Source organism: Bos grunniens, chromosome 9 (genome assembly GCF_055505025.1).
Source record: "Bos grunniens cultivar Pamir isolate PY7600 chromosome 9, Bosgru_T2T1.0, whole genome shotgun sequence".
Taxonomy (NCBI): Eukaryota; Metazoa; Chordata; class Mammalia; order Artiodactyla; family Bovidae; genus Bos; species Bos grunniens.
Genome location: NC_141173.1, coordinates 76,563,826 through 76,677,479, shown reverse-complemented (window position 1 = coordinate 76,677,479; position 113,654 = coordinate 76,563,826). Strand labels below are relative to the sequence as shown.

General features: G+C 41.7%; 2 long non-coding RNA genes across 4 annotated transcripts; both read right to left on the bottom strand.

The window, feature by feature from the left end:
* Positions 1-37,147: 37,147 nt before the first annotated feature.
* On the bottom strand, positions 37,148-69,920 carry LOC147366206 (uncharacterized). The gene is made up of 2 exons (XR_015132430.1): positions 67,712-69,920; positions 37,148-39,662 (listed from the first exon to the last, which is right to left on the bottom strand). It is a non-coding gene; the product is annotated as an uncharacterized LOC147366206 (long non-coding RNA).
* Positions 69,921-72,228: 2,308 nt separating this feature from the next.
* LOC147366205 (uncharacterized) lies at positions 72,229-94,902 on the bottom strand. 3 transcript variants are annotated; one of them, XR_015132429.1, is made up of 4 exons: positions 94,175-94,902; positions 76,264-76,400; positions 76,101-76,194; positions 72,229-74,777 (listed from the first exon to the last, which is right to left on the bottom strand). It is a non-coding gene; the product is annotated as an uncharacterized LOC147366205 (long non-coding RNA). The 3 variants fall into 3 exon arrangements; XR_015132428.1 differs by having other exon boundaries at positions 72,230-74,777; positions 76,101-76,400; XR_015132427.1 differs by lacking the exon at positions 72,229-74,777 and having other exon boundaries at positions 74,786-76,194; positions 94,175-94,899.
* Positions 94,903-113,654: the final 18,752 nt, after the last annotated feature.

Here is a 113,654-nt window from a genome sequence, read left to right as displayed (position 1 = left end):
CCAGGGGATCTTCCCAACCCAGGGATTGAACCTGGGTCTCCTGCATTGCAGGTGGATTCTTAACTGTCCGAGCCACCAGGGAAGTCCTAAGATAAATTGTAAGATAAATATAAATTTTTGGATAGTAGAGTGTTTCTATTTGAGGTATTTACCAATTTCTGGTGTTGTCTTCTGGTTCCATATCAAGAACTAAGGCTGGAGGACTCAGACCATAGAGTTTCTACCATAGCATGGAAGAGATTCCCACCGGTCTCTCTTAGACCATACAATTTTTCTGCCTTAAGGAAGAGGAGTTCCTGCCAAGAAGAGGGAATGTCAAGTCAGCTCCTTCCTGCCTGGAGGATTGTGGCAAGGAAAAAAGAATAGGAAGATTATGAAAGTACATTGTTAGGGTTCTTAATCTCCTGTCTTCAGTCAAGTTTTTGAGGCAGAACTGTGAAGGTAGGGGTGAGACAGTATGACCGAAATTTCCAGAAAGGAATAGATAAACTGGAGGACAGCTGTAGCAGTAGCAAGCGTGGTACCACATCTGCTTTGTCCCAAGTGTTAGTGTTGCTCTTGTAGGTGGCACTGGTTAGTCAAAGGGCCTGAGGTGGTAGCCCTGGGTGCTAATGGTCTGGTAAAGAGATAAAGGAATGCTTTGAGGGACAGTGGACCAGAGGCCTCAGAGGCCTGCTTTGGGCAGAAGCAGTTGGCTTGGACTTTAGTCATAGGTGATGATGGTTAGAAACAATAGATTGGGTTGGAGCATAGTGCTCTGGGATCAAGCTAAACAGGGAACGTAAAGTACTGAAAACAGTGCTTAGCGTACAGTGCATGTTAACTATCACAGCAACAAGAATATGGTCAACTACTGCGTGACCACTAAAATGCTTTCAGATAACTTTTTATCTTAGGAAGAAATTCTTGTGTTATCACATTTTTAATGAAAGGATATATGGTGTGTATCTTTAATGTTACATAGGCACAAAAAAGACTGTGAAGAAAAATACCATAGTATGTAAATATAAATAAAATTATAAATCTTACAAAATGTGTCTACCTGCTTTACTGTTGATGAACATTAGATTGTTTTCAGTGTGGGGCTGTTACGAATAACGCTGCTACAAACATTTTTGTTGCACGTCTTTTTGCTCAAAGTGCACACATTTCTGTGGAATATATGTGTCCTTCAGTGTATACATGTTGAGTTGCTTCAGTTGTAATGCTAAAGAGTGTCCCAAAGTGATTGGATGAATCTACACACTCAGCAGCTGCTTAAGAGAATTCTCATTGTTGCCCATTTTGATGAGCACTAGTATTATTGCAGCCCTTCTGGAAGGGTGTGTAGTGGTATCTCAGGATGGTTAACTGCATTTTCCTGTTTTCTAATGAGGTCGAACCCCTTTGCATATGTTGACTGGCCTTTTGTGAGTGCCTGTTCAAGTCCCTCACCCATTTTCTCACGCATTACTTTTTATAATCATAAAAATTCTCATTTATGCAAACAAAAAGAACTAAATCACTTTCTATCCTTCCTTGAGTCCCATTCATATAAGCAGTCTCACTGCTTAACCACTTCTCCAAAAATGAACGGCCAACTTGAAGCAGATGTTATTTTATCTGTTCCTTTCTGGGAGTGCCCATCCTTTTATATATTGTTGTTATTATTTATGCACTGATGTCTTCTGTTAGACTATTAACTCTCAAACAGTGGCAACTTTTCTGATTCCCCTTTGCATAATATACCCAGCATGGTACACTGCACACAATAAAGTTTTCTTGATGAACAGAAATGTATGGCTTTGAATAGTATTTTATAGAATCCAAGCACTGAAATGCAAAATTCAAATAATCTAGTCTACTCTCTCGTTTCAAGGAGACCAAACTGATGTGCCGAGACCTGGATCCAGGAACAAATAACCTATGGAGTGGGGCAAGGACCTTGGTTCCTACTCCATCCTTGCTGCTCTTACACCCCATTATCTTCTAAGAGACTAGATGAAGATAAACAATGAATTGTCTGTGTAATTGCCTCCAAATAACACCACAGCAGCCTGTTCTACTAAATAACTTATAATCTTAGAATCAAACTTATTCCAGAGAAGAGGCATTTCAACTGTGCCTTCACCTAAAGATGCTGTTGACGGGCATTGTGCATGTTTTACCATTATATTTTTCTGTTAATGAGGTTTGGTTGCAAATAGGATCATTATCCCAGAAGAAATGTGTCACTCTGACAACAATGTACAATAATAAATTGGAACTTGTGAGATTATGGCAAGCATTGCAGGCAAAATTGGACGAATTACTGAACAAATGTTTTAAAGGGAAAAGAGTGAATCACGCCACCTGAGAAAAATGATCCATCTGTGCCTGCCTCGGTAATTAGTACTAGAGAGAAGAAAGGACTGAGGAAATGGACATATAGGGCAGGCCAGTACAGCAAATGTGAAAGTCAGCTCTCGAGTTCTTGCCTGAAACCCAATACCGTTTCCCTCACTAAAATACAGCAAATGAAGCAAGAGATGGAGGACCTCCTAGCCACACCCAGAGGCCATCCCCAAGTACATCCTGAAAACTACCCAGACATCCAACCTGCCCCTGTCTGGACAGGAAAATCATGTTTCAATAAGAAAATCCTGAAGCCCATGGAAGGGGATCAGAACGTACCCCCCCCCAAAGACATCGCTTTGGCATATTGATGATTTTCAACTGAAGACAACTGAAATACAGCATTCAGGGAGGCCTCTCTGCCCTTTTCCTTTCTGCCCCAAAGCCAGGCATACATTTCCCATGAGAAAGGTGCCCTCCCGGCACCAGGAAGAAGAGAAACTTCTTATCATTGGAGATAAGGAGTTGATGTTCAGAGGAGTCTGCAGAGCAAACCTTAGGAAAATAACCTTTCTCTTCTGTTGGGGAAGGGAATTTTTCCCCAACCCTCTTGAGTTCTTGTGGCTGGACTAGTAATGTACTTGCACAGTAAAAATGAACAGGAGAAAAAGAAACAAACTTTAACTTTCTCAGACAAAAGAGAGGAACCTAAGATGTGGCCAAAGCAGGCAGTTTTTACACTTTTTAGACAAAGAAACAATAAATTGGTGAGGAGCAGACAGGACAAGGAAACTTAGGCTTTGGGTGCTCAGTTAGTGAAGAATCTAAACAGAGTTTGGGCTTGGGGTAGTCAGTGAAAGAAGTGACAGGGTCTGTCTCTCCAGGCTTCTCAGCCTGAATCCTGCCTCTGGTGATAAGAGTGTCCTTCTACCTCTAGATGCAGAGAGTGAGCCATTCACATGAGAGGTTTATTTCCTGCTTTCAGGGTGACAGAAAGGAGGTCAGAGTGTCACTCCTGCATTGGACATTCCTTCAGTAATTTTAATTCAAGTTCATCAATATGCCACTGAGGTATATTTTTCAATCATGTGCCCTGGGCCCTGATACTTCCATTAGTTTCCCTAGTATATTTCCTAGCTCATTTTGCATAATTAACCACCCCTAGAAGCCTAAACTCCTTTCCTTTGTTTAGTCATTTCGCCACAATTTATTGCTCCTTGTTAAAATGGTATTTAAGCCCCCAAGTTTTGGGAATTCAAAATTTCTTCTCTATAAAGTCCTTCTCCCACCTCTATGTCACATAAAATAAACATTATTTGCACACACTTCTCCTGTGATTCAGTCTTTTGCCTGGTAGGGGAGGAAAAATTCTCCCCTAATCTCTCTGGGTCTCTGACTGGGTCTATGGATTAAGCCATGATAAGACATATTGGGCTTCCCAGGTGGCTCAGTGATAAAGAATCTGCCTGCCAAGCAGGAGATGAAGGTTCAATCCCTTGATTGGGAAGATCCCCTGGAGAAATAAATTGACAACCCACTCTAGTATTCTCGCCTGGGATATCCCATGGACAGAGGAATTTGGTGGGCTAGAGTCCATGGGGTTTCAAAAGAGTTGGACATGACTTAGCAACTAAACAACAAGAAGACATATTAGCCAAAGAAAAGCATACATATTGGAACAGATTTTTTACTTTTATATAGGAGCTTTCTCTGGAGAAGGCAATGGCAACCCACTCTAGTGTTCTTGCCTGGAGAATCCCAGAGACGGGGGAGCCTGATGGGCTGCCATCTATGGGGTTGCACAGAGTCGGACATGACTGAAGCGACTTGCAGCAGCAGCAGCAGCAGCAGCAGCAGGAGCTTTCTCAAGAGAATGAAGCCCTAGGTGACAAGAGCAGGAAACTTTGATACATTTTAGACAAAGAAACAAGTTTGTGAAGAATTCAGGCAAGACAGGGGTTTGGGCTGGGGGTAGTAAATGGTGAAGAAGCTACTGGAAAATAAGGGTTAGTTAAACAAGGTTGGTTTGTATAGGTTTCTTAAGCTTTCCATCTCTGTTGGCTGTTAAGAATTTCTTGTACAGGGAGGGCACCTTTCACATGGGGGGTTTATCTCCAGCTTTCAGGAAGAGAAAGGAGGATCAGAATGTCCTTCTTGAACTTGCTGTTTCTTAACTGTTTATAACTCAAAATAATCAATACACTTAAGTGGCATATTTTAGAGTACCATATCCGGAGTTGGACACGACTGAAGTGACTTAGCAGCAGCAGTCATTTTAATTCACAGCCTGCAGAAACAGAACTTGAGAGGATAGAGGAAAAGTTTTTCCTCCCCTAGATTATGTGATGCCCTCTAGGAACTTGAGAGAGAGAGAGGTCAGGTCAGCCTCTCCTTGTGTTAATGTCTATGATGTCATAGTCAATTTAGCAGGGATTTTCCCAAGGTGAGAAGTTTCCTTGGTTCCTGTGTTTGAGACTTTGAAGGCAGCCTTTGACCTTGGCAGCATGTAATGGAAAGCACTGGAAGGACTGCTGTCAAGGACCAGGATTAGGCTTGTGGTGGCAGAAATAAAACAGAATCCACTGGGCCACCCAGGTAAGGCATGGAGATCAGGCACACCGTAGCCCAAGGTTAATTTAGAAGTCTAGAATGTGAATTCAATAACTCCAAACATTAGCATGGGAAAAATGTAACTAAGATTTTCATACTTTTATGGGTATGTTGGGCTCTGTTGGGATTTGCATAACATCAAAATGTAGTTGCTAAGGGGTTTCATAGAACATTGGAAATATCGCCAAATGAGATATCATTTTCCTCAATAGATTTTCATTTCAGTATTTTAGAAAAAAGATACTTAATTCAATGGCAACATATTCAAGTAAAGAGGAAAAGAGTTTGTCTAAATTCTAAAACATGAACGAAATCATTCTCCTGTCTATTTGGTGGAAATACATCAAAAAGCAAGACAATGCTAAATACCTTTTGGCCTCCTTTTGCTTATAAACAAAAGGATCAATGAATAAACTTTTGAAATTTGACCTGCTTGTGAATAGAAGGGCTCCCGGATTGGAAAATCTTGCAAATGCTTTCCCACTTCAGATACAGAACTGTTTTTTTCTCACAGCAGTGACCTAAGTTGAGAGTGGGGTGGAGAGACTGGATCTTATGATTCTTTGTTTTCCCTGAAGTACTGACAAGATAGCAGATCTTTGGTACATATTATTTGCTGACTGCTTGAAAGGAATAGTCCTTTACACAGTTGGGAAGGAAATGACCACAGAACAAAGGCAGCAATAGTTCTGAAATGTATTTAAAGTACAGAATGTTCAGGCAAAGGGGTGAAAGTACACTGGGTTGGTTTTTAGTTCATAAGTTAACCTTGCTCCAAAAGAGATATATATGAGAGTGTGTGTGTGTTTGTGTGTGTACACGCACATGCATGCACACATGCATGCGTAAGTTTCTTGTTAGTAACAGGAAAGAAACAGGGTTTTGAACGTAGCAGGAAATAATCTTTTTTTAAAGTCTTTTATTTAATTGTTCCCAGGCTTCAAGTTGAGAATTTTCCAGGATGAAGTCACCTTCGTGCTGTGGTCTGAAGCTGGATAAAAACTAAAGTGCAGTCCTTGACCCAGGTCACTAACCCCCACCATCCCCCTCCCCACCCCCAACAAGATCCTTTAAGGAAATTAACAGAACTTTAAATTTTATCAAAGCAGGGAAATACAGGATAAACTCGTGTGTGTGTGTAGGTGTGAGTGCTCAATCATGTCTGGATTTTTTTTGACCCCATGAACAAACTACTGCTGCTGCTAAGTCGCTTCAGTCGTGTCCAACTCTGTGCGACCCCATAGACAGCAGCCCACCAGGCCCCGCCGTCCCTGGGATTCTCCAGGCAAGAACACTGGAGTGGATTGCCATTTCCTTCTCCAATGCATGAAAGTGAAAAGTGAAAGTGAAGTTGCTCAGTCGTGTCCGACCCTCAGCGACCCCATGGACTGCAGCCTACTTATGCTCCTCCTTCCATAGGATTTTCCAGGCAAGAGTACTGGAGTGGGGTGCCATTGCCTTCTCTGATGAACAAACGAGAGCTGCCCAAATCTTTGGCAAGGAAGATGCTTTTTATTGTGACTTGCTCTTCTCTGTCACTTCTTCAACCCAACCAGCAAAAAAGAATAAGATGAAAGAAAACTGAGACCAAAGCTGGTCTCTACTGTTTGGGCAAAATCAACAATTAGAAATCTACAGCATCTACTACCAGGCTGTTGGCCCTCAACCCATTCTGTGAAAGTTGATGTCTTTCTCCTATGTCCCTTCCCTGCTCCCTGTCAAGCAATGGTGTGTGTGTGTGTGTTTTATCTCTTCCACTAAAGGAGTAGTTCTCAGCCTGGAGTGATTTTGACCTTGTTCCGCCCATTGACAAGGTTTGTCAATGTCTGGAGATATATTTGATTATCACAAATATAGATGCTACTGGCATCTAGTGGGTAGAGGCCAGGGATGCTGCTAAATGTCCTCCTTTGCATAGGACAGCTTCCACAACACAGTTACATAGCCTAAAAAATGTCAACATCCCTAAGGTTGAGGAACCCTGGTCTAAAGGGTTAAATGTGTTGAGGCCTCACTGGTCATAGAACAGGGCATGGAGAAGCCTCTATCAAGGAACAGTTAGCAACTACAAGTTGTTTCTGGTAAAACAACAGCAAGATAGTGAGATGGGTAGATACTGAGCTCATAGTCCCAAGCAAGGTATCATTGACAAGTTAGTTACCTTCCCTCTACCTGCCAGTAAAATATAATTAAAAACAAAATTCATCCCCAAAGTGGAAAACCTTGCTACAAAGATAGAAGAAAAAATAATTTTATTATTGAATAAATATTAGACCAGAATGTGATACACATCACAGGTAACCTGCTAAAGGAATCTCAAAGACAGAAAGAAATCTCACTCCTTCATATAGTTAAGGGAATACAACCCATTATATTAGGTGGATTTTGCAACTGGGATCCCAGTGGCCAGTAGGCCTATCTCTTCACAGGATACTAGGACACTGGGCACTGTCTTCCTTAATGATTGTATTTTAAAGAGATGGCTCCCAGTGCTTGAGTTGTGAGACTGCCCAGAGGTTTATTTAGCCATTAAAAAGATTTGTGTGCCTTTGAAGAGGACAAAGAAATTCTGAAAGAAATGGGAGAGGTGTGGGTCTTGCCCCTTATTTTTTAACAGAGGGAATGAAATTTCCTATTTTCAATTTGTATTTGCCTTTATATACCTTGTTACTTGTCTATAAAAAGAAGATAATAATAGTAATAATAGTATTTACTTCTTAGAGCTGTTGTAAGGATTACATGAACTAAAATATGGCATGTTGTTGTTTAGTTGCTAAGTTGTGTCTGACTCTTTGTGACCCATGGACTGTAGCCCACCAAGCCCCTCTGTCTAAGGAATTTCCCAGGAGAGTACTGGAGTGGGTTGCCATTCCCTTCTCCAGGGGATCTTCCCAACCCAGGGATCTAACCTGTGATTCCTACATTGCCAGGCAGATTCTTTACCACTGAAGGATTATATGAATTAAAACATGACATGTATAGGTTTGGTATATTAATTAAACAAGGAGACCATTAGAATGAGGTAGCTCTCATGCTGCTGGTGGCCTACGTAAACCAACCACAATCCATGCCTGTAATTGCCTCGAGATGACAAAATCAAAATGCTAAGGACAACTAATCATACCCAAGTAGACTTCAAGCTATAGCCAATCAAATAATTTGTTTGCTTCTGTACCCTCTCTATAAAGTCTTACCTTTGGCTCCTACTGGTGGAGCACTTAACCACTTCCAGTTTGGTGTTGCCCAATTGGAATTGGGGTTTGCTCAAATAAACTCTTAAAATTTAAAAGTATGCTTCAGTTTATGTTCAACAAGGTTTCAACCAGTGTTTGGAACTCAATGAATGTTTACTGCTTTAAGGCCCTGTGATAGGCAGAGATGTAAGGCGGCCCCAACATTCCTACCCCTAGGACATACTCCTGGTGTAGTTCCCTCCTCTTGAGTGTGGGCAGAACCTTTGAATTGAGGTTTTTTGAATTACTCTTGTAATGAGGTTACTCACCAGTTGACTCTGAGTTCTTTAAAAGAGAGATAATCTAGTGGGCCTGGTGGAATTACACAGGTATTTTACGTCTTGGTCTAGAAGTCAGTGACATGAAAAAACAAAATGATTGGAAGCAAAAGAAGGCCTATGGGGAAGGTCACTGTGTGACAGTGAACTGCAGACAACCTCTGGAGCACAAACTGACCCCGGCAGACAGCCGGCAAGAGAACAGGGGCTTCAGTCCTACAACCACAAGGAACTGAATTCTGCCAGCAACCACATAAACTTGGAAAAGGACCTCAAGCTCCAGAAAGGAATGTAGCGTGGCCAACACTTTATTTCAGTTCTATGAAACCCTAAGCAAAGGGCGTAGCTCAGCTGGGCCTGGACTTCTGACCTATAGAAACTGTAGAGATCGTAAGCGACTGTTGTTTTAAACTACTTATCGTGTGGTAATTTGTTATGAGCAATAGGAAACTAATATAGACCTCAAAAAAACAAACAAAAAGGTGACATTTCAATCTTATGTCACCAACTAAGTGTCAATGGAAGGACCAGACCCAGGGGGTCAACTCCGTCACAGACTATATGTAAGCAACACCTAAAGTCATTATTGAAGCAGGAAAACCTATCAAAAAATACACTAAACAAACCAACTGGGTGTGAGACTCTGGGCAAGTCCCTTCAGCTTGATTTCCTTTCTATGAAGTAAGTCAAACCAGACAGCAACCAGGCTGCTCTGTTTACTGCTATTCTGAATCTTCTCAGGATCCCAAACAGTGAGCCTGGCAGAAATGGTGATGCCTTTGTATTATAATAGGAACCATTTCATGACTGAGCAAACTGGACTAAATGCTTCAGCTCTCCTTTAACAGATGCACTTGGGTGTTCCTAAGAGTGTAGACAAGAATTCACACAGGCAAGCCTCCAAACATTTAGTGGGCTTGGCTCAAAAAATATCTTAAAGATACTTTTTCTCTTAGGAGTTTAAATCACTTGAAATACATGTAATCAATCTCTGATTCATCTTAATGAATAAGAAGGGGCTTTACCCAAAGGTTCTGGAAAGCTACTGACATGCCCAAGAAAGTGCTCAGGTGCTAGCCGAGAGAGCCTTGTATGAAGTTCTTTGGTTTCAGTTTAGCTATGAAGTCTTCAGGAGCTGCTTAAAATGAAGGTGCCCTGATCTTTACCAGCTCTCCTAAGGATTCTGTTTGGGGTGGGATGGGCCCCAGGAGTTTGCATTTTTAACCAGCAACTATGGATGATTCTGAGAGCAGGTGGTCTAATAGGGGCTGCATTAGGGAAAACTCAAGGCTTGAAAGAATTATCACAAATAGTAACTTTGAGATTACTTGAAGTATCAGGCAGCAAAATCCAACTTCTGAGACTGAACAAAGACAACTCAATAAAGAGACTACAGGAGTGTGGGCAGGTTTAAGGGCAGCAGTAGGGGTTGTTAGCACTCAGAGGCTGGCAACAGTGGGAAGTCATCACCCACAGGACCACAGGAGCTAGGGGAGGGCAGTAGTGTCACAAAATCCCATTGAACAGCAGGGCTGATGAGGATGGCTCCCAGCAGAGTTTGTGTTCAAGGAAGCAGGGATGCAGCAAATGACAGACTCTCTGTGAAAGCAGGGAAGTTACAGGGAGGAGGAGGGAGAGTGCCCTCCAAGGTGGAACCCCACTGGAAACAGTCTGGCAAGAATCCTGAATGCCTTCCCTCAAGTGCTTCAAGAGTACCAAACAGGGCAGAGGAGGACAGTAAATGGATGGGAATGGCAGCAGGAGTGGCAGTGAAAAGTAATCAGCACATATTCAATCTCAAGAACGAAATCAGCATCAACACGAAGAGTTGCTGGGCAATTAAAAGAGTGCGTAGAGCACAAGGGAAGCAATGACTACTCGAGGAATTAGTTCTATAAGGTGTTCCAGGTCAGAAGCCTAGGACTCAGGATGGGGATGCGGAGGCAAGAGACTGCATGAGAAGGAGAAAAGAAGATGGAGGGGCAGGGATCTATTGCTTGTACACCTGCCAGATTACTCTGTTACTCTCAGCACTGAAAACTCTGAGAATTACATCCACATGCACTGTAGCAGCCTTCCAAAGACAGTCAGACTGCATGGCATCAGTTCTCCCGAGCACCAATCCCGTGCCTTTCTTGCTAACAGTGTTGCCAAAGCTCACTGCTGCCCTCTGGATAAAACAAATGAATGTAACTAATGCTTAGAGCACTCATCATAAACTGCCTTGTCATTATGATTAACGATGGAATATCTATTCCCTTCACTGGATTATGATCATCATTTCAAAAAAAATCACAATTTGAGAAAAAGTTTTTTTTTTTTTTTTTAACATAGCTGGGTGACATAGTTCAGCTTATAGTACAGCTGAGATACATACAGAAAAATGAATTTATCATTTGTTTAACTAAAGTAGCTCCCCTCCCAAGTCCCCACTCACTGGTAAGTAAGAGAAAAGCTAAATGTCCAGTCTGATTTAAAGGTCCAGTGATTTTAATAGTCACTTAGCATCTTAAGTGACTTTTGGATAAAGCTGCTCAGTGACCCAGTTAGACTGGTCTTCCCCTAATTGAAATGGTGGATTCTAGAGCATGGTTTACTGATTCTCTGTTGTGTTGGGGGCTGGAGGGAAGGAAGGGTTTGGACAGGCCCCTGGCCTCATGAGGGTTCATGGGTTGCACTGGCAGAAATCTGCCCATCTCTAGTAGGCAGCTCCTTGTCCAAGATGCCCTGTTGCGTTTAAGGACTAAAGCTGCAGCTGGCAAACTCTAAATCTGCAGCTGGCTCCAGCAAGTTTCTTGAGAAGAACTTGTCATGCATTTCCTGCTCACTGACTCAAGGGGAGCCCCTTCCTCTGAGTGATTCCTTCAATTTATCGAAAATATATACAGTCAATCCTCATTATTAGCAGATTTCATATTTGTGAACTGGCCCACTTGGTAACATTTATTTTTAACTCCCAAATCAATATTCCTGCGCTTGCACCATCATTCATAGACATGTGCAGAGTGGTAAAAAATTAGAGTTGCTCTTTGTATATGTTTCCAGATGAAGTCCTATAGGTGATACTCTGCCTTCTTCTTTCAGTGCTCACACTGTAAACAAGTGTTCTTTTCATGTTTGGCGTAGTGCCACACTTTTCATATTTTTATGCTTTGAATTGGTGATTTTGCTGTTTAAAACGGCCCGCTAATGGCAACCCACTCCAGTGTTCTTGCCTGGAGAATCCCAGGGACGGCGGAGCCTGGTGGGCTGCCGTCCATGGAGTCGCACAGAGCTGGACACGACTGATGTGACTTAGCAGCAGCAGCAGCAGTGTAGTGCTGAAGTGCTGTGTAGCCTTTCTAAGAGCAAGAAGGCTGTGTCCGACTCTTTGCGACCACATGGACTATACAGTCCATGGAATTCTCTAGGCCAGAATACTAGACTGGGTAGCCTTTTCCCTTCTCTGGGGATCTTCCCAACCCAGGGATCGAACCCAGGTCCCCCACATTGCAGGCGGATTCTTTACCAGCTGAGCCACAAGGGAAGCCAAGAAGGCTGTGAAGTGCCTTAATAGAGAAAATACATGTGGTAAGGAGAAGGCAACGGCACCCCACTCCAGTACTCTTGCCTGGAAAATCCCATGGACGGAGGAGCCTGGTAGGCTGCAGTCCATGGGGTCACTAAGAGTCGGACACGACTGAGCAACTTCACGTTCACTTTTCACTTTCATGCGTTGGAGAAGGAAATGGCAACCTACTCCAGTGTTCTTGTCTGGAGAATTCCAGGGACGGGGGAGCCTGGTGGGCTGCCGTCTATGGGGTCGCATAGAGTTGGACACAACTGAAGCAACTTAGCAGCAGCAGCAAGGACTGAATACTTGAGAAAATACATATGGTGTGGACTGAATGCTTGTGTCCTCAAAATTCATATGTTGAATCCTAACCTCTGGTGTTGTATGTGAAGATATCTAAGGACATAACGAGGGTCAAACGAGACCTTAAGGGTGGAGCCTTGATTAATAGCGTAAGTTGACAGCTCACTTTCTGCAATCAGAAGAAAGGCCATGTGAGGACAAAGGACCATCTAAAAACCAGGAAGAAAGCTCTCACCAGAAGTCCTCTGTAACCTTGGTCTTGGACTTTCCAGCCTCTAGAACTGTGAGAAAATAAATTTCTGTTAAGTCACACAGTTTGTGGTATTTTGTTATGGCAGCCTGAGCTGACTAAGACAACAAGCTTTAAATAAGCTTCCTTCATGTGTTATAGAGCTGTTGGCTGTGAGTTCAATATTCTTGAATTAATAATATCTATTAAGTAATGTCTTTTTAAACAGATACACACATTTAACAGGGTTATATATTGGTTGGTTAATGAATTTAAAACTTCTGCTTCATGAAAGACACTGTCAAAAGAATGAGAAGACAAGCCATAGAATGGGGAAAGTATTTCAAAAGATATATCTGACAAAGGACTGTTATTCCAAACATATAAAGAACTCATAAAACTCAATAATAAGTAAAGGAACAACATGTTTAAATCATGGGCAAAAGGCATGAATAGACATCCCACCAACAATGATACACAGATGGCAAATGACATATGAAAAGACACTCCACATCATATATCATTAGCAAAAGGCAAATTAGAATAGCAATGAGATACCACCACATGCCTATTAGAATAGCCCAAATCCAGAACAATGACAACACCAAATACTAGCAAGGATGCAACAGGAACTCTCATTCATCACTGATGGGAATACAAAGGTACAGCCACTTTGGAATATAGTTTGGTAGTGTCTTACAAATTAAACATATTCTTACCTTGCGATTGAGCAGTCATGGTCCTTTACTCAATGTAATTACTCAAATGAGTTGAAAATTTATGTCCACACAGGAAATTTATGTCCACAACATGGATGTTGATAGCAGCTTTATTCATAATTGCCCAAACTTGGAAGCAACCAAGATGTCCTCCATTACATGAAAAGACCAATAAACTGTGTATATTAGTCTTCTTCAGCTGCTAAAATAAAATATCACAGACCTTATGACCTAAATAACAGAAATTTATTATTTTTCACAGTTCTGAAGGCTGGAAGTCCAAGATTAAAGTAATGAAAACTTTGGTCACTGGTGAGAAATTTATTCCTGGCTTGCAGATGGCCAAAATCTTGTTCTGTCTTCACTTGGCCTGTTTTCTGTGTGAGCATGTCTCTTCTGATAAGGACACCAGTCCTATTGCATTAGGGCCCCTCCTCTGAGACCTCATTTACCTCCGTAAAGGCTTTATTTCCAAATGAGAATCCCATGGACAGAGGAGTCTGGCGGGCTACAGTCCATCACGTTGCAAAGAGTTAAACATAAACTGAGTGGCTAATACTGCCACTGCTACACATAGTCATTAGGGCTTAGGTGTTCAACATACAAGTTTTGAGAGGTCACAGTTCAGTCCATAACACTGAGGTCTATCCAAACAATGGAGTATTATTTAGCATTAAACAATGAGCTCTTGAGCTATAAAAAGACATGGGAGGACCTTAAATGCATATTATTAAGTGAAAGAAGTCAAGCTAAAATTGCTCCATAATGAGTTTCCAACTACATGACCGACTATGGAGACAAAGAAAGATCAGTGATTGCAGGCATTAGAGGAGACAGACAGATTTTTGGGTAGTGAAACTATCCTATAAGATGCTATAATGGCAGCTAAGTGTCATTCATCAAAACCCACAGAATATACAATACCAGGAATGAGATATAAAGTCAACTCTGGACCTTGGATAATTATGATGTGTCAGTGTAGCTTCATCCATTGTAAGAAATGCACCACTGTGGTGGGGGATGGTGATAGTTAGGGAGCCTGCAAGTGTAGGGAGTGGGGGAGGACGCAGAAGCACACTCTACTTTTTGCTTGGTTTTGCTGTGAACCTAAAATTGCTCTAAAAATAAAGTGTATTTAAAAGGGGGAAAAAAGGGTGACCATAGACTCACAAGATCATAATCTTGTATTTCCCCTGAAGCAATGGTCCAGTATTTGCTAACTCAGTGTTTGCAGTGATTTGATAGAACAGACTGCAGTGAGTAAGAATTGACTAGATATAGTCCCACTCTCAACCAAAAGCCAAGAAGGGGCAAATGGGACACTCATTTGACTATGTGCCTCCCTTCCTTTTTTTCTTCTAGTTCCTTGCTTCTCTAGGGTCAGAAAAAGAGCCTGTTCCCCACCGCACACACTGTGCTTCACTTACCCACTTCCTGTTCTTGAGATACCTCATGTAAAACTCTGTGATCTAGTTGGTCAGGCAGGCTCACAGCTTAGCTAAAGGGGTAAAGACCTGGGGACAAACTTTTCTCAAGGATTTAGGCAAGTTTGTAAAGCTGATGTTATGCTGCAGATTCCTGTTATGGACTACCAGAGGGTGATTATTGTCTTCCATCTCCTTGGGTTCCTTATAGTAATCTCCCTAATCTCCTCCTGCTGTGTCTGGCCTTTCTCTCCTCTAGATATTCCAGGGCAATGAAGAAAAAGATGAACGCCCCGACAAGGCCAAAAGAGCAAAGTCCATGAATTTGTGACAAGTCGTCCTCATTTTCCCTGACAGCCCCATAGCACAGAGCTCTGTACCTTGACAATGACAGGTGTTCAGTCAGGGACCACACCTGAGCCAGAAGCAGTCAGGTCAGGCAGCCACACCTCCAGACTGCAGGCGTCCACGTCCTTCTTTTCCCCTGCCTTCTTCCTCCTTCAATTGTCACACCTTAGTGATCCAGTAACCAATTACCTTTAAGGACAAAACCCTCCATATATACAATCATCTTGGTGACACATTTTCTACCCTTTTCTGGGAAAAGTGAATGAGCCCCTCCATGAGCTACCATCCCTCAAGGAATCACAGGGTCTTCAGGTTTTCACCTAATATCCTCACATCCTTTCCTAATGTAAGGACTTGGGAAGGTGTCCCTAACAACTGACATGAGACTACACACTACATTAAATTAAGAAATCAATGCCAGGCAGGAGAGGGTGGGTTTAAAGGCCCATTAGGCTCATCTCCTGTCAGCACTGGCCCAACTCTGGCCTGGCACCTGGCGGGTGGTGGTTTTGGAGGATGGAGCTACACCTGTCTCCACTGTTGATTTCCCCTCAAATGGATCTTTTTTCCTGAGTCCCAGAAAATGAGGAATTGTTTCTATGAACACTTTTTTAAGATTTTTTTTTTGCTGTGGACAATTTTTAAGTCTTTATTGAATTTGTTACACTATTGCTTCTGTTTTACATCTTGTTTATTTGGCTGCTAGGCATGTGGGATCTTAGCTCTCTGACCAGGGATCGGATCCACACCTGCATTGGAAGAAGTCTTAACCACTGGACTGCCAGGGAAGTCCCTGAATATCCATTTTTAAAGGTGGAAAAAAGAAAAGAAATCAGCTCATCAGACCAGCACAACCATAGCAAGTGATCCTATACTTTCACTAGGACTATCAGTAAACTGAAGGGATGTAGTCACATACAGAAAAAAAGAAATGTCACCCAAAAAAGAAATTCATCAGCCATGAACACAGAGGAAAAGGAGATTCACCAACACACATGTGAGAAGAAGGTATTCTATTAGGGACTATGCTTTTGCCCAGTGATTTGATTCACTTGGGCTTCCCTAGTGATTCAGATGGTAAGGAATCTGCCTGCGATGCAGGACACCCAGGTTCAATCCTTGGGTCAGGAAGATATCCTGGAGTAGAAAATGGCAACCCACTCCAATGTTCTCGCCTGGAGAATTCCATGGACAGAGGAGCCTGGTGGGCTATAGTCCATGGGGTTGCAAAGAGTTGGACACGACTGAGTGACTAACATATGATTAACTTGGTTGGCACCCGTTGCTCACCAACCACTTTGGTGATAATGCAGATTGTCTGGAAGGAAAAAGTAGGCTACTCAGGCCATCATGAATGTTAATTTCTAAATGAGCATTCTAGCTTTACTCATCATTGACTTCTGGGCTTTGTTGGAATGAGTCAGCATTTCAAGTCTAGCCGACTCTAGGATGCTTACAAGATCATTTCTGCACCTACAAGATTACCAACAAGATTTGGGGAAGTAATGGGTTCTCCAAGGAAAGTGCTGAGTTGTAGGGTCTCTTTTGGGAACTGGCCAGCCTCCACATCACTCTCTAAAACTTCTGCTCCCTACTTAAGCCCTGGGGCTAAACACCAATTGTTGGGTAATGTACAAGAATGATGTCTCCTTTGCTAGATGGTTATGTTGCTTCTCACTGCCAGTCTGGTTGGAAATACCCTGGGGGCCTTGTTATCCCATACAACCGAGTACTTCTGCTTCTGATAAGACAGTGCTCTCAAGAGTTTAATGTTTGTAAAACATAGAGTAAATTTATTTTAAAAAAAAATTACCAATACTTTAACAACTTCCAGCAAAAAGTTTCTGGGAAGTTTGGATTTAAGAGGAACTTCTATCCCACTCCCCACCCCTACCTAGTTTCCTGACCTAGCTCACACTAGGGGCTGTAGGCATGCTAGCAATGTGAGATTTCTTTCCAAAGCATTGTCTTGCATGGAACAGAGGTGGCAGTAGTCAAAGGAGTGGGTTGAAGTGGTTTCACTTCCAGAGTTGGCTGAAGCTAACATTTCTGTCACTGAATTAAACTACAGAAAGTTTAAAATGTGTCCAAGATCTTGATTGACTGACCTGGCTGTTTTCTAGCAACTTCTTTTCATTTCTGGACAGGTACCAGTGCCCTAAGTATTTTGCCCTGGCATCATGAGGATGCTTGTACAGAGAGCAGCCTGTTTTCATTCCTGAAGAATAGCTCATAATATTAATAGCTGCATGTGTGCATGCTCAGTCCCTCAGTCATGTCCAACTCTTTGCAACCCCATGGACTGTAGCCCACCAGGCTCCATGGTCCATAGGATTATCCTAGTAAGGATACTGGAGGGGATTGTCATTTCCTTCTCAAGGGGATCTTCCCAACCTAGGGATTGAACCTGTGTTTCCTGGTCTCCTGCATTGGCAGGTGGATTCTTTATCATCAAGACACCTGAGAAGCCCTCCTAATAGCACAGTGGTAGCAAATGTTAACCACATATTGTTGTTGTTGTTTAGCCACTAAGTCATGTCCAACTCTTACAATCCTAAGGACTGTAGCCCACCAGGCTCCTCTGTCTATGGGATTTTTCAGACAAGAATATTGGAGTGAATTGTCATTTCCTTCTCCAAGGGATCTTCCTGACCCAGGGATTGAACCTGTGTCCAGTGGTTGGCAGGTGGATTCTTTGTCACTGAGCTAGCTGGGAAGCCCATGTTAACTACACATATAGTATCTTAAATAGGATTTGGTTTGGGATGTGATTCTGACCGAATAACAAACTATCAATTGTCTCAAGGAAGGGTCTTCATTTGACAGATGACTCAAGTCAGCCTTAGTCTTCATAATGTGGCTCTGATTGTGATGCACAACACTTCTTCCCAGAGATCTTAGCTGGCTTGTTTCTTGTTTTATATTGAAAGTCAGGACCCTCCTTCTTGAATTTGCCTTCATGAGCTAGATGAAAATCTAATTCCATGGAACTTTTGAAGTTCATTGGCAAAGGCTAAATTTTATCTGCCTATTAAGTGACTGTAAGCCTTTGCATCTCTATACACAAACAATAGCATTTTCAAGAATATAATATGATATTTCCTAAGTAGGAAATTTAACATGGTCCAGAACCACTTCAATCATGGACATCTGATGTACTAAAACACATTTTTCTAGGGGCCAACATTAACTTCTAGTTAATTCTGTTTTATCAATACCTTATCAATCACTTACTTTAATGAGGAATTGGCACATACAGCAACTTTTGATCTGGGCTGGTTTGTGTTCTTTTTGCCAGTACCCTTATTCTAAATTTCAACAGTGTTTGAAAGGTCTATTATTTATCAGTGTTTCCAAAGTTGTGAGTTAGAGTGGGGTTCTCTTCCTGTCTCCATCCACTCTCCACTCCCATCAGTCACCCTAGCACTCAGTCAGAGCTCACTGTCAGGGTAATGTTAGAGGACTCTTGTTTGGTGCTATCAGTGCATATCTTATTTTTAGGAAAATGTTAACTCATTGGGGGGAAAATTGTTGACAATAACCCTATTATATTAAGTTCACAGTTGCTGCTGTCTGCAATACCATTAATGTTTAGTCTGATAATTTTCTGGGGCAAGAAAACCCTCCTGTAATGTACCTAATGTATTATGCAGAGAGGTGAAATTTTCCCCGTCTTATTAAATATTCTATTTACTTGTTCTTATTTTACTTAGCTACAAGTTTTTTTTTTTTAACTTTGATGGGAATTTATGTTTGTGAGTGATAGTACCTGTTTAATCAGATTCTAAAACAACTCTAATTTTATCATTTCAAATCTAGGACTCCATATCAGATGTTTCCTTAAGATTAAGTGGTTTTAAACTTGATTTATTTTAAAAAAACTTAGAAAGGCAGCACAAGGAATTTTTTAAGAAGTGTTTTCAAAGTACACATGATTTTCATGGGATATATAATTCTTAAAAATGAAACAACTTGCATGTTTTTCAAGTTCAAGACTTAACCAACAATGTAAGTGAACAGAAGAGTACAACATCTCTTCTTTGACAAGTAGATTTTAAAAATTTATTTTTGACTTTTGGTTCAGTTTAGAACTTGATTAACATCTTTTGGCCAGCATTCCTGGGAGCAAGTAAATTCTGCTACAACTAAGAAAATTAGCTTATGCTTTAAATTTCAGAATTTTGACTTTCTTTAGGTCCTGAGTTTTCAGACCCAATGTGTCAGTCATTTGTTTGCCTTGCTATATCCATTCTCAAAAAGAACATGTAGGGGGGAGTTGGAAATGGTTAAAATGGACTCCATTTGATTGGTGTGTCAGAAGCCTCAGAAGTCAAGTTCAGATCCCAGTGGAAGGCTGTAGAGGGGCTTGAGACAGAACCTCTTAGCCCAGATCTCTGTATTGCTGGTCTGGCTTCTGTGACAGGCACGCTGTTTCCCCTTGCACAAGCTTCTGGCAGGCAAACCAGTGTTTCTCATATGACACAATGGTATCCCTAAACTTAGAACTAGGCGGGGGGAAAGCAATTTTTAGCATTTTTGATTTGGGGAGCTCTTATTGAATAGTGTTAGGCATGATCAATTTGAATGATAAAATTTTCTACATGAGAGGAGTAGATGCAGTTTATCCTAGTCTAGAACTTAATCCCTATGTCATTGGCAACTTTAGAAAACTTGAGAAAACAAGCTTCAGAAAACTAGGCAGACTGGCTAGGCAGTATCTACCTGGCAGCATCTCTTCCAAAGGCTTCCTCCGGCACCGGAAGTCGGTTCCAGCTCTCTGCTGCTCCGGGCACGTGTGTGATGTCCTGGGTTCTGCCCCACCCAATCCTTGCTGTTTTGCTTCTGATCATTCTTCCACGTAGCACCATCTGTAAAGCCCAGAAGCTGTGTACCCAGCTTCTTCAACACCTTCACAAACTAATTTTAAATGATTGTATAGTTGGCACTGGGTATCCACGGATTCAGTTTTTGCGGGTTTGTTGAATCCACGAATGCAGAACCCTTGAATAAGGAGGACTGAATTTACTGCACTATTTGAATAAGGGATTTGAGCATATACAGATTTTGGTATCCTCGTGGGCCGTGGAACCAATCAGATACCAGGAAACATGACCCATGAAATGCAATAAGGCTTGCTACCCTTTGCTTTGGGGCCAACGCTCTCAGAAAGCGGAGCTGTCTTTTCAAAGCAGGAAACTAGGCGCCATCAGAGACAGTTTTTGAGGTCCCGTTGCTTTCCATTCTGGCTTCTGGTTGCTAGTGGCAGCCCCACATCCTCTTAAGCCGCAGGCAGTGGAGGAACTGCCAGACGTTTCAACTAGTTCAGACTGGGTCTGAATTCCCCCAGGAAGTACAGCACTCTGTGTGTGTGTGTGTGTGTGTGTGTGTGTGTGCGCGCGCGCGCGCGAGTCTCTGTGTGTATTATCACCCATCAATCAATATGCCTGAAAGACCTAGGTCCTGGAAAAAACCCTGAAGAGAAGTATGTGGTGTATTTTTTGGGAACTTGGAGAGAGTAATACTCTGCTGCTGCTGCTGCTGCTAAGTCGCTTCAGTCGTGTCCGACTCTGCGACCCCATAGACGGCAGCCCACCAGGTTCCTCGGACCTGGGATTCTCCAGGCAAGAAGGCTGAAGTGGGTTGCCATTTCCTTCTCCAATGCATGAAAGTGAAAAGTGAAAGTGAAGTCGCTCAGTCGTGTCCCACTCTTCGTGACCCCAGGGACTGTATCCTGCCAAGCTCCTCCGTCCATGGGATTTTCCAGGCAAGAGTACTGGAGTGGGGTGCCATTTGCAGTAGCAGGCATTTAATGCAGAGAACTGAGAAAGCTGTAGCTTTCCTTACTGTTGACTGAATTTTTGTGTTGTAAATACTTCTATGGTAAAGGTTCTGTCTGCTGGAAAATAATCACTTTGAAAAGTAAGTGAGAGCAAAGTGTGTGTGTGTGTGTGTGTGTGGTGGGGGGAGGGTTGTGCTTCCTTTAGGGTAGAGTTGGGGGGGGGTCAAGAAAATGGACTGTCCACCCTCTGTCACCTATCCACCCCCCTCAAACAGAACCACACATCCTTGTAAAAGTGTCCACCTCTCCTATACCACTGTCAACATTCTTGGTTCCCAAGAGTCCAAAGTTACATAATGTATTGTTCATACTCACAGTTTAATATCTCTCATGATTGTTATGATTATGATGTATTCTATTTGTAATAAAATCCACACTTGTTAAACTCCATGACTTTTGACAAATAGAGATGCCCAGTTACTGCCATATCAAGATACAGATCATTTCTATCACCTTGAAGAATTTCCTGGGACTTCCCTGGTGGTGCAGCGGATAAGAATCAGGTTGCCAATGTAGGAGACACAGGTTCGATCCCTGGCGCGGCCAGATTCCACATGCCGTGGAGCAACTCAGCCCAAGTGCCACAACTACTGAGCCTGCATGCTGCAGCTACTGAAGCCCACGTGCCTAGAGCCTGTGCTCTGAAACAGAAGCCACAGCAATGAGAAGACTGTGCACTGCAATGAAAAAGAGCCCCCATTTGCTGCAATTGGAGAAAGCCCATGCAAAAGCAGCAAAGACCCTGTGCAGCCAAAAAAAAAAAGAAGTACATTTAAAAAAAATCTAAAAAGCAAAATCTTTCCTCTTTCATAGTCAATCTCTCTATCTCACTCCAGGCCCCAGAAAACCAGTGATTTACTTTCAGTCAATATAGATTGCTCCCCTGATAGCTCAGTTGGTAAAGAATTCACCTGTAATGCAGGAGACCCTGATGTGATTCCTGGTTTGGGGAGATCCCCTGGAGAAGGGATAGGCTACCCACTCCAGTATTTTTGGGCTTCCCTTGTGGCCCAGCTGGTAAAGAATCTGCCTGCAACGCAGGAGACCTGGGTTCGATCCGTGGATTGAGAAGATCACCTGGAGGAGATCAGATTTGCCTATTTACACTTTTCAATAACTAGAATTATATGGGGTATGTATCTTTTTGGGAGTTTCCCATGTGGCTCGGTGGTAAAGAATCTACCTGCCAATGCAGGAGACACAGGAAACACAAGTTCAATCCCTGGGTTGGGAAGATCCCCTGGAAAAGGAAATGTTAACCCACTCCAGTATTCTTGCCTGGAAAATTCCATAAACAGAAGAGCCTGGTGGACTACAGTCCACAGGGTCGCACTATCAGACATGATTTAGTGACCCTGCTCGCATTTTTATGTGTCTTATTTATTTTTTTACATTGCATAATGCTTTCAAAATGTCAAAGATCTGTATTGCTGCATATATTAGTAGTTCATTCCTTTTTACTGCAAAGTAATATTTCATTAAAATAGACTTACCACAGTGTATCTGTTCATTCACCTCTTGATGAACATTTATGTTATTTTCAGTTTGGAGTTATTACTAATAAGGCTTATATAAGTATTGGGCTTCCTAGGTGTCACTACTGGTAAAGAATCTGCCTGCCAATACAAGAGATGCAAGAGACACAAGAGATGCAAGAGACACAAGAGATGCAAGAGATGTGGATTCAATCCCTGGGTCAGGAAGATCCCTTGAAGTAGGAAATGGCATCTCACTCCAGTGTTCTTGCCTGAAAAGTTACGCGGACAGTGATCCTGGCGGTCTACAGTTCATGGGGCCACACATAGTCAGACGTGACCAAGCACACACACACACAACAACATATGAGCATTAGTCTATTGGTCTCTGGATAGATATATTTTCATTTCCTTTAGATAAATGTGTAGGGATAATATTGCTGGGTCATTTGATTTCATTGATTTTTTTCTGTTTATGAATTGTATTGTATTAATTTTTCCTGTTTATAATTTCTTTCCTTTTAATTACTTTGTGTTCAATTTGCTCTTCTTTTTCTAGCTTTTGAGGTCAAAATTTAGACAATTGCATTTGAGAATTTTCTCTCTTCCTCCGGTTTTATTGAGATATTGACAGGTAACATCATAAGTTTAAAATATATAATATAATGTGATAATTGACTGACTACATGTGTATATTGCAAGAATTTTCTTATTTTCTAATGTAAACATGTGTGTTTTAGTTGCTCAGTCTTATCTGACTGCTTGCGACCCCATGGACCATAGCCCACCAGGCTCCTCTGTCCATTAGAATTCTCCAGGCAGGAATACTGGAGTGGATTACCATTCCTTCTCCAGTGGATCTTTCCAACCCAGGGATTAAACTCAGGTCTCCTGCATTGCAGGCAGATTCTTTATTGTCTGAGTCACCAGGGACCTGATGTCAGTGTATACAACTACAAATTTTCCTTTAAATATCACTTCGACTTCACAAATTTTGATATACAGGCAGTTTTTGCTTTACATAATAGTGAAATAATAAAAATGACCAAAATGATCTTAATAATCTTGCAAAGTGATCTTAATAATCAATGGAAAAATGACAACTGTTCTGTGACTTTGAAAGTTTTTGTTATCACATTAAAAACTCTGTGATAAATATATAGGAAAAAATTTAAATTAGTTTTATTTAGCATACTTTAATTAAAAACACTTTAATGTTTCTAATGAAACACTTTGTGAATTAAACTGTTTGAATTCTTTGTAAAAGCTTAGGCAATAGATACAGAATTTCAGTCTGGGAAAATTTTAAAAAGTTCTGCAGATGGATGGTGGTGATGATTGCATAAGAATGTGAATGTACTTGATGTCATTGTACTACACACATTGTACTACACATGTTAGAATGGTAAATTCCATATTATGTATATGTAAGCACACATATTCAAGCTGGATTTAGAAAAAGCAGAGAAACCAGAGATCAAGTTGCCAACATCTGTTGGATCATAGAAAAAGCAAGAGAATTCCAGAAAATCATCTACTTCTGCCTCATTGACTATGCTAAAGCCTTTGACTGTGTGGATCACAACCAACTGTGGAAAATACTTAAAGAGATGGGAATACCAGACCACCTCACCTGCCTCCTGAGAAATCTGTATGCAGGTCAAGAAGCAACAGTTAGAACTGGATATGGAACAACAGACTGGCTCCAAATTGGGAAAGAAGTACATCAAGGCTGTATATGTCACCTGGTTTATTTAACTTCTATGCAGAGTACCTCATGTGAAATGCTGGCCTGGATGAAGCACAAGCTGGAATCAAGATTGCAGGGAGAAATATCCATAACCTCAGATATACAGATGACATCACCCTTATAGCAGAAAGCGATGAGAAACTGAAGAGCCTCTTGATGAAAGTGAAAGAGGAGAGTGAAAAAGTTGTCTTAAAACTTAACATTCAAAAAACTAGGATTATGGCATACGGTTCCATCATTTCATGGTAAATAGATGGGGAAACAATGGAAACAGTAACATAGTTTTTTTGGACTCCAAAATCACTGCAGATGGTGACTGCAGCCATGAAATTAAAAGATGCTTGCTCCTTGGAAGAAAAGTTATGACCAACCTAGACAGCATATTAAAAAGCAGAGATATTACTTTACTGACAAAGGTCCATATTGTCAAAGCTATGGTTTTTTCAGTAGTCATGTATGGATGTCATAAAGAAAGTTGAGCACTGAAAAACTGATGCTCTTGAACTGTGGTGTTGGAGAAGACTCTTGAGAGTCCCTTGGACAGCAAGAAGATCAAACCTATCAATTCTAAAGGAAATTAGTCCTGAATATTCATCGGAAAGACCAATGCTGAAGCTGAAATTCCAATACTTTGGCCACCTGATGTGAAAAGCTGACTCACTGGAAAAGACCCTGATGCTGGGAAAGATTGAAGGCAGGAGGAGAAGGGGATGACAGAGGATGAGATGGTTGGATGGCATCATTGACCTGATGGACATGAATTTGAGCACGCTTCGGGTGTTGGTGATGGACAGGGAAGCCTGGTGTGCTGCAGTCCATCGGGTGGCAAAGAGTTGAACACAACTGTGCGGCTGAACTGAACTGAAGCACAATTGAAAAAAGAAATAATCAGGAACAGTTTGAACAGTGCTGCTGCCTCTTCACTGCATAGGTTGTGATATGGAGTGAGTGAGCACTTTTTCTATGCCTCTGTGAATTGATATACATAGAATTTTCTAAGTTTGAATCAACTTCTCACTGTTTACCCTTTATACATTCAATGGTATGAAGTATCTGAGAGTTCCTTCAATGTTACATTTTTGCCAGTATCACTTCCTCATTTATGTCACCATCACCACATTCCTCTGATTACAAATCTAGAGTCTTTCAAAAAACAGCAATGGTAACATTCCCACAGTAGATATTTCTTCAGTAATTCCAGTTGGATTCAGTTCAAATTATGCTTCCAAGATGATCACTCTTAATGTTTCTGATACACTTCCATGTTTGTTAGCCAGTTCCTTCTTTGGTTCACCCATTTCTGTAAAATGTCATGTGGTTTATTACTGGCAGACAAGAAGGAAACAGCTTTACTATGTGTGTGTGAATTGAATAATAGATGCACAGTGATGAATCACCAACAGATTTTGGAAGAAGTGATGTGATCAGTCACTCATCATGATGCTCATTTGTTATTTGTATAGTGATTTATGGACTGATGAGTTCACATTAAAGTGTATACTTTATAGGGTTACTTGCATTTAGTATTTTGTGATATTGAAATGTGGTAACTGAACTTTGAACCATGTTGATGGGGGACTGTTATTAATGTTTATAATGTTATTAATGGTAACTGTTATAAAGGTGTTATTAATGGTAACTGAAATCTGTGCATATTAGAACCTGTGCAAAGCAAGGATTGCTTGTATTGTGTTTTCTTTCTTTGTGATTTCTTTTTTACCTATCAGTTATTCAAAATGTGCTTAATTTCCAAATATTTGGAAATTTTCCTGATATCATTTTATTATCATGTTGTATTTTAACTTGATTTTGAGCAGAGAACATATTCTATATGATTTAAGTCCTTTTCAACGTGGTAAGATTTGTTGTATGGTCTAGAATATGGTATATATTGGCTAATGTTCTACACGCACTTGAAAAGACTGTGTATCCTGCCATTACTGAGTGCAGCACTCTATTAGGTCAAATTGGCTGATCATGTTGTTAGGTTCCCCAGGTCTTTACCAATTTTCTGTTGAGTTTTTAAATCAAGTAGTGAGAGAGAAGTATCTTCAACTATAATTGTGGATTTGAATATTTCTCTCCTCAGTTTATGTTTTAACTTTTTTACACAGTTTGAAGAGCTAATATTAAAAATATGTATATTTAAGATTTTTATGTCCTCTTGATGTATTGAACTTTTTTGTTGTTAATGGAATGAGCTTTTCAAAATTTTTTTTTTATTGGAGTATAGTTGATTTACAATATTGTGTTAATTTCAGGTGTTCAGCAAAGTGATCCAATTATACACAAACCTATAACTACTCTTTTCTTACATTCTTTCCCCATTTAGGCCATTACAGAGTATTGAGTAGAGCTCCCTGTACTATACAGTAGGTTCTTATTAGTTATCTAGGTCATGTATAGTAGAATCTCCCAATTTATCCCTTCCTCTATCCCCTGCTTACTATATAAGTTTGTTTTCTACATCTGTGACTCTACTTCTGTTTTTGAAGTGACCTTCTTGATCTCAACAGTATTCCTGAAGTCCATTTGTCTGACATTAATATAGCTATTCTAGCTTTCTTCTGATTGGTATTGATATATTATAATTTTTTCTATCCTTTTACTTTTAATCTACCCTTGTATTTATGCATGTATGCATGTTAAGTTGCTTTAGTCGTGTCTCTTTGTGACCCTATGGTTCTTAGCCCACCAGGCTCCTCTGTCCCTGGGATTCTCCAGGCAAGAATACCGGACTGGGTTGCCATGCTGTCCTCCAGAGGGTCTTCCTGACTCAGGGATCGAACCCTCATCTCTTATTTCTCCTGCACTGGCAGGCGGGTCCTTTACCACAGCACCACCTGGGAAGTCCATCCTTGTCTTCATGTTTAAGAGTATTTTCCAGAGTAGCTTATACTAGGTCTTATTTTTCATCCAGTCTGGCATTCTCTGCCTTTTAGTTGAAGTATATTCAAATATGAAATCCAAATGTCAAATGGAGGCTATTTATATTTAGTGTAATTATTGAAAGACTCACTGTGTTTATATCCTTCTTTAAATATGGGAATGTATTTAAATCCTTGGATGTTGGCTCTTGCCTATTGGGCCAGTGGTTAAGACTCCACCTTCCAATGCAGGGGGTGTGAGTTTAGTCCCTTGTTGGAGAGCTAAGATTCCGCATGGTTTGTGACCAAAAAACCAAAACATAAAACAGAAGCAGTATTGCAACAAATTCAATAAAGACTTTAAAAATGGTCCACGTCAAAAAAGAAATCTTAAAAAAATCCTTATATGCAAATTCCATCACCCATGCTGGCTTTATGTCTACTGACTGGTTTCCCTCTTGGTTATAGGACTTATTGCTTTATTTTGCAAATCTAGTAATTTTTCACTGAATGCCATATGTTATGAATTATGCTCTTGACTGTTTGGATTTTGTTATCTTCCTTTCAGTTCAGTTCAGTTGCTCAGTCGTGTCTGACTCTTTGTGACCCCATGAATCGCAGCATGCCAGGCCTCCCTGTCCATCACCAACTCCCGGAGTTCATTCAAACTCATGTCCATTGAGTCGGTGATGCCATCCAGCCATCTCATCCTGTTATTTAACAGGCAATTACATTACTTGCCATCAGCTTGATTTTTGAGACTACATTTTCAGCTTTGTTATGAAGGGTCTAAATGAATTTTTACTCTAGAACTAATTTAACCTTATTACTAAGGCATGATCCTTCTGTGGTCTCCACTGAATGCATGGGGTATTCAGTGAGGCCTTTTCACTCTTGCTGGTAGGTGCTCAAATTTCTCCCAGATTTGTATGAGCTCAGGAGACTGTTCAGCTATCTTTTGTCTGTTTAATTCTCAGTCCCAGCCACAGAACCAAAGAGAGTAAAGAAAAAGTCTTTCCTTCTCTGTGGCACTCAGCCCAAAACTAGATATTTTTTCATCCAAATTCACATACTTTTTATTTCAGTCATTGCCCAGATCCAATATAATTTGGTGAGGAGTAAATACACTTAGAGAATCTTTCTGTACTCCCTCTTTACTCTTTTCTAAGTTTCTGGGAGAGAGACAGGGATCAGTTCTATGATTATCTCCTCTGTTTCCATTAATCCTAGTACAAGGGAGCTCTTCAAAGGCTGGGGAAAAAAATCTCATTGATCCTTATATTCCCAGAACTGAGCACAATGTCTGTCAGATAGTAGGTGCTCAATACACACTAGATGGATTAAAAAATATCCAAACACTCATGGCCAAACCACAGGTGAAAAGAGGCAAGGAATTGGTGTCTGATTGAAAAGTCTGATATCTTCCTCTAGAAACGTGTCCCCAGGGCCTCAGACTCTTCCATAGGGGACCCTGCATTGAGTCCAGTGCAAACTCCTTGCTCTTCATTATTCCATTGCTAGGCATCAGCACCTTATCACAGATGAATTCAGCTGAGTGAGGGCAGGGAGTGAGATTCTAGAGGAAGAAAATAAAATAGCAGCTCCAAGGGGTGTTATAGGAAAGGCTGTTCCCCTAGAATAACCAGGATGCTGCTTCTTACGGAGATTCAAGGCAGTGTAAGGAGACCAAGGATGTTGCTGAGGAGTGTGGAACATGGATGTTTCATGGATGTGAGACCAGTACATTTATACATGACCCCCACACTTAAAGGGCCCATGCTTGGTTTAATCTGTTGTCACTGTCTTGAAATTCTTAATAATTTTTGAATAAAGGACCTGCATTTTTATTTTGCATGGAGCCCCCAGATTATTCATCTGGTCCTGGTTAGAAGGAGAAACAAATGGAAATAAAGGACACAGAAAAAGAGTCACAAGAAGTGTTATTCCATCCTCATGGTTTTGTACAAGGTCCTAGGTCAAGCCATAAGCCAGCAGCATGGCCAGGAGGACCAGGGCAACAGAGAAACCTGAGTGGCCACCAACTAATGTTTAGTGACTCCTACTGAAAGGCAGGCTTCCGAGACATCAGGATGCAGGGCCCTTGGGAGCCTCTCACCTGCTTCATTTACCAGAGTTCACAGCCTCTTTTTCTGTTGTGGTCCATCACTAATGCCATCTGGATTGTGTCACCAATGGCCCAGGCTGCATTTCTTTGAAATTGATGACCAAGAGTTGGATGTCCTTTGCTAATATCATGTCACTGACATTAGTGATATTCCAGGAGGTAGCCAGACAAAAGGGTCATCATAGCTCTGCTGTCCGCTAAGAAACATTGGCAGGAGAGATGATGGAGATCATATAATACATTAATCATAAAATTGGACATCTTCATCTTTCTTTTTTTTTTGTTTTAATTTTTGGTAATAATCAGTGGTTGCAGCCTGCTAGGAAACAGTTAAAATCATTAATATCAGATCTGAGAACCTGTAAAATACACTCATGGTTGACATACTATGGTTAGGAGTGTCCCCCAATCCCTTTCATGTGATTTGAAACAAAAGATGACAATCTGCTTTATCTAATACATTTCCTCTGTGAATTCATCATTAGCATTGTCATCTTCCTTTTCAGATAAGAATTCTTCAAGTACAACTAATCAAACATGTAAGGCTTTACATGTTTTTTTCAGTATAAACTGGAGTGAAGATGGATGGAACACTTTGTTCTTCATCTGTAACTAGAATAAGACAAAAATGACAAGCATTGCATAAAGAAAAGTCCCCTTTTTGTCATTTTCATGGACGTCTTTCAGTTCAGTTCAATCGCTCAGTCGTGTCCCACTCTGCGACCCCATGGATTGCAGCATGCCAGGATTCCCTGTCCATCACCAACTCCCAGCTTGCTTAAACTCATGTCCATCTAGTTGCTGATGCCATCCAACCATCTCATCCTCTGTTGTACTCTTCTCTTCCTGCCTTCAATCTTTTTCAGCATCAGGGTCTTTTCCAGTGAATCAGTTCTTCAAATCAGATGGCCAAAGTATTGGAGTTTCAGGTTCAGCATCAGTCCTTCCAATGAATATTCAGGACTGATTTCCCTTGGGATTGACTGGTTTGATCTCCTTGCAGTCCAAGGCACTCTCAAGAGTCTCTCCCACACCGCAGTTCAAAAGCATTATAAGTATTTAATATATTTGGCTCTGGGCTAGACTTAAGGAAAATCCAGAGATAGTCCTTGTCCTCAGGGAAGTAATAGAATATTTGGAACATGTGGGGGAACACACAAATACCTCCTTACTGCTGAAGAGGGGCCATTAATTGCAGATATAGAATTCCCATGAGTGGTGGTACAGAAATCAGTTATGCTACAGATACTACATTCAAGATCAGATGAGCTTTTATTTTCCATTTCAAGAAGCAGGACAGAGACTGTGTTTTGAAGGTCTGCCACTCCTCAAATTAAATGGCAGGACTTTTCCAGAGTAACATAAGTGAGAACACAGCACTGGTGGCCAAAGGGAGCTCCTATTCATTGTTTACTGTGCTATGTCCATGGCAAACATTCTCTCATTTAGTCAGTACTAGACTCTTCATATGGCTGGCACTGGATAAATATTTGTCTAATGATAGAGGATATGAATTTAAATCTTGTGCTCCCCAAAAGAAATTTTGTTTGGACTCTTTTAGTTCTGTGGAAATCAATAAGTAAGTGTCACCAGGATAAAAGATATCTCCTTTTATCTCTCTTTTCCAATTACCATCTCCCTGTTCTCCTCTTCTCTGAGATGGGAAGAGAGAGGAGGCAGGTTTCATCTTGCATCAACCTGCAAGGTTGATCTCCTTAGTCTGGTTGGAGCTGACTCTTCAGTGTCCCGATAGGTAACTAGGAACATCTACGCTTAGAGGCTACACTATTTGCTCTCTCTCACCACAATAGGGTAGTCTTTAGCTTTGGCCTAAATAATACAGTAAAAATAAGGTCTCACCACTTCCTAGAATAGGCCATTCAACTTTAGAAGCAAACATTTTAAGCAATTATTCTATGTGTTGAATTAAATATTTGTCTTATTAATTCTTACTGCTGCCTTTGAACTTCCAGAGGGCATTCTATTTCCTTTATATCTCCAGCCCTCAGCACTGGCCTGACAAAGAACAATGTTTGTGGAACAATGGAAAGCTAGAATGGGGTCAAGATTATGAACAAACTGGGGTGTTGAGCCAATTCTAAGGGAGGTTGATAAATTTGGGTTTGATAAGATAACCAACTCCAGCTATAAACAAGAAACTAGGAAAATCCAATAGCCATTCAGGAATGAGAAGAAAGTGACAAAACTTAGGAAGAGATGAGATCATTCATGACAAGTGTATAGTGAAAGAAGAGAAAAAAATCACCACAGGACTTGGTGTCCCTCAACATGACCCATGGAAACTTCTAGTTGCAGTGTGTGTTTTCTGTGGCTCATGGGAATGTAGAGCGCTCCGTCGGGTACATCATTTATTCACTGTCCTCTGCCAGTGTTGCTCTGTAGCTCCTTCTCCACGGTGATGTGGCTGTATCCCAAATGTGCTATTAGTCCAGAATGATCTCAGCCTTTCCATACCCATACAGGTATTTCTGCCGTTAAATTGTTGGCTTGTAAGTCTGAACCTTCTACCACTTCTCTCTGCTTCTCTTCTCCCTCCCATCATCCACCAAGACCCAATGGCAGACATTCTTGCTGTCTGTTGAAACCTTTCCCTGCATTGGGCCCTTCGGAAGGGGGACTCACTGTGGTGCTTCCCCACATAGCTGTGTGGGAAAGGAAAATTTTAAATCTATGAATATAATAGCTTTAAAACATTATCACTATTATATAGGGTACTGGAGTTCTTGAAAGTAGGAGCCATCACTGGAAGACAGAGCCAAGGGAAGAGAAACTATGAAAACCACAAAATAGTTGAGGAGGTTGCTTAAACAAGGACAGCTGAGACACCCTCTGGGACACCCTTGTAAGCTTGAAGAATGCATTATCTTTATAAAGACTCTTTCATAGAAAGCAATCATTCTGTATCACCAACAAAAAAGTATTACCTTATTTTGGAATTTCATGCCTCTAAAAACCCATACTGGCCCTTAAGGATAGCTGCGTTTTAAAAAATGTGCTCTTAAACCAGATATGTAATAGTAGGTTTAGGAAATTTGCTAAGAATAAACATTAGCTCACTAGTCTGTAAAAGTCAGTTTCTATTTTCTCCTCACTAATTAAAGGATATTTTGCTATTTCATTTTCTTGAAATTTTTGATTGCCTGTAATACCAGAAAATGAAAGAGAGTGATTCTGATATTACATGGACTCTCAAGGGGTAAATAATATTCTCCAAAGTATGACTTTCCATCAAATTCTGAGGACTCATGTGAAGTATGAATTCAAATGCAGTGTCTTGAGCAGACCTTAGGTTTTCTCGAAGGTGTCTTTTCCTTTCCCTCTCAAAGGATAGGAGGATAGAAGTTTGGGTCTCCAGATAGCAGCTAAGACAGGGCTTCCTGAGATAATTCTGTCAAAATGTGCAGGTTAAACAGCTCCTTATAGGAAATCACAGTAAAAAGTGGTGGTGAAAATGAGATCATCAAATTGAAAGAGTAAAGGATTCTTCAATGTAGCTTAATCAGTATGAACCCAGATATAATTTCCTGTGAATTACATGTCCTTATAAAATAAACATTTATGCACACACATACATGCTTAGTCATCCTGGAAATAAATGCTTGGCTCTTTCTTCATGTTTAACATTTGTGTTGGACTCATTCTCAGAGGAAGTCAGTGGCTTAGGGTCTTACCAGTAGGGGTAAAGAGGGAGACTCAAGAGTGCGAGTTTCTCAGAAGCTTAGGATGTTCTAACCAGTTCAGTCCTTGTCCTACAAAATAGATACAAATTCATATCTTTATTGACCATATTCACATATGTTCACACGTGGAGTTGTGTGTTAAACCTACCTATGTCCACCTTTCTACAGCAGTTCAGAACTACAGTTCTTCTGGATGACTGGTTCACTGTAGGGAAGGAGGGAAAAAACCTTGTTCTCCATCCTTCTAAGTTTTCTGACTGGGGCCTTACACATTAGACTGACGAAAGGTATATCAACAAGAGGAAAACAGAGTTCATTAATGCCTGCATGGCACATACACTTAGCAGGACTTAGTGATGAGTAACTCAAAGGGGTGGCTAAAACTGGGACTTATGTAATATCTTGACAAAGATCAACAACTTTGTAAAGAAGTGATAAAAAGGGGGTTTTGACTTCCAGGGGTGGCAGACCGTGAGAAAGTAGATGTGTGGGGGAAACTAGTGAGAGATAAGGCTTGTTTTAGTAAGATTGGTTATGTAGATCCCTCTGGTGGCGTCTCTGGGCTGACATGAGTCTAGAGTTGTCTCCTGTGATTAAGAGTCATCCTGCCTTTCCTGGTAGAGAGGAGGATGCCAGAGAAGTCTCCTTGCCTCTGCTTCTTCTCACTTGCCTTTGGCCCAGAATAACCCTTACGCAAAAGTCGTAGACTTGAGGTTGGGATAGTCCGATTTCCTGCCCCAACCCAGGAAAAGCTGACAACAGTAACTACAGCTCTGTTTTGCTCTGGTTCTCACATGAGGCACAAGATTTCCAATTTGAAAAGGGATAAAAAATGTTGCCTTGATGAGTGTTGCAATAATGATGGGAAATCTTGTGGTCTAGTAGACTATATGTGGTCTAGCAGACTAGCATTTATTGAGTATTTCCCATGTTCCAAGGCCTGGGCTAAGGACTTTACACACATTTAACAAAATTAAATGTGTCATTTAATTTTCATAATAACGCCCTGAAGGAGGTACACTTCTTATTGTTTTAACAGATGAAACCCTTGGAGTAGAAATACATTTACTTGTCCAAGGTCTAGAATTAGGAGTGATTCTAGGGTTGGAACCTGAACAGTCCCTTTATTAAATGAAGAAGTGAAGTCGCTCAGTCGTGTCTGACTCTTTGCCACCCCATGGACTGTAGCCCACCAGGCTTCTTGGTCCATGGGATTTTCCAGGCATGAATACTGGAGTGGGTTGCTATTTCCTTCTCCAGGGGATCTTCCCGACCCAGGGATCGAACCCCGGTCTCCTGCATTGTAGGCAGACACTTTACCATCTGAGCTACCAGAGAAGCCAGCTAAGTTAAATGAAGCCCCCTAAGTTACACTATGTTGTAGGCACCACCACGGCCCAGCTTTCACATACCAGGTAGGTAAAGAGGGACTGTATCCAGCCCCACAGAGAGCACACTACTGAGCTCAGGTACCCCAGTCTCCCGAACCTGCTTCCTCCTTGTCAGAACACTGCTGTCCCTCTGAAAGAGGCCTCTGCCCCCGATTCTGAGATGTCTCTTTGGACTTGGAGATGTGGGACACCCTAAGCATTCATTTACAATAGTCAGTCATTATGTAATCTCTTTGAATGGTTGGCAGGTCTTAACTAGACTTATCCGGATGATCATTTTGTAATATATCAGTTCAGTTCAGTTCAGTCTCTCAGTCGTGTCCGACTCTTTTCGACCCATGAATCGCAGCATGCCAGGCCTCCCTGTCCATCACCAACTCCCGGAGTTCACTCAGACTCACGTCCATCAAGTTGGTGATGCCATCCAGCCATCTCATCCTCTGTCATCCCCTTCTCCTCCTGCCCCCAATCCCTCCCAGCATCAGGGTCTTTTCCAATGAGTCAACTCTTCGCATGAGGTGGCCAAAGTACTGGAGTTTCAGCTTTAGCATCATTCCTTCCAAAGAAACCCCAGAGCTGATCTTCTTCAGAAAGGACTGGTTGGATCTCCTTGCAGTCCAAGGGACTCTCAAGAGTCTTCTCCAACACCACAGTTCAAAAGCATCAATTCTTCGGTGCTCAGCTTTCTTCACAGTCCAACTCTCACATCCATACATCCCCACTGGAAAAACCATAGCCTTGACTAGACAGACCTTTGTTGGCAAAGTAATATCTCTGCTTTTCAATATGCTATCTAGGTTGGTCATAGCTTTTCTTCCGAGGAGTGTCTTTTAATTTCATGGCTGCAATCACCATCTGCAGTGATTTTGGAGCCCAGAAAAATAAAGTCTGACACTGTTTCCACTGTTTCCCCATCTATTTCCCATGAAGTGATGGGACCAGATACCATCAAATTACTATGTTATGTGTATCAGGAACTAACATAGTATTGTGAACTAAATTGCTTCAGTTGTGTCCGACTCTTTACGACCCTATGGACTGTGACCCACCTGTCTCCACTGTCCATGGAATTCCCCAGGCAAGGATACTGGAGTGGGTTGCCATTCCCTTCTCCAGGGGATCTTCTCTACCCAGGGATTGAACTCTCTCCTTGCTCTCTGCTTAGGAAATTGATGATGTGTTTGGGAGTGGATGCTCTCCTTTGCCACCTCAACTGTTCTCTAGACATAATTCTGAACTTGCTTGTTTCCACTTTCCCATCCCTCCTCTTAGCTCGTGACTTAACTTTTAGCGTCTTAAGTTGCAGGCTCTAGCAGGGCCTGGCACAGAACAAGCTCCGAGGATACAGTTGGTGACGTAGCAAGGAATGACAATGACTCATGTGCTGTCTTCCCAGATAATCTCGCATCAAAAGTGGTCACACAGTGCAGTAAACTAGAAGAAACTAGAAGAAAGTTTGAAGGTGAGACTTTCAAACAAAACAGCAGCCCTTAGGGCATCTCTGATACTTTTCTTCAGAAACTAGTTCCATAGAAGAACGATCAGGAAGCCCCTTTGGGGGTGGGGGGTGGGGGAGTGGTGCTACGGCTTGTGTGCCAATGCAGACATAAGGGATCTAACTAGGTGTTTGGTGTCCCTGAGGCGACAATGGCACCCCACTCCAGTACTCTTGCCTGGAAAATCCCATGGATGGAGGAGCCTGGTAGGCTGCAGTCCATGGGTCGCTAAGAGTCGGATACGACTGAGCGACTTCACTTTCACTTTTCACTTTCCTGCATTGGAGAAGGAAATGGCAACCCACTCCAGTGTTCTTGCCTGGAGAATCCCAGGGACAGGGGAGCCTGGTGGGCTGCCGTCTATGGGGTCGCACAGAGTCGGACACGACTGAAGTGACTTAGCAGCAGAGGCGACTTTGCTGCAGCAGCTCGTGAGACAAAGCTGTCGAGAGTGGTCTCCCGAGGTCTGTTCCCCTCACTGCACTCAGTCCTAGTTCTTTTGTAGAAAGAGCGTAGAATTAGTCAAGAGGGCCAACTCTCCCCTGTTCACCACTTTTTAACTGTGGTGATTTTAGAAGTCACTTTGCCTCCCTAAGCTTTCTTTCTGTCATCTCTAAAGTAGGAATGACATATGGCCCGACTATCTCATAGGATTATGGCAGTGTGCATCAAAAAAGATTGCAAAGATGAAAATCCTTTGTCAAACAGAGCACTTGGTTGAACGAACTGTCTTCACATGCTCACTTGGGCTGCCCATGGTGATTTATGTTTCTAGATCCCTTTGATACCTTTCAGGAAATTCCTGGCAGTTGTGACACTCAGGTGTAGCTTACTTCTCTTTGAGTTTTAAGACATGTGGGAAGATTCTCTTTATAACATTTCTTATAACATTTTCTGTCTCTCTGGTGCTTCTATTTTTTTGACATCTGTAAATTGAATGTATGATGTGCCTTTAGGCCAGTAAGTAAAAACCACATGCCTCTTATCTCTGTTCTAAGGAGGAGGTTAAGTTACAGATCCTGTGAGAAGGGAACTTATTCGTTCCTTTTCTAGATGAGGCTAAACTTCAAATGGTCGGCCAACCCCAGAGGTACTTTATGGGGCTCATCAGGGGTCGCTGGAGTCAATTGGTGTAAGGGCAGGTGGCTTCACCGAATTGATAGTTCAGTCATCAGCAAGTAGAAAAAGCAGATTTTTTTGCAGCATTGAAGAGAGAAGGGGCCTGGGAACAAAGGTCTGGATGTACCAGAGAGAAGGACTGGAGAAGTAGAAGGAAGTCAGAGAGGCTGAGGAGAGCCTCAATGGAGCAAAGAGGGAATCTGGGTGGGGGAGCAAGCCTGTTCAGGCTGGGGCCCTGAGGGCAGTAAGTGGTTTCGAAGAAAGCTCAGTGGCTTGGGTCCTGCTCCTACCACACCCAATTCCTGTCAGTCATTACTAAAAGGAAAAACTTTTTTTTCTTCAGACAACATGTCTTCAACAATATAAAAAAGAAGTTATTTCATTTATTCATTTATTTGCATTAGCTAGTGAATGTGAGAGTCAGGCAAAGGCATCCTTGTTCCAAATCAAGACTTTGTTTCTTACTGGGTCTGTCTAGTAGTCTCAAGAGATACTCAGGCTGTGTCCTACCAGCTTTGGGTTCTCTGTGAGGAGAGGCTGTGGAAAGAGTGCTCACTTGGCCAGAAATGCAAGCCTCACCAGCTATGTGTTGAAAAATGCCCTGTGGTCTGTGCCTGTCCTCAGGGAGCCTGAAATTACACTGTTCTTGGTTCGTTATCTCTTCTTGGCCCAAGACAGCACCCTCAGCTAGAATGAGGTCTTTCACCCTGAGGGCAGTCCAAAAACCTAAAAAGGAAAAAAAAAAAAAGCAGAGATTTTTTAGGCTTATAAGGGCTTTTTAGAGAGTTTTACCCCAACAACTGACTTTTTTTTTTTTTTCATGGAAAGAGACTGAGTTTCAGAGACAGGACTGCCACTGAAGGTTGAGCAGGTTGTTCAGTGCTCAGTCCTAGGGATTCCAGATGCCATATCGTCTTGAAAAACTACCCCCCACCCGCACTCAGGGTGGTTCAGAGTCCGAGGAACGGTTGCCTCTGGTGCATGTGAGGACACTGCATAAACTAGCAGCTGCGTTGCTCTGGAGTGGAAATTGACTTATTTAAGAGATAAAAAGAGGAAAATACCCGTCTTATTTACTGCTGTACTTCTTAGCTGATTAAAGTCATTGGAACCATGGTATAGTAACATTTACTGAGAATTTTCTATGTAGGTACAATTATCAACCCTATTTTACATGTGGGGAAGATGAGATGCAAAGAGGTCAAGCAATTTTCTAAAGGACATCTAGCCAGTAAGTGGTAGAACCAGAATTTGAACCAAGGTAGTTAAGCTTCATGGAGAAGGAAATGGCAACCCACTCCAGTGTTCTTGCCTGGAGAATCCCAGGGATGGGGGAGCCTGGTGGGCTTCTGTCTATGGGGTCGCACAGAGTCGGACATGACTGAAGCGACTTAGCAGCAGCAGCAGCAGTTAAGCTTCAATGCCTACTCTCTTAATCACCTCAGTCACCAAGACTGTATCTTCATGATTGTAAGGACATTATTTACCAGAGGAGTCTCTGGTGGAATGAGTTGAGGAGAAATATATAATCACTTGGGAGTCTTTTATTCTAAGTTGTCCAGCAAACACCATAAAATTAGAAGGCACCTTATGGTTGCATCCCTGACTCCAACACCCTCACCTTTAGCTCCAAACTTGGTCTTGGTCTTGGTTTACATGTGTTTTATAGATATGACCACAGCATCAGAGAATATTGAAGTTTTTCCATTATAGTGAGTTTTCTTAAATAATGAGGAACGTAATAGTAAGTTACATTTGAGTAGTTATTTTGTTTACAAAGCGCCTTCATGTTTATTTCTTCATTTGAGCTTCATAACAACTTAAGTTAGAAAAAAAAAGCATTATTAGCCCATATTACAAACAGGAAACCTTATTGCAAATAATTTTTGGAGGGATGAAGGTAGAGATGATTCTCAAACCAGGTGTCTGGCTCTTAATTCCATGTTCTTTTTAAATACAGTATTCTTTATGGATATCTGATGCATGTATCTAGCTATATAGGTATTTTAAATTTTATTTTGATTGAAAAATGTGATTTTGAAAAGTACTCTCCCAGGCCCAGGGAGGATTTTGCATGAGCTTTGTCATATTTTCTGGGCTAACATAGATCCTGTCTGTGGGATTTATTAGTGACAGGCTTTGGGATGGCTTGGCACGGCTGCCCTCAGGACTTCCTGGGAAATGAATTTTCCCACTCTGTTTGTTGATTTTATGTGCTATATAATCAGTTACCAAAATTCTGAGACTCATTATTTTCCACCTCTGGTGGGACCTTTGTGAAATTTCCCCATTTTCCATTCAAGGAATTTCAAGTTAGTCATTACCCTTCACAATGACTTTGGAGATTTTTCTATACACAGATCTCAGCAGGATCAAAAGAAATCCCCACACAGTCAGACAGCGAACACCCCGCGTCATTCAGGCACCCAAGTGACTAAGCCTATCCAGGTATATGTAAAATGTAATCTTCAACCAGGAGCTTGACATTTCTATGTAGACTTCCAAATATGTCCTCTTTCTGCATGTCTCTTACAATTTTCTATAGTCATTTTCAGGAAAGAATCTGAAAACCCAAATTTAGAAAGCATACACATTATTATGAATGGGAAAGCAAATTTCATCACCTTCCCAGTTAAAATGATCTTGACCATTAACTAATGTCCTTTCTCATTCCTCTCAGTGTTATGGATTGTTCTTGACTACTTACTTTTCGTCTTTCATCCATTGACATATCCACAAAGAAATAAAAAATGTCGTGTGGCCCTCTCATAACTTCCCGTCTTCTCAAAGACTTAATTGAGTTGGAATTCATTTGTACTTCAGTGGAAGATGTCCAAGGAAACTCCCAGAGTATTCAGGAAATCCTGTTTCAGTGACTCAAAAATCATACTACTTTAGTGTTATTAAAGTGTTTCTTGTTTGAAGTGATTTATACTTTATCTAGTCATCCTAAAAGAGTATATTTCTTCCCTGAGACAGAATACCTTTTTGTGACCCAGGGTAAATTACTTAAGCCATCTTCCTTCAATTTCCTCAGTTGCAGAAAAAAAATGAAAGAAAAAGAAAAAAACGGGGCCAGGCATGTTGAACTGATTACATCATAAAGCAGGTGACTGAGTTTACATATCCTGAAAATCAAAAGCCATATATGTACAGCATAATTAGTAATACTCTATAGTGTTTGTGGTAACCTAAAGAGTTAATTACTTGAATTACTATGACTCATCTTCTGCATCGTATTCAATCAAGTCATTCTCAAAAAAGGAAAGTAGCGTGAAATAAAGCACTGGCCCAGCATTTTGACCACACAACAAATTGAAAGAGGACCAGAGGAAAAGCCTTCTTCAGTGGTGGATGTGGTTTTAGTAGACACAAAATAACCAATAGGGCAACATACAGGAAAGACAGAAAACGTCCACATGCCTCTGCGACTCCTTGATCCATCACTACTTTCCTGGAGAGCCCCACATCATGCAATTCATGCAAATCCTGTGAGGTGAGACCATCTACCTGCTCAGGCATGCAGAAATCGCTGAGAAGGCAGGGATGGGAAATCTTCAGAGGAAAAGACGTGCCAGTGGTTGGGAAAGGCATGACCTTAGGAATTGAATATGCTGAGGGAAGGAGCAGATGTCTTGGGGCAAAGCTTTTTTTTTTTTTTTCCCCTCAAAACTTTCTTGTCCTTCACAGACGGAGAAAACAGACTCGTGGTTGCTCTGGGGCAGGGGGTTGAGGAAGGAATGGAGTGAGAGGTTGGGGTTAGCAGATGTAAGTTGCTATGTGCAAAAGCGATACACAACAAGGTCCTACTGTATAGCACAAAGAACCATATTCAACATCCTAACAGTAGTGGAAAAATATTTTAAAAAGGAATGTATATATATGTATACCTGAATCACTTTGCTATACAGCAGAAATTAACACAACATTCAAAATAAAAAAATTTTTCTCATCTTGAAGTTCAACTGAATAATGATGGGCAATCCCTGAATTCAGGTCACATGCCCCATGGAACAGAATACATTGTGAAAATGCATCTCAGCAAATATCCTTCTTCAAAACATAGCTTTAAAATCAAGGACATGTTTAGCTTGGTAAAAGGAAATAAACAAAGTGTTCTGGAGAAACCCTGTGACCCACTGTTAAAGGAACCAAAACCCACAGGCACAAGACACGAGTCATGCTGAGGCAAGCAGCAGTTTCTTTGTGAGCTCAGAGGCTGTTCTTGTGAAGTCACACTTGGGGCTGCCCACAGCTGTGAAAGACCCAGAGTGTTCAATGCCTGTTCTTGCTAACCCTTGCTTTTGGCATCCCTGGTCTAGGCAGGTGGGCATGCACATGTAAGTTTGCTTTTGCATCAATTTCAATTGCCTCCTCATTTTTCAGGGTAAAAATGAGAAATAGTTTACCAGGAGTTACTGAATACACACATACATAATAAATCTAGAGAGACACTGAGTAAAAAATGTTATAAACTTGTTAAAATTCAAGAGACTTTTGTATAGGGAAGAAATTCATTATTGTTTAAAAGTCTGATTTATTTATTTTAAAGTTGACTTTAAAAACAGGCAACATTCTTTTAAATATTCACACACTTCTTGTCCAAACAATAAATAAAAAATAGAATTCCCTAAACTTTCATACTTTATTATAAACTTAAACATATCAAAATATAGTTTAAAATCATAAGTAAAGTATATCAGATTTTCTTAGTAGTAGGGAGAAGGCAATGGCACCCCACTCCAGTACTCTTGCCTGGAGAATCCCATGGACGGACGAGCCTGGTAGGTAGTCCATGGGGTCGCTAAGAGTTGGACACAACTGAGCGACTTCATTTTCACTTTTCACTTTCATGCATTGGAGGAAATGGCAACCCACTCCAGTGTTCTTGCCTGGAGAATCCCAGGGACGGGGGAGCCTGGTGGGCTGCCGTCTATGGGGTCGCACAGAGTCGGACATGACTGAAGAGACTTAGCAGCAGCAGCAGCAGACTGAATTATGACCACCTACAGATATCAAGTCTTAATTCCTAGAGCCTGTAAATATTACTTTATAAGCAACTGTTGGCCTTTGTGATGTGGTTAAAGATCTTGATAAGGGGAAATTACCCTGGCTGGGCCTTAAATACAATCATAAATGTCCTTATATAAGAAAGAGGGAGATTAGATGGACACACCCTGGTAGCTCAGTTGGTGAAGAATCTGCCTGCACTACAGGAGACCTGGGTTCAATCCCTGAGTCAGAAAAATCCCCTGGAGAAGAAAATGGCAACCCATTCCAGTATTCTTGCCTAGAAAATCCTATGGCCAAACACCCTGGCAGGCTACACTCCATGGGGTCACAAGAGTCAGATATGACTTAGCAACTAAAACACCACCAGATAGACACACAGAAGAGGAAGAGACAGGGATTGGAATGATGTGGCGACCAGTCAAGGAATGCTGGCAGCCACTAGAAGCTGGAAAAGAGGCAAGGGATGGAGTCTCCCTGAGAGCGTCTGAAAGCAGTGCGACCTAGATTTTGGACTTCTGCCCTCTTCTAGCACTGAGAGACAATACATTTCTGTTGTTTTAAGCCAGTAAGTCTGTGGTAACATAACAGCCAGCACAGGAAACTAATGTACTCTTTAACATCCCAAGAAGCAAGCAGAACAAGCTAAACTGTCACTATAATCATACAACTTTTTCATCATTCTTGCTTTAAAGAAAATCGATTTGATTTTGCCTTTTAATCTTATTTTCTAATCAGCTGAGATTGTGTATTCTGGGTATATTGCTTCCTTAACTAGGTCAGAGCCTATGTCCTGGTTTACAGGTCAAGATGATTCAAACCTGAGCCACTGATCATAGGTGAGGTCCTTCTATAACCAGGCCATCTGGTTTTGTCATGGAATTTTAATTGCCTTTCCTATTGACTTTCATTTATTTTTCTTTTGGCTTTTAACTATAATACAGTGATATAGACTTTAGGATATTTATTAGTTTTGCATGGGTAATTTAGTATACCAGTTAGGAAAAATCTAGCAGATTCATTTTCTTTTTTTAAATATAAATTTATTTATTTTAATTGGAGGCTAATTACTTTACAATATTGTATTGGTTTTGCCATACATCAGCATGAATCTGCCACGGATGTACACGTGTTCCACATCCTGAACTTCCCTCCCACCTCCCTCCCCATACCATCCCTCTGGGTCATCCCAGTGCACCAGCCCAGAGCATCCTGTATCATGCATCGAACCTGGACTGGTGATTCGTTTCACATATGATATTATACATGTTTCAATGCCATTCTCCCAAATCATCCCACCCTTGCCCTCTCCCACAGAGTCCAAAACACTGTTCTATACATCTGTGTCTCTTTTGCTGTCTTGCATACAGGGTTATCATTGTTGCTGCTGCTGCTGCTGGTAAGTCACTTCAGTCGTGTCTGACTCTGTGCGACCCATAGACGGCAGCCCACCAGGCTCCCCCATCCCTGGGATTCTCCAGGAAAGAACACTGGAGTGGGTTGCCATTTCCTTCTCCGTTTCCTTCTCCATGAAAGTGAAAAGTGAAAGTGAAGTCGCTCAGTCGTGTCCAACTCTTAGTGACCCCATGGACTGCAGCCTACCAGGCTCCTCCATCCATGAGATTTTCCAGGCAAGAGTACTGGAGTGGGGTGCCATTGCCTTCTCTGGGGTTATCATTATGATCTTTCTAAATTCCATATATATGCGTTAGTATACTGTATTGGTGTTTTTCTTTCTGGCTTCCTTCACTCTGTATAATAGGCTCCAGTTTCATCCACCTCATTAAAACTGATTCAAATGTATTCTTTTTAATGGCTGATTAATACTCCATTGTGTACATGTACCACAGCTTTCTTATCCATTCATCTGCTGATGGACATCTAGGTTGCTTCCATGTCCTGGCTATTATAAATAGTGCTGCGATGAACATTGGGGTACACGTGTCTCTTTCCCTTCTGGTTTCCTCAGTGTGTATGCCCAGCAGTGGGATTGCTGGGTTGTATGGCAGTTCTATTTCCAGTTTTTTAAGGAATCTCCACACTGTTCTCCATAGTGGCTGTACTAGTTTACATTCCCACCAACAGTGTAAGAGGGTTCCCTTTTCTCCACATCAGATTCATTTTCTTGAATGAACCATTAGCTTTCCTTCAAGTTGTCTTAGAATGCCCCTGTTAAGATTGCTCCTGGGACTTCCTGGTGGACCAGTGTTTAAGAGTCCACCTTCCAAAGCTGGGGCCATGGGTTTGATTCCTGGTTGAGGAACTAAAATTCCACATGCTTTGGGGCAACTAAACCCACGTGCTGCATCTAGAGAAGCCCGTGCACTGAAACTAGAGAAAGCTGGCACATCAAAACGGAAACCAACTGCAATTTCAAAATTTAAAAAAAAAAGCTCCTTAACTGATCATGTCTCCTTGCTCTCAACTGTTTGTACCTGACGGTTGTGTGAGACCAGCAGCAGTAATGAATGGCTCTTCATGTCACTGATACAACTCCAGGACTCCCTGGGCATGTGCTCACCTATAGTTTTCTTCTCACAGTCTTGACTACATCACAGTTCTACAAAGTCACTAAATTTTAGACACATTCCAAATGCCTGTCTCCCACTTGAGGCCTTTCTCCTACTTTGCATCCTTAGTGTGTTGACTTTGTGTCTCTTGCTTCATGGATCACAGTTGACTGTTGCTCCAGGTGTTAGGCAGAAAGAAGAGTAAAATTGGTCAGTGACCTGTGGTTACCCTTACATCCCAAAGGCAAAAGCTTTCCCTAAATGACCAGTCCCAACAAAGCAGATTTCCATGCACCTCTCATTGGCCCAAAGTATGTCATGTGACCTCCTGACTTCAAAGAAGACTGGGTATAGGTGCTTAGAATTTCTAGTCTCTGATAGGGTGAGGCCAGCAAGGAGAAGGGTTGGGAAAGGTGTTTAATCAGCCAGCATCCTGTCTGCCCAGCAACTTCTCTTTGTATGTCTGCCTTACACTTCTCTTTCTCTAGACCTTTCTTCTGCTTCACCATTTACATGGCCCAAAACAACCACCTTTGATCTAGAGATCCTCCCAGTCCAGAAGCCTTTTTCTCTATTTGTGATCCACACCTTTCTGCTCTAGATGCATTGGTGCATTCTCAGTCGCCTCAGTCGTGTCAGACTCTTCATGACCCTATGGACTATAACACACCAGGCTCCTCTGTCCATGGGATTTCCCAACAAGAACACTGGAATGGGTTGTCATTTCCTCCTCCAGAGGATCTTCTGGACCCAGGGATCAAACCTGTGTCTCCTGCATTGGCAGGCAGATTCTTTACCACTCGAGCTGCCTGGGAAGCCCCAGATTCACTGGGGATACTTGTTAAAAAGATCCTGAGCTCCAAACCTACTGCATCAGACACATCCTGGAGATCAAAGATCCTGAAGATCAAATATCCTTCCCAAAGTCCCAAAGATATACTGGTGGAGCTTTGGAGTCTTGCATGATTCTCATGTAAATAAACTTTGAAGGTCAGTGAACTGGAGTCCTTGGGTCCCAATCCCAAATTTCTGGGGAAGGTCTCCTGATTGGTCTGCTTGGGTCCAGCATGTATAACCCTCAGTCATTCAAATGAGCGTGCCATCGAAAAGGTCAGTAGACTCAGGATTCATGGCACTGATCTCCTATCAGTGATGCTAGGAGTAGACTTTCTGAGGAGCAAGACAGGGCAAGAGAGGCAAATCTGCTAACTTCTGCTACACGACTTACAAATCCCAACATGCAATTTCTCATTTCACAGGTGCTCTCTGATGATCCCAGATGTCTATCTCACCCAGCAGGTTTCTGATTATGCAACTTAGGCATTGCCTCTGACCCAGTGACCAGCCCTCTCCTGTCTATTTGGGTCCAGCCTGCTACAGAGTTCATCTCATTTCAACTCCTTCCCGCCCATTACCTGCCCAAGCCTGACCTGACTCATGTCACTCAGTTTTAAAATGCTATAGTGTTTTTTTGTTGGTGCATCACAATTTAGCCCATGCAGCAAGTTCCAAAAATCAGATATGAAGAAATGTCCCATTAAAATTTTTTTTCTGTAATTAAAAATAGTTCGGTTCCATGTCTAGACTTCATTTGTTGTTGTTTGTTTGTTTTTTTTACTGATAAACTAAATTTCTTAATCTTTACATGTTAAGGTAACTCATTACTTCCAATTGAAGATTTTGCATCTTTTAGTAAGGTTGCAGTCAAATTCAGAGTTTTCTCTTTTTCTCCCTAAGAGTGATGTTGGTAGATAAGAGTGATGTTGGTAGACAAGAGTGATGTCAGTAGACAGGCGGCTTAGGAGTAATCTGGGTTCTCCTGTAATCCTCTGCCTTTGATAATCACTGTATTGTCACACTCTGGGTTTTGGGAAGTTCTGGCAGGTACCCATGAGGCATCACCCATCTTGCCTGACCTTTGACTTGGTGGGCTGGCTGCTGCTGCTGCTGGCTCTGCCTCAGTTCAGTTAATTCAGTCACTCAGTCATGTCCGACTCTTTGCGACCCCATGAATTGCAGCATGCCAGGCCTGCCTGTCCATCACCAACTTCTGGAGTTCACTCAGACTCACGTCCATTGAGTCAGTGATGCCATCCAGCCATCTCATCCTCTGTTGTCCCCTTCTTCTCTTGCCCCCAATCCCTCCCAGCATCAGAATCTTTTCCAATGAGTCAACTCTTCGCATGAGGTGGCCAAAGTACTGGAGTTTCAGCTTTAGCATCATTCCTTCCAAAGAAATCCCAGGGCTGATCTCCTTCAGAATGGACTGGTTGGATCTCCTTGCAGTCCAAGGGACTCTCAAGAGTCTTCTCCAACACCACAGTTCAAAAGCACCAATTTTTCGGCACTCAGCCTTCTTCACAGTCCAACTCTCACATCCATACATGACCACTGGAAAAACCATAGCCTTGACTAGACGGACCTTTGTTGGCAAAGTAATGTCTTTGCTTTTGAATATGTTATCTAGGTTGGTCATACTTTCCTTCCAAGGAGTAACCGTCTTTTAATTTCATGGCTGCATTCACCATCTGCAGTGATTTTGGAGCCCAAAAAAATAAAGTCTGACACTGTTTCCACTGTTTTCCCATCTATTTCCCATGAAGTGATGGGACCAGATGCCATGATCTTCATTTTCTGAATGTTGAGCTTTAAGCCAACTTTTTCACTCTCCTCTTTCATTTTCATCAAGAGGCTTTTTAGTTCCTCTTCACTTTCTGCCATAAGGGTGGCATCATCTGCATATCTGAGGTTATTGAGATTTCTCCCCGCAATCTTGATTCCAGCTTGTGCTTCTTCCAGCCCAGTGTTTCTCATGATGTACTCTGCATAGAAGTTAAATAAGCAGGGTGACGTACTCCTTTTCCTATTTGGAACCAGTCTGTTGTTCCATGTCCAGTTCTAACTGTTGCTTCCTGACCTGCATACAGATTTCTCAAGAGGCAGGTCAGGTGGTCTGGTATTCCCATCTCTTTCAGAATTTTCCACAGTTTATTATAATCCACACAGTCAAAGGCTTTGGCATAGTCAATAAAGCAGAAATAGATGTTTTTCTGGAACTTTCTTGCTTTTTCCATGATCCAGCAGATGTTGGCAATTTGATCTCTGGTTCCTCTGTCTTTTTTAAAACTAGCTTGAACATCAGGAAGTTCACGGTTCACATATTGCTGAAGCCTGGCTTGGAGAATTTTGAGCATTACTTTACTAGCATGTGAGATGAGTGCAATTGTGTGGTAGTTTGAGCATTCTTTGGCATTGCCTTTCTTTGGGATTGGAATGAAAACTGACTTTTCCAGTCCTGTGGCCACTGCTGAGTTTTCCAAATTTGCTGGCATATTGAGTGTAGCACTTTCACAGCATCATCTTTCAGGATTTGAAATAGCTCAACTGGAATGCCATCACCTCCACTAGCTTTGTTCGTAGTGATGCTTTCTAAGGCCCACTTGACTTCACATTCCAGGATGTCTGGCTCTAGGTCAGTGATCACATCATAGTGATTATCTGGGTCGTGAAGATCTTTTTTGTACAGTTCTTCTGTGTATTCTTGCCACCTCTTCTTAATATCTTCTGCTTCTGTTAGGTCCATACCATTTCTTTCCTTTATCGAGCTCAACTTTGCATGAAATGTTCCCTTGGTACCTCTAATTTTCTTGAAGAGATCTCTAGTCTTTCCCATTCTGTTATTTTCCTCTTTTTCTTTGCATTGATCACTAAGGAAGTCTTTCTTATCTCTTCTCGCTGTTCTTTGGAATTCTGCATTCAGATGCTTATATCTTTCCTTGTCTCCTTTGCTTTTCGCTTCTCTTCTTTTCACAGCTAGTTGTAAGGCCTCCCCAGACAGCCATTTTGCTTTTTTGCGTTTCTTTTCCATGGGGATGGTCTTGATCCCTGTCTCCTGTACAATGTCACGAACCTCATTCCATAGTTCATCAGGCACTCTATCTATCAGATCTAGGGCCTTAAATCTATTTCTCACTTCCACTGTATAATCATAAGGGATTTGAGTTAGGTCATACCTGAATGGTCTAGTAGTTTTCCCTACTTTCTTCAATTTCAGTCTGAATTTGGTAACACGGAGTTCATGATCTGAGCCACAGTCACCTCTTGGTCTTGTTTTTGTTGACTGTATAGAGCTTCTCCATCTTTGGCTGCAAAGAACATAATCAATCTGGTTTCATTGTTGACCATCTGGTGATGTCCATGTGTAGAGTCTTCTCTTGTGTTGTTGGAAGAGGGTGTTTGCTATGACCAGTGCATTTTCTTGGCAAAACTCTATTAGTCTTTGCCCTCTTCATTCCGTATTCCAAGGCCAAATTTGCCTGTTACTCCAGGTGTTTCTTGACTTCCTACTTTTGCATTCCAGTCCACTATAATGAAAAGGACATCTTTTTTGGGTGTTAGTTCTAAAAGGTCTTGTAGGTCTTCATAGATCCGTTCAACTTCAGCTTCTTCAGCATTGCTGGTTGGGGCATAGACTTGGATTACTCTGATATTAAATGGTTTGCCTTGGAAACGAACAGAGATCATTCTGTCATTTTTGATATTGCATCCAAGTACTGCACTACGGACTCTTTTGTTGACCATGATGGCTACTCCATTTCTTCTGAGGGATTCCTGTCTGCAGTAGAAGATATAATGGTCATCTGAGTTAAATTCACCCATTCCAGTCCATTTGAGTTCACTGATTCCTAGAATGTCGACATTCACTCTTGCCATCTCTTATTTGACCACTTCCAATTTGCCTTGATTCATGGACCTGACATTCCAGGTTCCTATGCAATATTGCTCTTTACAGCATCAGACCTTGCTTCTATCACCAGTCACATCCACAGCTGGGTATTGTTTTTGCTTTGGCTCCATCCCTTCATTCTTTCTGGAGTTATTTCTCCACTGATCTCCAGTAGCATATTGGGCACCTACTGACCTGGGAAGTTCCTCTTTCAGTATCCTATCATTTTGTCTTTTCATACTGTTCATGGGGTTCTCAAGGCAAGAATACTGAAGTGGTTTGCCATTCCTTTCTCCAGTGGACCACATTCTGTCAGATCTCTCTACCATGACCCGCCCATCTTGGGTTGCCCCACGGGCATGGCTTAGTTTCATTGAGTTAGACAAGGCTGTCATCCTAGTGTGATTAGATTGACTAGTTTACTGTGAGTATGGTTTCAGTGTGTCTGCCCTCTGATGCCCTCTTGCGATGCCTACCATCTTACCTGGGTTTCTCTTACCTTGGACAAGGGGTATCTCCTCACTGCCGCCGTTCCTGACCTTCAATGTGGCTCTGCCTCAGTAGTGATCAACCATGAAGCCCATACCTCTGCAACCTTCTGTTCTTTTCCTAGACCTTGTGATTCCTCACCTCCTGCAGCCCCTCCACACCTCTGCTTGGGGTTTCAAAACTCTCAGTTTCCTATTATTATTTTATTGTTGGCCAAAAGTTTCATTCTTTTATGGAAAAAGCCAAATGAACTTTTTGGCCAATCCAGTGTTATATTCAGGACTCTGCAAGTCTCTGTGAAGGCCTGTCTTCTTGGTTGCTTCCCTCATTCATTGCCAGTCTATTACCCAAGAGCTATGTTGCTTCAATGCCTTCAAAATCAAGGCTTTACTATGAGACTGGCTGTCCTCTTAGACTCTGACTCGGAAAGTCACGCTGTCTTTACCAAACTCCACCTAAGATTTGGCTGCACAAGGAAACAGATTTCACCACCAGCTGTCTTAATCTTATTAAGCACCTTGCCTTGTTCTCTCTGAATCTCCTTCTCTTATTCACTGGTAGATCTTTATTTTGTTTTGGGTAGGAAGATACACACAGCAACTGACATACTTCACTGTCTGTGGAAGTTACTGCAAACAGTGCTCAGTCCACCAAAGTAGGTCCTTGATCATCAAAGCCTTGCTCTTAGAATTCCATGCAAGCCATTCTTTTCTCTCAGCAAAGGCTGATTCTTGTATATTAAAACAAATTAAAACAAAACTCTTCAGCTTTCAAATTGCAGTGTCTAGTCTGCATTTAAGAAATCTAGTCACAGTTTTCAAAGACTTCTTGGTTTTAGGCTGATCTGCTCACCCCTGACAAAAGCTCATATAAAAAGTATCACTGATACTTGAAAAGTCTGAGAAAGGGTAGGATAAAATCAATCAAGAACATGTAGATTAATATAAAACACTATCATCCTATTCACACTCTGGGTTATAATTTCACCTGTGACTCATGTGTGTTGATCTTGTCTCTCCTAATAGATTAATATCTCCTTGGTGATGGGGGTCATGTATTTGCAATCTCCCCTCAAACTTCCACTACTCAACAAGTTTTTTTTTTTTCCAAAATCTATTTAGCGCCATTTTTTTTTTTTTTTTTGCATTTTTTTGTTTTGCTTTGGTGATTTCACTGTTTGAAATGATACCTAATCAGAGCGCTGAAGTGCTAACTCATGTTCCCAAGTACAAGAAGGCTGGGATGCACCTTATGGAGAAGGTATGAGTGTTAGATAAGCTTCATTTGGGCATGTGTTAGTGTTCTTGGCTGTGAGTTCAATGTCAATGAATCAACAACATACATTGAATAAGGTGTCTTTAAACAGAAACACATATGACAGTAAGTATTGGTTGGTCAATGGACATGTTGTGAACAAGAGAGTCTTGTGGGACCTTAACAGTGTGTTTCCCCAGGAGCGAAGTGATTCAGTTCTGCTAAATCAGTGTTCCAGTGACTTTATAGAACATAACTACTGAAAGTATTGTGAATCAAATGTATGAGTTTGCAGAACTATGTGAAAGTTGAAATCATTGGGACAATTTATCCCCACATCTTCATCTTCATGATGCTTATCTTATGGAGGGTCACAAAATAATAGAACTACACTTAGGCATAAATCTAGATATAAAAACAGAACTACACTTAGATATAACCATATCTTATGGAGGGGAGGGTCACAAAATAATAAAACTACACTTTGATATAAACATATTAACTACACTTCGGTTCAGTTCAGTCCCTCAGTCGTGTCCGACTCTTTGCGACCCCATGAATCACAGCACGCCAGGCCTCCCTGTCCATCACCATCTCCCAGAGTTCACTCAAACTCACGTCCATCGAGTCGGTGATGCCATCCAGCATCTACACTTACTACATCCAGCAAACTACACTTAGATATATACAATTAGATATAAACAAGTTCTTCCTCTGGTCAAGTAGGATCAATGAATCTCAGTTTTATTATTTTTAAAATAAAAACCTTCCAAATTAATTGCGATGATTAAAATGAGATAATACAGTAGACATTTAACAAATAGTAGGTATAACTGTTGTTATCAGTCAACAAATAGTTGATTTCTCAAGATAAATCTAACCGGATGTTTGAGTAGAGGCAGGTAACTATGTCAACACCTGATGCTCATTTCAACTGGGAGTTTGGGATTGGATTGATTGCCTTAGATCACATTTCTGAGATTGTGGGAACAGGTTAGCTTTAGGACCCTACCAGAGCAGAATAGAAAAAATTCAACCCAAATCAGTTTATCATAATCAGTGCCAAGCTAGTTTGCATATTATTATGTGTTTCAGGAAAAATACAACTCTGAGGGTACCTCACTTTCTTTTTTCCTCCCAGAAGAAAGAATTTTAGCTATACCCATCACAAGATCTGAACAAGTGAAGCAGCATTTTATCTAGAATAAATATAACTATATGCTGTAAGAATTCTGTTGATATGGAAATCATGCTTCTGATACTCCAATTGGATCATCACTTGCTTTGTCAGGTTTTGATGACCACAGAGAAATTATGGTTTTTACTGAGCCAACTCTTGTGTGTCAACAAAGTAGCTTCAGAGTCATTTAAATAAAAGTTTTCAAGAAGATCTAACTTCACAAAAAACAGTACATATCACCAGTTAATAGAGTTAACTTTTGTTTTTCAATTTGGTAAGACTGAATTGGACATTTTACATAGAACAAGTTTACATTACACTTTAAGCAAATCTTCTCACAGGAGTAGTCCTGATCTCTAGACTGTGTGCTTGGCATCTCCACTTAGGTGTCTGACTATCCTGACACCAACCATCCCTCCCTCCTCTTTCCTATCCTGGCAATGGCTTTAATAGTCAGGCTGAGGCTCAAGTCTAATATCTGGGAATTAGCCCTGATCGTGTTCCTTCGTTCACATCCTATTCTTTAGGAAGTCCTGTCAGCTCTACCTCCAAAACATATCCCCCATCCAAATACGTCTCATCCCCTCTACTGCTACAGGCTAGTCCCATAAACAATAGTCTCTCATCTAAACTGCTACAGCCTCATTACTGGTCTGCCTGCTTTCATGTTCTCTCCACCCACAATTACTACCCATTCATTCTTCAGATATCAGACATAATGCTCTTTTTAAAGATTATATTTGATCATATCACTCTCCACTGAAACCCTCCCCATTGTAATTAAATAGACTCTGAACTCTATTAGGGACCAAGAGTTACCTGAACTGTTCTTACCAACATCTTGGACCTCATCTTGTACCCTTCTCCCTTACATTCCTCTCCCTGACACTCACTGCCCTTCTCTTTGTTTCTGCAAAACACAAGATTTGTGCTGGTCTCATAGCCTTTTCTCCCAACATTTGTTCTGGTTGGAATGGTCTTTTCCATGATCTTAACCTACTCTGGCTTCCTTTCTTATCATCCAAGATTCAGAGAAAATGATCCTTCATCAAGGGTCCTCCCGTGACTACTAGCTAGAGTAGGTACTCCATGCTGTAAGACAACTTCCATCTTATGACTGTTGCTCTAGGAAACAACACTCTCTGAATCTCTTTCTTCTCCTCCGCTCACTCCCTCTCTTACCATCTGTCTTCCTACTTTCCTTCTTCTTTTCCTACTTGTTTGTTGGCTATTTTCTCCTATCACAGTATTAAAGTCACTAAGACAAAGATTTTCCTTCATTCCCCACTGTAATTCTAGCACCTAGAATAGTACCTGGCTCATTGCAAATGTTCTATTAGTAAATCCATAATGTTTATTGAGTGGTCTCTGTGAGCCAGGCACAGGGGTATCTTCATTAGATATCTATTTCTCAAAACAATCTTTCAAAGATTTAAATATGAATAAATAGAAACATAGAGAGGTTATGTGATGCAGCTAATTGGTGTGAAACTAAGTTGAATTGAGACAGTCTGTCCAATTTCAAATCCCTTTTTTTTTTTTCCCCTGTTATTCAACACTGCTTCACTCTACTTGATTTCTGGGCTCCATGTTTGTGAATAAGCTTCCTTGTATTTAGGTTTCCCTGGTGGCTCAGTGGTAAAGAATCCTCTCCCAATACAGGGGACTCAAGAGACCTAGGTTCGATACTTGGGTCGGGAAGACCCCCTGGATGAGGAAACGACAACCCAATCCAGTATTCTTGCCTTGGAAATTCCATGAACAGAGGAGCCTGGCAGACTACAGTCTATGGGGTCACAAAAGAGTCTGACATGACTTAGCAACTAAATAGCAACAATTCTTGTATTTATCTTTCTAATTTGATTTTACCAAATAATTGTCATTATACAGCTGTTTGCTATTTCGTGTCATTTTTGCTGAGATGGATATTAAGAAATTTACTAATCTTTTGGGTTATTTTTCTTTAGAGGTATAACACAACTTTTAATCAAGTACAATGAAACTGATGACAATTAGCATCATAGAAATTAGTTTTTCCCTGAGATATTAGTAGATACAGTAAATAGTACTTCGTAGTTTATCTTCCTCAATTAATTTCTTCATGGCTGACTCTGTTATAGTAATTATATCAGCTTGTATATTAGCTTCCCCTCTCTCTCCACAGAGTTTCTCATTCTCTGTTTCAGTTTGTGTGCTATGCTGTGCCGTGCTGCTTTCAGTTCAGTTCAGTCGCTCAGTCGTGTCCGACTCTTTGCGACCCCATGAATCACAGCACGCCAGGCCTCCCTGTCCATCACCAACTCCCAGAGTTCACTCAGACTCATGTCCTTCGAGTCAGTGATGCCACCTAGCCATCTCATCCTCTGTTGTCCCATTCTCCTCCTGCCCCCAATCCCTCCCAGCATCAGGGTCTTTTCCAATGAATCAACTCTTTGCATGAGGTGGCCAAAGTACTGGAGTTTCAGCTGTAGCATCATTCCTTCCAAAGAACACCCAGGACTGATCTCCTTTAGAATGGACTGGTTGGATCTCCTTGCAGTCCAAGGGACTCTCAAGAGTCTTCTCCAACACCACAGTTCAAAAGCATCAATTCTTCAGCACTCAGCCTTCTTCACAGTCCAACTCTCACATCCATACATGACCACTGGAAAAACCATAGCCTTGACTAGACGAACCTTTGTTGGCAAAGTAATGTCTCTGCTTTTGAATATGCTATCTAGGTTGGTCATAACTTTCCTTCCAAGGAGTAAGCGTCTTTTAATTTCATGGCTGCATTCACCATCTGTAGTGATTCTGGAGCCCCCAAAAATAAAGTCTGACACTGTTTCCACTGTTTCCCCATCTATTTCCCATGAAGTGATGGGACCAGATGCCATGATCTTAGTTTTCTGAATGTTGAGCTTTAAGCCAACTTTTTAACTCTCCTCATTCACTTTCATCAAGAGGCTTTTTAGTTCCTCTTCACTTTCTGCCATAAGGGTGGTGTCATCTGCATATCTGAGGTTATTGAAATTTCTCCCAGCAATCTTGATTCCAGCTTGTGCTTCTTTAGTCGTGTTCAACTCTTTGTGACCCATGGACTGTAGCCTGCCAGGCTCCTCTGTCCATGGGATTCTTCAAGCAAGAATACTGGAGTGGATTACTATGCCCTCCTCCAGGGGATCTTCCTGGCCCAGAGACTGAATCCTCATCTCTTATATCTCCTGCGTTGGTAGATGGGTTCTTCACCACTACTGCTGCCTGAGAAGCCCATTTCAGTTTATATAGGACATTAAATTTATAGACCTTGGATCCTTTTTAAAAATGTGTGTGAATAGTGAGAGTAGAAACCATGAATGAATACATGCATTTGGAACTGTACTTGTGATTGAGTAATGTCATTCTGAACATCTTAAAGACAAATATTGTTGGAGTAGGAAATGGCAACCCACTCCAGTGTTCTTGCCTGGAAAATTCCATGAACAGAGAAGCCTGGCAGGCTTACAGTACGTGGAGTCACATGAGTCAGACATGCCTGTATAAGTTTCACTTTCACTTTCAAAAGAAAGACTGAGAAAGAAAAAAGAAATCACCAGCTAACAGTCACATGTGGTTCTGAAGGACACTGTTATTTGATACTGTTTTGATTTCTGGAGATCAGATTTTTTAGTACTCATGTATAGCTTTTCTCTTTTCTTTTACTATTAAAGGACAAAGCTGAAAGAGTATTCTATATATCTATGAAAAATAAAGTGCATTCCAAATGCGTATTCAATCCCACAAGGACTGATTTTATTAGTACTTGTACAGCCTTGTGAAAAGTGCACCATGTGCCAGGTCCTTCGGGGGCACATTCAGTCTCACAGAAAAGAGCAGCATTTCATGGGGAGAAGTTCTATAACCCACATCAAAAATAGTTAGGAAAACTATTATGTTCAAAGTTTAAAAATAAATGGGAAATGGATGTCTTAAAAAGACACAAAACCAGAGTCTCCACTCCTTGCAGACTGCTGATTAGAAGATTCAAGGATTTTCACAACATAAATCTTTGTTTTGTGTACTGTTTATTCAAACAGAAATTAATTCAATGATATGCAATAAAGGTTTTCTCAAAACAGACAAACAAAAGACAAATATCGTGAGGGAAGTGCTTGTGGTGAATCAAAAGAGAGAGCATAGGGTTGACTGAATTGAGGCCAGATGTTCCTCACTAGGGTCTCACGTACAAGCTGTATTTTTATATCTCAAGTTGGTGGGGCAAATCAGAACACTAGCAAGAATTACCCCAGAGCAGTGGAGAGAGTACCAGTCTCCATCCTCAGCCCTCCTTCCACCCCACCCTTGTCTTCGAACACCCACAGACTCCCCAGCATCTTCTCAATGTGCCCATCTCTGCCACCAGCAGATGGATGATACTCAGAAGCCTGGCTTACAGTTGCCCACTAGTGCCAGAATTAGCTATTGTACCTCTTTGGCATAAAAGGACACCAAAAATTAGAAGAAAGGAAATATGGAAGACCTAAGACTTACTCATCAGTTTGGAAAGAAACAGAGAGGCTACACCATGGGCTCCCCAGACACCCCATACTTTAGCTTCCTTGACTTATAACTGACAATTCCTTTGCATTCTTGGCACCAACACACACACACGCCTTTACCAGGACTCCCTGTACTCCCTGTGTGCTTTCTGTGCTCTGCCCCCACCCACTTGCCCATCAACCTGTCCTGACCGTCAGATTCCTGTTGCTGAAGGCCTAGTATCTCTGGCTTTGTCTCCTTCCAGCAGGGTTTTAAAAAGATACCTACCTGCCCATCTGCACTTTTTCACTGCAATTCACTCTTCCTTTATGACAGGATACCCCAATTCCCTCTATTAGTCTTGAAGAAAATAAAAAGCTCATTATCAACAAGGCTTATGCCTTTCCCAACCAAGTTCTAGAGGGCTGCTGAAGTGACATCTTGTGCCTGTAGCCCAAGCAATTTGATTTCATGCATAATATATCATGCAAAACAAAATAAGAGTGTAGGCAGTTCCTTCTCTCTACTTTACAGTTTCAAAATCTAAGTAAAAGTCGACTTATACTTGGTTCATTTTCAGTCTATTCTAACAGAAAGTCTGCACCACTCAGAATGTTTCAAATGATTAAACTATGTACAAAGAGGGATTTCTTTTTTTTCCTCCAGGTAATTCAATCAGATAACAGCCTAACAAAAATAACCAATTCCTTTTGTTCATATTGATCAGAAGATCACTGTGTATTAACCTGGCCTGTGGAAAAGTTTATGTGAATAATTATAATTTCTATGTAGTAATTTTCAATCCCTAGGTCAGGAAGATCCCCTGGAAAAGGAAATGACATCCCCTCCAGTACTCTTGCCTGGAAAATCCCATAGACTGAGAAGCCTGGTAGGCTACAGTCCATGGGGTCTCGAACAGTCAGACATGACTGAGCGACTTCACTTCACTTCGGAGAAAAAGAAACCAGTTGCTGAAAAGTTAAGATGCATGTGTGCGTGCTCAGTCATGTCCAACTCTTTGTGACCCTGTGGACTGTAGGCCTCCAGGCTCCTTCTGTCCATGGGATTTCCCAGGCAAGAGTACTTGAGTGGATAGCCATTTCCTTCTCCAGGGAATCTTCCTGACCCAGGGATCAAAACCATGTCTCCTGAAGCTTCGGAAAAGCTAATATAAACAAGGTAAATACTATTCTGATTAAGTTATTTTCAATATTTATTTTAAAAAAGTAAATTTTATGATAGGGTAATAAAAGTAAAAACATTTTTGTATTTCATAAATCTTGACTGTTCTGACAGTATAACAGTACTGTCAATATAGTATGAATTTATTTATTTATTATGTAAAACAAAGATACATTTTTCAGAATAATTTCTTTACTGAGCATAAATATAATTTCCCCCAGGAAAAATTCAGAGCACGTTGTGGTACGTTAGGCTGCTTTTTGCCATACTCTTTTATGAGCATTTCCCTGGGACAGTAAACATTCCTTTGAAAACATGATTTGTGATGACTACATACTATGTGATCAAATGCTGCTTCACAATTTTGTTGATATTTCATGAGATTTTGGTTGTTCTTTAATTTTGCATGTTAAAACATATGGCTGTAAGATTTTTTGGTTTCTTGAGCTCAAAATTTATTTTCCGCTGATCTGAAAGAGCAAGAATTAGTGCTGATTTAAGACCAAGCTTCTAAGCTGCTTCTGGAGTCTTCAGTCCTTCCATGTTAGCCTTGTGGATACATGGGGAGTTTTTAGGTGTCAGATTTCCTGACAGCCTTGGCCTGCTGCTTTCTTCCTCCCTGACTGAGAGCTGGGCCTTCTGACCACAGTGGGCCAGGATGGGTGGAAACAGGCCCACCTGGGTTCTAAGTGGCCAGGACCAAGCAGGAGGTGAGGATCTTGACCTCATGTTCCCACTAGATAAACTAGCCTCCCACTTCCTCCTTAGAGCATTCCTCATCTGATACTGTAGTTTTGATGGCTTGGTTTCTGTTGCTTCCAGTTCTCAAATTCCTCTTCTGGTAGCTGCTAGGCAGCTATGATAATGTGATTTATAATAAGAGAGAGATATTTGGTCTTTGATCCTGTTTCTGAAACAGAACTCCTAAAACCCTTGGAATTTCCTAAATGATGAGGGAGGTAAAGGTTATCTTTTGTGAAGTTAACAAGGTGGCTTCTGGAAAACACCTAAGGGTGGGAGCTGGTTGCCAGGAAAAATCTGCTATGTAATTAGAAGCTTGGAATATTCTGTCCTACCCACCCCCTGATCCTCCAGAGAGAGGAAAGGAGTTAGAAATTGAGTTCAAATGGCCACCAGGGGGTGGCTCAGACAGTAAAGCATCTGCCTGCAATGCAGGAGACTTGGGTTTGATCCCTAGGTTGGGAAGATCTCCTTGAGAAGGGAATGGCCACCCACTCCAATATTCTTGCCTGGAGAACTCCATGGATGGAGGAGCCTGGCACTAACACCAATGGGCAAGGATTTAATCTATCATGCCTATGTAATGAAGCCTCCATAAAACCTAAAAGGATGGGGTTCAGAACCTTCCCCTGATGGTGTAGGGATTTGGGGAGGCTGGTGTGCTTGGAGAGGGCACTGAAGTTCCCTGACCTTTACTCATACCTCATCCTGTGCATCTCTGCCATCTAGTTAGTTCTGAGTTACATCCTTTTATAATAAGCTGGTAACCTAGTGAGTATGATGTTTCCATGAATACTGAGTCTTCTAGGCCTGAGCCCTTAACCTTGGGGGATCAGATGCTCTCTCCAGGTAGACAGTGTAAGAATGATATTGAATTCTTGGACACCCAACTGCTGTTGGAGAATTGCTTGGTGGTGTGGAGAAAACCCCCACAAGTCGGAATTATTTGGAATTAGAATCTTAATAACCCAGAACTGTTTCAGTACCAGAGTCCATGTTGGGCTTTCATGATATATCCCCAGAAACTGGATGTTGATGTGTCAGTTGGGTCCTGCTCTCACTAAAGAGCTCCATGTGACACATAGTCCTGTCTTATGGACAAGAGATTTGCTCTTTCACAATTTCTTCATCACTGCAGTTAACTCCTATTTGCTAAACTCAATAGCCTTGGGTCTTTCCTCAAATATTGCCCTTTCTCTGATAAATGAAGACCTCTTTCAGTGTCTGCAACTGTACTGTTCTCTATTCTTTAAGTACCCATCCTACATCAGTGGTCCAGACCAGCTCCTGGGAGTCATCGCTTTTGATCCTGGTTCCTCTTTACTTTGTTGGCAGGTGATCCCACCTCTCTGTTCTTCTTCTGTATCTTTATAACAGTACTTGCTCATGGAATTATGAGGATGCAGAAAATTAACATGTGTAAAGAGTTTTTAACTCAGATGACTACTACTGCGGGCAGGAATCCCTCAGAAGAAATGGAGTAGCCATCATGGTCAACAAAAGAGTCCGAAATGCAGTACTTGGATGCAATCTCAAAAACGACCGAATGATCTCTGTTCATTTCCAAGGCAAACCATTCAATATCAGAGTAATCCAAGTCTATGCCCCAACCAGTAATGCTGAAGAAGCTGAAGTTGAATGGTTCTATGAAGACCTACAAGACCTTTTAGAACTAACACCCAAAAAAGATGTCCTTTTCATTATAGGGGACTGGAATGCAAAAGTAGGAAGTCAAGAAACACCTGGAGTAACAGGCAAATTTGGCCTTGGAATACGGAATGAAGAGGGCAAAGACTAATAGAGTTTTGCCAAGAAAATGCACTGGTCATAGCAAACACCCTCTTCCAACAACACAAGAGAAGACTCTACACATGGACATCACCAGATGGTCAACACCGAAATCAGATTGATTATATTCTTTGCAGCCAAAGATGAAGAAGCTCTATACAGTCAACAAAAACAAGATCAGGAGCTGACTGTGGCTCAGATCATGAACTCCTTATTACCAAATTCAGACTGAAATTGAAGAAAGTAAGGAAAACTACTAGACCATTAGGGATGACCTAAATCAAATCCCTTATGATTATACAGTGGAAGTGAGAAATAGATTTAAGGCCCTAGATCTGATAGATAGAGTGCCTGATGAACTATGGAATGAGGTTCGTGACATTGTACAGGAGACAGGGATCAAGACCATCCCCATGGAAAAGAAATGCAAAAAAGCAAAATGGCTGTCTGGGGAGGCCTTACAACTAGCTGTGAAAAGAAGAGAAGTGAAAAGCAAAGGAGAAAAGGAAAGATATAAGCATCTGAATGCAGAATTCCAAAGAATAGCAAGAAGAGATAAGAAAGCCTTCCTCAGTGATCAATGTAAAGAAATAGAGGAAAACAACAGAATGGGAAAGACTAGAGATCTTTTTAAGAAAATTAGAGATACCAAGGGAACATTTCATGCAAAGATGGGCTCGATAAAGGACAGAAATGGTATGGACATAACAGAAGCAGAAGATATTAAGAAGAGGTGGCAAGAATACACAGAAGAACTGTACAAAAAAGATCTTCATGACCCAGATAATCACGATGGTGTGATCACTGACCTAGAGCCAGACATCCTGGAATGTGAAGTCAAGTGGGCCTTAGAAAGCATCACTACGAACAAAGCTAGTGGAGGTGATGGCATTCCAGTTGAGCTATTTCAAATCCTGAAAGATGATACTGTGAAAGTGCTACACTCAACATGCCAGCAAATTTGGAAAACTCAGCAGTGGCCACAGGACTGGAAAAGGTCAGTTTTCATTCCAATCCCAAAGAAAGGCAATGCCAAAGAATGCTCAAACTACCGCACAATTGTACTCATCTCACACGCCAGTAAAGTAATGCTCAAAATTCTCCAAGCCAGGCTTCAGCAATATGTGAACCGTGAACTTTCTGATGTTCAAGCTAGTTTTAGAAAAGGCAGAGGAACCAGAGATCAAATTGCCAACATCTGCTGGATCATGGAAAAAGCAAGAGAGTTCCAGAAAAACATCTATTTCTGCTTTATTGACTATGCCAAAGCCTTTGACTGTGTGGATCATAATAAACTGTGGAAAATTCTGAAAGAGATGGGAATACCAGACCACCTGACCTGCCTCTTGAGAAATCTGTATGCAGGTCAGGAAGCAACAGTTAGAACTGGACATGGAACAACAGACTGGTTCCAAATAGGAAAAGGAGTACGTCACCCTGCTTATTTAACTTCTATGCAGAGTACATCATGAGAAATGCTGGACTGGAAGAAACACAAGCTGGAATCAAGATTGCTGGGAGAAATATCAATAACCTCAGATATGCAGATGATGCCACCCTTATGGCAGAAAGTGAAGAGGAACTAAAAAGCCTCTTGATGAAAGTGAAAGTGGAGAGTTAAAAAGTTGGCTTAAAGCTCAGCATTCAGAAAACGAAGATCATGTCATGTGGTCCCATCACTTCATGGGAAATAGATGGGGAAACAGTGGAAACAGTGTCAGACTTTATTTTTTTGGGCTCCAAAATCACTACAGATGGTGAATGCAGCCATGAAATTAAAAGACGCTTACTCATTGGAAGGCAAGTTATGACCAACCTAGATAGCATATTCAAAAGCAGAGACATTACTTTGCCAACAAAGGTCCGTCTAGTCAAGGCTATGGTTTTACCAGTGGTCATGTATGGATGTGAGAGTTGGACTATGAAGAAGGCTGAGTGCCAAAGAATTGATGCTTTTGACTGTGGTGTTGGAGAAGACTCTTGAGAGTCCCCTGGACTGCAAGGAGATCCAACCAGTCCATTCTGAAGGAGATCAGCCCTGGGATTTCTTTGGAAGGAATGATGCTAAAGCTGAAACTCCAGTACTTTGGCTACCTCATGCGAAGAGTTGACTCATTGGAAAAGACTCTGATGCTGGGAGGGATTGGGGGCAGGAGGAGAAGGGGACGACAGAGGATGAGATGGCTGGATGGCATCACTGACTTGATGGACGTGAGTCTGGGTGAACTCTGGGAATTGGTGATGGACAGGGAGGCCTGGTGTGTTGCGATTCATGGGGTTGCAAAGAGTTGGACACGACTGAGCGACTGAACTGAACTGAACTGAAAGAGCTTAGAATATTGCCATCTAAGTGTTTAATGTGTGTGCAAGCTCAGTTGCTTCGGTTGTGTCCAACTCTTTGTGACCCTATGGACTCTAGCCCTCCAGGTTCTTCTGTCCATGGGATTCTCCAGGCAAGAATACTGGAGTGGGTTGCCATGCCCTCCTTCAGGGGATTTTCCTGATCCAGGGATTGAACCCATGTATCCTGCATTGCAGGTGGATTCTTTACTGCTGAGTCACTGGGGAAGCTCAAGTGTTTATTACATCTTAGCTTTATTATCTTAGGAAATTTCTCTCCAAGCACTATTATCACCAGTGAATTCAGGAGGGTCTTTCCTCTCAAGATGGCAGAGTAGAAGGATATGTGCTCATCTTCTCCTGCAAGAACTCTGAAATTACAACTCACTGCTAAACAACCATCAACAGGAAAATGTAGGATTCCACCAAAATAAGATATCCCATGTTCAGGAGTAGGGAGAAGCCCCCCAGCAAAACGATAGGAGGGGCAAAATCACGTTTAGAATCAAACCCCATACCCACCAGAGACACTCAGGGTGCTCAAACAAAACCTTGTGCTCACCAGGATACCCCATAGAGACTGAGCCAGACCTACCTTTGAGTATTTGAGTGTCTCCTCTGGAGGTATGGGTCAGCAGTGGCCTGCTGCAGGGACAGGGGCTCTGGGTGCAGCAGACTTGGGTATGGCATAAGCCCTCTTGGAGGAGGTCACCATTAACCCCACAATAGAGCCACCAGAACTTACACAGGAGTGGGGAAACAGACTCTTGGAGGGCACAAACAAAACCTTGTGTGCACCAGGACCCAGGAGCAAGGAGCAGTGACCCCACAGGAGACTGACCCAGATTTTCCCATGAGTGTCCAGGAGTCTCCAGTGGAGGCGTGGGTTGGTGGTGGCCTGCTGCAGGGTCAGGGACAATGAGTGCAGCAGTGTGTGCACAGGACCCTTTGAAGGACTTCACCATTATCTTCATTATCTCCACCATAGTTTGGCCAAACAACAGGGAGGGAACACAGCCCCACCCGTCAACAAAAAAACTGGATTAAAAATTTACTGAGCATAGCCCCACCCATCAGAACAAGACCCAGTTTCCCCCCTCAGGCAGTCTCTCCCATCAGGAAGCTTCCCTAAGCCTCTTATCCTTATCCATCAGAGGGCAGACAAAATGAAAACCAGAATCACAGAAAACTAATCAAACTGATCACAAGGACCACAGCTTTGTCTAACTCAGTGAAACTATCAGCCATGCCATGTAGGGACACCCAAGATGGACAGGCCATGGTGCAGAGTTCTGACAAAACGTGGTTCATTGGAGAATGAAATGGCAAACCACTTCAATATTCTTGCCTTGAGAACCCCATGAACAGTATGAAAAGGCAAAAGATAGACCACTGAAGATGAACTCCCCAGGCCGGTAGGTGCCCAATATGTTACTGGAGAACAGTGGAGAAATAACTCCAGAAAGAATGAAGAGATGGAGTCAAAGCAAAAATAACACCTAGTTGTGGATGTGACTGGTGATGGAAATAAAGTCTGATGCTGTAAAGAACAATATTGCATAGGAACCTGGATTGTTAGGTCTATGAATCAAGATAAGTTGAAAGTGGTCAAACAGGAGATGGCAAGAGAGACCATCAACATTTTAGGAATCAGTGAACTCAAATGGACTGGAATGGGTGAATTTAACTCAGATGACCATTATCTACTACTGTGGGCAAGAAGCCCTTAAAATAAATGGAGTAGCCCTCATAGTCAACCAAAGAGTCTGAAATGCAGTACTTGGATACAATCTCAAAAACAACAGAAAGATCTCTGTTCATTTCCAAGGCAAGCAATTCAATATCACAATAATCCAAGACTAGGCCCCAACCAATAATGCTGAAGAAGCTGAAGTTGAATGGTTCTATGAAGACCTACAAGACCTTCTAGAATTAACACGCAAAAAAGATGACTTTTTCATTACAGGGGACTGGAATGCAAAAGTATGAAGTCAAGAGAAACCTGGAGTAAAATCGGGAAAGCCCAGTGTTTCTCATGATGTAGTCTGCACATAAGTTAAATAAGCAGGGTGACAATATACAGCCTTGACATACTCCTTTCCCGATTTGGAACCAGTCTGTTGTTCCATGTCCAGTTCTAACTGTTTTTCCTGACCTGCATACAGGTTTCTCAGGAGACAGGTCAGGTGGTCTGGTATTCCCATCTCTTTCAGAATTTTCCAGTTTGTTGTGATCCACACAGTCAAAGGTGGCATAGTCAATAAAGCAAAAACAGATGTTTTTTCTGGAACTCTGGAACTCTCTTGCTTTTTTGATGATCCCATGGATGTTGGCAATTTGATGACTGGTTCCTCTCCCTTTTCTAAAACCAGCTTGAACATCTGAAAGTTCACAGTTCATGTACTCTTGAAGCCTGGCTTTGAGAATTTTGACCATTACTTTGCTAGTGTGTGAGATAAGTGCAATTGTACAGTAGTTTGAGCATTCTTTGGCATTGCCTTTCTTTGGGATTGGAATAAAAACTGACCTTTTCCAGTCCTGTGGCCACTGCTGAGTTTTCCAAATTTGCTGGCATATTGAGTGTAGCACTTTCACACATCATCTTTTAGGGTTTGAAATAGCTCAACTGGAATGCCATCACCTCCACTAGCTTTGTTCATAGTGATACTTCCTAAGGCCCACTTGACTTTGCATTCCAGGACGTGTGGCCCTAGGTGAGTGATCACACCTTCGTGATTATCTGGGTCATGAAAATCTTTTTTGTATAGTTCTTCTGTGTATTGTTCCTACCTCTTCTTTATATCTTCTGTTTCTGTTAGGTCCATACCATTTCTGTCCTTTATTGTGCCCATCTTTGCATGTAATGTCCCATTGGTATCTCTAATTTTCTTGACAAGATCCCTAGTCTTTCCCACTCTATTGTTTTCTTCTATTTCTTTGCATTGATCACTGAGGAAGGCTTTCTTATCTCTCCTTACTACTCATTGGAACTCTGCGTTCAGATGCTTATATCTTTCCTTTTCTCCTTTGCCTTTCACCTCTCTTCTCTTCACAGCTATTTGTAAGGCCTCCTCAGACAACCATTTCACCTTTTGGCATTTCTTTTTCTTGGGGATGCTCTTGATCCCTGCCTCCTATACAATGTCATGAACCTCCATCCATAGTTCATCAAGCACTCTATCTATTAGATCTAATCCCTTGAATCTATTTGTCACTTCCACTGTATAATTGTAAGGGATTTGATTTCGGTCATACCTGAATGGTCTAGTGGTTTTCCCTACTTTCTTCAATTTAAGTCTGAATTTGGCAATAAGGAGTTTATGATCTGAGCCACAGTCATCTCCCAGTCTTGGTTTTGCTGACTGTATAGAGCTTCTCCATCTTTGGCTGCAAAGAATATAATCAATCTGATTTTGGTATTGACCATCTGGTGATGTCCATGTGTAGAGTCTTCTCTTTTGTTTTTGGAAGAGGGTGTTTGCTATGACCAGTGCATTCTCTTGGCAAAACTCTGTTAGCCTTTGCCCTGTTTCATTTTGTGCTCCAAGGCCAAATTTGCCTGTTACTCCAGGTCACACCTAGGGAGCTACAAAGGATGGGAGGAAATTCTCTGAGTATTGTTTCTCTACCCAGGAAACCACAAGTGCCATAATAGCCCTTCTGCCAAACTCAGGGCCAGTGATCAATAATATTTCCCATTTATCTTATCCGAAAGAAGCAAGTGAAAGGCAATACGCTCTTCTGAATTGTACACAACAGGATTCTGACTGATGTCTGTTAAAGGGAATATTCTCCATGTACCAAGGTCTTGATTTGAGCTGCATCTTCCTTAATCTCACATTTTATGCTTATTGTGAGATAGGAAGAGACTGGCAAAAGCATGTGCAAATTTAGTATGTCATGTAATTCTCAAGGGTTGGATCACAGAAAAATGTATGTTGACAAACTCAGAGAAACAGAAAGTAGAATGGTGGTTGCCAGGATCTGGTGGGGTTAGGGAACAGAAGGGGGGTTTCAGTCAAAGGGACAAACTTCCACTTTTAAGATGAATAAGTTCTGGGAATCTAATATCAGTGTGATGGCTATAGTTAACAACACTGTATCATATGCCTGAAATTTACTAAGAGAGATCTCAAAAGTTTCACCACACACACAAAAATGTAATAATGTGAGGTGATGGATGTGTTAATTAACTTTATTATGGTAATCATCCTGTGTATATACCTGTGTCAAATCATCCTCCTGTATATTAAACTTAAACGTCATCTGTCCATTATGTCTCACTAAAGATGGGACAAAGAAATGTGATGAGAACCCTTTATAGATGGGCCTCCAAATTGCAATCATGGTTTCAAATTTACTGGCAGCAAATCCATTTACTTTTGCAATGTCTACTTGTGAAAACACTGAACCAAGCCCACAAGATGATGTTGAGTAGAGCAGGTGTTTTAGCTGTAAGAGATCAGCATCATAGTTGGAGGTGATGATACCCTTCACTCCCCAGTATTAAGGTCTGTTAACCAGAACATACAAAAACTGTGCCTTGAGCATCTTCAGGAGGATGTCATCAGGGCAGTATCCAGTTATCCCCACAAACCTGTGACTATGTTGAAGGCTGACAAAAAGAAAGAGGTAGGAACACTTTTTACATGCACACAGAGACACTATTAGTCAGTATTGATGGTTGAGTGGTAATCATTCCCAACTTGTTTTGTTCTGTGTAGAGCCCATTACTCCTTTAAATCATACCTAAAATTTTTGCACTGAGTTATATATATTTTTAAAAAATTTGTTGCCACTGGAATATTCTAAAAATTGTAAAAGTGCCACTGGAATATTCTAAAAAAGGCAGTAGAGATCCTTCAAGTGCATACACAGCACAATTAGAAGTCACACAATGCAGGCGATGATAATGACAAACAAGACTGTCAAGTGGAAGACCTCTTGTTTGAACTCGAACCTTCCCAGTTTGCTAGGTCTGAGACATCCCCCGAAATAGCAGCAAGTCCTGGAAGCCTTGGTCACAGCCTGACTAGGACGTGGAATCGAGAGGAAATTGGGATGAGGTGGCCGGCTATGCCTCATTCCTCTCGGACACCCTGACGTACACAGGAAGTAACAGGCAGGACTGTCATCCGTTAGGACAAAGGATAATGATGTAAAAAGAGTCCAAAATTCAAAGATCTCAGATAATCATCCCCAAGTCATGGGAACTGCTTACCTGACAGAAAATCAAATTTACTATTGGAACTGTAACATGTCATGTCATTTCCTTGGCTGTGTATCCCCTTCTGTTCCCTGATGATGAAACACATATTTTTTTTTCTCTCGTCAGGTTTCCAAGACCAGCCTGATGATGCCTCCCTCAGGGGCACAACAGCAGCTCCTGTTGAAACTCTTTTGACATGACTCCACGGAATTTTGAACTTGTCCTAAATCCAGGTTAAACATGAAAAAACAGAAGGTCTTTGGAAAGAGATACTTTTGCTTGTTTTCTTTTTTTGCCCCGAAAACAAAAGAGAACAAAGCAGGCTAACCAATGGAATTAAATGCCCCCTTGAGATCATGTTTGCTGTGATATCAAAATTTCTTGCCCTTAAGCCCTCATGTTGATGCTGGTGTTTGTATATGCCAAACCTTTACGTTTTTGGTGTTCTTGAGCTATTTTTATCCATAATTATACCAACCACTTTTAAAAAAAACTTACATTTCCCTATGTTCTGGAATACTTTTGACTAAACATCATATTAGTTCATAATAAATGAAAAGTTTGAAGTTTTCCTTGGAAATATCAGGTTTTAAAGAGTTGCTTTTCATTATAGGCATCTGCTCAGAATTTTCAGAATACTATTGTAATAATTGCCTTTGATAGATATAGATTCCAAGGCAGTAACATCTAATACATTTTTAGTATCTGAATCCTTGCAAAGTAATTTTCTGGACTATTTCATTTTCACTCCTTCTGAACTTATGACAGGAAATCCTTGTTTTCCACGTGTCCTGTTAACTGAAACATGTTTGTATCAGAACCATCCAAACCATGCGTTTTTTAATTTAACCTTGTCAAGATTCAAGCATCACTGTTCTAATAGCAGTGGCATTTTTCTCTAAAATTATTAAAAAGTTACTCAGATTGCCTTAAATCTATGTATTCTTGGGCTACTGATGGAGTGCAGGACAAGCACAAAGGGCTTCTGCAGAGTTCTCCATGATCTCATGGGTTCCTAGTCCTGGATGGAGCAGCCACGTACTTCTAAGGAGCCTGGCCAAGCTGTGCCACTGTCCCCAGACACTGCTTTCTAAAAATCTGTCAACTGCACAGCATGTGGCTCCACTCTCTAGTTCCCATGCCTCTTGCCCCTAGCAGTCTATTCATCTCTGTTGAGAAAAAAAGGAAGAAAACTATTAGTGTGTACCCCAGTTATGGGTTTTTGTGGGGGTCAAATTAAAAGCCTACAAGGCACTCTGTAGAAAACACAGTAAGGATTCAATGAAAAGTGAAAGTTGCTCAGTCATGTCCTACTTTGTGACCCCATGGAATGTAGCCTGCCAGGCTCCTCTGTCCATGGAATTCTCCAGGCAAGATTACTGGAGTGGGTAGCCATTCTCTTCTCCTTGGAATCTTTCCAACCCGGGGACTGAATCCAGATCTCCTGCATTGCAGGCAAATTCTTTGCCATCTGAGCCAACAGGGAAGCCCAAGAAGTCAATAAGTGTTAGCAATTTAATGAGTGTTTGCCACAATTCTGTCTGCTTATAGGAGATAATTCTGAGGCTTGTAGCCATATTCATAAAAGACATTCATTTTCCCTTTCCAAGAGCCATTTGAAGCTTCCATGCTAATTTGATCTGGGTTATTGTATTAGTTTTCTACTGCTGCTGTAAAAAATTACCACAAATGCAGTGGCTGAAAACAGCACAGGGCTGCTTTCCCCAGGAGGCTCAGGAGAGAACCCATCTCCTTGTCTTTTCTAGCTTCTACAGGCCTCCTGCATTTGTTGGCACATGAACTCTTCCTTAATCTTCAAAATCAGGAGTGTAGAATTGTCAAATCTCCCACTGCTTCCAAAACCGCAGCTCTTTCTGTGACCATGACATTTTGGCTTCCCTCTTCTAAGGAACCTTGTCCTTACATTGGGCCCAGCCAAATAATCCACAATAACCTTCCCATCTCTCCATCTCAAGATCATAAGTCTTGGAGATTAGGATGTGGACAGAACTGAGGGTCCATTAGTCCATCTACCCCAACACTTGATTTCTCATCTTCAGTGAAAACAAGGGACTAGGTGACATTGGAATTTTCAGATGACTCAAAACTATCAAAGCTATTTATTTTCAGGATTGTTTACATATTATCATGTATCAGAAATATCCAGATAAAAACTCCGTCAAACATTGAGTTGGTTGATGCATCATCCATTTCTAACTCTTTTCTTGCTTTGTTACCCCTGCTCAGAAAGTGCATACTTCCTTGGAATGGCCAAGTGACACAGTTCTTGCCAATGAGATATAAGTCAAATCTGTTGGGAATTTTGGGGAAACTTTGCTTACATCATTCAAAAAGACCTATGTCTCCCCCTTATTTGGGGGTACATACCTGATTGCTGGAATTTCAGCAGTCATCCTGTAACCATGAGGAGAAGGCTAGGCTAGGGAATCACAAAGACATTGACCCTGCCATTATTAAGTTACTGAAACAACAGTAGCAACCACCCTAGTAACTTCCTGTTATGTAAGAATAAGTAAACTCATATTTGTGCTACCCACAGTACTTAGATTCTCTATAACTTACAGTTGAACAAATATAGCAGCTTAATAAATTACCGAGTCTAACCCTGAATGCCATATCCCATAGAAGTCACATAGCAAGACAATAGCAGGAATAAACACTGATAATATTTTACTGGATAATGAATTTATGCTATTATCTGATTATTTTTAAACTTATTAATGGAAAACTCCCCTCTTGAGTCAAACCGATAACTTTACAGGCCAGAAATAAATTGTTGTCCAGCGTAAGCCGGCTGAGGAAAGCTTGCCAAGTATTTTTCTCTTTAAAAGCATCTCCTATTTCTTATGCTGAGTGCTGAAGAATTGATGCTTTTGAACTGTGGTGTTGGAAAAGACTCTTGAGAGTGCCTTGGACTGCAAGAGATCAAACCAGTCCATCCTAAAGGAAATCAATGCTGAATATTCATAAGAAGGACTGATGCTGAAGCTGAAATTCCAATACTTTGGCCACCTGATGTGAAAAGCTAACTCACTGGAAAAGACCCTGATGCTAAAATGATGGGAAAGATTGAAGGCAAGAGGAGAAGGGGATTAGGTTGTTGGATTAGATGGTTGGATGGCATCACTGACTCAATGGACATCAGTTTAAGCAAGCTTCGGAAAGATGATGAAGGACAGGAAAGCCTGGCATGCTGCAGTCCATGGGGTTGTAAAGAGTCAGACACGACTGAGTGACTGAACAACAACAGCAAATTCCTTATGTTTAGTCTTCATCTCTGCTTACCCTTAAAGGTCTATTATTTCTACAATAGAAAATATTTTTCTACCTCTGTTTACATTGGACTTGGATTACTTATTGTCTCACCATTGTTTTTTTCCCTTGGGTAAGTGCAGTTCCTTTCAGTTCTGAAAGTCAAGGTTTTGTACCACTGCAGAAGAAAAACCTTTGTTTTTGAAGCTAAAATACTTTGCTCATAGGGGATTTCCAAAAGAATTGAATGGCACACTCAGGGGTGCAAATTCTAGGGAACCCCCTTAACTTCTCCTGTTCCCCCAATAGCAGCCAGTTTCCATGAAGCACTGGCTGCAGCCTGGATAAAGGGATTTTCATACTTTCTGACCCCTGAAGATACTTACCTTGGGTCAGAAGCCTGAGTGGTCAGCAACCTTTATGTAGAATTATGTGGAATATGCAATGCAGAAGTAAAAACAAGGAAAAGCAGAAAGATAAGAGACAGAGGTTCATGGTCAGGCAGTCTTGATGGAAGTATTAATCATAAAAGAATAGTCTACAAACCCGTCTTAAACATAATGGTTAGTGTGTTAGTCGAGAAGGCAATAGCAACCCACTCCAGTACTCTTGCCTGGAAAATCCCATGGGTGGAGGAGCCTGGTAGGCTGTAGTCCACGGGGTTGCGAAGAATTGGACATGACTGGGCGACTTCACTTTCCCTTTTCACTTTCATGCATTGGAGAAGGAAATGGCAAGCCACTCCAGTGTTCTTGCCTGGAGAATCCCAGGGACAGGGGAGCCTGGTGGGCTGCCGTCTATGGGGTCGCAAAGTGTCCGACATTACTGAGGTGACTTGGCAGCAGCAGCAGCAGCAGCAGCAGTGTGTTAGTCCCTCAGTCATGTCCAACTCTTTGCAACGCCATGGACTGTAGCCTGCCAGGCTCCTCTGTCCATAAGAGGGTAGTTACTATGAGAATTGCTGCTGCTGCTAAGTCGCTTCAGTCGTGTCCCACTCTATGCGACCCCATAGACGGCAGCCCACCAGGCTCCCCTGTCCCTGGGATTCTCCAGGCAAGAACACTGGAGTGGGTTGCCATTTCCTTCTCCAATGCATGAAAGTGAAAAGGGAAAGTGAAGCCGCTCAGTCGTGTCCGACTCTTTGCGACCCCATGGACTGCAGCCCACCAGGCTCCTCCATCCATGGGATTTTCCAGGCAAGAGTACTGGAGTGGGATGCCACTGTTAATTCTTGAAAATGTTAGAAAACTTATAAAAATTTTTATAATTTCAGGTATTTCGACTCCATTTTCAGTGTAGACACTTTAGAGATACCCATATACGTGTTTAATTTTAAGATGGTACAAACTTTAGAAAACACCATCAATTTAACTATAATTTTTTTATTTTTGTGTGGAGGACATAAAGCAAACCACATTGTGTAGACAAACAAATTTTTATGCAGCCTAATTTTATAAAAATATACAGCATGAAAAGTGAGAATTTTTGTCTTGAAGGAAAATTCTAGTTCTTGTGGCTCTGCCAGAGGGATCTAAGCTCAGATTCTTCACTGTGAACCTGGAATGTGAACTATGGTGGTGGAGCACGTGGTGGGGCTTGTGTTGTGAGGGCATGCTTGGAGAAATGTAAAAGAATTAAGAATAAGGAAAGATCATGTCACAACTTGGTCAATATTTACAACAAATTTTGGACTTGAGTGCCATAGAAAGTTAAGAATTGAGTTGATTTCACATGTCCTGGTTTATCTGAAGATAAATGGGTCCTACCCTTGACAATATTGTGAAAAGATGAAGACCCATTAGAGCTTATCAGGAAACACACAGGAAAACCAAGAATGAGAGTTTGGATTTCAGCTTACAATCAATTTGTGATGTGACCGAGCACATTATTTAGGCTTGCTGGCCTACGATATCTTCTGCAAAATTAGCACAAATAGGCTATTGATCTCCCACAAAATATCTGAGCCATTGAAAGCACAGGGTTGTACTTCTTTGGGATTACCCAGCGAGTCTGGGGCAGGGATGCGATGGAGGAATTTTCCTCATTTAGGCAGAGTGGCTGCAGGGCCTTGACTGGCGTAATGTAGGTTCTGGGGCCAAAGTGAGGAGCAGCACTGGGGCCAGGAGCTGGCACCTGCCACCCACCAGCATTGTTCAACCTTCTGAACTCCAGCCCTCTGGGCCAAGGGTCTGTGAGAGGAGTGAGGGCGAGCCCGCCAAAGACCACAAGACCATGTGGAGGCTGAGGATACAGACCTTGGCTTTCAAATCCGTATGACAGATGGTGAAAGTCAAGTGGTCATTTAGTTTCTGCCATCAGGCCTTAGCTTTCTGTCCATTCCCAAGTTCATGTCTGGTATGAGGCACTCATAAGCACTACTAACCTGATGAAATTTGTGAAGGGATGGAGCTGAGGGTAAGAAGAATTCTAAGGGCTACAACATGACCACAGTGTGAGAGAAAACAACTAATCACAAGTGGGAACAAAATCTTCTGCAAATGCAAATGGGAGAAATCTTAAAATAATAAAAAGGGTTCTGGAGAATAAAAATCTATCACAAAGTAAATTGATAAGCGTCCCATGCAATGCAATCAACAATGCTCACATGCTTTCTACAGTTAAACAGACTTAGGAACAATCTCTTGGGATCTAACTGAATCATAAGAACAAGAGTTTTTGTCCTCATTCTAGAATGGTGCTTTTCAAAATGTAGATTACAACTAATAAGTGGGTCATAAAAATTAGTGGGCCATGACTAGCATATCTTCTTTCTAATGAAGTAAAGTAGAATAGATGATATCAGATTGAATGACACAAAGTGAGTTCTGTGAAGCTTTTGCTTCAATTGTGTGTGTGTGTGTGTGTGTGTGTGTGTGTGTGTGCTGGGACACAATGCAGAATATACTTCTTACTGTGGGTAGCTGTCAATAAAAGATTAAAAAACTTTTTTTGAGACTTTCAAAAAATCTGGAGTAAACTTTGTGTTGCGGGCTGAATTGTATTCCTCAGAAACATATGTTGAAATCCTAAGCCCAAATGTGTATATGAACTTATTAGTATATAGCATCTCTGCAGGCCTAACACAAGTTGATACATTAGGGAACATTTTAAACATAATGTGAATTTCACATTTGCTTATGTATGATTTATTCTGGAAGAAATACTAAATGAATGCACCCAGCTGAACCTAACTGTCCTGGAAAACTCAAAATGCTCATAAGCACACATCTCAAATACCTACCTAAGTTGAACAGGTGTTATGAGCCATACCCATCTGCTGTTACAAGTCCCCTGACTGATTTCAGACAACTCTCCTTCCACCATATCACACTTAACTCACAACCGCTACCCTTCTTGTCTTTGTCAAGATGAAGTAACATTAATTTTAGTATTTTTGCATTTCTTATCCATTCAAAATATGTGGTTATGTTTTTTTCCAAGGTTCTATTTTTCTTTACATGTTACTGCTGACATTTTTGAGTATTGTGTCTGAATCACATTTTTTAAACAAGCCCTGAGGTTGTCATTGTGTGATTCTGTAGGACACAGTGAATGTTTTAGGAATGCTATGTCCTGTGATAGCAGAAGTGATTGCACAGTATTTAAAACCATGACACTGAATGAGATTATCTAAGGGGTAGAAACAGAAGAAGTTTGAGTCCAGGGGCACATAAACCATAAACTTCACAGGTAGAGGAGAGGAGGAGTCAGCAAAGGAACCATCTGGTGAGATTGGAGGAGTTGGCTTCTAGAGCTGTGGTTCTAGAGAGTGTTTCAAGGAAGCGCTAATCCACTGTGTCCAGTGCTACAGAGAAATCAAGAAGGAAGAGCACTGACTAAGCAATAACCCTGAATATAGTCACATGGAGGTCTTGAGGGATTTTGATAAGTGCAGGTTGGGTAGAGTAGTGAGGGTAAGCTGAATTGGAGAAGGCTTAGTAGAGAAAGGGAAGAAAAGAACCTATTTCTGAGTAATCATGATATACATTTTATTTGATTTTGATACAAGTCTTTTTCAAGTAAGTTCTATCTTTAACAGGCATATTTATGTGTTGCATGGTATCTCATAGATCAGATCTACTTATAATTTTCAAAGATGACTTTGGAGTTCCTACTGTATGCCTGGCAGTGGGAGGGAGGCGCTGTGTTTACGAGGGTAGAAGCTAGAATTGAGGCAGACTTCCTTGTGAATTGTGGTCCCATCCCTCACTAGTTGTCTGAAGTAAGCTTTGCTTTGTAATTCCTAAAATGGGGTTAATATCCTATCTCAGTGGGTCACTGTTGGGACAATGTAAGTGAAGTGCTTCAGGATCTTATCTGACACACAGGATGGCTTAATAAAGATCATTAACTTTTTTAAAAACAATGCTGACAGTAAAATTTGGCTTTGAGTTTACAATAAAGTCAGGGAGATGAGACAGATAAAAAAAATTAAATATGTAAATAAGTATGGTCGAAGTGATTACAGAAAATGGGACTTAAAATGGAATCTAATAGAGCAATAGCTCTGAGAGGGATTCACTCACTTTTACTGAAACCTGCCACTCTGCATAGAGGCTGTAAGCTCTTATTTGTTCAAGCCTCACAATCATGCCCCGAGGAGGCATTTCTCCCCAGCTCCTGGGAAGAAGACTGAGGCTCCAGGAGGCTCCTTCTTTTGCTCCAGGTCAACAATTTGTTGGGTAGCTGGATGCCCAGGCCCCTATATCTTCCCCAGCAGGCTGTTCTGCAATGCATCCCAGAAGATTTCTCAGAGGACTGAAGGACTGAGTGCCACTTAATGAGAGCCATGGCTAGTTCAATAACTCACCCATGTTAAGGCTTTTACTCCCTCTCCAATTCCCCTGCCTCTCATTCCTGTGCTCCGAGAAAAGTTTCCGAATAAATTATGTGCACTCAAGCCTTCACCACAGCCTCTTCGTTCAGGGAAACTCAGGCTAAGTAACCATGCTAAAATCAGCAGGAGCAAGGAGGTTACTGGATTTGAGGAGTTACTGGGGGAAAGAGAGAGGATGCAAGTCAGAGGGAACTGAAGCGAAAGGAAACAAACTGTAGTCTTCCAAGGAGGGATGCAGGGTCAGCAGGCGAAAGTCCGGGGCAATTCCCAGCCCAAAGCTGATCTTCTTACCCTCACTGTCTTCTGCCAGGACCCTCCATGGCTGGACCAGTTCTCAGATAGTGAGGAAGGGTTAACCTTGATGCAGTCTATAGAGGTCAGCCTCCTAGGGCAGAGAAGGATGGAATGTAGAACAGGAAGCAAAAAAATTCTTAGCACAACTGGGCTTACTCACACATCAGATTTTCCTCCTGCAGACCATGTCTCACACAATTGACTGTAGCTTCGCCTTGCTTCTAAAGGCCATCTTTTCAAAGTATGTCAATCCTTCTAAGATGACGTTCCTCTTCTGAGCACACAGGAATCGCTTGTCTGCAAAACAGATTATTTTTATTTATTACTGTTGAGCATGGGTTTCCCAAGTGGCGCCAGTGGTAAAGAATCTACCTGCCAATGCAGGAGACACAAGAGACATGGGTTCGATCCCTGGAACCTGAAGATCCACTGGAAGAGGGAATGGAAAACCACTCCAGTATTCTTGCCTGGGAAAACACCATGGACAGAGGAGTCTGGTGTGCTATACAGTCCTTGGAGTCACAAAGAGTCAGACACAACTGAGCACGCACGCCATCATCCATCCATATATTTTATACATGTTATTTATAGTTAGAATTAATGAATATATATATTTGTATATTTATTAGAATTAATGAACAAATCTTGATACATTATTAAAGTCCATAGTTTACTCAGATTTCCTTATTTTATACATATTGTCTTTTTTCTGATCTAAGACCCCATCCAGGATACCACATTAGTTGGCATGTCTTTTTAGGCCCTCTTGGCTTTGGCAATTTCTCATAGGTTACTTGCCATTGATAATCTTGACAGTTTTGAGGTGTACTGATCAGGTTTATCGTAGGACGTCCCTTTATTTGTCTAATATCTTTCTCTAAGATAGATTTTTGGGGAGAAAGATTGTTACGGAGTCCAAGCTCCCTCTGCTCACCACACGATAAGTCGATGAATCTGAGACGAGGCGTTCGGACTAGGAAGTGCCTCTATTCTGGAGCTGGTTGATGGAGAAGATGGCAGGCTAGCACCTCAAGATAACCATCTTATCCGGGCCTGGATGTTAGATTCTGGATTAGAGATGGGGGAGGGGGGAGGTGAGGAAACAAAGTAAAAAGACCATTTAATTCTAGCGAACATCTCCTAGAATGGCAAGCCTCAGGTAGGGGGATGTGTTAGTTTCACTTCCTTGCAGTTATTTCATGGGTGGTATAAAATGGAGTATCTCCTGTCATATCAACAAACAAAGATGTCACATCTATCTGTGATTCAGTCCTCTGCAAATGTGAATTTCTGAAAGCCGTAGATGAGGGGTGCCAGGGCACTGTAGTCATTTGCCACACAAAGAATTCAAGAATGTCACGTCCTTCACAGGTGGGCGGGGTCAGGTTATCTCCCTAGAGGCAGGCCATTATGCATGCTTATAATACCAAAAGTGGCAAGATAAGAGTTAAAGTCACAGAAGCAGATCCAGCCTAAAATTCAGCCTAAATTAACCCTTCCTAGTTACAAGATCACAGAGGTGAAGTATATTGTCATCACATCATATCAAAGGTACATCCTGTCAATCTGATTCATGACCATTGATGCTGACCTTGATCACCTGTCTGGAATAGCGTCTGTCAGGTTTCTCCCCTGAAGTTATTCTCCTCCCAGCACTTTTCATACTATTCTCTTTGGAAGGGAGTCACTATGCACAGCCCACACTTGAGAAATGGGTAGTTACATTCCTCCTACTTTAGGGCAAATACATCATTTAGAATTCTTCTGCATTAACTGAATATGCAACATTATATAATATATAATGGAATAGATAGCTATTCCATTCTAGTATACATGCATAGTAGCATTAGAATTGTCAGCCTGTACCTCCATGAGAAATAACCTCATCAACTGCTCATATACAGTTCCTTTTTACCCTTAGTCTTACAAACTCCTCTCATGTCCAAAGTGACTTAGGTCTGCATGTCTCCCACCACCCACTTGGGTAAGATGGTCTAAAACATTCTTAATACATTTAGATTCCTTTTTCCCAATTTCATCAGTCTACAATGGTCTTTAATTAAAATCAACAGCGATGAAGTAATTTATGAAAGACTCTCCACGACAGTTTGCCTGATTACCACAGGGATGAATCACGGAGGGAAAGGCCCGCATTTCTGTGCTGCTGGAGGCGAGCTCTGAGTCGGCTGGGCTGCAATCTGGCTCACTGTGACCTCTGCCTGGGAGCCCTGCACAAGGGACCTGCCATAGTAAGACAGCCTCAGCTGTGCTGTGACGGTTTTGCGAGCGCATCTGTCCTCCGTGTGTTCAGGAGGGTGTGCTCTGGTATAAGTCAGCCTTTAATATCCGGGTATTTGTGACTCTGAAACACAACTTTTGTTCTTACTGTTTAGTTCCTCAGTCTTGTCTAACTTTCTGTGACTCCATGGACGGTAGCCTGCTCGGCTACTCTGTCCATGGGCTTGCTCAGACAAGAATACTAGAGTGGGAAACCATTTCCTCCTCTGGGGGATCCTCCTGACCCAGGGATCGAACCCACATCTCCTGCACTGGCAGGCAGATTCTTTTACCACTGAGCCACCAGGGAAGCCCGAAACACAAGTTACTTGGTTCTTTTCTTGTTCTTTGAGAAAAATCTACCAATTTCTTTTGGAGTCATGGAGCTATGTATAGGGTTGGCTAAAAGATTCATTCAGTTTCCCCAAACATCCTATGGAAAAACTCAAATGAACTTTTTGGCCAACCCAATAAATAAAATCTCTCTCCAGCCTCAAGAATAGTTTCTTCCTCTTATTTTTTCTCTTTCCCAAATAGGATTTATTTTTCTTGAGTGTGAGTTAAAAGATACTACAAGAAAAAGAGAGTTTAATAAAAAGGAAAACATGGGCACAACCCTAGCTTAATTTTTCTTAAAAAATGATGATAGTGCATCTAACTGGATAATGAAGAAAAGATTAGATATATTATGAAAATAATAACATCTCTGCTTTCTCTCTGGATTATGTAGCTGTTAAGCCATTTATTTAATTTGTTGAATATTTTATGGTTATCACTCTGTTTATAAAAAATGGTTGCCAGTTTCAAGTCTCATTGAGGAGAAGGAGCCAGAGGGCATTGTAACAGATATGCACTAATCCTAAAACAGTGTTTGAACACGACAGCTGGCACTCCTTAGCAGGACTCAGGTGTTACAACCAAGTCTTAAGCCACAGCAGAATTAGAAAAATATCCTACATGGACACTTTTCTCAGTGGCATATAGTTTGAATTTCTATTTTCAGTGAACAGAAGGGGAAAGGACTGTGAAATCCATTTTCAGTTGGGGACATATGAAGAGGGCTTATGGAAAGAGGGAAGTTAAAAGATGAATCCAATCTTTCCTTTGAGAAAATAAATCAGAAAAGCCCTATTTAGACTGGACATTTGGAATACCATTGCCTTTGGGACTCTTTCAGTGGGAATGTTTGAACACAGATCCTTGGGAAATTGACCAGGCTCCTTGTGTCTGTGTGTGTTAGTTACTCAGTTGTGTCCAACTCTTTGCAACCCCCTGGACTTTAGCCTACCAGGCTCCTCTGTCCATGGGGTTCTCCAGGGCAAATTACTGGAGTGGGTTGCCATTTCCTCCTCCAGAGGATCTTCCTGACCCAGGGATTGAACCCAGGTCTCTTGTACTACAGGAAGATTTTTACTATCTGAGCCACCAGGGAAGCCCTTCATTGCTCCATACTTTTCTTTATTTAAGTGTCTACCTGCCACAGAATTGTTGAAACCCTTACACCTCCTGGAATTGGAAAGCCAGTCCTTCCCAAACCCTGCCTTTTGGGGGAGAGGCAGAGTTCAGGGAAGCCCTCCCTCGTCTTAGGGAGGTGCAAGCCAGCGTGAGCAACCTGACAGCGGGCCTCCTTGTGTTTTGCATCCGAGATGCCTCACTGGTCTCATCCTTGCCTTGGTCCCCAGAGGCACCCAATGTTATCTGCAAGATTTGAGGTTTAGGCACTACAGCAGCCTGGGCATCTCCCAGGCACATGCAGGAATGTGAGAGCACGGGGTTCAGCTACAGCATTAGCCCCAGTAAAAATAAAGGGCAAGTTGCTAGCCCTCAACCTCAGCTGTGCGAAATGAGTTTACTCCTCTGATCAAAATGCACCTAGAAGGCCCAAGTGCACCTGTAACCGATTAATCTCCCAGAGTCAGCCCAGTCTAATCTGCCTTCTTGAGCAGCTGAGAATGTGTGTTTTCGCAGCTGTGTAGTTTGACTATTTTTCCAGTGGCTTAGGGCTGGCTGGCTTGGTCTCCAAGTAGATCCTCCTTGGCCCATTCTTTCTAACTCTGACTTCTGTCCCCACTACAGGTCCTCAGACCCACCCTGGGTGGTGTTCTGTCAATGATTGTTAACTTTTCTGTAATCAGAATGCCTAGATGCTGATTCTCAGCTGGGTTGTGTCTTTCCTACTGCAGGGAAATTAACTTGTTCCTGGAAAAGTCTAGCACCTCAGTGTCTTGACTGCTCAGATTTTGCATATTTAGAGAAAGCTTTTCCTTATAATTCCCAGATATGACACTTTCCTCTCTACTCCCCCAGGCACCTGGCTTGCATTTCTCGTTACTGCTTCCTCTGCCCTGTATTTACAGGGCCTGCCATACATGTCTTGCCCTCACCAGTCTATGGGCTCCATGAGTCCTGGGTCAGTATCTCATTAGGCTCTGATTCTTCACAGCGTTTAATCCAGTGCATGTGGACTTGGGATGTGCCTCAGAAAAAAACAATTCTTAAACAAATAAACTAGTGAATAGTTGAATTTATAACTATCAAAGAATTCACAGAAAGCTTTGCCTCTGATTGGACAGGAATGTCTTCTTCCTGGTGTTGAAGCTTCTCTTTGTCAGCCAAAGAGCTGCTTTAGGGAGATGTTGTGGTCACTGAGGGGTGGCCACAGGGAGCGCTAAAACAGATCCGGGAAAGAGACATTGTCATGAGTCAAACTTAGGCACTTATTTGGATAATAAAGGGTAATGCCGGAGTTTGTAATAAGGTAGATCAGACAGTTACAAAAGTACAATATGAAGAAATAACTGTTAGTTGAAATCCTGTTGCTTTCAACTGTCAGTAAAAATGTATTTATGCTGGATAAGAGCTTTTAGACTCTATTTTTCCAAGTGTAAATTTTCTTATGATTCAATACTATGTATCTGCAGAGTTGAGTCTGGAGTATTATGATTTGATAGAAAAATTCCCCAGTGTACCCATCAAACACTCTCTGGTTGGTTGTTTTCTTTTTTAAGTTTTTTTTTTTGTTTTGATGTGTATCATTTTTAAAGTCTTTATTGAATTTGTTACAACATGGCTTCTGTTCTTTTTGTTTTGACTTTTTTTGGCCACAAGGCATGTAGGTCTTAGCTCCCTCATTAGGGATTGAATCCACACCCCCTGCACGGGAAACCAAAGTCTTAAAACCACTGGACCTCCAGGGACGTTCCTGGTCAGTTATTTAATTTAGAGTAAGCTAAAGGATGCCCAAGAGCTTGCCAATCTCTGAAACATTAGTTTATGCTTCCCAATGGTTTTTGAAAACACAATTATTTAAAAACAAAACAAAAGACACAATTACTCAGAGTGCTCGTTACTTAGAGATCCAAATGTACTTCTTGTCATAAATATAATTTAAATATTTAAATGTGATTTGTTATATGTTCAATGGCTCATTTGAATATATAGTGAATAAAATGTTAATATTTCAATAAGTAATATCTATTAACAAGACCTCAAAATGTATCAGCTATTTAATTAACACAATACCCACATTTTCCTCAAATACAAAACAAGAAGTACTTTCTGCTAGAAATTCCACACCATGATGATGTTCTCATCACAATTTGTGAACGACATTTTGTCAGAGCTGAGAGGAAGGGATTTCTCCTACAGCCCTGAGAGCCAAAAAAGTATTTATTTAAAACTCCGGTGGGAACATGTCGATCCCAAACTGACACACTGCTATATTTAAAACAGGTAACCAACAAGGACCTACTGTATAGCACAGGGAACTCTGTTCTGTGTTAAGTGGCAGCTTGCATGGGAGGGGATTTCGGGGAGAATGGATACATGTATATGTATGGCTGAATCCCTTTGCTGTCAACCTGAAACTATCACAGCATTGTTAATCAGCTATACTCCAATATGAAATAAAAAGTTAAAAAAAATTCCAGTGAGGAAATGAGCATGTCACAGGACCTAAGACCTAAGTAGGAAAGGAAGGGAAAAATCATCACTCGGATTAATGCCTTTTGCTGTAATTGTTCTCCTATCACCACGTCCATGGAACCAGAAAGAAGTATGGAGGACACAGAGATGAGTTACCTATGTATCATATACAAATTGAAATCCACCAGTTCCCCTCTCCTTCCCATTATTTCCCAGTGTTCCCCTTTACGAAACAGATAACCTGATATCATACACAGAAGACAGTAGAGTATGGCCCTGACTTAAAGAAAACTTCTGGTGAAAATTTAATTCCTTTTGCTTCACAAAAATATATAAATTAAGTATCCCTCAAATTCTTTATGATCTGACTTGAGCATGGAATCCCACTGACTCATATATAGCATGCTATGTTTTTTGGTCCACCGAAGTGTGTTTAAAAATGAGATTTTGTGGCTTTCCTAAGCTGGTTTAATAATGAGGAAGATAGTCAGGCTTGGCTTTTCCCTGTTTTAAGTTAAATAAGGTTCTGATAAAAAACAAACCAAACTTCCCCTTTCCTCTGTGTTTCTCCTCTTTCATAGCTTTAGATCCTTCCAAAATACCTATCAGATTAAGGTGGGATGCCTTCGAGATCACTATAGATGGCAGAAATTAACTTTTCAACAGTCTTAATTTATTAGGCATTATGCTAAAAGCTTGCTATTCATCATCACTGGGCAAAGATATATTTATGTGGGATGAGGTCTCCTTGATTGGAACCATAATCATATGCTGTCTGTTGCTGCTTAACCATAATCAGTGTCCAGGGAATTGCACAAGTGATCCGGGATTTTATTTCAGAGAGATCCTGTACTATGCATAAGCTCTCTGTGAACAAATTCACCATGAAATCCCAGAAAGTCCAAAGATGAGTCATCTGGTATATGGTAGTTCTGGTATATGAATCTCTGATCAAGCTGGTGTTATCTGGTGTGTTGATCAGACTGTAAATGAGGGTGTGTAGTGGGTGGCAGATGTAGAAAGAAGGCAATTTGATGAATGGCAGCTGTTAAAATGAAACAAGGAAGGAGTAGCAGTAAATCTGTGGTTCAGGATACTCTACCATGTACAGAGGGGCCCTATGCTGACAGCAACAAGCTGGCAGAATCAAGGAAATGAATCGCTAACTTTGGAAGCATCGGAGGTGGCCAGAAGTTGAACACGTGCCCACAGAGAAAATGATTTAATTTTGTACACGATTTCCCAGTTCACATGGACCCATCCCTGAATACACAGCAAACTCCTCCTCGAGAAGAAAAAACACACACACTCCTTCATTTCCCTCATTAATTTGTATTTTATATCAACATCATACATTTGGTTCCTTCTTCTCTTATTACAATCTATGGTTTCCTTCCTTTCTCTGGCAGAGTGAAATATGGAGAATCAGAAAAAAAAAAAAAAGAGAGACTATCTCAACTTGTCCTTAAAACAGAGAGTCCTAGTGTGGCTTTTTGAAAAGAGGCAAGAGTTTGTCAACTCTATGGGGGGAAAAAAGTACCAAACTGTGCCGGATTTCTTGTTTGTTTTGTCTTTCTTTGTGTATGTGTATGATAATAGGTTCTGCATATGAGTTTGCAAAGTTGCTGGTTTAGGTAGGAGGATATTTGTACTGTTTGTCCTTGCTGATTGAGGCAGGGCATGGGATCCACAGCTGTGAGAAGGGCAGGGATAGTTGGAATGGACACAAGGCACCTGTGTTTTCTGTTCATTCTGTACTCTCACTAGCTACTCATTCAGCTCTGGGTTATCTTTCAAAACCTCCTACAGGTTCTGCCTCTCAGGAAACCATTTTCAATATACATTCCCTGATCTCCAACTCCATGCCTCATGGATCATTTTCCCCGTACTATTTCTACACTTTGTGCATATCTCAATATATTGAATCCTTAAGTTTGCATTCAGTTTACACAAGTATGTGAACCCCTACACAGAACTAATAGTGAATGGCAGAGTAGAGACCAAGTAAATGTACATTTAACTGACCTGGCTGCAGTCATTTGGATATGGCACATGGGCAAGCCCAGGAATTCACTGCTCTCCAAGGGTAGGATCAATCTCATTGATACCTTATTTATTTTTTGGCTCTATAAGTTTCCCTCCAAGTCAGTTCTGGTCTGTTGTGAAATGTCTTTCTCATGAGCCACTTCCTCTTCCATCCTGTTAACACACAAACTCACATAGTCCAGGCAGAATGTTTCTTTGTAGATTCTAGGCAGTGATGGGGAAATGAAAATACCGTATTGCATTAATCCTAAAACACAGATTTTTTTTTTCACCTTATGAGTTGAAATTAGGGCATATCTTAACATTCATGACTGACATTGGGGAGTAGTATACTCCTCATTGGAGAAGGCAATGGCACCCCACTCCAGTACTCTTGCCTGGAAAACCCCATGGACGGAGGAGCCCGGTAGGCTGCAGTCCATGGGGTCGCTCAGAATCGGACAAGACTGAGCGATTTCACTTTCACTTTTCACCTTCATGCATTGGAGAAAGAAATGGCAACCCACTCCAGTGTTCTTGCCTGGAGAATCCAAGGGACGGGGGAACCTGGTGGGCTGCTGTCTGTGGGGTCGCACAGAGTCGGACACGACTGAAGTGACTTAGCAACTTAGCAGCATACTCCTCATTGGAGAAGGAAATGGCAATCCTCTCCAGTATTCTTGCCTGGAAAATCCCATGGACAGAGAAGCCTGGCAGGCTATAGTCTACAGGGTCACAAAGAGTCGGACACAACTTAGTGACTAAACAACAACAATATTCCTCAAAACTAAATGAATGGTATTTTACCATTATGATTGGCCATGTCTTTTGCTTTCTGATTTGCACCTTTCTGAATTTGAATGATGGTGTCTTAGATCTCTTAAAATATGGTACTTAGGGAAGTAGTCCTACTAGCTAGCAGCCAGCCCAGCTCTACCAGGTTATATGGTGAATTCTGGATATGGTCCAAGTGGTACGTTAAAAACAAACTCCAAACAGACTTTTTTAGAATAAAATGAGAAGATCAGACTTAAGGATCAGAAGGCAAAGTTCACGTGATAGTCATTGTTACATCTCTGGCTTTTGACTATGTGCCTGCCATGTATATAATACATAAATCATTAAAATAATTACTAACAGCTCTGGGGTCTTTACTCTGTGGTCACTGTGTATTAAGTGCTTTTCATATATAAGGTCATCTAATGTTTAGGACATCACTTTGAGTGGATTTAAATATGATCTCTATTTTTCAGATGCATAGAGATAACATGCTTAAGTCTGTAGACAGTAAGTGTCAGAGCTGTGGTTGGATCCCTAGGTCCATCTGACTTCAAAGGCCATGCTCTTGTTCTCAGTGCAAAGCTTTCTCCCCAGCAGATACTGATATTGGACAAGTGATATTTCTACTGATCTTGCTTGGTCAGAGTTGTCAATTTTTAATTTTCTTTCCCAATTGTCCACTTTCCCAGGCACCATAGTGTCCACTGGTCATTAAGTGACTAGATTTCATATTTGGATAAATATTGCTAATTTGTAATAAACAGTATGTTATATTTTCTTAATTTAATGATAATAGGCAAAATTCTATCAAAACCAAAACCCTCATAAGAGCCATTTCGGTTCATGATGGTATTATACTTCATAAGTGCAATATAATAGAGATAAAATTTTTTAGAAGTAGAAGGAAAAACAAGTACGATCTGTCTTTGATATGTCACCTTGAGGTCATGGAAAACTAAGTTCAATGGGCTTGAACAACCTTCTCTGTTTGGGCCAAGATCTGGTTTTTCCAATACCGAGAATCCCAAGCGTAACCTTAAGAAATGACTGAGGAAATTCGCTTCAGGTACAAAAGATTCTGTTAGACCAGTCAGTCACCTTTTCTCTCTCTATTCATTACAGAGCTCAGAATGAGGTGGAGGTTGGTGGGGGGCAGGGCAGGGGGAGTGCACACCATGCCCGCAGTGGGAGGCGCACTAACTTAGCCCAGACTTCAGGGAGCTGGTTCATCTCCCGCTGCTGGGTGTGGCAGGCACTCCCCTCCCCACCCCTACCTCACAGTCACCTGGAGGCCTTGTTCCAACATGGACTGCTGGACCCACTCCGAGTTTCTGATTTATTAGGACTGTGGTGGGTCCTGAGAATTTGTGTATAAACAAATTCCCAGATGCTGCTGATGCTGGTCCTAGATGCCACATTCGGAGAACCACTGGCCTCAACATTAGGAGTCCTAGGCTTGGATCCTGGATTCCTCACTTGACTAGCCGTGATGTAAGGAAACTGTGATATAAGGAGTCTTGGTTCCTTATCTGTAAACCGAATGATAAACTACCTGTTCTACCCATTTTATGACTTGTGTGAAAAGAAAATAATACACTTGCCAATTACTTAAAAGCCTATTATTATCATTACTAATATTATTGTGAAAGAAATTATAGATTTATGGCACCCCAGCAAGGAGCTGGCAGAATGTTTTAATTACACAAGGCCTAGGAAACAATTCAGAGAATTCAGAGTAAATGTTAAACCCTGAAGTGTGCAACACAGCGGCGTTAGGGACCAGCATGGGATGTGAATCGAAAGAACACGGGTTCTTATGTGGCCCTCCAAAGCTGCATGTATGTGTTCAAATCCTGGCTCCATAGGACTGGAATCAGTTTCCCATCTAGAAAAAGAGAATGAGAGGACCCACCTTGCAAGCTTGTATGAGGGCTGTTCAGATAATGCATTTAAAGAACCAGCACAGTGCCTGACACACAGCTGGTACTCAACAAATATTAGCTCCTTATATAGATGTCACCTTTGGGAAAGATTGAGGGCAGGAGGAGAAGGGGGCAAGAGGATGAAACAGTTGGATAACAATATTGACTCAATGGACATGAGCAAACTCGAGGAGGTAGAGAAGGACAAGGAGGCCTGTTATGCTGCAATCCATGGAGTCACAAAGAGTTGGACACAACTGAGTGACTGAACAACAACAAATACAGCCATGTCCCACAAGGCAGCCAGCTTCCTAATCCTTAAAGGCCATATTCCAACAATGCTGCTTTGAATGAGTAGTTGGACTCACTGACCTCCAAGGTTCCTTCCCAATGAGACCCTAATGTCAACACAAGGCAAATGCATCTGGTCAGCTGCCAGCAACCAAGGACTGTTTCCTTTAGCCTTCTGACTAACAGCTATACCACTCATGTCTTTGCCATGACCTACCATATAACCATTAAGCAACACTTTCTGGAATTCCCTAGCAGACAGAGTGCTAACAACAGAAAAATTGAAATTACAGGAGGATCAGTGAGTGGAGCCCTTTATTTTCCCCCTGGATTATGTGACAATCGAATCAAGTCTAAACCAGAGAATGCATGACGGTACAGTGAGCTCTTCACTCGCAGATGCCAGATAAGCTTCAGCAATCTGCTCTGGGTGGGTGGAAGTTCCAGACTTGCAAAACCTGGTAGTTAATAGAAGCAACAACTGGAGCAGAATTGCTGACTGAGTCGTGGAACCTGACGCCATGTCATGGGTCTGGAATGCAGTTAGCTCATGGTGCCATGCTGAACAGATTTGACTTTTATACCTCATGCTGATTAGAAGTTATTCACTCAGGCTGCCTGTCTTCTTGCGTATTACATGGACTCACACTTGGTCTTTTCAACTTGACATCACAGGCGATACAGATGGGCACGGGGTCCTTGAACATGCCAGCGTGTTTCAGCGATAGCAAGTGACTGACTGGACAAAAACGGGAGTGAATTTGCTCAGCTTCTCTCTTTCTCTTCCTTACTAGGTTCGTAGAGACTGGGAGAGTTGGTTGCCAGACAAGTGAGGAAAGGTGAGGGAGGGTACGGCAGTATAACTTGATCTGACAGCATTTGTTGCCTCTCTTGACATTCCTTGCCAGCAAATATAGAAAATGCAATTCTTTATATGAATGTCTAATATTTTATTTCTTTCCAGATAAGTGAGGAGTGAGATGCCTTTTTCTCATGAAAATACTTCCTATGATTGCAGGATAATACACTCTCCAATTTTCAGACATATTTTTTTTTCCTGATTTAAAGTAAATTTCCAACTTCTCTGCCCTCTGCTCTTCTGCTCCTGAATCCCAGTTGCCTTTAATTCTGAGGGCTGTTTCTCATTTTCTTCAATGGTCTCAGCCTTCAAAGTACTGACTTCTTTCCATGTGATTCATTGCCAACTTCCATGATGACTTCTAGATTCATAGTCCTTCCATCTCGTCCACTTAGATGAGCTCTGTTTTCATCCTGTCTCAGTCACTCCCCCAGCAAATTCACATCTACACTTGGTCACAACTCAGATCTGCTCTGCTTCCAGGAGAACAAATTCTAAAATCTGTCTTCTTTTCTCTCCCTCATTCGTTCTCTCTCTCTCTTTCCCTTCTCCCTCCCTCCTTCTCCTACCCGATCTCTCTGCTTTTTCTTTCAGCTTTAGTAAGACCTCTAGCCCATGATCCTGACCAGGTCACCTACTCCATTACCTGAATTGGTTTCATTGCATCCACAGGAGTCTGGACGTAGTGATTGATCATTTCAATTCACCAACACCTACGATCCCCTCTGCAATGTCTCTTAAAACTTTTCATTCCTACTGGTTCTTCTGTCCTATCTGTTCTTCCTTGCTTATAATCTGCTTTGCTCTAACCCATATTCATTCCTGTTTCTAAAATGATCATCCTGATTTTCAATCTCCCTGAGAGCTTGTGCAGCTCATCCTCCAAATGTGTGTGTATGTTCAGTCATGTCCGATTCTTTGCAACCTCAAGGACTGTAGCCTGCCAGGCTACAGTATTCTTTTCCAGGCAAGAATACTGGACTGGGTTGCCATTTCCTCCTCGAGGGGATCTTCCCAACCCAGGGACTGAACCCATGTCTCCTGCATCTGAAGGTGGATTCTTTACCATTAGCCACCTGGGAAGTATCTTCTACTTTTCCCCATGGACTTTCTCATCCCTACCTTAAAAAATACCATTTTTTAAAAAATCTATTTCAAATAACACCCCCAGATCCCCCCAACATCCCTTCTCAGTGTTATATTTCTGCACTACTTGTAATGCTTTGTATATTTGTTTTATATTCTCTGTGATGAGATTCAGTATACAGCACACGAGCTTTGGATTTAGAAAGAGATCTGGGAGAAGATCCCAGCTCTAGTATTTACCAGATGTCTGATCTTGGGCAAGTCACTCCATTTCACTAAAACCAAGATTGCTCTTCTGTATAAAGGGGATAATACACTCTATTTCATGGGATTGTTTTAATGATTAAATGAGATGAAACGACTGCCATATAATAGTCATTTAAGAAATATTATTTCTCCCCTTTTCCTCCATTCCTTGTGTCCTTGAATATGCCTTATTCATTTTGTAGCCATTGAAGTGTCAACAGGGTTTGGTCCTTTTTTTGTTTTTGTTTTTTGTTTGTTTAGTCACTAAGACACGTCTGACTCTTCTGCGACCCCATGGACTGTTAGCTTGCCAGGCTCTTCTGTCCCTGGGATTTCCCAGGCAAGCATACTAGAGTAGGTTGACATTTCCTTCTCCAGGGGATCTTCCTGACCCAGGAATCGAACTCAAGTCTCCTGCATTGGCAGGCAGGTTCTTTACCACTGAGCCACCAGGGAAGCCCTATTTGATCCTTATGGACCTTCAATAAATATTTACTGAATTCACATGCCTGTATCATTATCTTTTTCATGTTGAAAGTTGTAACTCCAGCGACAGTGCTTTGTAAAATTTGCAGTCCATTTTTCTGCTTAATTTTAGTAAATTTAAAGCATATACTGAGAAAACAATAGGTTAGCCTAGTACCAACAATTCTGTCTTCTCCATTGAGAAGGACCTGTGGCTGTGTGTTCTGGGTCCTGGCCTGGAGTTGAGACAGTTTTTTTGTGTGTGAAAAAAACTCAGTTCTAATAACGACATCTGAGAAGATTCCCCTTCTGGTTACTGATTCCCCTTCTGGTTACTGACTGAACATGATCCAATAGCATCGGGCCCCTCTCCTAGATGCAGAGCTAACATGAAATGAGATGGGGAAGCAGATGCATTTCTTTGAATGCAGAGGTGTTACCAAAAGGGTGTGTATGGGGGTCTGACTGCTTGCTGCCAATAAATAGGCCAGGTTGATGGAAAGGAAAGTTTGCCTTATTTCAGGGTGCCAGCAACTGCAGGGTTGGGGGAGGGGGGAATAGAGGACATCTGTTCAAAGGCTGACTCCCCCTCATTGGGAACCAGTGGGACAAGAGATTTTACAGACAGAAGTGGGCAGCGGGGAGGCAGCTATGTTTAGAAATAGCAAGTCAGTTCTGACAGTCATCTTCAGATTGGTCATCGGTGGTCTGACCAGTGCCATTTTGATTGTTTTAGGTGTAGTTAATCTTCAGTTCCAGGGCCCATATGTTGCCATTTCTTTGAGGCCAATTCTGGAAACTGTGGCAGCTTATGTTGTGAATACAGTCTGGTCATCACGTAGTTAATTTCTCCACCTGGTGTCTTAGTGTCTATAAGACAGCTCACGGGATATGGCTCAGAATATTATCTATAACCCTTGAGAAAGAACTAAAAGTCCTTGACTATGCTCAGTGACTACATTATTATTATTTAGTCTCCTTTGACGGGTTCCTTTGTTTCCATATTTCTCGTGTCTCTGATAAAGCTTATTCTTTGACTGAAGCTTTCCACATGCAAAAGCAGGCAGAGGACATGGTGGGGTCAAGGACCACAGGGGCCTGCTCCATTGCAATCTCCCCTTTTCTCTGAAAGAGAATAAATTTTCATAGCACCTAGGCAAACATTTGAAAGTTACTAGACGTTTCAATGCAGTCCATGGGGTCGCTAGGAGTCGGACACGACTGAGCGACTTCACTTTCACTTTTCACTTTCATGCATTGGAGAAGGAAATGGCAACCCACTCCAGTGTTTTTGCCTGGAGAATCCCAGGGATAGCGGAGCCTGGTGGGCTGCCGTCTATGGGGTCACACAGAGTCAGACACAACTGAAGCGACTTAGCAGCAGCAGCAGACGTTTCAATGAGGATGATAATCAAAATGCATCTTGTATTTTTCTCTGAATATATTTTCTGTTAATGATTAAAGCAGATGTACACTGTATTAATACACTTAATAGACCACAAACAGGCTGTTTTAGTTAACCTAAAAGTTCAAATTAAATCACAATAGGCCAGAAAGATTTCCTCATACCAAATATGTGAAAATTTCTTCCATCATTTTCCGCTTTTAATTGTAACTCCTTTCCTAGAAAGCACTGATAGTCAAAAATATCTTTCCAGCACTGCCAGAGTGGCTCTTCTGCCTCCTCTGGGTCCATCCATACCCCTCAGTGCTAGGCCTCCTTTTTATTTATATATTTGCCTAGCTGTCCATGTTGAATGAAAACTAATCAGATAACATGAATAGGCTCAGAGATATGTTATTAGGGAAATGCTTTATAGACCATACATTTCATTATTTATATCCAGCTGTCATGCAAACATTGTACATGTACTTTAAATAGTAAACTTAGAGCCAGGAGTGCTACATATGACAGCTTTCCTGGACAATTTCTTCATCTTGAACATTAGGATCAAAAGTATGATTAGAAACAAAACAATTATTTTCCATTAGAAATCTGTCACCAAAATCAGATCAGTATTCCAGGACAACTTTGTTTTCTTAGAGAGAAAACCAGATTCAGTCTTGCATCAGTTTACTGTTAGTAACAAAGTTCATTTAACTAATTAAATTCAATCTAATCTTAATTCTGGCAATGTAAAAAAATTTTTTTCAAAATTCCTTTTTAACAAACCCTTTGTTATATAAACCCTTTGTCATTTTTGATATCCAAACAAATTTGTCCTGTATTTCCTCATCCAGAAACAAACAACTGTAGAAAAAAGTTATTATCATTATTTTTCTTCAACAAAAATACCTCTATTCTTTATACCTTCTCTTTGCCAACAATACATATCCTACTTGCTTTGTATACAGAAATGTTTCCCTTATTATTTTCACATATTACAATTTTTTACCCTTAAAACCTTAACAAAACCAAGAAACAAGTGATTGAAATGTTACATCAGCATTTTCTGATTAAACTTAAGAACATATTCCATAACCTCAAAAAATTGCATTTTTTATAGCATAATTTTTCTTCGGTGGTATAATGTGTATGTTTAATAAAACTAAACATCTTTAGTTTCCCTCTTGGTCTTCAGTTCAGTTCAGTCACTCAGTCGTGTCCGACTCTTTGCAACCCAATGAATCGCAGCACGCCAGGCCTCCCTGTCCATCACCAACTCCCAGAGTTTACCCAAACTCATGTCCATCGAGTCGGTGATGCCATCCAGCCATCTCATCTTCTGTCGTCCCCTTCTCCTCCTGCCCCCAATCCCTCCCAGCATCAGGGTCTTTTCCAATGAGTCAACTCTTTGCATGAGGTAGCCAAAGTATCGGAGTTTCAGCTTCAACATCAATCCTTCCAATGAACACCCAGGACTGATCTCCTTTAGGATGGACTGGTTGGAGCTCCTTGCAGTCCAAGGGACTCTCAAGAGTCTTCTCCAACACCACAGTTCAAAAGCATCAATTCTTCGGAGCTCAGCTTTCTTCACAGTCCAACTCTCACATCCGTACATAACTACTGGAAAAACCATAGCTTTGACTAGATGGACCTTTGTTGGCAAAGTAATTTCTCTGCTTTTGACTATGCTATCTAGGTTGGTCATAACTTTCCTTCCAAGGAGTAAGCTCTTGGTCTTAAAAGAAGACAAAAGTAGGTAAATTCAGATTTGCTTGATTTGTAAGTGCTTATTTCTATTTAAGGTCAATTAAATAGTCCTCTTTTACAAATTAACCTCAGCAATATGATCCAAAGACAAAAGCATATATTGAGACATACAAGCATCCTGTCAGAGATCTCATTGTTTCATCTTTATACATTTCATGAATCAGACATTGCAATTAAACTTATCAGTTTATGGATAATAGTCAGAATAGCTGAATTTACAGACTCGGTTTTAAAAGGCTTCCCTCCTTTTATTTTTTCCTTAGTTTGAAGTTTTACAATTAACCCAAGGCTGGAGTTCCAGGCAAAGTGGACTGTATTTGTATTTCAATGACATGATAAGTGTTAACTTAGATTTTTCTCCTAGGCATATTTTTGTTTTTTCAGGATCTGAAAAAACTGTTTTACCAAGCTAGTTTTTTCTAACTACATATGTGAAACAAACTGGTTTTTGGATTTTCAAGAGTTTCATCTTAACCAACTGTCTCTCCAGAGTCTAAAGAATACTATTGCCGTGTGAAGTGAAGTGGCTCAGTCGTGTCCGACTCTTCACAACCCCGTGGACTGTAGCCTACCAGGCTCCTCTGTCCATGAAATTTTCCAGGCAAGAGTACTGGAGTGGGTTGCCATTCCCTTCTCCAGCAGATCTTCCCAACCTAGGGATCGAACCCAGGTCTCCCGTGTTGCAGGCAGACACTTTACCATCTGAGCCACCAGGGAACCCCCATACATTGTCCAAAAAAATAAAATTACCTTTCTTTTTCTTTAGTCATAATATTACAGCTAAAATTTTTCTTAATAAATTGAACCTAAATTTCCCATTTTACAAAAAGCAGCAAGAGTACCAATCATACAAGTGAAATACACACTCACACACCAAATGACAGATCTATCATAAATCCTCTCCAAGGGTGACTGGTACGGAATCCCAAACACTTACCCAAAACAAATGGTACTCAAACAGCAGAACCAACTGGCAAAATGCCCAAATAGCATTAGCACTCACAAATGGGAAGGTTACCCATGCACACACAGGTAGACTTACCCGGTCTCGGAGCTCATCAGCTTATCCCAAGTGCAAGTTTCCATTCTATCAAGAAAAAGCATTAAGTTGGCAGCCAGTGCTGAGCAGGGGAGAAACAGGGAGAATCCTTGAAACAAATAATTTTGGCAGATTCTAGGAGCGTCATCCAAATCCTCTACTTGTGGCTAAGTAGCCACAAGTCGCAAGCACATACACTGTCATGGCCACAGCTCTCCCCTGGAAAACTCAGGAGAACCATGAAAGCACAGGAGCCAGCAGTAGTCAGCCCCACGCTGGGCGACAGATCTGTTACCGAAAGGTGTATGTGGGGTCTGGCTGCTCGCCATTCAAAAGCCAATGAACAGCCCAGGTTGGTGGAAAGGAAAGCTTGCTTTGTTGCAGATGCTGGCAGCTGGGAATGGGGGGAGCAGACATCAGTCCAAAGGCTGACTTCCTCCCACTGGCAACCACTGGCAAGAGCTTTTATAGACAGAAGTGGAGGGGGGACTATATGCAGAAACAGCAGTCAGCTCTGACAGTCATATTCAAATTGGTGGTCTGACCAGTGCTATCTTGATTGTTTTAGGTGGAGTTAGTCTTAAATTCCAAGGTCTTTGAGGCCAATTCTTGGAATTGTGGCAGCTTATGTCATGGGTATAGTCTGGTCCCATGTAAATTAACTTAACTTCTCCAGCTGGTCATCAAGTTAACTTCTCCAGCTGGTGTTTTAGTATCTAGAAGACTGCTCACAGGATATGGCTTAGAATATTATCTATAACCCTTGAGAAAGAACTAAAGGTCCTTGACTATACTTGATGACTACATTATTATTATTTAGTTTCCTCTATTTTCCATTGCACCCACATTTCTCACTTCTATGATGAAACGTATTCTTTGACTAAAGATTTCCAGAGGCAAAAGGCAGGCCGAGGACATGGGGAGGTGGGGCAAGCACCTGCTCCATTTCAGAGGGTCTCCCTTATGACAATCTCATAGTATGACAGAATTCCTGGCAAAATAACTGCCGCTTCGAGGAAAAGCGAGGCTTCAAATTGGGTGTTTGTTAGAGGTATGTGATGTAGTAGAAAGATCAGTGAACTTGGGGTGGAAAGGCCTTTACTCACATGATATATTATCATGATGTATATATCATATATATATGTGCTCCATGATACATTGGCTATGGAACCTCATGCAAGTTACTGGTATCTCTTTTACCTTTAAGAGATGATAACAAGGGACTTCCCTGGTGGTCTGGTGGCTAAGACTCCACATTCCCAATGCAGGGGGCCTGGGGTTGGATCCCTGCTCAGGGAACTAGATCCCACATGCAGCAACTAAAGAGTCTGCATGTTGCAACTAAGACCAAGCTCAGTAAAATAAATAAAAGAAACCCCCCAAACAAAAACTTGTACTCATTTCACTGTAAAAAAAAATAAATAAATAAAGGTGACAGCACTACCCATATCACAAGCTGTTGTGAGTATTGAAAGTCATACAAGTGGAATCCCCCACTGGAGTAAACGGCATATTCAGAGAGAGCAGTTAACAAATATTAACAAGTTGACATGTACAGAGCAATTTCTCGTGAAAGACAGACCTAACTTATGTTGCAGACATATGATAATATACATTGTGCTGTCATGGATTACCTATGTACCTGAAGGACAGTTTTAAGGTGTCAACTTGGCTAGGCTTTGGTGACAAAATGTTAAGCCAAACACCAGTCTAGATGTTGCTGTGAAGGTTTATTTTTAGCTGTGATTAAAATTTAAATCAGTAATCTTTGGGTAAAGCTGATGACCCTCCATAATGTGGGTGGGCCTTGTTTAATCAGGCAAAGGCCTTAAGGAAAAAAGACTGCAGTCCCCTGAGGAAGGGGAAATTTCACCTCCAGACTGCCTTCAGACAGAAGCAGCAGCATCTCTCCTTCCCCCATGTCCAGCCTGCCAGTCTGCTCTGCAGATTCTGGGCTTGCCAGGCCCCACAGTTGTGTAAGCCAATTCTTGAAAACAAATCTCTTTACGAGATATGCCTCCTATGGGTTCTGTTTCTCTCAAGGACTTTGACTACTACAGCCTGCTTTGTTCACTAGGTGGTAATTGAATGTCCAGGGGTTATACCTAATTCTTTATATCTTCCAATAGCACAGTGCCAGGTTCATAGTAAATATCCATGTTTATTGAAATGAAAAAGAAAGGAATATCTTGCATTCTTATACTATCTCATAAGAAAGGTGTTTGCACATATGTCCAGTGAATTCATTCCTCTACTTATTTATTACTTATTTCTCAGACATTCTAGGGGTAGTCTATTCCATATTATTGTGCTTGACCAAGATGAGGCATAGAGAAAGCCAGAATGCCTCCTCCTTAGAAGCTATTTAATGGTTGATGTGAGTGGATGAGGCTGATGCATACATGGAAGATAGAAGTAGACATCAGGAGCCAGTGTATCCAGGTGAGAGAGCATGAGAGCCTAACTTTAGACAGGAGCAATAGGGAGGAACAGGAAGGGATGAATTCAAGAGAGAAATGGTAGGAGTTGAGAAACAAGGGAGCAGGGCATCTTCTTGACTCCCTGGTTTCTGGCTGAGGTATATGGGAACTGGGGGAGGACCAGGATTTTTCACAGTCTTATCTGATCCTCAGCATCATAAAACACAATGCCCTCATTTTAGGGGTGCAAACACAGAAGCTGAGAGCAGATCTGTTGCTCCAGACCTCATAAATTAGGAGCTGGCAGGGCTGGTCTTAAACCTAAAGCCCAGGCAGCTTGGGCCCCTCCTCTGCCACTCACCATACTTCTTTCTCAGTGAGGAGTGAGGAGGGGGCCTCAGAGCAGCCCTGTCGTTTCTCTGTGTTGCCCACCATGCTCTCTGAATGCACCTCATAGACAAGCCCGTGGTTCTTTTCCTTTCCTGCTAACTCAAGTCTAGCAGACTTGCTCTGCTGCCAGTTGCCTGTCCCACAAGGGACAGGGAGAGACATTTATTTGTAGTTGGGGAAAGAGAATGTTTGTTGGTGAAAATGAAAGTACACTTTCTGCAAAAGCTTGAGGTAATCTTAAGTTTTCCTCAGAAATGTTTAAGTCTTGCATGGGAATCAGGGTTGCCTTTCCAGTAAACGACAGCCCTGTCACTCCTGAAGGAAATCAGTCCTGCATATTCATTGGAAAGACTGATGCTCAAGCTGAAGCTCTAATCCTTTGGCCACCTGATGCGAAGAGCTGACTCATTGGAGAAGACCCTGATGCTGGGAAAGATTGAAGGCAGGAGGAGAAGGGGACGACTAGAGGATGAGATGGCTGGATGGCATCACCGACTTGATGGACATGAGTTTGAGCAAGCTCCAGGAGTTGGTGATGGACAGGGAGGCCTGGCGTGCTGCTGTCCATGAGGTGGCAAAGAGTTGGACACGACTGAACGACTGAACTGAACTGACTGTGCTGCCTTTTACAACCTGCCTGTCTCACCTCCTTCCTGTCCTCTCTGCTGTCCATAGTTGCTGACCCTGAGTCATAGATTAAGACGTACTTAAGCAGCCTAAGCCCGCTTTCCAGCCTGGCAGGCATGCAGCAACTGGTAGGGAGTGAGTTTCTCTTTCTCTCTGAGATAGACCTGGAAGCTGGAACCCAGAACCCAAACCAACCTCTGGCTCCCCCTTCATTCTCCAAAGCCCTCTTTGTCCTCCCCTCTGCTCTTTTTTGTCTTGACTCACTTAACCCAGCCCCTGAGTTGGGGTGATCCCCCAGACTACTAATCTGTCTTTGAGAGCACCGGTTCATTCATATACCTTTCCCTTGGTCTCAGTGTCTGAATTCTTACCTAAGCCCTCCAACTACATTTATTTTTCTAGCTCTTTTCTCCCTGCCCTGCAGGACTGCCCACACATTAACCTCTTAGCATCATGGTTACCAGGGAGTTCTAGTGGAATTTATTGATAGAACTCTGCTAGACCCAGAGTAATGGCTCAACAAATGGCAGGGCTTTTTACCACTGCCTGGACTCCCAGCCTTGCCCATCCTGAATTGCCCGGAGGTTTGCTTCACCCACCGTTTGGAACATCTTCACGTTGTGGTTGAGGGCAGCCTCCACCATCACAGAGTGAGTCAGTTGAGAGGCTCTGAATCTGAGGTCAGCTGGGCCTTGACCCAGCACTCGACTCATTCCTGGGGGAAAGATATCCTCATGCCAGGGTTCAGCCCCCACCTGACGCCCACCCAAGTTGTGTGATTTGAGTCATGACTTCCTGAATCTCAAGGGATGGCATTCAGATCCTTGCCAGATGGATGCTATTTTTACATAAAATTACTGCAAATCTTGTGGCTTTCCTGGTGGTTCAGACGGCAAAGAATCCACCTGCATTGAGGGAGACAAGTGTTTGATCCCTGGGTTGGGAAGATCCCCTGAAGAAGAAGCCATGGCAGCCCACTCCATTATTTTTGCCTGGAGAATCCCCACGGACAGAGGAGACTGGCGGGCTACAGTCCACGGGTCACAAAGAGTTGGACACAACTGAGCGACTAAACACAGCACAGCAGCTGCAAACCCTTGTGACCATTAGAACTGCCATTTTCATGGAGACCAGCTCAGGCTCTCTAACTAAGCAAATCTGGAGCACCTCAGAGCCTTCATTCACTTGAAGTCGGTGCTCTCCAACTGTGCTACATTATTTTGAGATCAAATTCATGGTTTACTTTACATTGGTGGTTTCCTGAGAATTGTCATCCTGAGAATTGGGGCAGGGTACAGGAAATATCAGCAGTTACCCCTTAGTTGCCAGATGACTTTTGGTGAACTAACATTTCTGGTCAGAAAAATAGTTTGGAGAGTTTAAAACTGCCCCTTAGCCCGCATTCTTTTGCAATTTAAAAACAATGATATAATTAGACTTCAATATCCTACTGCTTAATCCCTTGCTTAGATCTGAAGCTTTCAATTATTCATTTCACTCTGTGTTTCCAGTTTGGCAACGGAGAGTTACCAGCCTGTGCATGAGACTTGTGATGTGGTCCCTGGTGGAAGGTCATGGTGATGCCTCATAGCCTAGGCTGAGCCCAGCTTTGTCTGCTTCCGGAGCTCTGCTTGTCCTGAGGAGTTTGTTTGCTGACTGTCGGGCTGTGTATTCCATGAGGCCAGAGCCCTAGGCTGCCATGTCCACCGCTCTGTCCCCAGCACTGACTCAGGGCCGGGCACACAGAGATATAGAAAATAAACATTTATGGAGCGAATGCCCTGAGATCCATCATCAGCTGCATGATGGTGTTTTTGGTTCTTTTCTACAAGATTCTTAATGGTCAGGAAGGAGAGTGTAACAACAGGACTGAATCAGATAACCTTAGGCACAGCATCATCTCTCATGGTACCTGGATATCTGCAGTCAGGCTTCTGCTCAAATCCCAGGTCCTTTGCACAGCATTTTTCTCTCTGCTCTTAAAAGAAAACTGGGGAATTCCATGCAATTTGAGAAGTACAGTGGGGGAAAAAAAAAAAGCGGGATAAAGGGAAGGGAGTTCAGAAGGACAAGTCTAAATATCCTCTTGATAATAGCAAAAATAATAAGACTAAATTGCATCAAGCACTTTCTGTGTGTCAGGCACTGTCTTTTAGGTTTATTATTTAATTAATCCTTGCAACAGTCTCAGGAGGCAGATATTATATTCACGAACATTTGTGGGGGGAAAAAAAGCCAGGATCTTAGAAGAATTGAAATAACTTGCTTAAGCCGATAAGTGGAGAAGCTGAAATTCCACCCCAGGTCTGTCTAAGTCCAGAGCTTAACGACCAGCCATGTAATTGTGTTCTTTGTCATTTGCTGGTTTGAATATTTAAGGACAAGGTCCAAGTCACATTCATCTTTGTGTAACTCATAGCACCTGGCCTAAGATCATGCATGCCACGGGGAGGCTTAAATATTTGTTGATTTGAAAGTACAGATAGTCCAAAGGCACTGGGTTAGGTTTATTTTACTCAAAAACAGAGCTCATACAAGAGAGGAAATTCCACAGCTAACAGAGGGAAAACAGCCTCCACAAGTGATCCTGTAGGCTACAAAGGGCAGAAGGTATCATTAAAAGTGTTTGGAATTCATAGTTTCAAGTTAAAAGAGTATTTTGAAGAGGCTATATTATCAGCAAGAATGAATCCTAGGAAACAGCTGGAAGGATCCTGAAGGTCTTTTGCTCTGACTTGTTCTTTTTCAGGATGATTAAACAAGGCAGGCTATGGTAAAACCACACCCTTCACATGAAGATATGGTCATCACAGGTAAAACATGCATAAGACAGTTATCATAGATTTGTGCTGTGTTTGCAGCCCAATCTTCAGATTGTTTCTTAAAGAGCTCGCTCCTACTGGGCAGGGCTGTCAAATCAGCTTCCAGAAATACCATCACAAGCTAGTTTCCTCTGTCAGCCTTCTCTAGAACTTTTGTGTGGTGTACCTAGATCCTTCTCAGAATGCTACCTCATTTTCTGACAGTTAAAGAAAACTGATGAAAGAGAAAGCTTAGATGAGAAAATGAGTAAGCACTCCTAGAACAGAACTATTAAGCTCACTTTCAATTCAGCTTAGAGTTAGCTCCTTTTTAGATAGATATCTTTAAACCCCTGCTGTCTAGAACTCTTATCTTTCAATAAGTTGATATTCACTACATATTTATCGCTTGAATGCATGCACAAATGAATATCTACTAAATATTTCTTAAATGTTACTGTAACATGTTGTGATGATAGAATCATTCCCACCGATCAGAATAAGAGAGCTCATGTGGATGCTTACATCATGAAGAACCTGATGATATTCTAACAAATGAGTAAATAGTCTCAAGGGGCAAATGTGATGATAAAAAAAAAAACTCAATAACAACAACTTATTGACAAAAGGTGCTATTTCCTTAAGAGAAGAGGAATTAATCTTCTTCTAAGTATATGTGGCTAACTCCATAGTATCTCAGATTGAGTAGATCCCAAAACATCATATTTGCCCAAAGAAGTTCCTGCTTCCAGATCTTCATTTTCCTGTTAACCCTGGCTCCATTACCTAATCTTCAGAGTCTAAATGAGCTGTCAGGGTATTTCCCTGAATTCAATAGTTTACCAAGACCTACTGATGTAAATATCTATTTTTTATGCTCTTGCTCTTGCCATTCCTTGCTTCCTTTCCATTCTTATCCTCCACGGCTCTCAGTCAGGCTGCGGCATTTTCAGCTGCTCATTTTTCACTGGTGGTCCTACCTACCTCCTTGCCTAAATTTCCCTTCCCATTAGCTGTTGGGGACTGAACTGTATCTCCCCAAAATTCATGTGTTGAAGCCCTAATCCCCAAGGTAACTGCATTTGGAAATGGGGATTTAAGGAAGGTAATTAAGGTTAACTAAGGTCATAAAGGTAGAATTCTAATCCAAAAAGAAGAGGAAGAAGTATCAGAGATTCCCCCCACTCTGTTTAAGCACAGAGAAGAGGTCATGTGAGGCCACAGTAAGAATGTAGCTCTATTTACAAACCAGGAAAGAAGGCCTCCCCTGGAACTGAATTTTCCAATAAGTGGGTCTTGGACTTCTGGTCTCTAGAATTGTGAGAAAACACATTTCTGTTGTTTAAGGCACCCACTCTATGGTATTCTGTTATGTCAGCCTGAGCAGACGAATACAAGGGGCCATTTTACATGTTATCAGAATTGTGTAAACAATATAAAGCATATAAAGATAGAAAGCAATATAAAACATATGAAGATTTTATAAAACAATAACCTGATCCCATGCTTTAAAATCCTTCAAGGTCCCTCACTGACTTTTAAGTCCAAACTCTTTAGTTGTGAACCTGAGGTCATCCTCCTCGTCAATCCGTTAACAACCTGTCCAGCCTGTAAGCCTTTTAACATTGTTTTGGGCAAATATTCTATGCCAGTGGTCTTCTAACTGTCCTCAAAGCATCCTGGGTATTTTCTGAAGCTGCACTGAAGCTTGATGCCCTTGGGGAACTGTCAATCATGTTCCCTGGCAGAAGGATGGGTTGAACATTAGAGGACAGGACAGTAAGATGTGAGGGAGAGAAGCCATGTTACAGACATGGTTACTTCCTGCCTTTCTTCCTTGTCAGCAGAGTCCTCACTGAGTTTGGGAGACGTGCTGGACCAAGGTCCAGAGAGAATATAACGTCTAAGGCAGAAGGGAACACACTTATTCCATAAAAGGCCAGGTGATGGGTCAGTGTTTTGGTTGTAAGGGCCACATGGCCTTCGTCACAACTCTGCCATTCTGATGCAAGAGCTGCTGCTGCTGCTAAGTCGCTTCCGTCGTGTCCGACTCTGTGCGGCCCCAGAGATGGCAGCCCACCAGGCTCCCCCGTCCCTGGGATTCTCCAGGCAAGAACACTGGAGTGGGTTGCCATTTCCTTCTCCAATGCATGAAACTGAAAAGTGAAAATGAAGTCGCTCAGTCATGTCTGACTCCTAGCAACTCCATGGACTGCAGCCTACCAGGCTCCTCCACCCATGGGATTTTCCAGGCAACAGTACTGGAGTGGGAGGCCATTGCAACAACAGGCAATATGTAAAAACAAAAACAAAAAACAGAGAGAGATCAAGGCTGTGTTCCAACAAAACTTTATTCACAAAAATAGTCAGTGGGCTAGATTTTGACCTGTGGGTCATATTCCTTACATGCTAATCCCAGAGCACTGACTTTGTTGATCTGAACCAAATCTATTGATACTTTCAAATTTCTCTGTTTTTGTGAAGGAGGGAAAATTCCATTCTGTGAAGGTATTGCTATTCATATTGTAGGCTATATACCAACAGAATCAGCATCACCTACGAGCTTGTTAGAAAAGAATTTCTCAGATTCTGCTCCAGACTTCCTAACCCACAACGTACCTTTAATAAGACGCCCTAGTGATCAAACAGAGAAGGCAATGGCAACCCACTCCAGTGGGTATCCCATGGATGGAGGAGCCTGGTAGGCTGCAGTCCATGGGATCAAGAGACTTCACTTTCACTTTTCACTTTCCTGCATTGGAGAAGGAAATGGCAACCCACTCCAGTGTTCTTGCCTGGAGAATCCCAGAGACGGGGGAGCCTGGTGGGCTGCTGTCTATGGGGTCGCACAGAGCCGGACAAGACTGAAGCAACTTAGCAGCAGCAGCAGTGATCAAAAGCTGTTGAATACAGTATAACTTGAGAAGCACTGGTTGAAGCCACTGTTGATTCAAGGTTCTGAAAGTAGGGGCCAAGCCATGAAAAATCCTTATGCTTTCTAAGGACTTTGGTTTTGTGCTGGAGAGCATTAAGATAATTTAAGCAGGGAGTGAAATGATAAGTTTTTGCCATATGTCTAATCTCTTATGAAACGAGTTCCTAAAAATCAGACTGTGCACTAAAGAAATGCCCCTATTATTCATCCTTCTCTCTAAGATCGGCCAAGTTGACCCTCGACTGTTGTCATACCTTTGGAGCCTCTTCTATTAAAACCTGCTCCCTGGCCTGTAACATACTGCACCAGGCCACAGGAAGAGTTTCTACTTCTGGCATATTCTTGACGCTTAAGAATGCTGTTAGGCTATAACTCCAGCATTCCAATTTGGAACCTGCATTAGAAAGCTTTAAATTCAGTTAGACTCAACACTTGGTTTATTTTCTGACTATTATATTTGCGTCTTTTACTGGACTAAAAGCTACTTGGGTAGAAGCAATCATATTTCTGGCTTTTTGCATTCTTCCCACAGGTGCTCGTGGGAAGCACAAGCACCTGATAAATATTAAATTAATTTATTAAATTAATAAATATTAAATTAATTGAAAAAATATGAGCCATCACCTATTGCTCATACAAGTTTCTGAAATAATCTTTAAATTGGATAAGCACCATGAATGTGCATGTCACCCATCAGCTAAGTCATAAATTAGAATCAAAAGGATCTAAGTATCATCAGCTCCTTTGCAAGATAGGTCTTTTCATATTTCTTATGTTTAAGTTTTAACACAACTCAGGAATTTTTAATGAATAATTATGTACAAACATTGGTTCTTAGGATAACTTCATTTATCAAGTCACCACATCCTCCTGCGGTTCATTCATGAAGAGCTAAAAACTCAAACACCACCTTTAGCCCAGTTACTCAGTGTGCATGTTTGTGCGAACACTGAAGTAGCACGTCAGAGGAAGCCTTTTGTAAACAGTATCTCATTTAACCCAGACAAATTATAGATCATCTTCCTATGACTGATGAGGAAATTGAGGCTCAGAGGCTCAGACCTAGTTTAAGACCTCACAGCTAGAAATTTGGTATTGATAGGAGTGGAACTTGAATTCTGAGCCAGATGATCATTAAGCAACCATTAAGCAACATCTGAACCATTAAGCAACATCTCCATAAACAGAGCTTCAATATGTCCAAGGCCAACTTCTCACTGCCTTATTTTGTTTTCACCTGCAGGCACCTTCAGCTAGAAAGTCATGTGACATATAATTGATACTAAGTCTTCCCTGGTGGCTTAGATGATAAAGAATCTGCCTGCAACACAAGAGACCTGGGTTTGATCCCTGGATCGGGAAGATCCCCTGGAGAAGGGAATGGCAGCCCACTCCAGTATTCTTGCCTGGAGAATTCTGTGGACATAGGAGCCTGGTGGGCTACAGTCCATGGTACCACAGAGCTGGACATGACTGAGCGACTAAGCACAGCACAGCAGTTATAGTAGAAAGTTTTTCTCAATCATTTCAGGGTCTCCAGGCAGGAAAGACTGTTGAAGAAATGCCTGTAATTATAATCTTATTAATCTGTCTAAATTCTAAAGACTTTGTTTCAAAGCCCTTGACCACATCCAAACAGTTCAAGTAAAGCATGGAACAATTCTTCAGTGATTCTGGGAGCACAGACAGCCAGGTGCAATTATTGAAGCTGAAAAGTGATAGTTTGGACTATTCTGATCATTAATACCTTAATTCATTTAAGAATTCATATCTTAGGTTCCCCAGGTTTTCCATCCCAGCTCTGTCATTTTCTGAATCAATAAGACCTCTGAAAAGACATAGATCATCTCTAATGAAGGGTCTTTCTTCTCCAAGAGACTATAGCTATCTCTTCACGCTAAGAAAGTTGACACCAAAAGACTGGCTTGTGTAGACCTTAAGATTTTGTATTTGTTTCTAGAGAATTTTCTTTTCTACTTCTAAAACCAGGGGGCATTAATTATTTTAAATGGCAGCAAATTAAACTAGGTAAGTTTTACAGAAAATCTCATGGCCTTACTTCCTGTTTTTGCCAGCAGAAGCTTCTATTTTTAATGAAGCTATCCCGTCTTCCATGAGTCGGTCTGTTACTTACCACTAATGTTTGGTGTGTGAGTTCTTCCGTGTGGGAATGTTGTACCATAGAGTGATTCGTTGTACAATACCTTTCACTCTTTTCTAAAAATGTATTTATTTTTAATTGAAGGATAATTACTTTATAATATTGTGTTGATTTCTTCCATACATCAATATGAATCATCCATAGGTATACATATGTCCACTCCCTCTTGAACCTTCCCCCCACCACCCACTCCATCCCACCCCTATAGGTTGTCTTGACATCCTTTTTGGCCTCCTCTCCCATCTTTTCGTGTCACAAGTCCTTTATCCTCTACAAAATGGAATAAGAAACAAAGTTTTGCAGATTATACCTTCAAAACAGATCTCAAATCAAGTTCCTTTTTCTTTACCACCCTCCCTAAGTCCAAGCCATCATCATTTCTCTATGCAAATGTTGAAACCTGGTGACACTACTTGGACCACGGCAGTGGCTTTTTAAGCTCTTTTTTCCACTCCTGCCTGGTCATCCATTCTTCATACAAAAGTCAAAGTGGTATTTCACCCCATTGTTTAAAGCTTCCGAAAACTTCAGTTGACCCTAGAATACAATCCAAACTCATGCTGGTTCTGGCTTCTCCCCAGCCTCAAGGAGAGCTCTCACTGTGCTCTAGTCTTGCTGAGCCTCCAGTTACTTCTCTACCATGCCAAGTTCTTTTCCATTTTGCAGCCTTCTCTATGACTGAGTAACTAACAGACTTTTACTTTCAATTCTGCCAAGAAATCCTTCCACCCATCCATCACTTGACTTTTGAAAGCATTCTTTAGGTCTTAGTTCAAATATTACTCCCTCAAGTATTAGCTGCTCAGTTGTGTTTGACTCTTTGGGACCCCATGGACTGTAGCCCGTCAGGCCACTATGTCTATGGGATTCTCCAGGCAAGAATACTGGATTAGGTAAGCCATTCCCTTCTTCAGGGGATCTTCCTGACGCAGGGATGAAACCCAGGTCTCCTGCATTGCAGGCAGATTCTTTACCATCTGAGCCATGAGGGAAGCCCCTTTCTAAACTTACATACTAAATTAAGTTCCTATGCTCCTGCCCCTGTTCTCATAGAATTCTTCCTCATAGAATATCCTTGTGTTTATATGTTTATATATTTATGTCTTGCTTCTCATGAGATTGTAATCTCCAGGATGTCAGGGGCCATAGCTTTTTTGGTTGGTCACTTAGCATTGGGTTGGGTCCATGCTGAGCTCTCAGTTATTATTTGCTAAACAAGCAAGTCATTATAATCTATAACATGTGCACATTTCATGAAATACAAAATGGATGTCTCTTTGGGAAGTAAAAGAAAAACTCTCATGGGTTCTCAAAAATAAATCACACAATTTAGCAGCAAGATATTATGGGCCAACCTACACCTTAATACAGGATTTATTTCTCTGAAATGCATCAATACAAATGGAAATATTAATATGTTTGAGAGGGGTACGGTAGACAAAGGGATAATTTACGTCTCAGGCAGGAGGGAGGGGAGTGGCACGAGATTTCAGCACACTTCTCAGAATGGAGTACAGTTTAAAACTTGTGAATTGTTTACTTTGGAAAGTTTTCATTTAAGAGTTTCTACCATGGCTGACCAAGAGTAACAAACCAAGGAAAGAGACCCTGGAAAAGTGGGACTCCTGTAATTCTAGAAAGCTGTCTGTTCACTTGAAGATAGGCTTGGACTGCAGCAATTTTTGGCTATAAGAAGCAGGCATTTAGACTGATTACTGCCAGAAATGGGAATAAAATGTTTTCATTCTGTGTTCACAACTATGTAAACAAGTAGTGCAAAGGTGTCATCTAGACTCACCATCAACTTGTCACGGACAATGGAACTCGTTGCCCCCAAACCAAGTCTCGAAACTCAGTCTGCTGCTTCCGCTGTGAGCGGAGAGGTGCCTAGCATCTGCCACCACTTTTCTACTAAAACTCCTAAGAGGTTTTCCCCATTCAGCACTCAGGTGCAATGAGAGCCTTGAAATAGCAAGTCAGTCCTCAGTTATGAGGTGGTTATCCGGATGACCTAAGATGAACTAATAATAACAACCTGGAGTTAAGGTGAAGATGTAGAAAATACTTCGGTCCTTTGCAAAAGATGTCCATAGACCTCTAAGGGTCTGTGAGTCCTCATACCTGTATCCTACTTACTGTGTTAGCCCTGTCTAAGCACTTTGCAACTCTTAACTCAATTAATCCTCAAAACAATGACCTGAGGTAAGTACCACTCATATTTTCATTTGCAGAGATGAGGAAACTGAGGCACAGTGAGGGTAAAGAACTTTCCAAGGCCCACAGCTACAAAGGATGATGCTTGCAACCTTGGAAGTCTGGCTCCCAAGTCCAGGCCTGTAACTGCTGGTCTGTGTTGAGAACCACTCACCATGTGGATGAGACAATGACTCTGAAATTTGGTTAATGGCCCACAGTTGCATAGTAACAGGTGGCAGGAGCCATGGAGCTGTAGATTTCCTTCCGTGCGGTGATAGCAGAAGACAAGACAGCAAAAGAGGCAGCATGGATTCCTCCATCCCTCAGTGTTACTGACAGCATACCTGAAGCTGTCACTGACAACAGTCACACGGGCACGCCACGCAGAAGCTCTGAACCGCCCTGAAATCGTTTTACATAATTAAATTCTTCCTCTTACGACCTCACCCTCGCTACACAAACATGTCCCAAATACCTATGGGAACTTTCTCAAAGAACAACTGCCTAGACAACAAGCTTTTCCACCTCTAGTTACCACTCATTTCATTTTCAAGTGGTTCTTGCCTTTACAGCATTCCTACTTTGGGAGGGGCGCCCATCACAAAGGTCGCAGGGGTCACCCATGCCCAGGCCAGTGTCAAACTTTCCCTCTGCTCCATGTGATCAAAGCCCAGCAGGCTCTTCCTGCTATTCCTGTGGATTTGTGGCTTTTCTTGCTCTGGAGATAGAAGGGAGGCAAATATTCTGCAATTTCTTCCTCTTCATTTTGTCTTTTTCTCCTCAAGTTCTTAACGTCTGAAGATGCCCTTCTGGTTTTCCTGAATTTAATATTTCCTAGTTTCACTAGCTGAACTTGATACCTTTCCCTTCTTCAAAATAAGTTAAATGTCTGATAGATGATATTTACTTAACATCCAGGCCTAGACTCCAAAGGTCCTCATTTCTAGGCCTTTCCATTGTGTAATCTTGGCTTTGGGGCACTTTACAAATCGCTGAGGTCTGGTTCCTCAGAAATGGTCCACAGAACAGCTGCAGCAGCATCACTGGGGGATTTGATAGAAGTGCAGACTCTCAAGTCTGGCCCCATTTCAGACTCGTGAAATCAGAATTGGTTCTGCATGATTCTTGTGCACTATAAAAACCAAGAAGTGCTGAGTTCAGGGTATCAAATAACCTTCATGTTTACAAATAATTTCAGCATCTGACCTGGGATATCTGCTTGCCATCGCTGAGGAAGCAGGAGTTACCTGTCTCTAATTGCTGTTTCAGACTAGCAGTGCCCAGAAGCACAGGAAGCAAAATCTGTTTGAAAGATTCCCTCTCACCTGGAAAATAAAACCTCACTCTTTATAATTCTGCATAATGCTCTGGGTCTGTATGGAAGAGAAATTGAGGTCCGAAGATATTTAAGCCAAATGTTGAGCTAAAGTAAAATGGTTGAAATGGTGTAACCCAGCCCTCGGATGTGCTGACTTGGTGACTCTGAGTTTTCCCTACATTTTCTCTGTCTCAATTCTGTGCATGCCACCTTCTCTCTGGAATCTCCTCCCATCTCCAGAGCTGGTCACCCTTAGAGGCCATGCTGTAAGTGTTCCTCTACGAAATCTTTGATTCCCCATGGCAATCAGAACAAGCTGCTCTCTGTATACAGGTATGCCCCACTTTTCAGAAGTTCATTTTATGCCACTTTGCTTTTATGAAAGACCTACAATGGTACCCATCTTTGCTAACTGAAAGAAATTCAACAGGATTTTTGCTTTTAAGGAAAACGACGAAAAGTGAAAATAGCATTCAGCGTTTGTTTTGCAGTGAGCCATTGTAGAGACAGTGGGCATTGTAAGCAATGAGAGTGGCACTTCCAAGCACCTTCCCTGGACACTACTCTTGGCGTCTCAGCATCAAGCTGCCGTAGCTATGAAGTGTGTCAGTGAGCACCTGTGCTTTATCTCAATTTATTTTGTGCATCCATCGGCATGATGTGTCCTAAGGTAATTGCATCTGCACTTTATGCCATTTTGGCTTATGAAAGTTTTCATGGGAGCATTCTGCTTTTGGATGGTGGGGAAAGTGAAAGTGAGAGTGAAGTTGCTCAGTCGTGTCCCACTCTTCGCAACCCCATGGACTGTAATCTTCCAGGTTCCTCCGTCCATGGGATGTTCCAGGCAAGAATCCTGGAGTGGGTTTCCTTCTCCAGGAGATCTTCCAGACCCAGGGATTGAACCCATGTCTCCCACATTGTAGGCAGACACTTTACCATCTGAGCCACCAGGGAGGTCCTAGGATGGTGTGGAGCCCTGTCTAGCCCCTCTGCCTGTGTACTCCTTTCTGTTTCTTTCTTAAATATGCTTTAGGCTGAGAGACAGAGAGGTGAGCTTGGAAACATGACCTTACTTGAGTTGATTCTTGGCTCCAACAACTCACTTTCTATTTAAGTTTCAGTTCCTTCTTCAGTAAAAAGATACTAACTTCTCCCAATTTTCTCCTCCTACAGTTAATGGTATCTCTACCTCCAGTGGTTAAGGTTTAAATCCTTGGATTCACCACTGATTCCTTCCCTTCTCAGTTCTCACATCTAATCTGATAGCCAACTCGGTTAGCTCTGCTTCCAAAACATATCCAGAGGCTTATCACGTCTTACCAGCACTACTGGCACCATCTTGGTCTGAGCCACCATCACCTTCTGCCTGGATCATTGCAATCGTCTCCTGCCCTGCAATGACCTCCCTGCCCCGACTCTGCTCCTTTCTAGTATACAGCAACCAGACTGATCATGTTAAACGTAAATCCAACCACTCTCCTATCCAAAACCTCCCAGTGGCAATCATTTTAGTTTTTGCTGTTTAGTCACTAAGTTGTGTCCCACTCTTTTGCTATACCATGGATTGTAGGATGCCAGGCTCCTCTGTCCATGGGATTTCCCAGACAAAAATACTGGAGGGAGTTGTCATTTCTTCCTCCAGGCAATCTTCCTGACCCAGGGATCAAATCCTCATCTCATGCATCAGCAGGCAATTCTTTACCACTGAACCACCAGGGAAGATAATCATTTTAGAGTAAAAAGCCAAAATTCTCATAGGGATCTACAGGGCCTCTTGGGACAATCTCTGTGCTGTCTCTCACTTAACTTCTGGCAGGCCTCCTTACTGTCCCTGGAGCTTGCCAGAAAAGCTCACAACTGGGGCTCTTTGTATATACAGTTCCCATGTCTGGACTGATCTTCCTGAGGATGGCTATCTGCCTGTCTTGCTCCTTCAACCCCTTCAAGTCGTTGCTCAAATGTCACCTTCTCAATCAGATTTTTCTTAAACTACCCCCCATCTCCCTTCTGTGCTCTATTTTTGATTCTAAATTACTTTTCATTTTTGTCACGTGGAAAATTATTTCATGGCTGTGACAACCTCTAAGGTCACAACTAGGCAAGCTCTCACAGAAAGGCTCACAAGTTGAATGAAGATGATTGAATCACATAATTTATTAAATTAATTAAAACTAGCAATGGTTTCCCTGGTGGCTCAGATGGTAAAGAATTTGCCTGCAATTCAGGAGACCAGGGTTCAATCCCTGGGTGGGGAAGATCTCCTGGAGAAGGGAATGACAATCCACTCCAGTATTTTTGCCTGGAGAATCCCATGGACAGAGGAGCCTGGTGGGCTACAGTCCGTGGGGTGGCAAAAGAGTCGGACACGACTGAGCAACTAAGCATGCACACACACACAGCAGAATTAAGTACTCTCAAACAATACCGCTAGAAGGTACCTTACTGCCTTCTAGAACATCACATGTTTTATTTATTTTGTTGATCATCTGTCTCACCCAACTAGGATGGAAATGCTGTGAACACAAGAAATTTCATCTGTTTTCTTCACAGATGTATCTCAGAACCTAGATGTGTGCTTAACACAAAGTGAACACGTTCTAAGTATTAAAAATTGTCCAAAAATGAATGAAATCCTGAAAACCATGGGGATTAAACCAAATAATGTGTGAATTGCACTAGGACTGGGTGGGGACCGATGACTTGGAACAGGAAAGGAAGAAGAAAGTGAAAGCCAGATCCAACAGCCCCTGTCCTGCCGGATGCCTGCCCATCCCTCTCCAGCCTGCCGGCGTAGGGTTGAGGAGAGTACTCATTCTGAAACTGTGGAGATCACCTCTTCTGGAAACGGTCATATTTCTTCTCTAAGTTCTCAGGGTAGCTTTTTCTTTTCCTTACTTTACTCACCGTCAAACAAGTTTTAATCACATACTCTTGAAATATTTGTTTCATGAACAAATATCCTGTCAAAGTTGTATTGAGATTTCACAGCCATTGTGAGGATTGATGCCTTAAAGTGACTTCAGACACTTAACCCAGTTAGGCTTACATCACTCAACCTGAAGTATAACTGGGGCAGAGGTTGCAACCTGAAGAACCTTGGGCACATCCGGCCTTAGGCCTTGTATTAGAATGTTCTAGCTGCTGTCACAAAATACCACAAACGGGTTGGCTTCAACAACAGAAACACATTTCTCGCAGTTTTGGAAGCTAGAAGTCCAAGACCAGGTGTTGGCAGTTACAATTCCAGGTAAGGGCTCTCTTCATGGCTTGTAGACAGCTGCCATTTTGCCACAGGCTTACATCAGTTCAATTCAGTCGCTCAGTCGTGTCCGACTCTTTGCAACCCCATGAATCGCAGCACGCCAGGCCTCCCTGTCCATCACCAACTCCCAGAGTTTACTCAAACTCATGTCCATCGAGTTGGTGAGGCCATCCAGCCATCTCATCCTCTGTCATCCCCTTCTCCTCCTGCCCCCAATCCCTCCCAGCATCAGAGTCTTTTCCAATGAGTCAATTCTTCACATGAGGTGGCCAAAGTCCTGGAGTTTCAGCTTTAGCATCATTCCTTCCAAAGAACACCCAGGACTGATCTCCTTTAGAATGGACTGGTTGGATCTCCTTGCAGTCCACGGGCTTACATAGCTTTTCCTTAATGTGTGCATAGGAGATTTTTCTCTCTTCCTCTTTGGATAAGGCCACTGTTCCTATTGGATTGAGGCCCTAGACTTAGATTTCACTTAACCGTAATTACCTCCTAAAATTACCTGTCTCCAAATATAGTCATTTTGAGAGTTAGGGTTTCAACATATACATTCATGAGGGATATAATTTAGTTGAAAGCAGAGCCAGCTTTTTTTTTTTTTTCTTTTCATTTTTAAATGTTACTTTTCAACTTTAGAAAATCACATATTTCCTATAAAATCCAAATTTAGTCCTTTGCTACTGTTGGCCTGTTTCATTCATTTATTTTACCCAACCAGCTCCTTTAGACATTTAAGTTTTGACCCCTGGCCTATTGGTAAATCAGCAACTAGGTTTTTCTAAACTGAAATTTAGACATATAAATTCATGAGTATGAATATGTTTATGGCAGAGTAAGACAAAATGCCTGATAATAGGATTGTTATGGAAAATCACGAAAACATGGATAACAATAATGATAAATGGCCTAATTCTGCATATTTGTAAACCAGTGGTTGGGGAGACCCTCAATTTAGCTTGCTGTTTTATGCCAGTAACACTGACCCCAAATTCTATTTGTAAAATTTTTGCAATAGAAAATGCACATGTTTAAAGCAAACACGGCCCTCCATGGCAAAGTTTTGTAACTTTTCTTTGGCCATGAACCGGCAGAGAAATTTTACCTTAGAATCCTATACACAGGGATGCACTCTGATGTACTGGGCATGTGTGTGCACAGTCTCTCAGTCATGTCCAGCTCTTTGCAACCCCATGGACTATAGCCTGCCAAGGTCCTCTGTTCAGGAATTTTCCAGGCAAGAACAATGCAGTGGGCTGTCATTTCCTTCTCCAGGGGATCTTCCTGACCCAGGAATCAAACCTGTGTCTCCTGAGTCTCCTGACTCAGGGGGATTCTTTACCGCTTAAGCCATCTGGAAAGCCCGTACTGTATTA